Genomic DNA, 144,179 nt, shown 5'->3' on the forward strand with positions numbered 1-144,179 from the left:
CCATGGCCTCCCCATGGCTGCCGCTGGAGAGCAGAGGAGGAGGAAACCCAGCCCCATGTGGGGCAGGAAGAAAGAGGGCAAGGAGTCCTGGTTTTAAAAAATAATGGCTTGTGTTTCCACGTCTAATCTTGCCTCTTTCTAAAATTAATTTATTGGTGTGTGTGTGTTTTGATAAATATACCAAAGAATAAATAACATTTAATCACCCGTAAGTATGGATCGAATTGCAGCCTTAGCTACTTCACAAGATTAGCACTATTTCATTTCTTTGCCAATATATAAATAGATTTGAAAGCATTCATAGAAGGACCGTGGATTAAAAGTGAATGACATTCCAAAGTTGGAGCAGCAGTGACTTACCCTCTTACAGCAGCTGTTTCTGATGAAAAATCTGTTGAGTTAGTTCTGTATTGCTGTTTTGCTGTATGGCAGCCGTGTGCCCGTTCTCAAGAAAGCATGTCTTTATTTTGGAGTTATCTACATTCAAATTGCACTATATTGTTGGTGGGAAAATATCAAATGTATGGAAAATCTGAAGAGAGATTTTGCTTAATCAAGCTTCAGTTCAGCAGTTAAAAAACAAATATGTTAGGGCACTAACAAACTGCCTGGTCTTGTACCTTTTGTAAAATATTTCATGGAGCTGTAACAGAGAGAGGAAACAGAAGGGAGCCATGATATTTCACTTGGTCTCAGGCTGCATCTTCACTCTGCAGGCCTTACGAAAGGCGTGGACTTCCTTTCCACAAGCACATATGCCCAAAGCCTCAGTATCTTCTACATTTTCAGGCGGATTTTATTTAACAAAACTTATACACTGCTACTAGGAGATCTCTATGTGGTTTGAAATAAAGTCTTAAAACCTGATTTAAAATACTAATAAAAGCCAACATTAAAATTAATGTACACAATACATTAAAAAATCATCAAAAAGGTAAAATAAAATCAGTAATTTTAAGCCTTAAACTTACTAAATCTGCTTATCAATATTACATGTTAACATTAAATGCCTGGATATGCTTGTCAAACAAAAAGAAAAAGTTCCGGGGAACAAGTTACGGTGGTGGTGTGGGTGGGTGTGTTTAATCATTTTTATTTCATTTTAACTACCTGCAGGCCTATGGCCAGGTGAACTTTAGAACAGACCCTCCCAGATTACAGGATTACCCAGTGTCCTATTTTCCAGGGACAGTCCAGATTTACAGAAGCCATCCTGGTTTCTGATCTGATCCCAGAATGTCCCACTTTTTCTTAGGAAGTCCCTGTTTTCATTGGAACAATATCCGAAGATATGGTATAGGGCTGCCATATGTCCGGATTTTCCTGGACATTACTGAGATTTCAAAGGCGGAATTGACACCCGGGAGGAATTTCCGAAAGGCACTACTTTGTTCTGGATCTCAGGCAAGTTAATCAGAAAAAATATAGCTCAGCAACTTTTGGGGTGACCTGGTTTTTTCTTTTTGAAATCTTTTTCTTCTTCTTCTTTGGCGATCACTCGTAGCCAAGTAAGATTGTCTTCCATAAACACGGTTTTAACAGTGAGTTTGTAAGTGACTGTGGAGGCCAATTCTGGATCCACATGTCCTTCCACAGTGGGGACATTAATTTCCGGGCGGGAGTTGATCACGGTGTGGATTTGCCAGGCGTGCCTTCCTCTTAGCACGTTTCTCCCTTGCGTCCTGAGTTTGAGTGTCTTCAAAGCCCATGACACCTTTGGTAAAGACTGTTCTCCAATTGGAGCGCTCACAGACCAGTGTTTCCCAGTTGTCAGTGTTTATACTACATTTTTAAAAGTTTGCCTTGAGACAGTCTTTAAACCTCTTTTGTTGACTATCAGCATTACGCTTTCCATTTTTAAGTTCGGAATAGAGTAGCTGCTTTCGAAAATGATCATCAGGCATCTGCACAACATGACCAGTCCAACAAAGTTGATGTTGAAGAATCATTGCTTCAGCACTGGTGATCTTTGCTTCTTCCAGTATACTGATATTAGTTCACCTGTCTTCCCAAGTGATGTGTAAAATTTTTCAGAGACACTGTTGATGGAATCTTTCGAGGAGTTGGAGATGGCGTTTATAAGTGGTCCATGTTTCACAAGCATATAGTAAGGTTGGTAGTACAACAGATTTGTAAACAAGCATTTTGGTTTCCCTGAAAATGTCCCGGTCCTCAAACACTCTGCACTTCAATTGGGAGAAAGCCGCACTCACAGAGCTCAGGCAGTGCTGGATTTTGGCATCAGTGTTGTCCCTTGTGGAAAGATAACTGCCTAGGTAGGAGAAGTGATCAGCATTTTCAAATGTTACACCACTGAGTTGGATTTGTGGCGCTGCAGAGGGGTCATTTTGTACTTGCTGGTGCAGCACTTTGGTTTTTTGTATGTTGAGTGATAGGCCAAGCTTTTTGTAAGTATTCAAAGATAATATGCAAAGACAGTGGTACCTTGGGTTAAGAACTTAATTTGTTCCAGAGGTCCGTTCTTAACCTGAAACTGTAGCACCATTTTAGCTAATGGGGCCTCCTGCTGCTGCTGCACTGCCTGAGCACGATTTCTGTTCTCACCCTGAAGCAAAGTTCTTAACCTGAAGCACTATTTCTGGGTTAGCGATGTAACCTGAAGCGTATGTAACCCGAGGTAACACTGTGTGGTAGGAGAAGTGTCCATTGGTCCATCTAGCTCGCAATTGTTTAGACTGCCTGGCAGCAGCTCTGCAAGGTTTCAGACATGAGTGTCTCTTGGCTTTAGCCAGAGGTGCTGAGGGCTGAGCCTGGGGGTTTTCTGGGACCCACCCTGCAAGTCCTGGAGTGTGGCCAACAAGGCCTGCTTGTTGCTGGTGGGAAGCAGGAACAAGAGAAACAGTGTGATGAATTTTACATTTTGCTTTAAAATACCCAGCCGAGTCTTTACACAAAAAATGTATATTTTACATCACTTTTTATAATTTCTTAAATCTTCTTTAAAGCAGCCAGCCCAAGCATCAGACATCAACACTGATCCATTTAATCTTAGAATAAAAGGAGAGCATTTCTGAGCACATGTGATACAGATTGCAGAACTGATTACGGTTTGGGATGTGTGTGAGCGTGTTTTCTTTCTGCTGATGCCTTTTGCAATACTTGCATCTGTATTTGAGCTCACTGCTCTGCATAGGCACTGCCAAGCTTTGAAGATCTTCAAAGTACTCCAGGGCTGAATGCCAAGCCCTGGCTTTTCTGCAGAATGTCACTGTAATTAGATAAATAATATCTGAGATGCGGGGGTGGGGGGGATCTGAGTGGGGAGCAGTGGGGAAGGAGCCGAAATGGAAGCTTTCCTTTGTGGGAGGAAGTGATTGTACATATTTACCATTGAGCTGAGTCAGTCTTGCCCTGCCCTTAAAAGGAGGTCTCATGTCATGTCTGAAAGGCTGATGCACTAATAAATTATCCTCCCAGGAAGGGCAGAGCTGTGTGTGCATTCCAGGATTCCATGCAACTAGGGACAGGGAGAACTAGGAGTGCAGAATGTGGACCATGCACCCAATCCAGCATCTTCAGAATCTCAGACGGCTTGGGCAGCAATGCCAGGAGAAAAATCAGAAGTCTGTGGGTGGGCAACCAGAATTTCCAGTATGTGAGGATAGGCAGGAATTCAGGGTCCTTTGGTGGCAGCGGCTCCTCCTCCTTGACTTGTCATGTGAACAGCAGAGACAAGGGCTGCCTCTATGAATGAAGTACATGCACACACTAGGCTTACCTGACTCCCCTTCCCACCTGTGACACTTGCAAGTCTTTTCCTTGGGAAAAGTGCCCCTCCCACTTGAAAGAGGAGAAATTTAGGATGGAAACCCACGTAAATTATGCCATTCAAGAATATGATAGTTGCCGTGATTTGATTTTAAGGAAATTTGCCAAAATCTACACTTCCAAAATGGCCTGCCATATGTTTGGAATTTCCCAGATGTGAAAGCGATTTCTGCCCAGAAATAGCAACTCTATCACAAGGAGCAGAATTCTGCTTCTCTGGTCAAATAATAATAATTTACATCTCCTTGGGATAGAGAGCCAGCATGGTGTAGTGGTTAGAGTGTCAGACTAGGAGCGGGGAGACCAAGGTTCGAATCTCTGCTTAGCTGCGAAGCTCACTGGGTGACCTTGGACTAGTCACTTCCTCTCAGCTTACCCTACCTCACAGGGTTATTGTGAGGATTAAATGAGGAAGGGAAGAACCATGCACACCACCTTGAGCTGGTGGGATATACACGCAAGAAGCAACACAGGCTGTAGAGCAGGGGGGGGGGCAGCCTGGTGGCCTCTAGAAGCTGCTCAACTGCACCTCCCATCCTCGCTGGCCACCGGCCATGCTGGCTGGGACTGCTGGGATTTGGAGTCCAACAGCAAGCACAGGTTCCGTAGCCCGGCTTCAGGATTTGCCTGATGAGGAACTCCATAGCCTGGCTCAGATTAATGAACTCCCCCAAATATAAGATCCGTGCACTGAGATGCTTCCTGTTGATGAGGACACAAATCTGGTTTGCGTTCTGAATTTGCAAGCTGCCAGCAGACAGCAGAAAACAGAAATCCTGTTAAGCATTATGCAAGTGATTACAGGATTACCCAGTACCAAGTTGTGCAGAACTTGTGCAATCTCACGGAATCCCTGCAAACTCAAATGCCTACGTGGATTATTTATTTTATTTAGAAGCATTTAGAACCTGCTCTTGGGTGGAAAAGGCTCCAAGAGCAGCTTATATACAGTCAATTGAAACAAGGCAGTCCCTGGCTGCACATTTGCAATCTTTAAAAAAAGGGCAGAAAAGGAAATAGGGATTGAGAGGGAGTAAGAAAAAAGCAAACAGAAAAAGTATTAAAGAAGATGATGATCTTCATCATCATTATCATTATTATATATTTTATATTATTATATCAATCAAAATAACTTTATTGTACTAGCCAATTACCATGACAAATCTGAATCAAAACAAATAGAAGCAAAAGGGGTACCCTGTTATATCATCTGTATAGGACGGAGGAGGGAATAGCTTGAAAACGCAGCTCAGTAAAAGCAAATCTTAGTCTGGCTGTAAGGGACGCAGGTGGCGCTGTGGGTTAAAGCCTCAGCGCCTAGGACTTGCCGATCGAAAGGTCGGCGGTTCGAATTCCTGCGGCGGGGTGCGCTCCCGCTGCTCGGTCCCAGCGCCTGCCAACCTAGCAGTTCGAAAGCACCTCCAGGTGCAAGTAGATAAATAGGGACCGCTTACCAGCGGGAAGGTAAACGGCGTTTCCGTGTGCGGCTCTGGCTCGCCAGAGCAGCGATGTCACGCTGGCCACGTGACCCGGAAGTGTCTCCGGACAGCGCTGGCCCCTGGCCTCTTAAGTGAGATGGGCGCACAACCCCAGAGTCTGTCAAGACTGGCCCGTACGGGCAGGGGTACCTTTACCTTTACCTTTAGTTTATGGAAAGAATAAGAGTTCAAATAACATTGGTTATTTAATGATAAATTAAGGTAAGATGGGGAATTTGGAGAGGAGGAATGATTTTGAGGAAATGTGGAAGATATTTGTAGAATTTGTACTGTTAAAACAGAGAAGGGTTAAACCATCGCAAGAGGTGTTGAAATTTTGAGAGATTGGATAGTTACGATGGATAGTGGTCTCAGGGCGGGGTGCACATTTTTATTTTTATTTCTACCTGTGTTATTATTACTTTGTTTAAAATAATAATAATAAAAACACATAGAATAAAAAGAGTCAAGTCCAGTACAGACTCCAGGTGGGGGGAGAGGGTTAAGCAGGTAATTTGCTCAGCCTCCCAGAGTTCCTTAACTTTGATTTAGAAAAAAAGGAAAAAAAAAAGATCAGTAGGTGTAGATACAGTGGTACCTCGGGTTAGGAACTTAATTCGTTCCAGAGGTCTGTTCTTAACCTGAAACGGTTCTTAACCTGAGGTGTGCCTTCGCTAATGGGGCTTCTGCCGCCGCTGCTGCGCGATTTCCGTTCTTATCCTAGGGCAAAGTTCTTAACCTGGAGCAACCACTTCCTGGTTAGCGGAGTCCGTAACCCGAAGTGTCTGTAATCCGAGGTACCACTGTACTTTCTTATACTTCCTAATTTTCAGAAGTGAACATTTCATTGAAATACTCTGCTCCCCTTAAATGGTGTCCCTTTCTGGCTCGTCTCCATATTTCTTTTTTGTGTGACTGATGCAGTTGGGAGGGAAGCGTTGCTGCTAGTCGCATGTCTTCTCTGTGACACGTGTGTTAATACAACTCTAACAGCATTTCCCTTCTCCCTTTTCTAGGCACAAACGTGTCCTAGTGTTGAATTGTGACCTTAGGAAAGAAACGAGGAACCAGAGAACACAACACCGGGATGCATCCAACAGTAATATATTTTTCTTTCTTTTTCCCTAGACTGTCCACTTCTGGAGACTGGAGTGGAGCTGAAATGCATCCATGTTTGTAGCTTGTGAAACCTTAACAACCTCAAGAGAACTGGTCTAAAGGAACCACTTGATTTCGCCTCCCCTTGAGCTCCTGCAGAGCATTTAGAGAGACCAGAAACGCAGCACCAAAGCTAATGGGTTTGAAATGTTGCTACATCTCTCCCCGAGACAAAACTAAAACACAAAGAGGCTATTCAACTTTGTGTTTACTTGCTGGAGCTTGTGTGTGTGTGTGTGTGTGTGTGTGAGAGAGAGAGAGAGAGAGAGAGAGCATGTGTGTTTTACATTTTTTTAAAAAAAAATCAGGAACACATTAATGAGGAATCCATTGATTTGGATTTCAAATTATCTCTGTATTTTTGTGTGAATAGTTTAATTAAAATCATGTTGTATAAAGTAATGTCAAAAACTGGACCAAGGCTCTTTAGAAAAGCAAACTTTCTAAATTCTGCACATTTCTTTTTCATCAAGGAAGCCTGGAATACACCTTTTTTCTCTTTTTGCATCCAGCACCACCTCCCTTATTGTTTTGCTTTAACCGGCCTCTTCCTTATTGTTTATTGTTTGTTTTATTTATTGAGAAATCTTTAAACAAAAGACTGCAAAGGACCTGGTTTGTGTATAATGCTTCTCCAGCTCAAAAAATTAAAAGAAAGTGATGCAGTTAATAGCAAGACATTTGATTTATTTGTGAGTTTCACAATCATAACAAAAAGATAGACAGAAAACATACCCAGTTTTAAAAGGAATCAGTATGCTTTACCAAATTATGTGTACTCTTTATTTATTTGGGACTTTTTGTATAACACTTTTAACAGGTATACTAAGAGCACAAAACAGACAAAACTAAGCAATTCCAGGTTAGGTTAGCCACTTGAAAGTAGTTTGTTTCCTTAAACCTACCTTTTCCAGTGTTGCTCATTACTGTTTGCAGCCACTGCCAGCCCCTCCTGCAGCTTCAGTGGCCATTTTGTCTGTGTTTTAATCCTCAGCAAGTGATGCCAGTCAGTTGGGAATCTTGGATGTAATGACATCAACTGTGTTATGTAGCCATCCAGAACTGGCTGCTTATGGATGCTGATAAGGACAGGTAAAGACCATTTAGCCTCAAGCTGTGCTTCCTGTCCAGGTCATTTGTGCCATCCCAGCCAATCAGAAGTAACAAAACAAGCACTTTTGTGATGCTCCATGAAAAAATAGTTTTGGAGACAGGTTGGGAATGCAATATTTTAACAACATGCAACCCCCCTTGTGGCTTATTCCTTGTTAAATATGGCCTCAACTTTACTTAAATGAGTAGGTTTTCAGAAATTGGGAGTTATATCCAGTGCAGCTCACCTTGCAGTGCAACAGACTTCTATTTGCATAGCAGAGATTCCCTGACCTCTCCTCATAGTCACCTCAAAATCTGTTTCAAAGGGATGGAGCAGATTTTGACTGTGGGGAGAGGAGAGGGAGAGGAAGTCCCATTGTATGAGAGGACTCCTTTGTGTGTAGCATTTGATACAAGCAAAGGAATGTTGTTGTGCTATTTTAATTAATGGCACAATAATGTCAACTCAAAAGTAAGTCCCATTTAGTTCAATGTGGCCTCCTCTCAGGTAATAGGATTGCATCTTATATTCTGGCACACTGTACAGAGAGAAAGAGGAAGAGCTCAAATACAGTTTAAATTCTAAACGTTAAAAGAAAGCTAAAAGTTTAATGTTGTCTTACTGAGGTTGAAGCAACAGGCCTGCCAATCTCTGACATGTGGAGCTGGGTTTGTGGTACTGCGTTACTTATTACATGGAGTGCTTCAGAAAATGGGCTAATACTGTTCTGATCTCAGGCTTCTATGCCCCCCAACATTTCTTCAGTGAAAATAGGGACATCCTATTGGAAGAAGAAGATGACGACGAAGACTCCGCCCATCTCACTGTGTTGCCCCGGCCACTCTGGGTGGCTTCCAACATGTATAAAAACATAATAAAACATTAAACATTAAAAAAAACCTTCCCTATTCACGGCTGCCTTCAGATGTGTTCTTAAAGTTGTATAGTTACTTACCTCCTTGGCTCGGGGGTTGCATAACTCCATACCCTCCAACGTTTCTCCAACGAAATTGTTCATTCCTTAGGGACGTCCTAAGGAAAACTGAGACATTCCAGGATGAAATCAGACACTGGGGCAGCTTCTGTAAATCTGCGACTTTCCCTGGAGAAGAGGGACACTTGGAGGGTCTGGCATTGTGAAACTAGATGCCTCCAAAGGAAAGAAGTCTTCGGCCGTGTCTCATCCTATGTCTTCCAGATGCAAAGATCAGGATTAAGGTGGCAAGAACTTCCTTGCTCACAATTACTCCTAGTCTGACAACAGCACCCCAACAGGATCCCTTCCAACCCTACAATTCTATGATTCCATGACTACCAGCCAGGTGAGGGAGGCCTACCCATTTGGTGTCTGGCACAAAGCCACTTCCTTTGTTATGTTATACTAAGCAGCAGGCTTAGGCCCATGAACTCACCAATAAGCTGGCCTGGATACTTCAACAATTGAATCCTCCATTAGATCCAGGACCCCAATAATTACAATGGACTCAGGCATCACCCACCAAACTCACAACACTATTTTTAGAAGCAGTGTAATAAAGAACACTGGGCATTGCCAAGTCTCCTGTACCAGTCATAGCCTTTTGGGTGCCTTTGGACAAGCAACCCATTCTCTCTGGCCCAGTTAGAATCAAAGAATCTTGGAGCTGGAAGGGACCCAAGGGTCATCTAGTCCAACCCCCTGCAGTGCAGGAATCTCAGCTAAAGCATCTGCGACAATCCCCAAACATAATATGCACACCTAAAAGGTCCAGGGTTGTTGCAAGGCTAAATGAAAGAAGAATTGCAATATAATTTGAATATAACAAAAGTCTGTTCTAGGAAAAGTTCATGTCCAAGTCCAAGCCCTTTCTCTTTCAAGCAATATATTTCAGTCTCCCAGCCAGCTTGAGTCCCTTTGGAACAGCTGGGGAATGCTGCTGACAGAGAAGGGAGCTGGAGGAGGCGGGGGGCTGGCAATTGCTCAGAGATGTTTGTAAGCTTGTAACTCAGGGGCCACCCAAGTGCAATTTCTGGAAAGAGCCGACTCATATTAAATGGTGTCGTGAACACTAAGTATCAGTTCTCAAGTTCACAGCAAAAGAGGGGACGTTTGTTTTAGTATGAACCCTCAGAATGCAAATTGTCTACTTTGGGCATTTAGGAAGCAAAATTAATTGTATTTAAATCTTTACCAAATTGTGTTAAGCGGGATTTATTAGCCCTATCAGGAGAGTTAAACTGTATTCAAAATCATCATGGCTGGGCATGGGATGTTCAACTGAATGTCTGCTAGGAATGGCAGGGTCTGTCAATTTCACTTACCTTATTTTCTCACTTTTCCAATCTTAAATTCAGTTCTCCACATTTCTGCAGCAATTTATGTTTTGTTGTTTTTTTAAAAAAACATCCCTATGAAAATTCTCCAGCATTTTAGTGCAAATGTCTCATATGAAACATATTTTCATATACAGTTTTGACTGTATATGTTCTCATATTGTTTCAGTTCTCATATTGTTTCAGAAACTGCAAAATTGATTGCTTCAGCTTTAAATGGGATCTGCATTGAAATGCTCCACCATCCCTAATGTCTGCATGGAGTCGGGGTTTGTGCAACTGTGAATGTGTAGAGTTCCTTCCCTGAGGTTGGGAGCTTCACTTTTCAAGCGTTAACAACCACAACAGCCTCAATTCAGGCCTTCAAAAGAACACGTGAGGAGGACAGACACTGTGTACATGAGGAATACAGGCCCTTCCCTCACACCTCTCTGTGGGCTGCTCACATCCCCTCTTTCGCCCACTTCCCATACACTGAGCACAATCGTCTGAAGAGAGATTTTAAGCATGTTCAGCAGAATACGCACAGAATCCTCCCCACAACCAGGTTTCCTCAGCTGGAAGAAGGTTTCTAAATATTGTTGTAGACTGGATGAACCTGAAGGAGCTCTTCTCTGTGCACAGTGGGCCACATTCTGGCCACAGACAATGCATCTCCATCCATCCAAGCAAGCAAGAGGCATTGTCCTAGTTCAAGGGCCTATTCCAGCCAGGCTTAAGCGCTCAAGGAGGACACAGAGCGTGGCTGGGGAGGGGTGTGGTCCTAGGAGAATCCAAAGAGCCAAGTTGAGACAACAGGAGGTCCACATTTGGCCTCCAGGCATGAAGTCCCCATCCTGCACTACACAGTTAGCGCTGTGTACGTTTTTCTGAAGGCCTGAACATGGCCAAGGAAGTTTGTGGAAGTGTGAGAAGAGGAGGAGCAGGAGCAAAGGGGAAGCAGCAGCTCAGAGGGGTGGTGGCACAAGCCATGGCGAGTTGAAGTGAAATTCAGAGGGATGAAGGTGGAAACTTGGCTCCCAATTGCTCAGGAATTTTTCAGATTAAGAGGGTTTGATTCTAAGCCTTTCCATTTCCAAATTTCTTCTGCATTTTTATTGTATTTCTATCAAAAGAAGAAAAGGAGTTGCAATGGGAACACATTTAGTATTCCAACCATGTTGTCATTTTGAGGGGCTTTGAATTGATACCTCCATGGAGACCTAACCATAATCTCAGTTTTTCAGGAAGAACAGTGATGTTATGTGAAGAAAGGGATTCTCTATCATAACCATTTATTACAGCACATGCTGCAGTATTTACCCAACAATGCTGGGTGCTCAGGGCCAGGCTGTGAACATTATCTAGTGCTGGAGTCAGAAGAGAACTGGTCCGCTTGCCTCAACTTCCTATCTTCCTGAACTGGTCAAGTGTTGGAGATATTTTGTTCCTTTCATGCAAAGGGAAGGAGAGCAGTCCTCTGCCCCATCAAATTGCAGCCCAGTATAAATGCCCAGTATAACTTGGTTTCTCCCATGATATGACAAATAGAGCTTATTTCACTTTGGCCATTATTGCAGAGATAGTGAGGAAATGAAAAAATGGTCATCATTTTTCTCTGATTTTAAGTGCAATGAATGAGGTACCCAGTGCGCTACAAATCCCCTGCCAGCAATGCTGGTTGGGGTGAGTTATAGTGCTCTGATGGTGTTTCCTGCTTGGCAGGGGGTTGGACTCGATGGCCCTTGTGGTCTCTTCCAACTCTATGATTCTATGATTCTATTCCCATCTCTGTTTTAGCCTCCTGTTTCCCATGGTGACTAGTGTGTTGCCTCCAGGAGCTCCAGGAACAGGTCCCGAGTCACCAGCTCCTCCTCCTCTCTCTCCCTTGAATGTAGGATTCAGAAGGTGCACTGCCTTGGGGAATGAATGAACTTTATTTATGTTAGCCATCGGCCATAGCAACAAAAGAGCATTACAACATACACAAAACAAAAGTTGATTATTGGTGTATTATTTAGTTATCCTGGCTTAGCATCATTAAGGTCAGCCCAGATGCTATGTGCATAAGCAGCTCTCAAACCAGCAAGGGCATCTGCATGCAAGCTCTGTGCTATGGCCACCCTTGCTGGTTCAAGGTAAATGGATGTAGAAGGTTCTAGCTGGTGTGCAAACCCATCCATCACCACCCCCCAAAAAAATTTCATGCCTAATACATTTCCTTTGGCTCCTGAGAAGATCTCCACATTTGCTTGGGCCAAATCCAATGACAACCTTAAGAGGCACAAAACCCCATCTGAGAAACTGCATTACTCTTATTGAAATATCTTGGCTTCCCTCAAAATTCCTCATATGTTTGGTCCCATGAGAAACCCTTCAATTCAAAGTTTAGTATTACCAGGTCTGTGACCATAGAATAAAAGTTGTTGATGACGACGAATTTCAGTTCAGATGAAATTTTGGCAGCAGGCCTGTCTTCAGGCACAGGGCATTTTTGTCTTTTTGACTCTGGAATAAACGAACTTTGCCATGAACACAGAGCCACCACCCTTTTTAAAGAGACCAGGGAAGGGATGAGATGGCTTTATATAACATTATAAACTGGAGTGTGACTGGCAGGGTGCAGGTTAGGGAGGAAAGAACAGTAGAGAGGGGCTCGAATTGTCCAGATGTTAGTTTTTCCTGCCTTGAAATGTGTAGAATATACTTGGATTAATTTTAGTGATCTACACCAAAGCCCTGCTTCTGAGTCCCAGTGCACTAATTAATAAGAAGAGGTGGACAGTGACCTCATATTGGAAGCAGCCCAGCATTGACAAGAGGAGGATCAGAATTCAAGGAATTGAAAGCACTCCAAGCAGAGATGACCTTGGGGCACTGTGGTGGAAGAGTTTGTGTGTGTGTGTGTGTGTGTGTGTGTGTGTGTGTGTGTGTGTGTGTGTAGTGAGGGAGTCAGGATTATACAGGCATGGCTGGGCCTGGGAGGCGTGGTAATGCATCTGTTAGGAGGATTTCAATTATATTTCCACTCCACCCTTTCTCTTAAGGGTCAGGGTGCACTGCAACCTTTTTACAGACAAATGTAATTTGGTATATAAAACAGCAAGCACAGCACCTTCCCCACCTATCCCCAAATCCCCTTTGCTTGTGCTTTGAGTTTTTGCAAACATCTAGTGCATGACTGTTGGGAAATTTGGGAGTGGCAATGAAGAATATAATTCTGTTTTGCCATTTGCTTTTGGCAAGCAGAGGGTACTATTGAGGCAAAAAGAAAAGAGAAAAAAATGACTAGGGACTCAGCTACTCGTCACAATAACACAATTTGAATGCGTTTTAAACATGCAACATTAGATGGCACCAGAGAGCAAAAATTGTTTAAAACGGGCTTTCTCATTGGAATTTTTTTGTCTGGTAAAAAGAATCTAATTTCTGACCAATTTACAGTGTTGTGTTCTTGTGTTTAGATCCATCCCAGGGCAATAAAGAACCCAATGCTAACAAAACATCTTACATAGATTGTGAGCAAGGTGTATGCAAAAACATAGCATTGTGCATTAAAATGTCCAGTTTCAACAAATTATGCATGGCATCTGATCGAAGCACCAAGGGTACACCTTTTGATCTCTTGGACCCATGCAAATGTGTGTGTGTGTTCTTCAAAGGACAAACAAGAGAATCCACTACATGACGTCAAATGTAAAACATACATGGTGGGCCTGTTATACCAGTCCCAGGCAAATATTTTTCTCTGCAGCTTTTGCAGCAGGAAGGCACCCTTGGCTGACCAGAACATCCCAAGGCTCATTGGATGATAGACTGGCAGATGCCCCACTGCCAGGGGAGGACAAGGAGAATCCTGGCTGCCAGAGAGGATGATCCACATCACCACTTGGCGCAGGGGCGACTACTTGCAAAGCTGCACAAACTGGTTGCGAGTGATATGCACCCACTGCACCAGGCCAGATTAAGCTTTTGGGTGCCATTTTAAAACATTCATCTCCCCAAACTGTCACTCTGTGCCTGGCAGCTTCAACCAGCCAGTTGGTGTGATCAGGGAACTGACATATATTGCGAAATGCTGTCCTGAAAGGTCATCAGGAGGAACCAACAGCAGACACACACCTGTCAATTATAGATGTATTAACTCATTCATTTGAAACATGTAAGCCCCCGTTTCCTATGGGAGGCTCCACCCTCAGCATTGCAGGAAAAGGCAGAGCAGCCCCTGACAGCTATAAAAGTATCCCATTTTGAAAAGGCTGCCTACTTTAACTTCATTTCCCACCTCCAAATTAAATACTGTGATCTCTTTTCAGGGATTTCAAATTCTATCCACTAGGGGGAGCTAGAGAGTCACTTGTCACCCAATAATTGTGATAAAGTGTGATAAATAATATGGGCATTTTAACACAGGACATCCTGCATTTCTAAAAAGTTCTCAGCAACATGGAATTTGCATTAGAAGATTCATTATTTATCTGAAAAGTGATAGTACCCAGAAGACTCAATAAAGATCACCATGATAAGTATCGTTTAAAAAACAAAGCGCTTCAAGGACATTCTGTCTAAATTTCAGAGCGCTCTTTTCCCTCTGATCTAGAGTGGTGACTGTGCTTCAGGCAAACATCCCTGTGGAGGTGGCTATTTATATATTTATTTACATTGTACCAGATTACTTTTCTTCCAGTTGCCTGGAGCTCGCAGAAATCAAGTGACAACAAATATATACCGTATTTTTCGCTCTATAACACGCACCTGACCATAACACGCACATCGTTTTTAGAGGAGGAAAACAAGGGAAAAAACATTCTGAATGAAACAGTGGATGTATCATTTTTGTGCTTCATGCTGTGGCCACAGACATGTGATCTGATGGTGAATTTGGGGTGACCCAATGCAAAAATCCTGAGAATCCCTGTGGATCCATGCTTTGTAACCACGTTTTTGCACCATTGCAGCCCCAGGCAACAGTGGGTGCGTGATTTTTGGGGGGCAGGCTGTAGCCATGGACATGCTATGTGCTCTGATGGTGAATTTGGGGTGACTGAATGCAAAGATCCTGAGGATCCATGTGGATCCATGTTTTGTAACCACGTTTTTGCACCATTGCAGCCCCAGGCAACAGTGGGTGCGTGATTTTTGGGGGGCAGGCTGTAGCCATGGACATGCTATGTGATCTGATGGTGAATTTGGGCTGACCCAATGCAAAGATCCTGAGGATCCATGCGGATCCATGCTTTTTAACCACATTTTAAGTGGGGAGGGAAGGAAAAACACAGAAGGGACAAGGAGCAGGAGAGGGGTGTGCAGAGAAGCAGCTGGCTAAGAATGCAGGAGAGGGGTAGGGAGGAAAGGAAGGCAAAAGTTTTCCCTCACCTACCCACCCAAGCCAGCCAGCTCTTGCTCTCTCTCTTCTCTCTCCCTCCTGCATGTTTTCAGCTTTCCCCTCTGCTTGCCTGGAGGGGAGGGGCTTTCCCTGCTCTTTGTTCCGTTTGAGCAAACACAGCAAGGAAACAGAGGTGGGTGGGCAGTAAGACCCTGAGGCAGAATGCCGGAAAGCAGCCGCTTCCTCTTTCAGGTTTCCCTTCTAGGAGACGCGCAATTTGATTTTTTCCTGCTTTTTTTTGCCTCCCCTTGCACTGTTTGGCTCCAGGGACCACACATTCGCTCAATAACATGCACAGACATTTCTCCTTCCTTTTTAGGAGAAAAAATCTGCGTGTTATAGAAGGAAAAATACGGTATATAAAACAATAAAGGAGCTAATAAGCAGCAACTGAGTATGTGGTCATTATCTGAACATCAGAGTGCTGGTGCAGAGTACAACTTCAGCTACCTTCTATAGATCTAGGGTTAGGGATACCCATTTCTGGAGAGGGTGGTTACCTAAAAAGTCAAGTTATCTTCTACTTGTGTATCCCAGGGACCTGAGATGGGTAGCCATGTCCCACTAATATAAAACATACGATTTTCCTATTCCAAAGGCTTACACAGATTGATATAAAATCACAGGAGACAAACACAAAGAAAAATAAATTCTGAAGGCAACATCACCCTTTTAAGTGTCTTAGCTCCTACTCTTTCCACATCACCCCAAACACTCCTAAATTGAACACACAGGGGAAAGCCCAGCTGACGTTTCCCAACATTTTCAAAAAACAAGCAAGACCCTCATCATATTCTTTCAGTCCACTCCCACCCCAGAGACTTAGATGGCCATATCCCCACTCTCCAAGCAAGCCACTCCAGACTCCAACTGCCTATTTTGCAAGGCAACACTTATACTATGCACAGACCCTGCAGCTTCAAACAGTTGTGAGGCAAGCACCATGTAAGGAGAACACAGTTCTTGAGGACCATCCCAAGAGGACCTCAAGGTCCACCACAGCCAGATGGGCTTGCGCTGATGGAAGTGCAGGTGGAACAATAGCCACCTGTACCTATAGGACCATGTTGTCGGCCTCATACACCTTTACCATAAAGCTAAGGCCCAAACACAGCGCTGTCATGGCATTGCCTCTTCTAAGAGGCATGACGCAAATTCACGAAGGATGGTCTGTCAATAGCTAATAGCCATGAATGGCTAAACAGAGCCTCTATGTGCCAAGGCAGTGGACCTGTAAAGATCAGTTGCTAGGAGAAACACAGCCGGACAGGACCCCTGGGCTCACGTTCTGTATGGGGTCTTCTGGAAGCACCTGACTATTCCCCTTGTTGGAAACAAACTACTCAACCAGGGGAGGAGGAAACTCTCATTCTTTTCCCAAAGGATTTATTCACCTGATGGCCATTTGTCACCATGAAATGATGATACCAGCAAACCCTCCCACAATCCCCACCCCACCTTCTTGGCTAGTGCTGAGCAAGTGCTGATGTCCTATCAATTTCCTCATGTCTTGGGCTCAAAGTACCAGAAAGTTGGTTTTGGGAACCAACTTTCTATCTGCTAACACCAATAGAGGTGAATTCAAGAAACAAACGGCACAGTTACAAGGAGAGAGTGGTTCTAGACACATGAATGTTGCTCCCACTTGTGTTGGTAGAAAAGGGTGCTGGTATATTTGTAACTAAAAGTGTTTTTAATAGTGAAACATTGGAAAATCAGCAAGACCTAAGAGACAATTGCTGCAGAGAAGCTGAAGAAGCAGGAGTGAGTGATCTGGACAACTGCTCTTCCATTTTTGCTGTCATTTGGGAAAGGGACAAGCTTTTGCAGCTCCGAGGTTTGTGAGCTGTCTAAGTGATGCTTGGAGGCCATAAATCACACTACAGGTGAGGTAAATTATACAGTAGAAAAGGGGTATTATGAGCAAGTCATTTCCTTATACTTTTGATTTTCCTGGTTTCTCTGTAATGTGTGAGAGTTTTAAGGGATTTGAAAGCTAATGGACAACGCACGGTCCTGTGACCACATGTCAAGGTCACTCCGGATAATATGGATTAAGGCCTCATGAAATCTAGAGATGCACTGTTGCTGCCACCCTCCCCACTTCCTGCCTAAAAAGTGGGGGCTTGGCTAGTCTTCAATCCTTAAACTCGCCATTTTATACACAAAAAGAAATACAGGAGATGAATTTGGAATGTTACTTTAAATGGGAACAGTGTTCTCATAGCTACTAACATGAGTTTGACCAAACTGCGGGAGGCAGTGGAAGACAGGAGTGCCTAGCGTGCTCTGGTCCAGGGGGTCACGAAGAGTCGGACACGGCTAAACACCACCACGACTAAAGCTTTTAGATCAGGGGTGGCTAAACTCTGGCCCTCCCATTTGCAACTTCCATCCCCATCCCTGACCACTGGTCATGTTGTCTGGGGCTGATGGGTGTCCAACAACATTGCAAGGGCCACAGGTTTTCTATGCCAGGTTGGAGGGGGGACTGCTATGAGGGCAAAAGTGAAAAGCTGCTCTACGTGTGCAGATTCAGTGGCGCAATTCTCTTGATTTTGGCCTGATTAGCACATTTTATACATTGTGCTTAGAATGTAATGCATGCTTTATCCACCTCTCTAATAATCTGGTTTTGCATGCATTTGGACTGAAATGCTACTGCCCTAGCAGAGACCATTTTGTTAGCCCAAGGGATAGTTTGGGAAATGCTAATGAATAATAGTGAGTTCCAGTGTTTCAACAGAAGTCTCATCATCACTGAAGGAGTCTACTTGCGTCTGGGCTGCACGACTTCAGACCTTAGGTGATGGAGTGCTATTCCATACAAACAAATACAAACCCTCTACACAGAAAACTAGAAGGAAAAACTAAGACAAAACACTTATCTTCAACATCTAGTTTTGCATGTGTTTTTTGGCAGCGGTGGTGGTAGGTTTGTTAGGTGTATTCAGTCATGTGAGCCCCAACTTGCTGTTTGAAATCGTGCCATCCAGAAACAAGTCTTCCTCTCACTAGAACAAAGCCTTGAGATATGCTTGCTTCTTTAGAGAGATGTATCTGCAGAAGCTTTTCTGCTCCAGAGCTCTGAAGGCAACATATGCCAGATCTCCAAGTCATAGTCAGGAGATGACAACACTAGTGTAGGAGTACAAGAATGAGTCAAACAACGGAAGACAACAGATATGAAGATCAGCAACTGCAACAGAGATGGTACTATAATTCACTTTATCTTTTTATTTACACCACAAGAATAACAAGTTGTCATAATGTGGTACAAAATACTGGACTTCTATTAAAGTTGAAAGTGAAGTTGGTATTGTCAGAGAAAGACACCATTGGCCAGTAAAAAACAAGTGAAACAAAACAACAAAAACAGGAATGAGAGAGAGATATATAGAGCTAGGAAAAATAACCCAAAACCTTCAACCCCACCAAGTAAAGGAAAAAGGTGGTAAGAAAATTGAAGTACAAAGAATATGCTACCATCACTTAAAGGGTTCATACAGTTAAGAGTGAAACTGTGTCTAAATTACAGAATAAACTGGTAGCTGCTACCAATGGTGACAACATACTGAGCATGTATAGGTATAAAGCAGAATATAATAAGAGTTACAACTTTTGGTACTACATATTTGTAATAAGCTCTTGGATGAATAGATTTCCATCCCATATACATAGCATCTCCAATGTAGAGCACCAGAAGTGTTAGATTCTTTGTTTTTCCTCTTTTTTCTTTCTATCAATAGGATTTTTCATCAATATCAAATACATGGTGAAGCTCAACTATCACTATGAAGAAACTTCATTTCCTGCTGATATAAAGTTTGTTTGAAACCACAGTGTTTGCACATCACTGCTTAAAAGTGAAATCTATTGATACATCTTTCAAAATAAAAATGTTAACACAGCTGTGCTGAAGAGTTAACTCTTAAAGTTCTTGACATTTTTATCTGAGCATTAATATAAAAAGAAGTTGGCATATGTTTGTGCCTGCCTTATCCCTTTCCTGCCTAAATGAAAAACAAAAACAAAAAACTCCTCCCCCCTTAAAGAAAAATGACACAGGCAGTTACTTGTGTGTTCTGTACAGTTTCCCCTAGAACATTATTTCCACATAAATACAATAAACTCTATTATTGGTTTGTCACAAGTGCTAGATATTTTTTTTCTCTTAAAATGACAAATGTTTAAGTAGTCCTTTGTATTTTTAAAATTTTACAATAAAAAGCACAGGTCCTTAATAAGTTCAGTAAGACAAACTCCCCCCCCCCTCATGCTCCTCACTTTAATTTGCATGACAGAAAACACCCCAACAGTTTATCTGTTGCTAATGCCATTAGAGGGGATTTCTCTTTCCAAAGCTGCCACGTGTGGCGTGCAAAATCTGTATACAATATAAAGACATGCCAACCTAACAGACCATGCAACCTCAAGGTGTAGGAAACTTAAAAAAATATATTCATATATATATATTTTTATGTATATATATATATATTTATATATATATATCAATGCCCATAAAATGTGGGCCCAAAAGTTTACAAAAGGAAGAATGGAATGAGTACATGACTAATAAAAAGGAATGTTTGTGTACTGAAAGTAAAATAAACCCCAAATACTCAACTATTAGTACTTTGTACTACAACCTGGATCTTGCTTCTGGGTAATACAGCTTCAAGATGTTCCTTTGTTTCTAAATTGCTACAAGAGAAGAGTTGTAATAAGCCACCCAATACCTTGGAAGCTGAGTTAGCAAAAACCTCGAGTATCTTGCTGGTGGAACTCAGGTACCTCATATATTCATAGTCTATAAAAATGTGGGAAGCATAGATATGTTGCCCAAATCAGCTTGGATTCTTAGTTTAGCCATAGAGCTCACAAGCAGGTCCATGTTAAGTGGGGGAAACAAGGCTACAGTGGTACCTTCCCAACAGCCATGATGCTCATGTTTGCCTTGTGCTACTGGAGCAAGGTTAGGCAACAGCAATTTTAAAAAGATCTCAGAATTCTGGATTATGGAACAGACTGACGTATAACAAAGTTGTTTGTGACTTTAGAAAGGCAATGATGTAGCAACACTTGTTTGTAAGAAACAAAGTAAGAGTCCTAAAATCAACAACATTGAAAGCAGTTACCAAATACTCCAGGCCAACATGTCAACACCGTTGAGTTGTGTGTACCAGCAATTTCTTGCAATGAAAAAGTACCGTATTTACTCAAATGTAATGTGCACCTTTTTTGGCCAAATTACATTGCGAAAATTAGGGCGCGTATTAGATTTGATGCTGCATTTACAGTCGCTAGCAAATACTTTTTTGGTTCCAAGATTTTGAAAATTGAGGTGCGCATTAAATTTCATGATGCGTTAGACTCGCGTAAATACAGTAAGTATTTTGAAAACATGTAAAGTGGTGTTGAAAATAAAATGTATTATAGACTGAAGTAATTGTGGATGCATCACTTTTATCAACAGTCATAAAGGGCTAAACTAACAAAATATGAAATCAGATGATTCCACAGCAAAAATCTTTAAAGATCACAGCAGCAAGGTAGTCATTTTATAAAATATACATTTTATCTTTACTGTCAAACTTTACTCTTAGAGTATGCTCTTGGCAGTTCTAATGCCAAAAAGTATTCATCAATTTGCATGTATTTGGGTTAGCAATAACTCAAATATTGTAGTGTGTCTTAAAAATTGCATATCAAGCATTAAATAAAAACCTCAAACTCTCTCCAGCACTCAGTCGGATTTATAATTAAATTCTCACAATTCTGATTTTAATGGAATGAAGAAAAACAAAACTTTTCAGAACCAGAAAATAAGTTACTACAAAGTGACCCTGTCAGTTATCATAACAAAAATATTAAAAAAGGAAAATACCACTGGTTATTCAGATGAGGGGCATGTAATATCCTACACTGCTTGAAAAAGAACACATGAATTCAGTCTCCTCCAGATATCTAATTTCACCACTAAAAGTTTAGTTACTTATTCTGAGGGTCAACACCCCTCACCTCAAAAGGCAACTGGGGGGGATAGGAAATAGTGACCAAGATTAGCAGTCTCCCAGCCAAAAAGAAAATATTAATATTACGATTCACTGTGAAATAGTCTGTTAGAGGACTAACTCAACCAGAGTGGTTTAAGAAAGGTTCTGTGTGTATGTGTTAGCATTAACTGCATGAGAGTTTGGCAGACCTTCAACATGGTCACTAAATTTATTAATGCCTTTAATAATCCTTGTCACACTCTATACTGAGGATATAGGATACATCGCTCTTTGTAATATTAATATATTTTTAAGGTTAAGAAAGCTCCTTATTTTTTTAAATGTAGCATAGCAACTATGACTGCAGAACTGATAAAATATACAATCAGTTTCCTGATATAAAAAAGACCTTGGAATCCTTCCTTTTGTGAAAAGGGCTTTCTAAAAACAAAGCCTAACAATTTGCAACTGTCCCACATGACCATGAAAACTCTTGATGGTACGAAAGGCCAAACACAAATAAAACTCCAGTGTGGAAAGTGACACAGGTCAAGAAAATGGTTACTGTTTAGAAACACAGCTGTCCAATGGAAAATAAAATGAAAATTAATGCAATAAGGCTGTTTTAAGGATTTTGTAAAAACCAATATAAAATAAAGCAACAGCAAATACATATTTACTAAAAAAAACTCATTTTGTTAAAAGAAGATTAAAATTAAAAATCTTAAATTAAAATAGTGATGTTAGGGTAGTTGCCTAGCGGCTAAAATGTTGGCATTCTGAAAGCATTCCAAACAACAGTTTGAAAATGGTCAAGTTTCAAACAAGATCCCTTTTCTAAAAACCCTTACACTCCAATTCACAAATAAATCTTTTGCAAGGGAACTTCCAATGGCTACCATTGTAATCTGCATTTATTTATATATTTTGTATAAATGCATTATAAATATTTTATCAATAATTTGTAAGAGTCGCGTTTCTAAGCTTGGAATACATTTGGAATATACATTATACATATACATTTATATAATTATACCTAAAATATTAAGCAGTATATCATGCTAGTTGCTTTTAATAAAAAGCATTCCAATTTTTTAAAATTTGCAGTTGTATCTGACGCATGCTTTTACAACCAAATTGATAGTTAAAATGGTTATACATAATGTGTAGGAGAAGATGTTGGGATTTTTTAATCAATCGTTGAATTTTAGAAACCCAACAGTATTTGCCACATTACTGGCAACTACCTTAATTTTCATTTTAAACAGCAATAAAAGAAAACAAAACAAAATCCAAACTTGTCAACTGTTTGGGAGAAGCTCCGGCCATTACTTGCCAGCAGAAATCCTAGAGCCTTTCTTGCTGATTACAGTTCTCAGCTGCCCGCCCTTCCAGAAGAATTACTGCAGAGTTCTTTTCTTTAAGGCATTGTTCATCAAAACGTCAGAAAAAACCAGCTGCCCAAAATCAATCCAATCTTTTTTTTTAAAGGCACAAACTCTTCAGATGGCTTTGGAGATGCTAAAGCCAATCCCCTTTCGGGGCTTTCTTCCTTGGTTTACGTTCTTCCTCGCCACACATATATAGTCTGTCTGCATGTATATTAGGTATAAAAAAGCATAGTTCTCTTTTCACCCTTCATATAAAGGGGAAAAAAAAGACTTCTCATATTGTTTGGGTTTTGAAGAGAGTGTCTGGATCACAGGTAGGCAAGAGCCACAAAAATAAAACATAAAACACAAAACTACAATATGGTCTGAGTGGTCTGAACGGAGGATAATCAAACTTTTAAGCACCAGTTTTAAATGAAAGTTGTCATATCTGTGTTTAATCTTTGATTTCTTTCTTTTTAAAAAGTTGGCAACTTTGCCAAATACTTCACTGGCTTCTTGCCTCTCAAACTTCCATTTAGGAAAAGAGGAAGAACGCTCAGCGCATATGTCTTTAATATTTCTGCTCTTCACCTGCACTTTTTCTTTTCCACAAGCATATTCTGTACAGATACAGAGAGATTTAGCTTTCTTTTACGCATGGCTGCCTTTCTGTAGTCTGGAAGAAAACCATGACAGGATGCAGGAGTAACAAGAGAAAGCTTCTTGGCAGAGCTTCAAGACAAGACGAACAAACAGGAGAACTCCAGCCTCAAAGATGCCTGCTACAGGGGAGGGTCCTCTTCCATGGGCTCCTCGTCTGGCCTGGAAACAAATGCATTGAGAGGAGTCAAAAAGAAGGAAGCAGATGGAGGTACAGAGCAAGCAAGTGCCCACAAGGCTCCTTGTGACGGGATATATTGTTTGCAGATTTACCTCCTTCAGCTTAAAGACCTAGGCAGGACTTGGGGAGGCCAAACTTAATAAGATCTGATCATGAGAAACAAAACCTCATTCTCTTCTTTATCTACTCAATGAAAGTAGAGTATTACTGAATTTTTAGCCCTGATAAAATGATAGTTTATAAATTTATAACTTTTAATAAGTTTACAAAAGTAGGGAATGAATGAAGAAATTCACACAGAACATTCATCGGGGAATCACAGTTACATCTGTATCACTTTCATATTGCTTACTCATTACTTTCACAAGAAGTCAAATTTAAATATTGTTGTGATGCACAGTGATATAAAAGACTCTTGTGTTTTCACACTATAAGGATAGACAGTGATCTGAACACTTGCAATGCTTCATAGCTGACTTTGTAATTTGATTCTGAGTAGCTTTAGCCTCCATGAACTTTACTAAACAGCATGTATCCACCTGTGTTAAGGAGTCATAGACTCATACGTCATGCATTTAATGTTAATAAGCATCAGGGCCTAGTTAGTAAAATCTGCCTGCTTTTTTTTTTTATAAAAGAACAACTGGAAAGAGGACAAGGCCCCCTAGATTATGTAAATGTAAATGTGGCACTGCCATCAGGGTTTCTCTAGGCCATCACGCTGTGTCTCTGTAGGTAGAGGGATATATTCATGAGTAGAGCAGGAGTTCTTGACATGAAAATGTCCACTGCTTGCTCCTTCTCTGCCACTAATCATTCAACAACAGAGGGCAAAAAGGAGGCATTCTGGAGCAGATTGTAAGCTTTCCTGGCAGAGCAATTTTTCTTCTCAGCAGTCTTAATGAGAAGGACAATTTTAAAAAACCAACCCGCAGTTAGCCAAAAAACCTAACCAAAATGAAGAGGAAAATGTTGCCCTTACTTTCGCCATGACTGAGTCTAGAACAGCTTTGGATTGGGCAGATCCACCTTCCTTCAAACCCTCCCCATCCCATTTGGATTACTCTGTAATATTCATAATAATCAGTTGGGAACTTCTGGAGATAAATCTGGCTTCCCAACTTTAATAAAGAATCAGGGTGATGTTTAGTTTCCACCTCCATTCAACATTATTAAGCTACAAAGCACTCAGCCTTGAAAAATGCATGGTGGTTCTTCAAATTTTGAAGGCCACAAAATAAAAGTACTTTAATATTAGAAAGGACTTCCTGGATAAATGCAATTTTCTAGACCCACTTGATGGGAGACCTGAGAGCAGCTTTAGAATCTATAGAGGAATATTTCATATTATGGTAAGCAATTGGTTCCACTGTTCAGTTATTCAAAACCGTTGTGTTCCTGACCCCCACGCATGTCGGTGAGCATGAATAATCCTGCCCCATTTTCTGACCACTTCCGGGTTGTGGTGATGCGCACTCATGCAGTTGTACAGGCAATGATCAATTGATGTACTTCTAGTATTAAACATAAATCAATCCTGCTGCAGCTTGAAGCTAATACATCTTACCAGCAAACAAGTCTTTTCAAAGTATTGCACTGAATTTTAATTTTCTCCTTGCTGAACACAACCCTTTTTTGTTTTTCTTCAAATCAGGACACTATGCTGAAGCCTAATGTGCTTCACCTGCAGATGCCTAATTTCCCACTTTTTGCCTAAAATACCACTGTTTTAGATATAAGCAGATGGAAAGAAGTGAAGCTCACTTTTTGTCATGTGGTGGTTTGACCCCCACTGATAATGATGCCATAGCTGTTACAGTTTCCGCTTCTTCGTTCTCACACTTCTGTGCGTCTATCAAAGAATAGCTGACTGTTGAGGAATAGCGCTGGAGTGAGTGCCAGTACTTACCTAGAGGAAATAAAAAATGATATGCCATAAGGCAATCCACTACTGCCCACTGCTTTTAGTACAGCTACAGAAAAAACCCAACCATTATCACTACTACTGACATAGCACCATCCATGTACATAGCATTTTACAAAGAACAGGTTTAACAGGTCCTACCCAAAGTGTCTCACACAGGGAAACAATAGGATGCTGGGACTGGAGTAGGGTGGGGAACCTCTGGCCTGCAGGCCAAATTTGGCATGCCAAGGGTCCTGATTTGGCCTGTGAAACATGGGTGTAGCCAAGGGGAGCGGGCAGGGAGGGCAGCTGCCCCCCTAAATCAATAAAAAGCAATACAAATCTGAGGTTATGCCCCCCCCTAACAAAAATTCTGGCTACACCCATGCTGTGAGACTGTTTTCCTTAGACTTCACCCACCTGTCCCACATTCAACCTGATATGTGACATCCAGGCAGGACATGTGGGGCAGGGACAGACATGGCTGGATCAGCTGCACCACTGAGCTTCCCTTGCGGAATTCTTTTGCAGAAAGGAATGACTGAAATCCCTGCCCATCACCACTTGGGAAGTGAGTTCAACCCTTGGGAGAACTCAAGCACACGGCTGGCCTGCGGAAAGCAGCTTTGTCAGTCCTGCGCTTGGTGTTTTGCTGAGCAGTCTCTTGTGCTGGGTTCCCAGGCGCTCAGCAAGCTGGCTGCCAGGTGCTTGGGAAGTGCTGTAAGAGGACTTTGACAGGTGGGCCAGACAACACACCTGCCCATCATCTGACATCATGCTGTCAGGTGACTGTCCAGCCCACATGTTGAAAGTTGGTCAAAGGCAAAAAAAATTCAATAGGCTTAAAAATTAAAGTTTTAAAATATTTATTTATACAACTTATATGCTACTCCTAATCACAAGTGATCTTATCGTAGATCACAATTTACAATACAAAACACATCCATCCATACAAAATACAATTAAAAGCTCACCATCTATCTATCAAATATTATAATCAATATGGCCGTGAGGCAGCATGCCCAAGATGCACTTTAACCGTGCAACCATATGCATAAGAAACATAAAGTGAAGTGGCTGGCAAGTAACCAGTTAGCCCATTCCAAAAGAAGTGATTTATGAGACAAATTCCAAATAATCTGCACTCTCCACCTCATTTTTCCACCATGTTTCCTTTTTCCAAGATCCGATACTGAACTCCTGACAATTTATTTGCCTCATTACAGTTTCATTCTCCAGCTATTTTTGCTATTTGCATTTTTTAGTATTGAATCTTTGGGGCTTTTTGATTCTTACTTGTGTATATTATGTTTTTAATCGATTTTGTTAGTTCTAATGGTTTAATCTTTGCTTTTGGGTGCTTGTGGAATAACCCTTCTGATTTTATATGATGAAACATTTAATATAATTTCTTTCAGAATTATTTTACATCTCCATAGATTTTCTTAGTGTAAAGCAGTCTGTATGCAAGTTGAAGTTGTGGTTTATTATTTGAGTTAAAGCTTCACTTTAAACTGATAAAAGCAGGAACTCTGCTTAACTGTGGAATAGCAATGACTGCTCCCAGGTACTCACTGTGTATTTCAATGACCTTCTCAATGGAATGTACTGCATTAGCATTTGCTCTCTGCTGTAATACCTTTTCAGGAATAGGATCAAGCTGAAATGATTAAAAACGTGCACTTTAGATTAATTGAATTTTAAAAAATAAGTATTATTTCAACAGTTGTTATAGAATTCTACATAACCAAGTTATGCCTACTGTCTGGCTCTTAACACTACTGACTACTCACCACTTCCTACAAGGATAAAATGCGGCTCTTCCATTCCTAGTTTCTTTCTGAAAGCAGGAGACAACTTTCGAGGGTGGCAGTGCCCTGCCCTCTGCTGCCTCACTATAATCTATAATTGCTGCTTCTTTCCCATTCCCTCAAACAATGCTGCTGCCTCTAACCCATTACAGAAAAGAACTCTGAAATAAAAGATGTTCTAATTATCTGTTTGTTTGTTTGTTTGTTTTTAAATGCAGTTCTGTGGCCACCTTCAGCAATCTAGTAGTGGTGGCTTCTTTTGGTAATGTGAAGCAGCCTTTCACTTGGCACTTCCAATGTGTTAATATTCTTTGAAATTTTCCAATCGAGACCTTACTTTGACAGTCTTCTATCACAAATGAATGAACCTGACCATATTCGAAAATGGCATACTCTAGGGACAAAGGTGAAAGATTTAAGAACTTTAAGTATGACACTCTGACTCTTCAGCACATTTTAAGGCTTCTAAAATTCAAATATTGACTCCTGCTGAGCTAAATTCTTACCTTAAACCAAATGTGGATCAGGTGCTTTGAGGCCCAACAGGAAGTAAAGAGTTGCTGAAATTTGTGTGGCCCTCACAATGGATGGCTTGCTCCTGTTGTGGTATAATGTGGTCCTTAGGGGAGATTTGTATTGTACAGGTGCACAGACTATCACTGAACTGGTGCTGGAGGTCACTGATCCTTATATGTCTATTCCTACTGGCCTCCTTAGTAGGCACTGGGCAGACAACTGGCTTGTGGGATTGACTCAAAATAAGCAACACACACCTTATGCACATCCACAAAGGAGAAGCATCAAAAGACATTTCTTGAAAACATGCTTCCTCAATAGAGGCATCAATAAACTTCTTGGGCTTGGTTAAAAAAACACCATTTGTTTGCTAACAGAAACTTCTACTGAAAACATTTGTTGTAGCTTGGCTATTAAGCATGTGAAGTCCCCATCTCAAAAGCACACTTTTGCCATAAATCTAGTTACAGGTAGGTAGCCGTGTTGGTCTGCCATAGTCGAAACAAAATAAAAAAATTCCTTCCAGTAGCACCTTAGCGACCAACTAAGTTTGTTATTGATATGAGCTTTCATGTATCAGAAGAAGTGTGCATGCACACGAAAGCTCATACCAATAACAAACTCTGGAGCTGATCATGGTTGACATAATCATCTGTAGCATAAATACAAAGTCATTCTTCCACAGTTATTCCCAAATAGGTTGTTTACTTGGGGTTTCTGAGGGTATCCCTTGAGCTTCTCTCATATAGCTGCCGTACACTCCAATAGGGAAAAGAGCAAAGAACTGGAGCCGGACACGGGTGTAGCCGAGGAGGGGCAGGAGGGCAGCTGCCCCCCTAGATCCACAAACATTATGGAAAAGCATTGAAAGTACTTAATTATTTGAGGTTCTGCCCTCCCAGCAGAAGCCTCTCCCACCCCTCCCGGCAGAAGCTATGCTATCTGAACTTTCGTTTGTTAAAAAAAGCTGAATACCTTTTGTGGCTCCCCTAAAAAAAAAAGCTCAGCCGCCCCACCCCAACAAAAATCCTGGCTACGCCCATGCAGCAGGAAATAGTAATAAGGGGCCAGTAAAAGAACAGGAAAATTTCCGGGCAACTCCAGTGTCTAAACGTATTTCTCGACTGCAGAAATCAACAAGATTTTCCAGACTTCTCATTATCAAGATTTTAATAGGACAAGTGTAGTGTGAGTGACTTGAGGATTTTAGCATGATTGATTATTGTTCTTATACAGAAAATATTGACCAATACATAACAATACAAAGCTGATAGGTTTCAAACTGAGATTATAATATAATCACTGGTGCTACTACTGATGGTATATCACAGTATGTGTGTAAAAATAAATAAAAAATAAATGACAACTTTGCTTTGGTATTTTTTATACCTCAATTCCTAGCAAAGCAGAAACGCATGCTTCAGACGCATCACAAATGGCTGTTAGGTCATGGCCTCCTTCAAGAGCTAAAATGATTCGTCCTCCAGCAAGACCCATGAGCTGTTTTGTCAGGTACCCAAAGCCTGAGATGCAAGAAATGCAAGAAAGGGCAACAATTAACAGATTTAATTTATTCTATAAAGTTGGAAACATTATAAAAATGAATAAAATTACTTATAAAGGTATTTGGTAGAACCAAACTTATTTAATCACATTGCATTGCATTCAACTAAGTTGTCATGTGTGCACAAGGACTTATGCAATGGAACACGGCCCCCCATGCTCTCCCCACCCCCACTCTAAATTTGTTCCAGAGGGTTCGGGGAAACTGCCAAAACAGATGGGGGGGAGGGAGGGAAACCTCCACTGCACAAGCATAAGTCCATGTGCAAATGGGGCAACTTTGTTGGTTTGCTGCATTTGCAAAACCAAAGGGACCTCTCCAGGGTGCAAGCTTGGGCAGCATGTCCAAGACCTCCCGTCCCAGTCTCACAGATGTGTTGCAAAGCAAAGCAAAATACTTGACACCAGCTTGGCTACCGGAGTTGCCAGAAGGAGACATACAAGATGCCATCCAAACATTCCAGGGACTCCACTCCAGAACTGTGTAGGGTTTACTCCTTAGCCTTTTCTTCTCCTGAAGATATCCCACAAGGTACAGATTTTTCTTCAGGGTTTACTCCAGAGTCTTCCTCACAAGACAGGTCCCTAACTCACCGTGGGTTTAAGACCCACTGGCTACGCTTCACCTGGTTTAGTCAACCAGTCAAAGCCATTACCTGGGCTATGGCCACCGTCACAAGCTGACAGCTTCTAGGAGCCACAGATGAGAGTGGAGTGCAGGGTGAGGACCAAAGTAGGACAAACCACCCAGAAGGAGGGTTCCCCACCAGAGATCCCTTTGTTGGCTGCAACCCATTATTTGTTAACGTGTTTTGTGATTCAACCAAAACTTTTTACACCTCCAAAGAACTTATGGTTTGCACACTCAGCCCTTATGGTTTGCACATTCACCACAAGCAGGGCTTTTCCCCCACTGGAACTCACTGGAACTGCATCTGGCACCTCTCAGCTGGGGGGCGGGGAGAGAGAGAGACCTGACCAGCCTCAGCAAAACCCCGCTGGCACTTCCGGCTCCTGAAGGCGATATCCTCTAGGAGCTCCAGAGAGGGGCAGGCAAGATGAAGGTGCGGGACAGCTTTGCTGAGGCTCTTCTGCAAACTGACACGCAGAAAAGCCACACCTCAGCTGAACAAGCCCCCATGCTGCTCTGGCTCACAGGCAGGCAGGCAAGCCATCACTTTCTCCTGGGAGGAAGAGGAAGTCCCACCCCCACCCTCCATGCGTAGGTGGCTGAGGTAGCCCCACAAGTGAAGCCTGACAGAAGTTGCCTCTGGCTTGTGAGGAGACACCGCCCCCCAAAAATATATCCTCTTTGGGCTCTGGGGTGGGTCTTCTGAGGGAGATACATTCTGGCACCTTTTGGTCTGTAACAGGCATAGGCAAACTCTGGCCCTCCAGATGTTTGGGACTACAATTTCCACCATCCCTAGCTAACAGGACCAGTGGTCAGGGATGATGGGCATTGTAGTCCCAAAGATCTGGAGGGCTGGAGTTTGCCTATGCCTGGTCTAGAAAAAGGCACCGACTCCATATCTATCTACCTTTTTAGATAGGTCTTTGGGTTTAATGCTGTTTTTACTGCATTTTGTTGCTAATTTCATTTTACTGTTTTTAATTATGCTATTTTGAGGTCTTTATTTTATATTGCATTTGTAAGCTACTGCCAGCTATTGATGAGGTGGGATAATAACGTTTAGATAAATAGAAGAAGGAATATGAATTCTATGTATAACAGGGAAGTGTGTTTTTGCATTGTTTGTGATTGGAAAGAATTATATTATAGTGCCTATAAAAAACCCCTCCCCAAACTAACAAGTGTAGGAAGAGTCTAGGTACAGTGAGTTATTATTAAACAGACAACTCAAATAGATAACAGGGTAAATATGCAAAGAAAATGAGATCACTGAAATTTAAGCCTGTGGGGACTTACATTTTGCTGACAGATTATATCCTCCAAGTGGTGCAGGATGACCTTCCACTGCATCAAAACCAGATGATACCAGCACAACATCTGGAGCAAACTCATTAGCAATAGGCATTACTACTGTTCTGTAACAAAAAAAAGGGAACAATAGAAAGCACATTACTATGCCTTGCTCTTGAATGGACAGCTACAATGAGGCAGAATCTTGTTCAATGGTGCTTTTTAGCACAAAATATAGAACAAAATATGGAAGAAAGGACTAGAAAGGGAACCAGACAGTGTACAAGGGCATTTCTTGAGTTGTTTGGGCCACAGTGTAAAAGGTAGCTTGTTCTTCAGATTTGTGAGCTGTTGCAAAGAAAATGATATAGTTCCATCACATTTCTTTAGGTTGTGGCTAATGATGGTAATCCAAATCACCAGGTGAGTGCCTGAGTCCCATTGCTTTTGTGGGTTTTAAGAACTTAACTGCATGGTTAAATCTCTGTGATTTCAATCTTGATATAGTAACATAAAGGGGGGGATAATTAATAATGCATGTTTCATTCACACAAATCTGAATAGACTGAAGGACAAGCATCTCAAATTGTGATACACTTTAAGAAAAGCACTGTTGTATCAAATAACAAATGTTACAAAGAATCTGCAGCTTCAAATACCGTATTTTTCGCCCCATAGGACACACTTTTCCCCCTCCAAAAATGAAGGGGAAATGTGTGTGCGTCCTATGGGGCGAATGCAAGCTTCCGTGAAGCCTGGAGAGCGAGAGGGGTCAGTGTGCACCGACCCCTCTTGCTCTCCAGGCTTCGCGCAGATCTCCGCAAGCCGTGGGAGCCCGCGCCGGGCTCCCGCAGCTTGCGGAGAGTTGCCTGCATGCCGAAGGCTGGGCGCGCTGAGTTCAGCGCGCCGACTTTGCGCACCTCTTCGCAAGGCGCTGGAGCCTGGCACTGGGCTCCCACGGCTTGCGGAGAGTTGCCTGTTCTGGGGTCTGGGGTCGGGGGAAGCTTGGGCTTCCCCCGCCCCCGCCCCAGCCCCGCGCCTGGGGGGGGAAAAATATTTTTCCCCCTTTATTTCCCCCCCAAAAAACTAGGTACGCCTTATGGGACGGTGTGTCCTATAGGGCGAAGAATATGGTAGATATTTTAACTTTTGGTCCTGATAGACAGCTTGTATCAAGAATGGGAAGCTGCTTCTCAGTCTGCCTATGGCTTTTGATAGCACTAACTAAGATAGACCACTTCTGTAGAATGGGTATTGGGGGCACTGTTTTACAGGGCTCCAGTCCTGCCTGCAGGGCCATGTTCCGAGAATGCCACACAGTCCTTGTGCTATGGTGTGCTACAAGGCACAATCCTGTTGCCAATGAATGCCACTGGGATGGTGATTAGGAGTTTTGAGGCAAAGTATCATTAGTATAGGGACGCAGGTGGCGCTGTGGGTTAAACCACAGAGCCTAGGACTTGCTGGTCAGAAGGTTGGCGGTTCGAATCCCTGCGACGGGGTGAGCTCCCGTTGCTCGGTCCCTGCTCCTGCCAACCTAGCAGTTCAAAAGCACATCAAAGTGCAAGTAAATAAATAGGTACCGCTCCAGCAGGAAGGTAAACGGCGTTTCTGTGCACTGCTCTGGTTCGCCAAAAGTGGCTTAGTCATGCTGGGCACATGACCCAGAAGCTGTACGCTGGCTCCCTCGGCCAGTAAAGCGAGATGAGCGCCGCAACCCCAGAGTTGGCCATGACTGGACCTAATGGTCCTTTACCTTTTACTTTATCATTAGTATGCTAGAACAGTGTTTCCCAACCTTGTGCCTCCAGCTGTTTTTGGACTACAATTCCCATCATCCCTTGCCACTGGTCTTGCTAGTCAGGGATGATGGGAGTTGTAGTTCAAAAACAGCTGGAGGCACAAGGTTGGGAAACACTGTGCTAGAACATTTCTGGATACAGTTGTGGAATTGATGGGGGCTAATAAACTGAGCTTGAACCCTAGGAAGACAGACGCAGTGTGGATGAGGGGTTCCTGTATCGAGAACAGTCATTTGCCTATTCCTGATTGGACTACTCTCCCTCTGAAATAACAGGCTCCTTGTTGGGAGTGCTCCTGAATCCATCTTTGTCACTTGAGGCTCAGCCGCTGGAGTGCCTTGGACCAGCTACCGCTACTGCACTAACTACAGCTGTTCTTGAACAAGGATAGTTTGCCTATAGTGGAGGATTATTATCAACATCACTGACTTAGTAATAGCCTTCTAAACAACCATCTCAAGGTGATGTACACTAAAGAAATATAAGAACATTTAAAAACACAAAAACAGCAAATGTATTTAAAACAAAACTAAAACTATACAAAGTAGATTATTGTGGTGAAGACCCATTTATTCAGGCTGTCAGAACAAAAATGTCAATTTCCCCCCAGAAAATGCAGATATTAGGGACTTGCCCTATATTGAGAGGAATGCTAGCATTCCTGTAGTGTCCAGCTTTATGATGAATTTTTATGGTGCTTAATTTTTATAGGATTTATTTTTATAGTTTTGAATTCTATGTACACCATTTAGAGACATCAATGATTAAGTGGTTGGAGGACAGATGGTGGTTAACGTATTGAGGCTGAATCCTGACAAGACAGAAGTACTGTTCTTGGGGAACAGGAGGCTGGCGGGTGTGGAGGACTCCCTGATCCTAAATGGGGTAACTGTACCCCCTGAAGGAGCAGCTGTGCAGCCTGAGAGTCATTTTGGGCTCACAACTGTCCATGGAGGCGCAGGTCAATTTTGTGTCCAGGGCAGCTGTCTACCAGCTCTATCTGGTACACAGGCTGAGAGCCTACCTGCCTGCAGACTGTCTCGCCAGAGTGGTGCATGCTCTAGTTATCTCCCGCTTGGACTACTGCAATGAGCTCTATGTGGGGCTACCTTTGAAGGTGACCTGGAAACTACAACTAATCCAGAATGCAGCAGCTAGACTGGTGACTGGGAGCGGCCGCCAAGACTACATAACACTGGTCTTGAAAGACCTACATAGGCTCCCAGTACGTTTCAGAGCACAATTCAAAGTGTTGGTGCTGACCTTTAAAGCCCTAAACAGTCTCGCCCCAGTATACCTGAAGGAGTGTCTCCAATGTTGATTAATTCTTAAGTTTTATTGTTTTTTACTGTTCCTCATAAACTGGCAAATGTGAGTAGATGCTGGGTTCCTTACATTTTAGCAGCCAATAGCTTTATCTCTAACATGTTTTTTTAATTTAAAGAAGTAAATTCAATTTGCAACTATTCTTTGAATAAGTTGTACTTATATAACAAACATGATAATTTTATGGCAAACCAAGTTATATATGATTTGATTTGTACTGTTTTGGCTTGCACTCAAAGTCATATTTAAAAACTGGGACAGGAATATTCAAAAATAGTCAAGAAAAGCAAATTAACTTGATGGACTAGCTGCAACACTGTGTTATTGAATACATGATTCTGGATTACATTCTAGTGGGTGAAGAAGACAATTCACCTGTCTCAGGGGCCTATAAAAAGAAGACAATCTTGCTGCCCAGAAACAATGGGTAAAGTGGTAGAGAGAGAAATTCTCACACTGACACCAACTCACCCATTAATATTTCAGCCAAAGGCCTCTAGTTTCATAACAGTGTCTGGTTTCATTAGAATATATAGTAATCCCACTGACATTCTGCAGCTGAAGAGAATATTTTCTTTCTTATATTTTTCACAGACGGCAGCTACCTTTTCATGAACAAAGTATACTAGGAGTTAAAGAGAAGGCATGTGCATCTTTGCCTAGCTCAAAAGGATCTCCACTGATTCATCTGAAGACTTCAAAGCATCTGAATTTTGCATTTGGACTGGTTTGAATTACAGCTCAGTTCTGCATTCTGAGTTTCTAAGTTCATAGTGAAACTGCCTGTAGCTTCTGGATTTCATTAGGGCTAATTTTCTTATCTTTTCTTCAACTTTTGGTTTGATCCCTTGGAAATGCAACGTGGCATTCAATGGGCCAGAGTAACAAGGTGCTGCCTTTAAGGCATGCATTGCCTCATAAGATTGGGGGGAGGGGGCAGGAATACAGCCCATTCCCTTCACTTTTCTGCCTCTCTGGGGACTATGAATTGTAAACTTCAAAGAACCCTTTTACATTAAAATGAATATAAGTGAATCAGGAAAAGGTTTTTCAAAGCAGCTGGTTATGAATCTCAAAGGCCACTTGACAATCTATTATCATGGGGCAGAGGGACTTGGCACAAGATTAAACAGGTTTCCAACATAACTTCCAGGCTGAAGGTGTGTGCACATAGGCATGGACTGCTGGAATTGTTTTCTATGGATGTGGTGTGCAATCCTACGTTTTTCAAGCAGGCACAGGTTTGTGCCCCACAGGGAGTGGGGGATGACAGCTTGGCCAGTGGTGATCTAGCCCACCTGGCTGACATTCCAGGCTGGGCAGTGGGTGCCCAGACTGGCCTTCTTCAAGGCTGGCTTCATGCCGTGGTGCAAGAGTCAAGGCTAGGCAACACAGATAAGAAGGCAACCGTTCACTCTGTTTTGCCTATGGCCCATTTAAGAGGACTGAAGCTGGTCCTCTTCTCAGGGAATATTTGCATTCAAATACTTAGAATTGCAGTAGAATTGGAAATGTGAGAGGCCCTGGCAACAGTAAAGAGCAGCAGGGAGAACAAAAGGTGTATTGTTATCATCACATGGAAGTGGGGAGCACTCTAGCATACAAATACCTCTTAGATCTTTACCCCCCCTCCCATTTTACATATCTGTCACCTCTCACCTCCTTCACCCCCATCCACCTCCATTCTAGTGCCACTGTCATCTGGGGCAACAACACTTGCCTTAACCCAGCTGCTCTTTCAGCTGGGAAGAGAGAGAGATGCAGTGGCAAGTTCTGTCTGCCACAAAGCAGAAGCAGAAGCTACAAGCCCAGGAGAAAAAATGTATTTTAAAACGTCTATGTAAATCCACTTTTCAAAAGAAGCTCAATACAAGTGGTTCAGGGGGCAGCAGTGAGTGGGCGCACTCCCTATTCATCACCTGAAGTGAGGAGGACAAGCTGGGAACTGGATGGGAATGCAGTGTTTCCATACTTATGCTTTATATAGCAATGCTGACACCTAGTTATCTGTATTCAATATGGCACAAGATCCAAATATTTTGAAACCACTGGACACATCTAGCTGAGAGACCAGTAGCTAGTTGCATCCAGCAAGTGCCCTGGTCCAAACTCAGGGCTGTCCTGGTTTTTCCAGCTGAAGTGGATGGCCAGTCACAGGGCAACAGTGTCTGCCCTCAAACAGCGAAACCTCTATCCAAGAGGGTACTTAAGTTCTTCACCTTCACCAATAGTAAAATCCACAGGAAGGCTTTTACGAATAATTCATTCCTTAACTAGGGTAAGGTGAAGCTCTAGAGGTATTCAAAGAGACCAGAAAAGGTGGAGATTGCCCAAAGGATACTGGCAATGCATTGGGTTCTTTTGTGGCAAGGACCAGTGGCAGTATCATTCAATATACGAGCATCACAGACTTCTGTACTGAACATTTTTGAGAAGACAGTGGTCACCTGTTGTGGACAATAAAATCTGGTCTCAGGAACAGACTGGAACTATTAGTGCAATTGATCAAGCTCTTAAAGAAAGGCCTCAGCTCAGAGGCAGAGCACCTGGTTTGCATGTAGAAGGTCCCAGGGCTGGGACAGAACTCAAAACTCAACTAGATGACCCAATGGCCTGACCCAGTAGAAGACAACTTCCTATGTACTGCTTGTATTCTGTGGTGCTTTGCAGTAAGCAGGAACTAAGCTTTTAGGTATAGCAGGCTTGAGTACCCCACAGTAATGCTTTGTGGGGGATCACCATAAAAGAAAGGGAACAGATGAGATTTATTCAAAATAATTGTAAAGCTTTTCATATAAGTTTTAGCAAAATACAGTGGTACCTCGGATGTCAAACGGAATCCGTTCCGGAAGTCCATTTGACTTCCAAAACCAAAGTGAAGCTTCCAATTGACTGCAGGAAGCTCCTGCCGCCAATCAGAAGCTGCAGAAGTCACGTCAGACATCCGGGTTCCAAAGAACGTTCACAAACCGGAACATTCACTTCCAGGTTTGCAGCGTACGGGAGCCAGAACATTCAATTCACAAGGCGTTTGGGATCCAAGGTACGACTGTAAAACAAAACCTGGGAACAATAAAAGTTGGCAAGTCTACCTACTGGCAAATGCCACAATTGTTATCAAAAACGTTTTACTTCTTGTAAAAGCTTGCATCTCATGCAAACTGCAAAACAACTACAGGCATCAGTAAATAAAAAGTGCTTAATTAGAAGACAACAGAGCATGATCTAGAAATGTGCAGGACATGCCCCTTTTCACATTGTTTTCCAAATAAGTGCCCCATCAAATGGAAAGAGGTTTAAAGCTGGTTAGAAAGCCAAGCAAGGACTGGGGAGATGCAAGTTCATATCTCTTGTCTGGAGATCCTTGGAGAAAATGCAGAATAAAAATGCAATCTTTTAATAATGTGTCCCTGTGTACAGAGGGATATTGCTAGCTTAAAATATTTTTTTTTCAAGTGACAATAATCTAAACAAAACTCACTGTGTAAGTGATCCATAACAGTTTGCTGTGAAGGCATGTACTCAACCACTGGTCTTTACAACTGTTTGTTGCTGAAGGGAAAGTAATGGCAGTACCTTGATTTAGTGTTGCACACTTCTTCATTTAACATATGTGACTCGAGATGAGCATGACAATCACAGCCATCTGACAGGGAAGCATAGATCTGCAATGCTCATATGATGCTATAAATCAGAGGTAGGGAATGTATTCACTCCTCTGGGATTATCTATACCTATACATCATGGAAAGTACTTTCCTAAAACTCTCCCCATATCAGGCAATAAGTTCACTATGTAGCACAATAGTACACAGGAGGATGAGCTTAACTGCAATCTTTGCCCATTTAGCATGATGTGCTCACATCTAGGTAAACTGGAGTAGCACTTAAACGATGTACGGAGCAGAGATGTACAGCAAAATTCTATGTATCTCAAGTGAACCTATACATTATGACCCTCCATTTTAAAAACAAAAGACACCTGAATAGTGCAAGCTACTTAGCTCATGGATACTTGAAAGCTCTTACTTTAGAGACCTTAGTTAAAACTTCAGTGAAAGAATTAGGTATTCCAGACTGTGCTGTGTATTATGATTTCCTTTGACGAGATTTGAAAGCATATACATAGAATTATGATACTGAGAACTGTGATTCCATCAATATCTTCTTCCAATCTGGTTATAAACTCTTTGATCAAGCAATGCTCTACTTACTTGAATTCACTGAAACAGCAGAATAAGACCAAAGTGGCCCATCAGAGGTGATGGAATAACAAGTAAAGAATACATACGCATTGTGGAACCAAATGTAGATAGGTATTAACAAATTACTTAAATATGGATGAAAATGCAATTAGTTCTGTGCTGGCAGGGGACATTCTTTCTATTCTGCTTCCCTACGTTCTTGGTTACTACTCTTGGTTGTGTTTAATTAAGTCCTTCTCAGAGTAGACCCACTGAAATTAATGAACCTAAGTTAATCATGCCCATTAACTTCAATGGGTCTCATATGAGGAAGACTAGCATGGAATACCACCCTCTGTCTCCTGTTCTTCTAACAATAAGGTAGAAATTTGCTTTGCTTGTAAATCCAGATCAACTGAAATCAATTTTTATTATTAGCACTATTAAAGCAGACAACACGCAGCAACTAGCCTGGAATGGCCAATGACCTGAGGTTGTTTCATAAACCATGCCTTATGAAGTCTTGAATGATCATCTGAACTGGGTCACAACTTTGGGAAATTGTGTCATAAAATGGCAAAATGTACAAAATGGCTTTTCTATACAAAGTTCTGCACAATGGCAACTTCACTGTGTTTCATGTTTGAGAGAGAATCCTATTCATTATTATAACATGAATGCACGCATGCATGAGGGTTATCAATATTGTGCTGGTGAACAGTGTCCATGGGCCAGTCTTTCCGCATTGCATCAGCACCTTGCCACTAACAGCAAGGTACTCAACACACACAGAAAGAGAGGGGTGTGTGTGTGTGTACACAAACGCACATACAACAACTCAAAGGGCACATTTAGGGAGAAATATAGGCAGGAAAAGCAGAGAGGATTACCTGAAAGCCGTCAAGTATTCTGTATCTCCCATGGGTGGCTCAAGACCACCAGTAAATGCCATGTTAACATTGAAACCGGCACCTGGTCCTATGCCAACCTAAGAAAGGGGTGGAGAGGAAAAGAAAGCAGCAGGTCACACCTCTGGAAAATATTGCCATGCATGGGGGGGCTGCCCATATCACCTCAGCAATATCTCCAATAATTTTATGTTGCTCCTACAATTCAAAGTGTGGTAACACAACAGTTGTTTTTGAGAAGGTATTCTATTTTGCTTAAAAATCCACTGCTTCCTGCGCCATCAGATCAATGAGTGGGATGAAAGGCAGCCTTAATCCTTAGTTAGCATCTAAAAGAGAAACATATGCTCATGCTCGTAACTTTAAAATAGTTATTACATTTTTTTAAAAAAAACCCCACCCAATTGTTTAAAGTTCCAGTCATATTTTAAAGCAGTTCACCCAGAATTGCTGGGGACTCTGGATTTGGTACACTGAAGTAGCTTCTTAACTGCCGCAAATATTGTAAATGCAGAATCAGCTTCTTTTCCAAAAATGATTCCTGGAGTTCTAATATCCAAGTGCACACATTTTCCTTACTGGATTCAGTGAACTCAGGATCATCACTGCTGCTTTGGGCCAGAAGCCACTGGCTGAGATTATTTGCAATAACAAAATACTCTCTTATAATCAACAATATAGCACATAAAAAGGAGCATATATCAGAGGAAACCATGCCTCCTGGTCTCCAGATAAAAATATAAAGAATGTATCTTAAGAGTTGTCATTCTTAAGTGAACGTGGGAGAGCTGGGCCTGGGAGCAGGTTTTTTCTGCCCCCCCCCCCCATCCCAGTTGCCTGAGTTCCTATGACCTTGGCATGATGTGCTCTGTCTAAGGCCTGCCTTTTATCACAAAGGGTCTAATTTTTCTGTTTGCCTGTTTGGTACATCGGCTTCCACGGGGCCGCTTTTTCATGTTTTTTCATTGCTATTCTGTGGCTTGCCATCCATATCAGTGGATGTATCGGGGTGGGGATGTTTGTTTGTTCCTTCCCTCAATCTCTCTTCCCTAGTCCTTTCTATTCTGGGCACGTGTGCAAGTATTTCTGCATCTATACAACTTAAAAACAAACAAACCCAAAAGTGTGCAAAAGCAATTATTATAAAATTTCACTATGGAGCTGTGTGCTTTTTTCTTTTAGTTTTAGATTTTTACCTAAAGATCACACAAGAATGATATGATCTTCTGCAAGATTCTCCTTGTATAGTGTGTGTATTTTGATTATAGTCTCCAAGCTAATCCCTTATAAGTACTGTGTGGAGATTGAGAGAGAACAGCTTCTCTTAACTGGGTTGTTGAAATTCAAGAATACCTTCAGCATACAGCAACTGCTAGAAATAGGCACATTCTTATAAGTTTTGGCTACCAGAAATAAAACAGCAAGGTTGTGTGCTCAGGTGAGGAGCCAATGGAAACAGGGGTGCAATGTAAAAGGCCAACCAGTGAAACTTCACCACACATAACCTGCCCACCAAAACTGCACTAACAAGCTACAACACCAGCAAAGACTACAGATGTATAATGCACTATTTTTACTTAACTGATTTGTGGTGTTAAGGAAATTTCTGATTTAAATGTAAATAGAAAAGAAAAGGAATTGGCGTCATAAGAACACTGCAAAAAATGGTGTCCATAAGCAGCACCAATTCAACAATAAATTCCTGTATGTTACAAAGTATAACAGTACCACGATTTTTCTCAAAATGTTAATCTATTTCCTCATTGTTTATTCTGGTGCTATTTGCTTTTAGTTTCACTTCTCTTACAAAATGTCCCCAAGTTCAACTTGCACTTCAGGTACAGAAGGTTTAAAAAATTCAACTTCACAGTCGGATGTGTTGGATTCACTGGGAGAAAAATAAGCTATGTGAGCACTGTGGAGACTGTATGCTGCACGACACCTAGGAGGCTACCTCTCTATGCCTTTGATGCAGTCACTGAAGCCTTAAGAGTAGAAGCCTTCTCTCCTGGGTACTTACATGAGATGTGCACTTTGGGGGTACCAGAAACATTCAGTGTTCTTAATTACAAAGAGACTTCCAACTCTAGGACTAAGTGCACAATGGTTCCACAAATAGGAAATCTTCAGCAAAACCTAAGAATGAAGCTGCAGCTCATGCTGTACAGCCAAGCATTTGGCACTACAGTGGTACCTCGGGTTAAGTACTTAATTTGTTCCGGAGGTCCGTTCTTAACCTGGAACTGTTCTTAACCTGAAGCACCACTTCAGCTAATGGGGCCTCCTGCTGCTACCGTGCCGCTGCAGAACAATTTCTGTTCTCATCCTGAAGCAAAGTTCTTAACCTGAAGCACTATTTCTGGGTTAGTGGAGTCTGTAACCTAAAGCGTATGTAACCTGAAGCATATGTAACCTGAGGTACCACTGTATTTAGGTTGACTGAACTTGGTTGCCCAGAGTTGACAAAAATACAGTAGTGCACTGTGAAGGGTAAGGAATGGCATCAGTGAGACAGAGGCCCAGTGTGCACATAATGCATGGGTTCCTGGAGAGATGAAAACTGCTGCACTCTTTTGGTGGTCCTGCTGCCATCATGCTACCTATGCCTATGGCTTAACCTGGGCCTGTGGTTTGTCTGTTCCGACACAACATTAAGCTTAGCCCTGAGTATCACAGCAGCAGCAAGACCAGAGGGGGGTCATTGTGGAAATTAGTGAAATACCTTCTACCTTAGAACGTGAGACAGCATGAATTTCCAAATATGCACAGGATTTTTGCAGGATGGTGGATGGAGGAATGAGTTCCACTTCATGTTATAAAAGCATGCAGGTTCCTAATTCCCACGTCTGTTCATGCAGCACACACACAAGCAGTCTCAACCATTATCAGGTACACACTGTCATGGACAAATGTTGCATACCAGCTGGGCAATCAAAGGTATATAGACAACAGTGATTCACACTACTATAACTGCTGGAAAAGATACTGCTCCAGCCAAACAAACCATTACTCATCACATCAGTGATCTTTCAGTTCATGTTACATTTCTTAATGCAAGCATGGGCCCAAAGATTGTCAGGACTTCTTGCGTGTAAGAAAAAAGTAAACTGTGTACCAATTCTCATTGTTCTGCACATGTACAGTCTACTCTGCTGAAGCCTCAAATGGTCAGTCATGAACCTTTCATATTCTGCCAAAAGAGCATTCATATTTTACCCTGACCACGCATTCTTATGGTCGCCTTCCCATACCTCCCTTTGTCAACTTACACTATAGGAGTGGGGGTTGGGCAAATTTCTGCAAAACTTTAATTTTTTTTTCTACCTAGATAGAATATACAATTGACCATGGTTATATAAGAGTCAATGTTTTACTTTTCTTTAGTACATAATTTATTTGACCACTAGGATATTACAGGGCAACCTCTTACTTCCACTTCTTAAATAATGCAATGAGTAATAGATCTTCCCAATTCCAGAGGTGTATAACTATCAAAGAACTCCATGCTTTTCGTAACCATCACTAGTAGCTCCATTCACAGCTTTTATCAGCAAATGGCCAAAGACAGGACAGGGCAAGAAAGGCTGCTCCCTCCTGTAAGTACAAATAACAAAACCTTGTAGAGAATGGATTGTGAAATGTTCATAATTCACTTTCATTAGAAACAATGTATAAATCCTATGTGTTGTAAGAATCGTCCTTTTCCAGATCTAAGAACTCAGCTGATGGGTGTCCTCTACTGGTAGAAAAAAGCAAGGCCTTCTGACAAATCAAAGCTAAATAAATATTGATACTAAATGCCAACTATTATTTTTAGGAATGCCAACCAAAGTTCAAAAAAGTGACTCTTGCCTGCCTACCTATATTAGCAATACTTGTCTCTAGTTGTTGTAGTGACTTCCTCAACCTCGGCACTCCAGATGGTTTTGGCCTACAACTCCCATGATTCCTAGCTAGCAGGACCAGTGGTCAGGGATGCTGGGAATTGTAGTCTCAAAACATCTGGAAGGTGAAGGTTGAGGAAGCCTGGACTAGAGGCTGGGGTAGGAGGTGGGGAGGGAGACTAAATGATATTTGCAAAGACTGAAGACAACAATCTGAGAGTGCTGCTTGTGTGTAAAGGCTGGGTGCAAGTAGGGAGACGAGCGCACTAGGTTCATGCGCTCATTTCACCAAGACTGACTGCCGCCCTCCTTGACTGATCTGATCACTACAGCTGACTGCCACTCTCCTTGAGTTCAAAGCAGGGAGCCTCCTCTACTCATGGAAGCTGCCTGCATTATTCAGAAACACAGTTTTGAGGGATTCTATATCACATTGGGAGCCTTCACAAGCAGAAGGCTTTGCACCCCGCCTCAAGGACAGCAGCACGCATAGATGTGATGTTTGGTGTGCCTTAACAAGCAAACAACATGTCTGAAGAGGAAGGGCATCCACACATTCATACTTGCCACACCCCCATACGAATTGTAGTGAAAGTCCTAATCCATTATTGCTTGAGTGACCTCTAAGATTGCAATACCATTATTATAAACAAATGCTGTAAGAACACATATCAATATTATTATTATTACCTCATCAGGAGCTCCACTGCCCGGGAAGAAGTTTCCATCATCATAGCGATGTAGTGAAATATAAAGAACATTAGGATCATTGTAGAAAGCCTGCTGAGTACCATTTCCATGGTGTACATCCTTCAGGGATAAAGATGATATCATATGAGAAGGTTTATAACATGATAGGCTGTCTACATTAACACTAACTGTAATACAACGTTTCATGTTCATGCTACCAAAGCCCTGCAGGGGGAAGGCTCAGCAAGGCACAATTTCATACCACCAATTTTAGTATGGTTAAATGATTGTGACAATGCTTGTTGCATTATGCTTGGTTGTCACATGAGATGCATACTGCGAAGGGACTCACTTTCAGTCCTATAAATAGAAGATGCAAAAGGTGGACTGGCAAGTAAGCATTTCTGAACATAGAGAACTGCCCTGCAATAATTTCAACTATGTATAGTAACATCATCAAAACTAGTAAGAATTGATTCTTCCAGTGATAAAGGATGTAAAGCCTACACACAAGCGTGGGGCCAGGTGAAAGTATGGCCATGCTACTTCTTGCTTGTGTGAGTACCCTTCAGACAAGGGTCTCTGCATCTCTGAGAGAAGAGTCCAAGAAAACAGATTGGAAATGACTGAAAAACACTGCAAGGGAAATCCAGGGAACACCTGAACTGGGATGCTGGATGTGCTCTGCTAGCATGGCCCTCCACCGGCCTGCCCTGCCCCCTGTGTTTTGACTGCTGTCTCACTTTCTTGTTTAGTGGTGGTGTGGCAGGTAGGATGGGAACAGGGCCATACCCAGCCCTCATATTAATTTACAGCTGAACATGCTGCCTGATAGGATCTACAGAAGCCACCAATCTAATAGTGCCTTATAACAGATAGACAGGAAGGTCCAAACTGCCATGCTGCAAACGTCCTTGATAGAGAACAAATGTGAAGTGCCACAGAAATTGCAGCAGCAGCACTTCCTGGGGCAGCAAAACTAGTAGCAAAGCCAATACAATCGCTGCTGGTGGTTTGAGGAATGGCAAGTCTGTGCACTCTCTCCTTCTATGTAATCAAGAGAAGTTCAACCCATCCACTGCAATCTCCCTCCCTCAAACATCCATCATATGCCACTGGTGTTCCTTAGGATGTAACAACTAGGCAGAAACCAAGGGGATTAGTTTAGTGTGAAGATCTGGGTAAAACGTGCACAATTCTTTACTGGCTGAAAGGGCTCCTCTCTCTCCAACTTTCCTGTGCAGATGTGGATGCAGTGGCAAGCAGGCCTGCCTGCCACTTTTCAGGGTAGTGCCCTTAAGACATGACACCCTTCAGGTGTAGTTGGACTTCAGCTCCTGCCAGCCCCAACCAGCATGGCCTGCGGTCTAGAATGATCAGAGCTGTAGTTCAGCAACCCCTGCCTTTAAAGAGCAGAATATATAGGTTCAAATGACGTCTTAGTGTAAGTCCTCCAAAGGACAGGTGCTTCACAATAGGAACCTATGTGCCAGAAAAGAAAGCATGTGATGTGTGAATGCTTTCTTTGGCCCTGGTTTCCCTAGGGTAACAGACTGCCTTTTAGGGTGCTGTACTGAAATTTTTGGTCCAGTCCTGCTTGTAACAAGCTGAATATCTCCACAACAAAAGCAAAACAGAGGAGACTTTCAGGTAGATGTTCCCTGGTGGGGCTAGATACCTACTTGCCTCCAAAGCTTATAATGCTCTGGAAAGAAGGGGGCATCCCCATAATTATTAGCATTTTGCAAATGCTCCAGACATTAAGCCCTGGGCTGGCTGAGAGCAAAGTGCCCTTCAACTTGGAATGCACGTTTGGTTGGCCTTGCTCTCCTGTCAACAAAGGAGAAAATCAAGCTCAAATGTTTTGAGGATTCGAACCCACATTTTATTGAGATTTAATGACTGCACTTTTGCTGACAGAGTTCTTGCATTTTGTACCTGTATTGGAAAGGGGGTGGGGTGTAAAAAAAAGTGCTGTTTCACTCACCCAATCCACTATAAGTATTTTGTTCACATTCAGTCTTTGCTGGAGAAGCTTGGCTGAAATTGCCACAGAATTAAAATAGCAAAAACCCCTGAAAGATAATAGATTATTATAGACATATATGTGGAAAGTACACTTGACAACTTCAGCACCAAACACTTTCCAAGGAAAATGACATATGCTGTTGCTTCAAAATGAGGAGATAAAATAAGACACTGAAATGTATATGAAGATGGCAATTCCAACTATTTAATGCACAGACTATTAGTTAGATCTGTGCCAAACACTCTCCATGTTCAACTTTCAGGTTTAAAGCACTGCATTCAGATTGGGGGGGGGGGGGGCTTGTTAAATAAAATACCGGAGGGGGTGTTTAGTACTTTTCTTGCCCCTGCTTGCTGCCATTTTGTTCCCTTGTTGTCCTTCAGAGTGATCACTAGCAACTGGGTGCTACTTAAACACGATGGTGACAGCATTACAGACGTACCCAAAGGAGTTTTATTGCAGAAAACTATTTTTTCCTTGGTGTAAAACTTGCATGATTTTGAAATAGTGCTGACCAGCTTTGGTTTAGCAAACTACAGTAATCCAATTCAAAAAATTTATAAACACACTCAAATACCTTCAATGTAGATAAGGCCTACATCAAAGAAATCACCCTTGGTCAGATGATGATGTTATGTAATCTTTCAGGGATTACTGGTAGTGGAACAAAAAGAAAAAGAAAAAACCCCAAACCAAAAAACCATAATCTTCTGACTCCAAATGGATGTCACCTCATAAAATCTTGGAAGGGACCCCAAGGGCCATTTAGTCCGATCCCCTGCAATGCAGGAATTTTAACCAAAGCATCCAAGATCGACAGCCGTCCAACCTCTGCTTAAAACCCTCCAGGGAAGGAGAGTCCACCACCATCCGAAGGAGCTCTTACCATCATAAAGTTCTTCTTGATATTTAGTTGGAATCTTCTTTTCAATTTCTCTTTTATTTTATTTATTTACCTCATTTATTTATTTATTTATTTATTTATTTATTTGAGAGTTTCTATGCCCCACCCTTCCTCCAGATCAGAGCACAGCATGGCTTACAACAATAATATACAGTAAAGTCCTAGAATAGACATCCTGGGGGAAAGTGACAAGTGGGGTGCTGCAGGGTTCTGTCCTGGGCCTGTTGTTGTTCAACATCTTTATAAATGACTTGGATGAAGGAATTGAGGGGATGCTCATCAAATTTGCAGATGACACCAAACTGTGAGGAGTAGCTAATGCCGTGGAAGACAGAACTGGGGTCCAAGATGACCTTGACAGATTGGAGAACTAGACCCATTTCAATAAGGATAAATGTAAGGTTCTACACTTCAGCAGGAAAAATCTGCTGCACAAATATAAGATGGAGGCACCTGGTTTGCCATAACATGTGAAAAGGACCTAGGGGTCTTAGAGCACAAGCTTAACATCAGTCAACAGTATGATTCAGGCCCATTAAAGACAGACAGCTGCCCAATTCTTGGACCTGAGAACCGCGTACCCACAGGACCTCCATCTTGCCAGGAATCAGTTTCAACTTACTGTTCCTTATCCTCTCCACCACTACATCCAAGAACTGGTCCAAGATGTGCAAAGCCTTGCCTGACTCAGTTGGTACAATGAAACAGAGCTTGGTGAATGAAACAGAGCTTGGTGTCATCATCATACAGGTGACACTGCTTTCCAATGGCTTCATATAGATTGTAAATAACACTGGAAACAGAATAGAACCCTGTGGCACCCCAAAACCAAGGGGTCAATCTGGCTTCACCCAATGATACTTTCTAGTAGTGACTCTGAGGTGAAACAAGTCCATTCTATCACGCTGTGGGACAAGGAGTAAGCAGGGACTGCAGGGCCTCTCCATCAGGATTCTAAAAGGTTAGCAACTTCTGACTCCTTTTCTCCTTGAAATATTTCCATTTCAGATGGTCATTACAAGAACTCTGCAACAAAGAAATACAGTAAGGCCGCAACTTACGCGCATTTAATTTGTGCGCATTCAGCTTTACAGGCTCGGCAAAAATTAAATAAAATAAATAAAAAGGAGCGGAAAGGGGGTGGGGTTCTGGGGGAAATGACACTGGCAATCCCACCAGCCACTAAACCCAATGGACTATATGTGATTTAACTTTAAGCACAATCCCCAGAATGTAACCCCCATGTAAGTTGCGGGCTTACCATAGTGTCTGAGATACCATTTTTCTCCTCCCTCCCTTTTCTGTCATGTCTTCTAAATTGCAATGTTGGTTGTAAGTCGGTCTAATCAATGACATTTGTAAGCTGCTCTGGGAGCCTTATTTGGCTGAAGAGCTGGATAAAAATACTTTTTAATTATTTAAAACCTGCCTCTCCTTCAAGCTCTCTGACAATCATAAATGACTTTAGGAGGCAGTTGTAGAAGGTAGGAAAGTCCTCCCGCTTGACCAGTTCTCCCCAGTTTGGAGAGTCTCCCCCTTGCAGATGGCATGGGGTGCTTACTAGGGATGGGCGTCCAAAACCAGTTTGAAGTCTACATTGTGTTATCAGTTTCATAATTTTTGACCTGGCAATATATCGGGAATCATGAGAAGTGGGAGGGTACTATGCAGAAATCACAATGTGGGTAAAAATGTGAAACCAGTTAATGCTTCTCTCAGTTCCTACTGCCCCTGTTAATTCTGCCAGCTCAGCTCTCCCTTGCCTCACACAGGGCACAACGAAGCACAAGAGCAAGTGCTGGCAAAAATCACAATGCAGGAAAAACCATGAAGCCAGCCAATTCCTCTACATGGCTCCATTCATATTTCAGACATCGTGGTATATCAATATTTCATGGTGTTTAGCTTGTGATATATTGCAATGTTGAAAACCAGGTATCGCCCAGCCTACCCCAGTAGAGTTGTCTGGGTAAATTCCAATGTACCATTCCACTTGTGAAATGTTTTTGTTGCCACAGAGAACGCTACAAATTTAATTGGTCCCCCAACACTACCTTCCTTGCTAGTCTACAGAGTTTTCCTAAACCTTTGCAACAGATTTTCAGAAGCTACAGGGAGCTACTGAAGGAAGTAGGAATCAGCAAAAAAGAGCTTTTATTCTTCTATTTAAATGAATGCTCCTGATGTTCTGTTAACAGAATGGTGTTGGGTTTTACCCACTGTGTATGAAAAAGTTGCATGGGAAACACTATGAGCTTATGCAAAAGGACAACCATACATGCAAACTGCAAAACAAAAAAACAAGCTCAGTATTGACTTGGAGGTTTTTTCAGGTGAAAAAGACCCTCCTGAAACTTTCAGCTCTAAGTTCTGTGAAAACACTAGTAAACATAGCCAAAGCACAAACACATACTCACATGGGTGTGCTTTCTTCAGCATGGTGACCAGGTGGTCGAACTACAGCAAATCCATTCTATCAAAACAAAAAGGCCACATAAATTTCAACCATATTTAAATAATTGTAGCTAAGTCGCTATGTAGTTTGTGACATATTCTGCAGGGTTCGCCCCTGCCCCCAGTACGCAGGTACTGGGGGGAAAGGGTAGAAAACCAACCAACCAAAACCAAATTCTTTTACCTTTTAAAATACAGAAAAAATGTTTTAGCTGCTTCTTAAATTTTAGGCATGCTGATGAAATCTGGGACTATTTCAGAAAGGACTACATTTTACATTTGCACAAAATTTATAAAATACAGTCCTCGTGACCAAGTTATTCTCACATCTACAAAGTAATAAGCAAATCATCATTAGCATCGCACTAACCTTTAGCTCCCCTGTAGCCACTTTAAAAACAAGCTCTATAACACAACCAACAGCAAGGCGAGCAGCACTGAAGGAATGGACCTCATTCCAAATTGTATCACTGTCAACCTACATAAAACAGATTCACATCAGTAAAGCTATTTTTCAAAGTCACAGACTTGTATACTAAATTCTGTGGTTATGTTACTTGTGTAAGCTGCTTAATCGTAATTGTGCTAATCATCAATATCTGATGGCACAATTCTTGCATTTTTGTCAAGTGAGATCAAACAAACCACAATGCTAGGACCTAGAAGTGGATCACAACCTGACTTATGACAGATTGCAACAGTGACATCACCATTCTATCTCTGTTTGCTTGTTGTTGTCTAGAGAGATCCATTAGGGCAGTGTTTCCCAACCTTGGGCCTCCAGATGTTTTTGGCCTACAACTCCCATCATCCCTAGCTAGCAAGACCAGTGGTCAGGGATGATGGGAATTGTAGTTCAAAAACAGCTGGAGGCCCAAGGTTGGGAAACACTGCATTAGGGAACTGTTTTAAGATGATGACCACAAGGACACTCCTTAGGCACTGTTTGGTGGGCTGCTACCATCCTAGATGAGACAAAGGGCAGGACCCAGTTTTCTTTTCTTCACAAGTAAGAGAAATGGCAAATGATCAGGTGCATTAGTTATCCAGCACTTTCTTGGAACTGGAAATAGTGCAGTTCATTCTGTATTTTATAACTAGCCCAATCAATAAATGATTTAAATGCCTTATATATTAAAGCATACTGTGGTTATCAAATAGCATTACCCCATCATCATTATTAATAAGCATTATTAGCTACATTCTAGTTGTGTTTTAACTGCACAAATATTCCCATAAAATAGAGCAATAAAACCATAAAGTCTCAACATAATAAAACGTCAGCAAATTCCACAGGACATGTTAACAGAACAGCTAACAGACACATTTGTCCACAAAAGGAACAAATGTAAATTTAAAGGTTTAAAAGGTGCTGGCAACAAGGACGGTCATAACTCCAGTGAAAAGGAGTTCCACAACTGGGACACCATAATAGAAAAGGCTCTGTGCTGTGTCACAATGAAGCTGGGCATTTGTCTGTTGTTATTGGGAGGTGTTTTCTGGTCAGAGGCCTTCTGTCTATGATTTAAACTGATTTTCCCAATTGGAGTATAATTGGAACGGCGTGTGAGATTTTGTACTTGGCTATGTTGTGCAGGTGGCAGCGGGACACAGGTGGAGCTGTGGGTTAAAGCCTCAGCGCCTAGGGCTTGCCGATCGAAAGGTCGGCGGTTCGAATCCCTGCGGCGGGGTGCGCTCCCGCTGCTCGGTCCCAGCGCCTGCCAACCTAGCAGTTCGAAAGCACCTCCGGGTGCAAGTAGATAAATAGGGACCGCTTACCAGCGGGAAGGTAAACGGCGTTTCCGTGTGCGGCTCTGGCTCGCCAGAGCAGCGATGTCACGCTGGCCACATGACCCGGAAGTGTCTCCGGACAGCGCTGGCCCCTGGCCTCTTAAGTGAGATGGGCGCACAACCCCAGAGTCTGTCAAGACTGGCCCGTACGGGCAGGGGTACCTTTACCTTTACCTTTTATGTTGTGCTGCTTTAGGAATGCCCCTAATCGTTATAATCTTCTTTCATATGGTGAACCAGAAATTCCTTTTCTAATCTGAACTCTTTACATATCATGAAAAAAAGTTTATCTTAAATGAGGCAAGTAAAAGGTATACTAGTTATGTAACAGGAACACCAACGTAGTAGATTAGTAACTCTAAATTTTAACATCCATGCCAACATGACCTTACAAGGGGCCGCTCGAGACGGCTAGAGCGCCGGTGGCAGAGAACTCTTTTTCAATTGGATTGAACACAGCTTAGAGCTCAGCGTCGAGCATACCAAGTGGCAATAGCAATGGCGAAGACTTTCTTCACTGCTTCTATTGCATCTGAAGAACAGCAGCAGGATACTCTTTCAGGTGGTTCGCAATCTAATGGAACCACCTTCAACATCGGGACCTGGTGAGGACCCCAAGATCTCCTGCAATGATTTTGCCAAGTTTTTTGCAGATAAAAGTCACTCAGATTCGGAAGGAGGTAGACTCCACCATGGGAGCAGGGCCAGGGCGGGAGAGTGCTAGAGTCCTGTCTAGTCAAGTTGCACGGGATCAATTCCAATCTGTTACCTCCGAGGATGAGGACAGGCTGCTTGGACCGCCAGAGTGGCTGGGGAAGCTCAGCCAGATGGGCAGGGTGTAAATAATAATAAATAATTATTATTATTATTATTATTATTATTATTATTATTATTGGATGAGTGAAACCAACCACCTGTCTCCTTGATACTTGCCCATCCTGGCTCATAAAAGTGAGCCAGGAAGGGCTGGGCAATGGGCTCCGCGGGGTGGTGAATGCTTCGCTCTGTGAGGGAGCCTTCCCAGACCTGCTGAAAGAGGCGGTTATCAAACCGCTTCTTAAAAAACCATCTTTAGATGCTGCCAATATGGCCAACTATCACCCAGTCTCAAATCTTCCATCCTTGGGCAAGATGACTGAGCAGGTGGTTGCTGAACAACTCCAGACACGCCTGGAGGATGCAGACCATTTGGATCCCTTCCAATCGGGATTCAGGCCTCATCACGGGACTGAAGCTGCCTTGGCCACACTGGTTGATGATCTCTGGCAGGCTAGGAACAGAGGTGAAAGCTGTTTCCTGGTTCTGCTGAATCTCTCAGCTTTTTTTGATACCATTGATCATGGTATCCTTCTGGACTGTCCAGAGGAGTTCCTTCCTCCTGGGCCATGTCTAGAAAGTTTTTATATATGCTGTAAGCCACCCAGAGTGACTGGGGAAACCCAGTCAGATGGGAGGGGCATAAATAATAAAATAATTATATTATTAAATATTAACCTGCATTTAGTTTATAATTTCACAAAGCTGCATTGAGAGACTGTCAAGCACTCCCTCAAAGTCTCAAATAACTGCAGTAGTTGGAAGAGATGAGGGAACAGCCAACATGATAATATACAGAGATAAATAGACTGCTGAACCTGCCATGAAGGAGGCTTTGTGCAATAGGTAAGAGCCAAGGAGAAGCAGTGTCACCAATATAAAGCAATTTCAAACCGATTATACTGTTAGTTACAATAATCAGTATTTATTTAGTGAAAATAGTCATTCTGTGTTGCATCCAATGGTGACTTTTGTGTTGATAAAAGTCTCCTTGATTCAGGAGGGGTTTCCATCCGAGAAATGGAGAGGGAGCAGATTTTTTATGATTCCCCCTCACAGCTAAGTTCCCTACCCTCCAACACGGGTTCCAGAGGCTTCAGGAAAATGTTCCAAAGAGCAAAGGGGCATAGTTGAAAAATCACCTCCCCGTTCTGCTGATTCTACTGGTGACAGTCCTCATAGGATCAAAGAGCATTCTGTCAGTGGATGAACACCACTGAATGCAACACAATTATTTCATGTAAAGATATTCTCCTGCTTTAGATCTTACTTCTGCAGCAGTCTGTGGTACAAATGAACACTATGCTATTCAATCATTTTAGCTATACACAATGGAACTCTAACCTACGAGATACACACATTATTTTCATGGGGGAGGAAGTACTTACCCCAACGCCACCACAAGGGAGCCTGACAAACATTGATGTTAAAGAGCCTGGGGGAGTTAAGAGGAGAGCAAAAAACTGTTGAAACTGCACAATTCTCAGGCTTTTAAACTAAGCATTTTATGAACATGCACCTGATGTCAGATGCAGGAAAAACCTACCCATTCACAGAATATTAAGTGTTGCATGTATACATCTACCTTCATTTGCCTCTTTCTTACACCTGTTGACGTTTGTTTTCCATAAACCTTCAGTCTAGAATAGATTCTCCTAAACTAACTTCCAATACCTTCTGTGTCATCCTAGTGACTTGTAGATGTTGCAGTATTTATTTAAAGGGCATTATAGTGCCCTGCAAAGGTTACAAAACCTTTATCTGATTTATATACATCTTAATGCATTTTCAATCTGTTTTTTTAAAAAACATGCACATCTCAAAGTATATACGATTCTGAACAGGGCTCCAAAGCAATTTCAAGAACATCCATATTCTCTGAAGACACTTCAGAAAAAGAAAATCGTATCAGTATCATTCTGTCTGAGGGTATTAAAATGTTACCAGCAATTTAACAGAAACAAAAATCCAATGTGATAGTCAGATCATTTTGGCTCCAACTGAATATAATGGTAAGCCATGGTTAATGGTTTATTGCAAACACACCAAATGTACCACAAACACAGAACATGCCTAATTTACTCCTCCACACGAGCAAGCATGAGCAACCAACCATAATCCTCAGCTTGTTATATCTGAACTGAAAATCATGGTTTGTCTTTTCTTAAATAAATCATGATCGACAAAGCCAAGGACAACATTTGACTTTACATTGTGGTTTCTTTGGAGTGAAACAAACCCAATCCCTGGGTTCACTGCAACAATAAGCCAAGCATTGTGGTTTATGGCTCCTGCTCACTAATGGAGGGGAGCAAAGTGGAAACAATCTGTGGATTCATGGTAAACCATAAATCATGACTTACCTTGATGTGCAAATGCACCAAACATGCAGTTTTCAATGAAAAGCACACCACTAGTGGCATCAGAATTGGTTCTCTATCAGCCTCTAATCAGCAAATTGCAAACCAATGCATATTGGGAAATATATGTAGGAAAAATGTCAGGGCACATATATAGGAAACATCTATTTTATGGGGGGGCGGGACTAATGCAGGAATTCCTATGAAGAAGAATGAAGTATATTATCACACATTTCCTGATTTCCAAGATAATAATCTCCATGAGGATATGGCCTGATTTCTTTGTTCTTAAAATTGGCTAGATGTTAAAAATTGTGGTATTTAAATGAGAATGGTCAATTATTCTATCATTTGCCACTCCGCTAATGTGTACCTTTCCCCAGCTGTAGCAGCAGCAGTTGTGTGCTTACTTTCAACTTGTTCAGAAAACCTTATACCATTTTTCCAAATCCATTATGATCACACCAGAAAAAAATCACTTCCTGTTCCTAAATAATTGCTGAAATGTCAATCTATTGTTAACAAATGCACTACGTTGCTATTTTAAAAAATCACAGTGTGCTATTTTTTGGCCCGGGGTGCTAATTCAAATGAAAAAAAAGAGAGTGCAAAATATGGTCTGAAGCTCAACATCAAAAAAACTAGGATCATGGCCACTGGAAGGACAGATCGTGAAGCTGAGGCTCCAAGACTTTGGCCACCTTATGAGAAGAGAAGACTCCCTGGAAAAGACCCTGATGTTGGGAAAGATGGAGGGCCCAAGGAGAAGGGGACGACAGAGGACAAGATGGTTGGACAGTGTTATCGAAGCTACCAGCATGAGTTTGACCAAACTGCGGGAGGCAGTGGAAGACAGAAGTGCCTGGCGTGCTTTGGTTCATGGGGTCATGAAGAGTCGGACATGACTAAACGACTAAACAACAACTAATTCAAATACCTCACAGGTTGAAGTGTAAATGGGCTAACTTACTAGCCAAGTGTATATCTGTGAGAAAGGTCCCTGGAAAAAAGCATTCTCCTACAACAGCTTATATAGACTTGAATGCAAATGAAGATCACAGAACTTTGGATTGAAAACCAGATAAAAAGGAGTAGACCATCATCATGTCCCTTGCATATCTCTATATGCTGAGATTACTAGAGTCAGGATGTATAGATTGATGCTCAAAGATGTAGAGAAGACTAAAAGCCCTGCTGTACCTAACAGTTTCTTGCTGTCCAATTTCTGCCTATTCAGAGGGTTGGTACCATAAAGCAGTGTGTGGGCTTCTGAATGAACAGTCTGTAGTTCTTCTAGTGTAGCTTTTCTTCCACGGATACACTGCAAAAGAAAAGAAAACAATGAATTACATTTACTCTAAAAAAGCAGCAAATAGGGGGAAATATAACTGAAGTTAAACATAGGTTTATTTTCTAAGCTTATGTTTCGTTTGCACATTTTTATTCTTAAATTTTTGAATTTCTTCTTCTCAAACTAAGCCAAGAAATTTAGGATGTTTTATGAAAACAGGTTTTTGTTATTCTGGCTACTGAAAATAACAAAAACAATTCATGAGCAATTAAACTGTCTCAGCAGGACTCACTGTGTTGAAATAATGTGGTAAAGCTTGAAATAACTAAGTAAGACACATCAAATAAAATATTGCTTGACTATTACTCATCTAGTGCACACAGGAAAAACAATATGTAGCCTTTTGATACCAGCTAATATGAGAGGATCGGAGTGGGTCTTAATACCCAACATATTTGTATTTAACAACAGTTTGATCTTGTGTACTATCAGGTTGGTGTACACATGCAACAAAATGAAGTTGTAGAATCCCTGTGTGGTAGAGGGTACGGTAACCTTTGACCACAGCTCTATTTTTGAAGGCATGACCGTGTAAAAACAACAACAGCACTCCACAACACTAGCACATCAGACAGGAAGGTTCTATCAGCATGCTGCATATATAAATTATATATATGGGCAGTCTGTTTGCCTTTCCCCAATTCTATTAGGCCATCCATTACCTCACACTTGCTACGAAGACCTGTCTCCTGAAGCCGGGACCAAATGCTCTGAATTCTCCCTGCATGTTCTGGATGACTGTTTGTGTTGCCGCAAGTGCACTGGTGTTTCAACATCAGAGTATCATACACAAGGCCTGCATTAGAGGATACAAAGTAACTCAGGCTGCAATCCTGTACTTATTTACCTGGGATATAAACACTTCTGAGTAGTTGCGTACAGAACTACATTATTAAATGCACTATTATTATATGTGCGTAGAATGTATTCTTTGAAGTAGAGTATTTTGAATTGATTTTTGGACACAGCTTTACCAAAAACATGGGATGCGGGTGGCGCTGTGGGTTAAATCACAGGAGCCTAGGAGTTGCTGATCAGAAGGCTGGCAGTTCAAATCCCCGCGGCGGGGTGAACTCCCATTGGTCAGTCCCTGCTCCTGCCAACCTAGCAGTTCGAAAGCACGTCAAGTGCAAGTAGATAAATAGGTACCGCTCTGGCGGGAAGGTAAACGGCGTTTCCGTGCGCTGCTCTGGTTCACCAGAAGCAACTCAGTCATGCTGCCACATCACCCGGAAGCTGTACACCGGCTCCCTCGGCCAATAAAGCCAGATGAGCGCCGCAACCCCAGAGTCGGCCATGACTGGACCTAATGGTCAGGGGTCCCTTTACCTTTTACCAAAAACACAAAAAATAACCTGGGCAACAGAAAAAAGATGGGCGTATTTTTGGCATATTCTAGTGCTAGTGTTGAATTTTCTTCTCTTTTCTACTTGCATCCAGTGAGGGGAGACAACAGTTCTAATTAAATCCAACGGGGGGGGCATTGAGAGAAGGGAGATTACAGGGAACCATTCAGAGGGCCCTCTTGGTAGTCATGCTCACCCCATGAACGCCATCCCATCAGATGTCCAAGAAATAAATATCTATCAGACTTACAGAAGACATCTGAAGGCAGTACAGGGAGGTTTTTATGTTTGAGGTTTTTTGTATTTTAATACTTTGTTGGAAACTATCCAGAGTGACTGGGGTAACCCAGCCAGATGGGCAGCATATAAATAATCACTTCATCATCATTACCATCGTGTGAAGATATAGCAAGGTTGTGTCTGTGTCTTGGTGCCAGAAGGACCCCAGCCCTAACCCTACCAGAAGCCTCCAAACCACTCTCCCCGCTGCCCACCCATCCACATATTTTCTTTTCTTACTTCTGACCACAGAAAAATACAAATCTCACCATGCTGGAAGGAAACAGTGTTCCTGAGAATATTCAAAATATATTATTTTTAATTCTGGATTCTGTTGGCCAAGTGAGCCCTCCCATTACTGGTTACTCATCCCTCTTCACAAAGGTGGTGGGGGAAGAGAGAACTGATGGGGGAACAGGCAGGGGATGTGGGGGCTGCATACACCCTCCACATTTTGAAAATATTTGTAGAGGATGCTTGCAAAAGGTCTCAAGGTTTTTCGTTTGGTTTTTTCTTAGTATTTGGCCAAAACATTTGCAAAATTCAAAAGGTTTTCAAGTCGGGGTGGGGGTGAAGGAGGGCTATGCCACTAAACAGTTTTCCAATAAGAGCAGCTTTTAAAAGTTTGTTTTAACCAAAGGATGAGCAGTGGTCATGCTGAATGTAGTTTTATAAGAACCACAGCTCCCACGGGTTTTGATGCTTTCTACCAAAAAGGTTTCAAATATGATGATTTGTTATAATTTTGCTGACTGGCTCAAAAGACACAGGGGTGAAATAGGACTTCCAGAGACAACTTGTTGGGGGGTTTTCATTCTACTGCCTTCGACTCTCCTCCTCCTTATCACCTGGTTCTTATCAGGAAATTCTGCACCATACCAAAATAATGCTGGGGTTTTTTTTTTTTGGGGGGGGGTGTTTCTGTGCAAAGGAGGATACTAAACTGCTTATGGCAACTTTGCCTCAATGAAGGAAATCTTGACCTACACAACTGCTGGCAAATACATTTAGAAAGCTAAATGAAAACTGAACTTACAGTGAAATTTAATACTGTGAGAATAGTTCTGTCCATTACCTGTTGTGAATTGTGGCTTGCAGGGTGGTTCCTGTACAGACATGGGGAAGTTGGCAGAGGCAGGTGAAGACTGGGCACGAGAAAGTGGCCTATGTCCTCCAAAAGACACTGGGATGCCAGCAGCTTCCACTGACGCCTGGTAGTTCCTCAGCTGAAGAATCCGTTGCTGTTCCAGTAGAAGTGCTTGCTGTTAGGGAGGATGAATTGTTATTGCAAACACAAATTAAAATGACACAATTAATAAAATCACTGGTGCAGCTACAGAGAATCAGAATTGTAGAATTGGAAGGAACCCATCTAGTCCAGCCTTTCTCAACCTTGGGTCCCCAGGTGTTTTGGGCCTGCAACTTCCATCATTCCTAGCTAGCAGGGCCAATGGTCAGGGATGATGGGACTTGTAGTTCAACAACATCTGGGGACCCACGGTTGAGAAAGGCTGATCTCGTCCAATGAAGGAATCGCAACATGTGGGCCACCATCCAATTTGAAACCATACCAGATCCTGCTTAGCTTTGCAAATGTGCTAGCAGTTTTATTGCTGCACCACTTCACATGTTAAGCCTTTTACCAGTGTTCCCTTAAAAAGAGTATTCAGACAAATGGGTACCACTCATATATCCTGTTAACATTTTGTTTATGGATGCGGTCTTGTTTTTAAATGGCAGTTGAATTAATTACCTTATCACCAACCTTTCTAAAGAGGAGAAGAAAGAGGAAGAAGCAGCAGGAAAAAAAATCTAAGATAATAATAAAGATAAATAGTCCAAGACTGGTGGGACACAAGCAGCAAATCCCTCTCATTTTTTGAGTGAAGAAAGAGAAGGACAAAGTACAGCAACTGGAGAAAAATGGCAAAATAAGGAGTATGGGAAAGAGATGTGACAGAGAAGAACAGATCTCAACAGATAGCAAGAAAGAGAAAAAGTAAAAAGCGTAAGGTCTGAGAAATTAAAATGAGTCCCAAGCTTTTTATTGGGCTTAAGAATCATCCTGTGTATGGAAAGGTGAATGATCACTCTGCGAAATAAACTTGCATTTCAGTGTAAGGCAGAGTTCTTTCCTGTGACACCGCTTCTAACACTGAGAAGATTCAGAGCCGTTCAGTCACTATAAACTCAATTATACGCAATAATGATTCATATTAGGGCACAGATTTGTCTCAATGGGCATGAACTACAGGTTGACAGCCCATGCACATCCTTTACCTTTTCATAAAAATGATTCAGTCATGAGGGGTCACACTTCCTGAATACGGTAAATATTAAATATGAGTGCCTGTATATGATGCAAATACAGAGGAAGGAGAAAGAAAATATGTCCGTCACTTTCTTTTCCTACATTTCTCAGATGAAACCAGATGAAGTCAATAGCACAAGCAGTGCTTCTGCCTCTTTTTAAAACGTCTATACAAAATCACCTTTGTTTCAATTATTAAATGTCTTTTATGTGGTTTATCTCCATTCAGAACAGCAAACAAACATACAAACCTCCAGAATATTTTCATCAAGTAATATTAGCATGCTGCCATTTATTGCACTATGTCTTACCTGTCTGAATAGCAACTCCTGCTCAGCTTGCCTCTGCCCTGGTTCTAGTTCTTGTGGCAACTCTCCATCTTCATCGCTCTCAACAGGCTCTTGCTTCACCTGGACCATACTGGCCAACCCTTGGACTTCCTTCTGGTTTGGTATCCGCTCAATATATGGGTCTTCTAAAAATGCCTGGTGTTCTCGCAGTTCTTCTTCAGTCTCTTCAGGATGGCTTTCATGCTGGCGGGAAGACTCATTTGATTTTGGCATAATCTGAAAACATTGCTCAAATTTTACCACTGAAAGTGTGACCTCAAGAGTCAAAGCAAAGTCTAAGCAAAGAAACCATTTGCAATTGTAAAGTATGGGAGAAAAGTAAGTTTTCCTGCCATTTATAACCTGTTTACTTCTTATAACAAACTCTAAATTCCTAAACCATATGTATGTGATATATTTTAAGCAAAGGAATAACACGATAGCTTGCTCATTTTCACAATTGTTTCATTTAACCACTCAGGCCCTCAAATGATTTCATAGCCTTTAATTAGGGTGTAAACGCCTCCTGTGTTCAGGTGACACTGAGAAAGAGACACAGACGTGCTCTTAGCATGTCTTCTCCCCCCTCCCCTACTTGCCACCAGACTCCCCCTTCCCTCTGATAATTGCTGCATTGCTCCAGGTGTAGCTGATCAGACCCAGGACTGACAAATCCAGGGTCAAACCAAGCTGGCTTGATTTGATTTGTGATTAGGTCACATCTGGTGCCCAGCTCTACGCCATACAATCAGATTTAGCACATGGACACAGATCTTGCCATGGCCCAAACAGGCTCCCTGGGTGAGTTGCAGATCTCTCCTACTTTTCCACTCTGTTGGACACTTTGCATCCAAACCACTGTGTATCCTAAACAACTTATTTGGCAGAAAGTGTGGGCACCGAAAAGGAAACTATATATTTTAAAAACTACCGTATTTTTTCGTCTATTTTGGGGGCCTCAAAATTTAGAAAATAGGGGGCTTGAGCTTTGGGAGAGGATTATTTGGGGGGAATGCCGAAAATCGCTCACCAGCCAGAACGCAGCACACAACCACTCGTGTCGCTTACAATTGCCACTTACAATCTTGGGCTTGCACTTCGTTCCGACAGGTGAGCTATTTTTGGCATCTCCGCCCCCCCAAACAATCAAGCAGCCAATCGCCGCTTAAAAACTCAGGCTTGCACTTCGTTTCAGTAGGTGAGCGATTTTTAGCATTGGCCGCTTGATCGTTGGGGGGGGGGGGGAATCCTGAAAATCGCTCACCCGCCAGAACGCAGCACACAACCACTTGTGTTGCAGCTGCCTGATCACCGCCATTAGCCCTCCTGCTTGCCGATGCGACAGCCAATAGACAGCTGCCCTTGTCGCAGCAAGCGGGAACGTGATTGGTGGCCGCTGGTGGCAATCGGGGAGCTGATAGGTGGTTTCTGCGAGTTTTTAAGCAGCGACTGGCCACTTGATTGTTGGGGGGGGGGGAGAGATACCAAAAATCACTCACCCACTGAAACGAAGCACAAGCCTGAGTTTTTGAGAGCCAGTGTGGTGTAGTGGTTAGAGCGGTGGACCTACAAACAGTCACGTGGCAGGGCAGCCAGATTATTAAGCAGGGGAGGGCAGTTAGTGACCATTTGTTCACACCAAGGAGCCAGGCCAGAGACAGAAGATTTAAGGGAACTGGTGCCAGGTGTAACATTTTTGGCTCGTGTGTCACCCGATCCTACTGACCCAGTAACTTCAATGCTACCCTTTGGTCAGTTCAACTGTGACATTAAAGCGTAAGAGAAAGCAGGCCAGCAGCTTTCTCCTCTGGCCATAGTATCACAGATAATGAGATGCCTGAATTCCATCGCCAAAGGACCTTGGTCAGCTTCATATGCATTTCTACTCTTCCCTTTGAACATTTGTTTTCAATGGGTTCTTAGTTATTTTCAACATAATTATGGGACAGGACCTAACCCACACAGCAAGCAACAGCACACAGCTATGATGGTACAGTGTTAAGGTTCTCTGCTATAAGACAAAACTAGCAGACTGAGAGATTTCTGCTATTGTATGAGATTGAAACACTGGGAACTGTCCGTTGAAGCCTGAAATTGAGATAATCAACAGTCTAAATCCAGGTTTTAAGCTACTGAGAGGGGGGAAAAGATAGTCTGCCTAGAAATAATAAATCTGATTCCAGGAAAGTCTGCATTCAAGCTTGAATAAATGAAATCTTTTAACACATATTTTGTTGCAATACTAGCAATAGGATCTTTAAAACTGACACAAATGAACTGCAGTATATTTACTTTCAAAGAGATTGCATCACCCATGTCTTCTAATAACCCTAATTTTAAGCTTTGCTTCACAAAGTATGTTTGTAGAACAGCAAATGAAATCTCCATGGAAATAATAGCTCTAAACTACATCAGTATGCTAATTTGAATGAAGTCCAGGTCTGGCACATGCATAGCAGTGGCATATTTCCAGAAGTACAAAAATGACGTCAGTGGCTTGTGTAATCATCTTGTCTTGCTCTGTTCTATAAACAAAGTGCTTTACACCCCCCCCCCAATTGTCTCTCCTTTTCTCACTGGGAAAAAATTTACACGAGCAGCCAAAGCTTTAGGCCAATATAACTCATTCTTGTGGTGGTTTTAATCAAAGAACAGCAATAATCTATCTACCATAAATGAAACCACAATGGTTTGAAAGCCAATCTGGTTACTGATTTCACTCCAACTGTAAGATGCCTATAGTAAGGCATGGAGAGAGAGGTGGGATGGGGAATAAACACACACCTAAAATCAGGATGTTCATGAATTATATGTCCATTTGGAAATAAGCTTATCAGCTTACTCTCTCAAAAGGTTCTTGGAATTTTAGACATTAAACACTTACATAATTCTTTCAGCCTTCACATACCTCATAAATATTAATAGTCAATATACAGAATCCTTTTAGGAGGAGAGGGAAAGAAAGTGAGCAGCAAGTGGCCTTAAGAAGGAGGAGTCTGTCAGGCTTTCAGCTGTGAATAGAATTCAAGGCTCCCAGGTGCTAATTCAGTATTCAGAACAATTCCTTTCACGCAGAATGGTATTCTGGTGAATGAATTAAGGAAACATACACACTTCACTCAAATAAGTGACTTTCAATAGAATCCTTTTTATTTCCAACTACTTAGTTTTAGGAAGCCAATTTTGTACACATTTCTAATGTCTAATTTTCCCCTGTGTTTTCTACGTTGATCCTAACAGTAAGCAATCCCAAGGATGAAGACAAATTGACATTACATAATTATAAGCAGTACATATTAGAGCAAAAAAACATTTCAAAACGGGGGCATTAAAATTGCATGAGTAAGAGCCAGCAACCAGCATACCTACCTTGTTAATGTGCAGCTGCTGCTGCTGAAATTGCTGTTTGTGTTTTTCCAGGAACTGCTGATGTTGTTGCTGGATCACTAATTGCTGGAGGGCCTGTGCATTCTGGGGAAGAGGAGCAGACTGTGTGCGCCCCAAAGGGCGGTGTTGCCGCAGTTTGTGTATGGAGGGAGAGAGTCGATCTGTGCCCACCAGGGACTGCGCATGGAGGGGCAGTGCCCCAAGCCCTGAAAGATACCAGTCTGAAGATAATATGGAGGAAAACAGTGGAGAAGAAGAAAGAAAAGAGGAAGGGAGAAAATAGCTTTTGAGTAACTCACACGGTAAGAACGTGTGCTATTAAGCCAGCCACCGTGTTATGTCATGCTGCTGAAAGGTTTTTAAAACAACAGAGATGAAGATAAACAATGAGACACAGTTTGATGTTGACTCAGAGTCAAGATTAGCTAGACAGCAATATGAGGAATAAGTGAGAGCTGTCCTGGAGACCTTTTTCCCCTAAAGACAAGTCCTGTCACACTACATCACAAGTGTTGTTAATCAGCATATTTCCAACCTGCAGACACCCCAATGTGTCCGGCTTCTATTCACACAGTTTACTATTTGTGTACTGTACAGAATGGGCACTGAATTCCAGAGCAGGAAGCTCAACATTTTTCATTAGTGTGGGGAGAACATGAAAAATGGCCAATTGATAAAACAGTACAGTCAAACCTCATTTTGCAGACGGGATCCATTTCGGAGGCCTGTCCGCAAGCCAAAAATGACGCACGTCGAAGCGCCGCATCTGCACAAGCATGTGGCGCAATTTAGCACTTCTGAGCATGCACAAGTGGCGAACCCAGAAGTAACCCATTCCGGTACTTCTGGGTTTGCCGCGGACGATCGCCAAAGTGGGCGGAGGAGGATGCAGAATGATGTTTGACTGTATGCAGATAGTGGGGAGAGAGGAAGTTCTTGCCATCCTTTACAGCACTAGGACTCAACGTAACTCAGTGCAATTGACCAACAGCAAAATGGTCCATTGTCAGCATGTGGCATTCTCAAGCAAATGCCGGAGCCCCAAGGCCTGGGCACCTGGCTGGCTGGCGACTGAAAGGAGCACTGCACACCTACAGTAAGCTTTCATTTTGATCTGTTCCTGATATAGCACACTCTGGTGCAACATTACACCAGTGGCATGGGTGATGGCAGTAAAATAGTGGTTTGCTTGCTGACTGCTCCTCCGTGATATTCCTCTTAGCAACAGGCAGGATATGGATACAGAAATAGATGTAGATATACAGAATGGGGTCAACCTGCTCCGATGCAGGTAGTCTACCTTCACTGAGCCAAGTTGAGTCCTTCAGTATTTCCAATGCTTCAAAGTACTGAGAGAAGCACCATACCAATACAGTAAGTTATCATTTTAACTCCTCCCCAACCCTCCTGGACACAGTGTCACTTCAGAGTGATGCTGCATCTGGGGCACTGGAAGAAATTAAAATGGCACTTGCTCGCTGATGTTGTCCTTTTTTTTGTCTTTTTTTTAAAAAGTAATTTTTATTGGGTTTTCACATTTTAAAAACACACACAGATGAAAACAAAAACAAAACATGTATAATTTCATAACCTTACTTTCTTAACCCCACTCCCTGACTTCCCCCCACCCCCCCTTCATACATCCCAAATCCAATAATTAGCTCAGCAGGTTCTTATCTCTCTTCTTTAACATATTATTGTTATTTTTAAAATTAATTCTTATTACTTGGCCAAATTTTACTTGTCCAATTTTCTTATAAATATTAAGTCCTTTTCTAAGGTCAACCCAAATTCCCTTCCACGAATTTCCCCCTTTTTATATTGAATGTAGGTCATAATAGCCAAACACAAAAGTCATAAAAGTTTTAAAATTCTGTTCTCCCCTCCCTCCCTACCCCGGTTTCTGTCCCTTCCCAAATAGATGTCCACAAAACAGTTCTTAGCCTGGGTTCCTGGCTGATGTTGTCTGGTGCGCCTTAACACAGCTATCACTGCAGTCAGTGCTCACTTCACCACTTGCACAGCCCATCAGCAGCAGGATCCCATCAACCCTTGGCAGGGGGAACTCCGGGCACTTTTTATTATGCTCCTCTTTCAAGCCAGTTTGTGTTCACCCTAATCTCTCCTTTCCACATCCACCATGGACACAAATTATTTCCTTTGTGTAGTCATTATCTGTATTCTCTTAACTTATCACACTTTGGTCTGAGATAATATGCTGAGAGACAAAAAATGGGCACTCCATCCTTGTACAAGCCCTTGTCTCCTTCTTTCCTGACATGCTGTAACTGAAGTCTTCATGAATGTGCTAACTATAGATTTTCTCACTGCATCCAAATCAAGGAACTGTGGTCGTGATTGGATAAATCAGGATCAGAAAGACCAACTCCAAACTGTGGTTTCAGATTCTGTAATCATAGGCCCCAAATTTAGATGCAATGGGAAACTATGATTAATTAACCCAGGAAAACTTCAATCACAGCACAGTGAGAAAAGAAAGGGGCAGTGAGAGGTCAGCGCACACTGGCACAAGGTTTGTACATATCTCAGTTTATTAAGTTGAGATGTGTATATCTGCAGCTAGCCTTTGGCTTTTGGCACGGACTCTGAGGAACGCACTCATGCTTTTTCAGTAAAACTCTGGTTGTGCTCACCTGGGACTAAGGGGTTTTGTGCAGTTGGTTGTTCCAGTAAGACCATGTGTTGAAGAAGAGGGTTGTGTGCAGTTCCCCCATCCCTTTCCACTGCAGAACTGCTCAAATAAGGAGTGAGGTGGGTGCCAGGAAACAAGGAGATTCGTTGTTGTAAGGGTGGAATAGCAAGTCTTTCAGCGTCCTGCTGTCCTGATCCCCCCTGCAAGCATATAACTGGTAATACATTGAGCTTATGAACAGTTAATGTAACAAACAACCCCCCCAAAAAAACTTTGCATTAAACATCACTTACACTGGATGGGGCAGTTGCAGGTAGTCCTAACGTTATATTTGGCAAGGAGGGAGATGTGTACAAAGGAAGCTGCGTTACTGAGCCTTCACGATTCACAAGTCTATGAGCCAGGTTGGTCTGAAAAGGGGGGGAAATGGTTGCCTCAGAAGAAAGGACAACACAAGAACCACACACTTCATCTATCATCATTATCAGTCTGTAAAGGAACATAACATGAAATACAAGGGCAACTGAATTGGAATTGGAATTACTGGTGATCAAACTGTACTGAATCTTCCTCAAAGCCCAATGCACCTAGAGGGAATAGGATTAGAATCATAAGGCTAAATATACATTTTAAGACAAAATTGCTGCATGACACTGAATGAATGTCCAGTTTATCTAATTGTAGGCAAAATCAACTACAGTCGTACCTTGGAAGTCGAACAGAATCCAGAAACCAAAGCATGGCTTCTGATTGGCTGCAGGAAGCTCTTGCAGCCATTCGGAAGTCGTGGAAGCCCCGTCAGACGTTTGGCTTCCAAAAACAGTGCACAAACCAGAACAGTCACTTCCAGGTTTACGGCATTCGGGAGCCAAAACGTTTGAGAACTAAGCTGTTTGACTTCCAAGGTACAACTGTACTGTATATGCCATACCTTGCAGGTTGCACCAATATACTTATCACTCAAGTCAGTGATTTTTATCCCAAATACTTAGGAACACAACAACACATAGACATGTGACATTAGCTTGTTTCCATATAACTATCCACTGTTTGCAATAGCAGCTACTAAACTTTAGGGGGGGGACAGTTGTTGATTACAAATTAATAGATTTACACAAATACGTTGTAAAAAAAATATTAGAAGGAATTTTAATATTAATCACCTACTAATTTGAATCTGAAGTTAGCAAAAGGTTGCCTCTGTGTGCACCAAGAGGCTTTTCTGCTCCCTCTTTGTGGAGGCAATCTTTGTTACCACACTGCAACAAGTTTACCTAAAGGTAAGCCATTGACAGCAGCTTGTCAGGTATCAAGGAAGCTGAGGAAGAAAACCCTGGTGCATTTAGAAGTACTCAAGTGCTGGGGTAGGAAAAGGGGTGAAGATCCATATCATTCACTGAAGCCAGCCTTGATTTTTATTCATATTATTATATTATAATGCTAGGTTATATTACTAAACTAAATCTATTGGATTTAATTTTAAAATCATAGAATTCCACTGGCCTTGAACCATCACTAAAAAGATGTGCGCTTGATTAATGGAGAATATGAAATAAATTTGTGACATTTGATTACTAATCATACATTTCAAACAAGCAGATATGTATAAGCCTGCTCTCAGTGCACTGTAAAAAGATAATTATAGGGGGAGAAATGCCAACCTTTGCAGCACTGAGTATGGCTAAAGAGTTTCTAAACAAATTTGTTGATTTCACCCAGTAGCAAGTCATCATCTTTACTTTACTATCGTGTATTCAACAATACATCTCTTGAACACTTTTGTAATTACATTTGTGTGTATTTCAGACCATTTTCATCTCAGTGCTCTTCTGACCAGCTTAATACTATTTCTCATGAAAAATGCTTTAATGATTGGCTCCCAGCATAACCAGCAGGTGTTACAACCTTAACACTTTTCACAGTAATTGCAATTTTATGAAGTACTGTGTGAAATGTAAGTCTAATAGCACCAATTTTAATGTGTTGGGCAAGCTGAAATACAATCTGTAATTGATGCCAAAAGCAACTTCATGTGTATGATCTGCTTCATGTTCATTAATTTCTGTGTCAGAATACTAGTAAAAAAACATTGATGGAATGTTATGTTTTAAAGATAGAGCTTCAGTTTCTGTAAAAACATAGCTATGGTTTTTAATATATTGTAGTTCACAGACAATACCTATTTGTTATATACAACTTCGACCAAACATATGTAAAAGTCCATTATCAAGAGTACTCAGTGGCAGTAATGGCAGAGAAGAGGACCTCACCTTTACTATTCTCTCCTAAGGATGCCACTGCCACCCAATGGACTGCTTCCAAGCTCTTCAGGGCCTGTTTGACCCACAGAGAAAAGTGAAAGAACCCTCATAGACATGATGCAACATGTCTGCTAAATATTTTGATAAAATAAAGCATATCCGTTTTGACTGCTCCGTGATTCTCAGATGAAGGGCGGTATATAAATGTCAACAACAACAACAATCTTTGGCGATCAATTGTAGCCGACTAAAATTGTCTTCCATGAATATGGTCTTAACAGTGAGTCTGTAAGTGACTGTGGAGGCCAATTCTGGATCCACATATCCTTCCACAGTGGGGACATTGGATTCCGTGCGGGAGTTGATCACGGTGTGGATTTGCCAAGCGTGCCTTCCTCTTAGCCCTTGCGTCCTGTCCTGAGTTTGAGTGTCTTCTCCAACTGGAGCACTCACAGGCAACTGTTTCCCAATCGTTGGTGTTTATACTACATTTTTAAAAATTTGCCTTGAGACACAGTCTTTAAACCGCTTTTGTTGACCATCAGCATTACGCTTTCCCTTTTTAAGTTCGGAATAGAGTAGTTGTTTTGGAAGACGATCATCAGGCATCTGTACAACATGACCAGTCCAACGAAGTTGATGTTGAAGAATCATTGCTTTGACACTAGTGATCTTTGCTTCTTCCAATACACTGATATTAGTTTGCCTGTCTTTCCAAGAGATGTGTAAAAATTTTCGGAGACACCGTTGATGGAATCTTTCGAGGAGTTAGATATAATAGCAGTGTAGTAAAGGTGTTGCGAGGCACACAGCCCACTATTTATATTGCTCACTATTTACATCTTACAGCTGACAGGAAGAGGTTGACTGGTTGAGTCCAGGCAGTGGTGAATGCATCTTTACAAGAGGGAACAGGACCAAGCTGCCTTTCAAGATGTGACTGTGAGGCTACTCCTGGAAGTGTCATCCCTGGGTAAAGAGGATTATATTGCCTGGTCTCTAATATCCCCTTCTTGGGCAAGGGTGTTGTGCCCACTTTTGAAAGAGAATCCTTATCTGGATACATTTCAATCTGGGTTCAGGTCTGGTTTTGGCACACAATCTGTTTTGGTTCTCCTGCTTGATAATCTATGTTGGAAGAGTGACAGGGCAAGTGCAACCTGGCTCACCATCCTGAACACCTCAGTGGTCTTGATACTATTGATTATGGAAGGGGCAGATAACCTGTGGTTCTTCAGATACGGATGAATTATGATACTCATCATCCTATCATTCTGTTTCTTATAGTGAGTTTTATCTCTAAAGGACTTCTTTGTAGAAAATAATCCCTGACCACTGATAAGACTGGCTTAGGCAGTGGGACCACTGGGTCTCACCTGAAGAGTATTTCTCCTGGATGGTGGTCCATAAAGAAGACTATTATCTCCACCTAGCATCCAGGGCCAGGAAATGCATACAAATTCCACATCTTATAACATTTGTTTTAGTATTTTAAAACTGTAAAGCCCCTTTGGTGCCTTGGCAGAAAGGCAATACATAAACACAACATATACTATTTTAAAAATACCACCTGTAGAATGTGTCCATCTCCAGATTAGTTTGCCATTTACCATGTTCATCCTGAGATCCTTCTCTGGGTGCCTTTAGTTTGTTTCCACTAATTTTGGCTCTTCTGTTGCATGTGAACCTTAGTTCAAAGCAAGTCAGCTTCATGACCAAGGGCTTAAAGATAGCTTGTTTTGAAACTGAACAGTTAGTGATAAACTATGAGCCCAAGTTTGCAAATAGCCAAGACTAGAAAGCAAAGTAAAGTCTATTGAAGAGTTTCTCTTAGCTGCACAGGAGAATGGGGAGGGGCATGCAACCCATATCTAATTTGGACTCATTTCAGCTTGGGGAGCGTGGAGAACATCTGGTCTTCCAGATGTTGCTCAACTACAACTGCCATCAGGCCTAGCAAGCGTGGCCAGTGGCCTAGCGATGATGGCAGTTGCACTTCAGCAATATCTGTAGGGCCAAAGGTTCCCCATAACTGGTTGAGCATGACCTGAAGTAAGGTGATTGAACAAGTCATACTGTGAATATTTATCTGGAAAGGTGACAAATATTTGAAAAATGGAAATACCCAATAATAAAAATGAGTATGCATAGTTTAAGCTGTATGCACAGTTTAAATAACACTGCAAACAGTGCATTTTTACCAGCTTTTGTATTCCATCTTTTTTTTTTTTAACATACTTTTCAGAACTTTGGTGATTATACAACTTTCCCTTCACAGGCAAAATCTGTAAATATTGACTCACTGTGACAAAAATGGAAGCATACTTAGGTTTTTCACATTTTCTATTTACAGTCTATTCTTAAAAAATTGTGACATCTGAAGTAAAGTACTTTGCTCTCCATAATCTATAATGCAAGTTGGTGTACTGTAGAAAGAAACACAAATGTGCAAAGCAATGTATTTTACCTCTGCCTGAAGATTTGCAACTGATCCAGTAATGCCATTCTCAGTGCTTATGTTACTGGAACTATTATTTGGAGAACTAGGGCCAGATCCAGGAGCACTGTTGCACGCAGAGTCTAAAACACATTGAAAACCATTTATTAATGCCATTGTCATGCAATCATATTACAAAATAACAGGATTTTGTCAGCATTTCCACTAAAACTCAACAAACTTAACAAATTAACTGGATTTTTTTTAACATAACTCTGCAAATATTCCAAATACACACAAGATTGTACAGAATTAATTATACAATACAAGTCTATAAATTAATTGACAATTTATGGTAAGAATTATCATTATATCGAAAAGCTACAGAAAGAGTTCATATTAAACAATGGCATGTCAAGATATACCATCCAAGAGGTGACAACTAAAAAATGTTTTACCTACGGTTACATAATTTGCCTAGCATTTATTATTTTCTAGTAAATAAATAATGTGGGAAGCAGTATGGGGGCTGCATGGGAAGAGGACAATGGATGAAAACCACCTTTTCCTAAATAAATCTCTGTCCCTTCCACAAACGTGTGTGATGGACACTCTGGATCCGATTCTACAGCTCTAATTATAATAACTGATAGAGCTGCAAGTCATTAAAAATGAGTATTTTCACTTCTGGTATAAGTGTTCACTTATTCTAAAATTATAGGAGAATATATTAACAAAAAATCAAGAAAAACATGCTCCCTTATGGTGTATAATTCAGTTACTGGGCAATTTAGAAGCATCAGTAGAAATTACAGCTCTGGAGTTCAGTTTTTTAACCACTACCAAAATTATTGTAGCCTACTAGAAGAAAAGACACCATTCCCATATCCTATATATACTGACATCTCAGAATTTGAATAGCCGCAATCCTCAGATGGACTAACTCTGGGAGGGTAAGGGCAGAAAAATACAACAAATTTACTGAAAGAGAGTCATTGCTCACTGAATAATGGAATAGGAATACAAAATACATAGTGATTATAGCAATTATATAAAAAAGACATAATATTTATACAACTTATTTACGTATTTTGTAATTTAAATTAAATTAGCTCGTGGTCAGCACCTACCTGTGACATCTAATGGGCGCTTTTTAAGAGCTGTAACTACAGGTCCATCTTTTCTTCGTAATAATGGGCTACTCCGCCTTTCTGCAACCTTCTGCTTTAACCTGGATCGCAATTTAAGATTGGGTTCAGATGCTGGAATAAAGAGAGCGACAAGGGAGAATATAAGCTTATCATATGCATAAGTATCCCAGTAAAAATATCTTATTTAAACAACCCTAACACTTGCTATACCAAAAACATAACATCTAACACAGGGCATACTTACCACTGAATTAGAACAGCATCTGAAAGCATGGATTTAGACAACATTTCAGGAAGACATTATGGACCAAAGGGTTTAAATCTGAGCAGCTAGTAATCTATTAAATGTATTTCAAATATTGCTGAAGCCCTCTCATGTATCCTCTCATGGATAAGCGATCCAGAGTGGTTAAGAAAGCAAAACACGACACCCTCAGCCATTATATTGCAATCCTATGCCCTCACTTCCTCTGCCCATCAGTGCAAGAAACTTGGAAGTTTCTTCGTTCACTTGAGAAGGTCAGTTCACAAATCAGTGTCTGAAAGCACAATCTTCTAACCAAAGTTAGTTAAAATAAATTATAGTTTCCCAAGTATGTACATATAATAATGGAATTGCTGTCTGTTCTAAAGGGAAAGTTTGCACTCTCCTGTTGCCTCCTCCTCCGAGCTAGTTCCCAAGTATTGTTCCTTAAGCCATTGTTAGGTGATTGTCTATGTGTACTGGAATGAACGTATTTTCTTGGTAGCATACTTTTGTTTGTTATGCTCAAGTATGAACTTGATGTTAAACATTGCCAGTGCAATGGGGTGGCATGGCATAGTCATTCTCCTGGCACTAGCACTGCTGTTGCTTGTTGGACTATTAATTTAAAATGCTAATTATTATTAACAAATTTGGTATTGTAGTGTTCAAAGCACTTTACATGTTGTCTAACTGTAATCCTTAAACAACATGTAAGGCTAAGTCAGGGAGTAGTACCCAATGCAGTTCCATTAATGCAAGGAACGGTAACTTCTAGCCACACAATGGAATTTCACATTCCCCTCCTCTCCCTGCAACCTCCCAAAATCTGTTATGGGGTTTTCCCCAATCCTCCAGAGCAGATCTAAGGAGATCACAGTGGGTGAGCAGGGAGAGGAGAGCGAGGGGAAGTTATGCTAACAAAACTACGCCATTGGATATCATCCAGTATTTGTATCCTCAATGTTGCAGGTGGAAGGAATTAGGACGAGTGAGATATGTCTAAGGCAACTTAGTTCCAAGATCTGAAGAAAAAATTTCCAGATTCCAAGCTCAGTTACTATGCTACACCAGCTCTTAATTTAGGTTCTATTTTAAAGTATGTTTAAAAACATTTTTACACGTCCAAAATCCAGGATTAGGCATGCTAAATGATCTAACTAAATTTAAATACATTTTTAAAAAGGAGCTAAATAACTCCAGCCCTACTTATGAATCTACAATATATTGCTTTGGCCCTAAATTGCAGTTTCCTTTGATACTCGACCATATACAAATATATTATACTTGACCATAGTCAATGATGGCTCAGAGATAAAGTAGAAGAACTGGAAAAAAAACTTAAATTTGATGACAGAGAAACAAGTCCAAATAGACAATTCACTAGACAACGCCATCAAGTTAATTATTTAAAGAAAAAGAGAATGTCCTACCACTATTATTCATTTTATTTATAAAATTATTTGGGGGGGGTCACTTTTTGCTCAAAAATAACTCACAAGGACACTTACCATTTTAAAACTTTAAAATGATAGGGCTGCAATTCTAAGTACATTAGAATAGTTAAGCTCCACTGAAATAGACAGAACTTATTTTTATGTATATTGGTTTAGATTAGAATCAAGCTTTTAAATCACACAAATTATAACCATCCTATGGAGTGCCTTAAGTACAACACCACAAGCATAGTGTAATAGAAACATGTCATAAAATCAGTAAACGTATAAAAACAGCAGAGCTACAAAAAATGAACCTTAGGAGTCAGGAGAGGCCTGGACAAAAAAGTATGTTCTTAAACCTTCACTAGCCAGCTAAGCTATTGAACTAGAAGCTTGTTAGTACCTGCTACAGGGAACAATATCTGAAGTAATTTCCTCCTATATTTAGGAATTTGACAAGATGTGGCATAACACTCAGCAGAACCAGACTTTGGACCACAGCACGAAGTACAGGGTGGGCAGAGATACTGTCATGGTGTTTTGCACACGACAAGGAGTGGAGGCTCTCATTGAATTGCACATCCACACTGCATTATGCACTTAAGGTTGCCATGCAATTTTTCTAATATGCCACTGAGTGCATTCATAAGCTCAGCATCAACTTGCAGAGGAATATTTATTGGTAAAACATACTGCTAGTTTACAACCCAAACAAGTTTGTTTTTAACAGAAGTGTTAAAGTCACAGTAATTTGATCCACATAGCAACAACACTTTCCCCACATTTTTGCAAAAATAAAACAGCACATGCTGTACACTTTGCATATTAGAAATAATAGCCCTAATTTTCCTGTTTTCTGGAACCACAGCTCTTTGCAATAAAAGCTTTCTCTTTGTAAATAATACAATTAGTAAATAAGTAAACAAACATCCAGCAGCAGATGCTGCTCCATGACAAGATCCCAGGATCTTCACGATGAGATCTATAAACTGACTAATAGAAAATAAGCAGGGCAAATCTTGAAGACTTCAGCAGAGAAACGGCTATTAACAAAGGAAAAGAAACTTGGATCACCAGCACCTGGAACCTCATCACAATCCAGCCTGCTAACTATGCTCTGCCTTATCAGCTAGAGAAAGGGAAAGTCATAAACTGCACTTTGAACCACAAAATATGCAAGTCTAAGGCCCCCCCCCCTCAAAAAACCCCATGATTAATAAATTATATATCGGCAGTAGAGAAAGTTGAGCAGCACTTCCTGGACTTTCGCAGAAATTGTCTGGAGAAGAGCCTTCTCCTGCAACATTGCCATCGGTGGTAGACTCAAGGACAATTCCACAGACCATTTTTAGCCTTCGGTACTCCCCTGTGATTTTCCCAACCAGTTTTGTACACATCACCCTATTGCAAAGACTTCTGTACAACATTAGACAACGTTGTACAAACTCTTTCCCTCAACAGTTTGCAAGAAAATGACTGGGCCGTGTGTGTGTGTGTGTGTGACTGATCCACATCAGTCTTACCAAACCCAGTTTATGCCTAATTTCTCCTTCAGACAGCGCCCAGCTTTCTCAGAGAGATCCTTTATATGTGACCTTTGATTCCCAGATCCCAAATTGGTCAAACCTGTCTTTACTAACTGGACATAGTGGAGACTTCCTTAGAGCCAGAGCTCCAATCCATTTTTGCCATTTTCACAAACAGATTCTATGTCATCAATATCCTGCTTCTTAATGTTTTGAAATGGCCAGGCCCTGAAACTGGAGGCACTTTCTCCCATTTCCCCATCTACCCACAACACTTCTGTGTTTCCTCTGATTATGTGAACCAACCGCTTCAACTGAGAAGCTACGCATAGGAAACTCCCCATTTACACAAGTTCAAGGCACACATGACCAAACATGCGTGCATCACAGCAAACCCAGAAGTGGTACAGAATGGGGCAAAAATGTTTTGTTTTCACACAAAAGAGTGTGGAAACGATGAAAATGGCACAAAAACAGCACCTTTGAGGTCTGCAGAGGGTTAGAGTTTGAGCAAGGAGGTTTGGAGGGTGTTTGCAGGCATTTTCAATGCTTCCCCTCATATATGCAATTTCACTTAAACGTGTCATGCCTCGTAACATAACCCCCATGTAAATGGGCAGTTGCCTGTAGTACATGTGGGAGCAGGAGTATGCTGCAGGTTTGCAGATGAGATTTTTGTCTGAATGTCTGCAAAAGTGGGTCACCTAGTATACCTGATCCAGCGCTGGCATTACTGTCAATATCAATCTTGTTGATGGGTTTAAAACAGGTGAAGTTTTTGTTGACAGGGACACATACGGAAATAGTGATGCAATGGAAAACTGCCCAATTTTTAACACACAGCTGGATAGCTTGGAATTTAGCAGTACCAGAAAGGTTGACTCAGCACAATAGCTGTGAGAGGTGCTGCAAGAAGAGATTATTTCAAAATATCATGGGTGCCCATTATAACTTTTGTTAATAGACAATGGCAATTACTTCAGCCACTAGTCACTCAACCACCTTAGATATAACTAACCTGTGCACTGCTCTCCAAGGTGATACCAGTAATATGAGAATTGTACTCTGTATGTTTTTATATCAGCTTAAAAAAATTAATCTTCCAGTTCTGCTGTCAAATTTTCACATTTAAAGTTATGCAATAAGGTGAATTTGCATGACTATACTTCCTTTTTTTTTTTTTACTCTTATGTTTTGAGTTTTGGTTGTGGGGGGTGGTTCAATTTGATTAGTTGGTTCTTTGGAATTTTTTTCCTTCTATTTCTGGTCACTGCAAAATGGAGCTAAAGTGACTACAGTGGTACCTCGGGCTAAGTACTTAATTCGTTCCGGAGGTCTGTTCTTAACCTGAAACTGTTCTTAATCTGAGGTACCACTTTAGCTAATGGGGCCTCCTGCTGCCGCTGTGCTGCAGGAGCACGATTTCTGTTCTCATCCTGAAGCAAAGTTCTTAACCCGAGGTACTATTTCTGGGTTAGCGGAGTCTGTAACCTGAAGCGTCTGTAACCTGAAGCGTTTGTAACCCGAAGTACCACTGTATTACTATCTTAAGTGAGCAGCTTCATATAGGACAAGGGGATGAAATACATATTTACCTGAGTATTTGTTTCAAAGCAGAGGCATTCCTCAATACCCTTCCACCCCCACCCATACAGCCTGAGCTGTGGTAAGCAGGTACACAATACATGGCCTTTTTGCTCAGGGCACAACAGGAGTGCCTTCCTGAGGGAAACCCAATTGCTCCAAAACATTGCCTTTACGCATGTAAGGACAGCATGGTTACCTGAGGCTGATTATTCTATAGTACTATATCTACCAATGTTTTGCTGATTTCCGTGTTCTTCTGCTGTGTCCTGTTAACTTCTGACGGTACTATTTACTGTTTTCTTTTAAGATTTAATATCTTACCATTGTGTTTTTAATCTTAGCCACCTTTGGAAAAAATAAAGGCAAATATACAAGCAAAAGCACATGAATGAACAAAGATTAAATTATTTATGTAACTTTTTAAAAGAAATGTTTTAGAATGCTATGTGAACAATGCAAGGTAGGACTTACCTGTTTTCCTGAGTGGAAAATCATCTTTGGAATCATACATCCCTAGCACAGGATGATTATAAGTGCCTGATACTCCGCTTTGCGGTGGAGAGCTCTGGTCAAGAGAACTATGCTGTGTCTTCCTACAGAAAAAGTGAGGCATTACTAGCCTTGCAGTTTACACTACTTTCCCCTTAAGCAATAAGCAAGATTATTGATAGTTAACGTGGGCTTCACCGAAAAGCTTAGTTCGCCCAACCAGCCCTGATTGCAATCCTAGATTGAGTTCCTGCTGGTGACAGGCACCCAGTTACAAATCTGCAATTAGAGCTACCATGAGAGTGTTGATGAAGAATGTCCTTTAAGGGCTCTGGCACGTCCAGGTTCAAGGTTGTCACCTCATCCATCTATAAGTAAGCAGCTCTTGCAAAAATCAATTTGGTAAGAGATGCCTGAAGGCATGAGGAGGAAGCCTCAAAGCTCTCAAGGACCAACTCAATACATTATTTGACTGCATCTTTAGAGCTCCACCCTCCTACTGTGGGAGGGACTGCTGGTGATGACAGAGGCACTTCATGGAGATGCTCAGAGAGCATATATAGTTTGCTGGTCAGCTAATGTATAGACATTGGTCTGGTTAGGGTGAGCCACTCTGCCAAAAGGATCCTATTAAAAGACTCAGGGAAGGGTTTTGCTGTGCTCCAGAGGGAAACTTCATCGTCCCCTTTGGGCAGTGTTGGAGCTTCCCCATCTCCACTCTCTGTTCCCACCATCTGATAAAGAGTATTGGGAAGTTTTTGTGCTTGACGTTTTATTATGTTTTTTTTTTTTATTTTGCTGGAAGCTGCTCAGTGGCTGGGGAAACCTAGCCAGACTGAGAATTCAGTCTGAAAAAGCTTGTTCAACAGCTGCTCAGTTTGTTCCTCTTCTCCCTAGAGAGCTGTTCTTCTTTCTCTATGAGACTGTGTCCTTACCAGGAGATTAATATGAACATTCATCCACATGAGTGTTTTCAGTTTTATGCTTCCAAATATCTAACTTGATATTTCACAATATGGTTGATATAATGTATTCCTTACTTTGTACTGTTGCTCCCTCCCCTAAATTACAACTTCCCAGTTTCGAATAATTCTCATAATTGTAGACACAGCCTCTGAGATTACATTCTCAAACATCTTGGTTACCACGCTTAAGGTCACGGAGATCTGAATTCATTTAAAGTACCATCTCATTTCCTATCTTGGGCTGCAGCTTCCTCCTCACATCATTTATTTTGTTATCACCAGGTTGGGCATCACTTTCCTTTTGGATGAAGACAAGAGGGCAAAGTAGGTGTTGAACAGTTGGCACCTTCCCTCAGTCACCCAATAGCATTTCTCTGCCTTCTCCATGCAGAGCACCTGCCACTTGCTTGTTCTTCTTCTTGTATCAAACATAGCCAAAGACACTTTTTTAAAAAAGATGTGGGTAGTGCTGTGGTTTAAACCACTGAGCCTCTTGGGCTAGCTGACTGGAAGGTTGGCGGTTCAAATCTGCGCAATGGGATGAGCTCCCGTTGCTCTGTCCCAGCTCCTGCCAACCTAGCAGTTCAAAAGCACAACAGTGCCTCTTCTTCTTCTTCTTCTTCTTCTTCTTCTTCTTCTTCTTCTTATTATTATTATTATTATTATTATTATTATTTCTAGTATTTTCCTCTTTCTTCCTAGACCACAACCTTCAACAGGAAGGAGTGATGGAAAACCCCCAAGGCCCTTTAGCTTCCTGTCCAGAGTTTCAGTCGCTTGCTATATGTCAAAGGCTGCGTCTGGCAGTATCATGACCCACATGAATCAGAAGGATGGGGTTGTGGTCAGTGGGCTTTGTAAGTCTTGGCAACTTCTCTGTTACATCATGAATCTTTGCACCTGTGAAGGCAGCACACTTCCTGGGACATCCTCTGCACACGGCTGCCTCTGTCCCCCTCAGTAGGGAATCACCTACCATCACATGATGTCTCTTCCTTCTCTGGGGAATAGCAGCACTTGTTCTGTGCACTGTACCTCCCACAGCCATTTTGGTGTATTCTGAAGTCTGTAACAGCTGTCCTAGCTCCTCCGGCCCAGAATCGGTGTCCGAGATGAGGACAGGCAATCAAGAGCGGACCTCCGGAACGAATTACGTTTGTAACCAGAGGTACCACTGTAACTTTCGGAGGCACGAGGCAAGCAAATGGACTTATTTTCCATCACATTCAAAGGCAGGTTACAACTGTTTTAGAACATGCTACCCATGGTTTACTCCAAAGGCTAACCCTTTTGAGTTCAAATTTGGAGCAGAGTATTCTTTCAAAGATAAAGGGGAGGATGCTATCTAATAAGCAGTCAAAAAGTTGTTAGAAATAGGATGGGGCCACTTACCCATACCAGAAGCGCGGGTCATTAGAAATGCAATGGTTGAGATTCCGCTGGGCCAAAGCTTTTTTTTTATTTAAGACAAACTCTTGTAGCTTCATTTTTACTTCTGTGCTTGCCACTGCACCTGAAATACCAAACCCAAAGTAAATAGATTGAACTAGCACCCACAACATTAATTTGAGACCTACTTCATGAACTTACAAAAGGTTGTCTAAAGATTTCAATCAAACTCTTTCAATATTTTAAGCTATCAATAAAGAATTATTCTTTGCAATGAGGAGTGGTACACAATTACAACTGATGTTTGGAAATGTAAATTTAATCAGAGATTTATCTTTTTCCTATGAAGGGAGGTGCAACTGAATAGGATTTTACGCACAAAATTATGCCTAAACTAAAGTACTTGTAGAAGCTTTTCCAGCCGCTCTGAATTAAAACCATTTAAGAACAGAAGTGTTGTACATACTCAGGGGTTTTTTTTTAAGTTACATCTGCAGGCAAAGGTTGAAGATGAATGGCTCATGTACAGAAACTGTCTAGGAAAACCTTCCAAATAAGGATCTTTGTTCACTATATCTGCATAAATATTTCCATTCACAGTCAATCATCTGTTTTGTCAAACAGAAAATCTGGCATCTAAGAAAGTTACATGTTTTCAAAGTCTAGAATTACATTTCTAGCAGCATAATTTCTCATCACTATTTACTTCACAAGATACCAGTCCATCAATGCACAGACAAATTCTTGTGCAGTGAGACTTCAAAAGAGCAACATATTGAAACTTTACAGTCTTGCCATCAGCAAAACTCTTTTCTGTCTCTGGGTCCTGACTTTATGTAGCTTTAATAGCAACTTTCCACATTATTTATTATTTATTATTAAATTTGTACACTGCCTTATACCTACAGGATAAAATCACATTATAAAAACACAAAATACATAATCAAAATAGAAACAAAAACAACCGATATTCAAAAGTACTGCAGGGAACAAGAATGGGACTTATATATGACATGAACTTAAAAGTCTGCTGAGTATTGTTAGGTAGCTTTGATGGAAGTTCAACCACCATTATTATTAGTAGTAGTAGCAGCAGTTGTTGTTAAACAGGTTTTCTAGAGGCTTTGTCCAAATTTGCGGTTGTGCAAATTGTTGTGCTCCAATTCCAATTTCACAAAGTCATTCCAGAAAGATACAATGGCTCATAGAACTGATAGGCTGATAGGACATTGTGAAGTCAAAGAGATTCAGAGCTGCCCTTCCATTTTCAGTCTCTTGAAGCAGACATCCCATCACAGTGCGGAAGGCAGCCCACAAACCAGACCAGAACATCAACTAAAATATTTCAAACCATCTGGTAGCTACCAAGATCACCTGGAGCAAAAGATGGTTTCTTCATGAACAGCCTCGTGGGCATCTTCTTTCAACACAGCCAGAACTACTCCTTCCTTTTTTTCTTGTTGCATGACTAACAAGCTATTTATTTACTTATTCTTCTTACAATAAAATATGTTTCAATATTTTCACTTCCAACCCCACCTGCTCTTTCGCACTTTATTTTAAAAAGGAGTAGCTTATTAATTATGTGTGTACTCTCTGTATATACCTTTAAATGGATAGCTGGTTACGATGGGGAAATGGAAGCTCTCTTAAGCTACGAAACCTAAGATGAACTCTTGTTATACCTCTAGTCACTGACCTACGTGCTTTTATAAACAAAGATCTCATTCATGAAGCCACTGTTTATGTCCATAAAATCTATCTTCTTAGCATACGCAATAATGCAAATACCTGTTTCTAGGCTGCCCTTGAAACTCCAGTGGGTGCAGAATGCCGCGGCGAGGTTCCTTACGGGGTCCTTGCCGTGGGATCACATTCATCCAGTGCTTTACCAACTGCACTGGCTCCCAGTGGAGTACAGGGTCAGGTTTAAGGTGCTGGTTTTGACTTTTTAAGCCCTATGTGGCCTAGGACCCATGTACCTATGGGACCGCCGCTCCTGGTATGCCCTGCGGAGGACCTTAAGGTCCACAAATAACAACACTTTGGAGGTCCCGGGCCACAGGGAGATTAGGCTGGCCTCAATCAGAGCCAGGGCTTTTTCGGCTGTGGCCCCGATCTGGTGGAACGCTCTGTCACAAGAGACTAGGGCCCTGCGGGACTTGACATCTTTCCGCAGGGCCTGCAAGACAGAGCTGTTCCGCCTGGCCTTTGGTTTGGACTCAGTCTGACCCTTATGTTTCCCTCCCCTTATGGTCTTGATTTATCAACTATTTTAAAATGAGGCTGCATGTTAAATTGCATTTTAACCTGTATTTTAAATTTGTTTTTTTCCCCTTTCTTTTTCCCCTATCATGTTTTTACTGTGATTTTATTGGTGTTAGCCGCCTGAGCCCAGCTCTGGCCGGGGAGGGCGGGGTATAAATAAAATTTATATTTATATCATCATCATCATCATCATCATCATCATCATCATCATCATCATTATTTCTAGGCATGTGAGAAACACCAGGGCTACTGCTGCCTACTGCACTGAAATAATAATCATTTGTGAAACGGCAATGATTACCACTAGTGTGCGTGTTGAATGTAACAAGTACAATAAACCTAGGAAGTGAAGACATCTCAGAGGCAGGTGACTGTGTGCAGAGAGTGCAAAGTCACTAACAAAATCTATATTATATATTGGGTCTCCAATTCCAGAAAACATTTCATATATTTATGCACCGCCTGCTTTCTTTGGCACTCAAAGGGACATACATAGATCCCTTAGATCTAATTATTTTTACATAGTACCATTCTGATAATTTTTAGATGGGCATCAGCATTTTCTTTCCCCATAAGAGAAAGGAGAAGAATGCTTCAAAAGGAGAAGAATGATAGAAAGGACACAGATGTAAATCAAAGCAGAAGAGTTTAGTATATAGTCCAGCTAACAGATGACTCACAGATAAGGAAGAATGTGTAAATAGAGGGTTGTCTTCCAGATACAACAATGAATCCCCCCCCACACTTTATTTGAACTCTTGAATTAAGGCTTCTTAAAAAGCAGGCTTTTGATCCTAAATGCAATGCTTTATGTAACAAGTTCAGCTTTTCCCCCTTCAGATCCTGTTCCTTCACCCACTCAACTATTTCTATAATTAATCTTGAAAGAAACTTGAGAAATTGGGAAAAAAGCCTCCTTGTTTTCAAACAATGAGTGATGTTGAGAAGGATACCCTACAGGATTTAGCCACCAATCCGAGTGTAACCATTAAAGGAGCAAATAAGGCAGGTGTAGAAGTAACTGTGAATAAGAATGGACGGGTCAGTCTACTTCCAGTCTGCACCTATTTCACATGAGTTCACCCTTAAGTCCATTCTGTACCATTTCCATGTTAAACTGCAAATTTTGTGGGGCTGGGTGTGTTAATCTGTACAAAAATTGTTTCCAAATATATATTTAATTCCTTTTTTTAAAAAAAGGCTTTTCTCTTAAAATGCACATTGTAAACATATTTGATATGTCCTTTGACCCAGGAATACCAACGGGAACATTCAGAAAGTGCACGTTACTTGGGGAGGTATGCATTGGTTCATATTGGAATTCGTGAAGATCAAATTCCCTAAGTATGAATAGCAAGATGAAAATACAGGCTAAACTTTTTATGCTGAAAGACCCACATAAAATTAGAATGACTCTTAAAGGAAGAATATTGGAGCACATATTTTCTGAGATAGTTCCTTGCAACATGGAAATACTATGGATATACCTCATCAAGTCTCTCATGGATGCAGCCCATGTGTACAGGATTCAAAAGTACTCTTTTTCTCCCCACTACACCCATCTGCATACACTCATGGGAAAGCAGGTACTATGCAAGGACATTATGGTGACCAAGAAATTTGTGCACAGCTGCATTATTCCTATCCAGCCCTCGGTGCTGCTCTTTACAAAAATGCAAGTTAATTGAGCTTTAAGCCTGAGTTACTTAGATTAAGCAGAAGGGGAGAGAAAGTCTGCCATCAGGGAGGGGCAGCAGCAGAGACCTGGCCTCCCAGCAACAGTGTCTCTACTGCAGGGGTCGGTAACCTAAGGCCCATAGGCCACAAGCGGCCCTAGAGGGTCGTTTAAGCAGCCCATGGACCCCTCGACGCCGACGCCGCCACCTGCTCGGTCGGCTCCCGTGCACTGCACTAAACTGGCGCAGAGCAGAGCAGGGACCACCTTTTGCGATGCTGGCCGGCTTCCCATTGGCTGCAGGAAGCTCCTGCAGCCAATGGGAAGCTGTGGACACCTCCTCCACACTGGAAATACCATTTGTGCATGCGCGCGCACACACACACTCCAGCCCACCGCGGCGTCTGCGGGACCGTGAACCGGCCCAAGCCACAAAAACTTTGCCGACCCCTGCTCTACTGCATACTGAGGTAGGGTGGCAGCAAGGTCCAGCAGAGCTACTCCCACCAGTGCCCTAGCACGTCCAGGCCTTACTGCTGTCCTGCCCAATCCTAGTAAGAGGTAGGAATGCTGGCCTCTCCAGGTGTGCATAAACCTCTCAATACCCATAACAGCCGTATGCACACAGATACACTTATATGCTGGCAGAAGGGAGCATTGCTCATAACGCAACCATTCATTTATACAAATGTATGAAATCACCATCTAATTTTGTAAGTAAGTGGACAAATATTCACAAAACGGGTGGCCTGTAAGAACAGAAACTTCACATGGACAAGTATTCTTTGGATAAATCAGGACATCAACCCTAAAAAGGAAATCTTCCAAATGTGATCTCCATTAACATTTACAATGTTATATTCACTTCTTTAAATGGCTTTCTTTCTCTCTTTAGGTTTAAAGCATAGTAGAGGTCAACATAAAAGACAGGATGAGCTTTACTCAGAGAAAAACACCTGAATTACTTAAACATTGCAATTTACAGTAATCTTCACAGTAACCTGATCAAAATTGCCTTCCTCATTATTCATGTACCACTAGATGCATCACTGACATCATCTGTCCCGCTGTTACTTACTTTCTTTTCCTTTCTCTTTGTTTTTAAGTTGCTGCAGCTTCTGTTCTCTATGCTGCTTCTCTAACTCTTGTTCCTGCCGATGCTTTTCCAACTTTCTCTGGTGTTCCAAGAGCTCCTGCTGATGTTTCATTGCCAGAATCTCCTGTTGCTGCTGTTGAGAAAAATAAAAGAGGGGTGTGTAAAGTAAATGCACACAATCTTTGCCCTTTCGGTCACAATCTTTGCCCTTTAAAGTGGCCATCTCCCAAGCAGCAGTCAGAATAAAACTGTTAAAAGTGAGAAAAGAACGTTCCAATTCCACACAAGGAAACAGAGGAGGCAGCATAGCAATAATTTTGAGTTTTGCAATTGTGCACTAGATCAGGGGTAGAAAACCCTTCTGGTCTGGTAGGCCATATATTTATTGCCACACAAACCCTGCAGGTCAACTTTGACAGTTGGGCAGAACAACTCACCTGTCAATCACCCGGTATCATAACGACATCAAGTGATTAAGATGTGTCAAAGTTCTTTGCACATAGCTTCCCAAACACGTAAGAATCAACTGGGGAAACCCTGAGCCCAGAGGCTTGCAAAGCACAGTGCTTCCCACATGCTCAATAAGCAGCTAATTGCCGGCGCTTGGGAAGAGCTGTGCAAGAGGGCTTTGCATGCACTGCCCTTTTAGATCACGCCCTGCCATTGCCTGCCCCACATAGCACAGCGCAGCAGCTCAGCCAAAGCTTGGCTTAATGTGTTGTTTGAGCTCAGAACTGCAGTTAAGATTTCTCCTTTTCCACCACAATCTGTAACAATAGGACAAAGCTTGGCTACAGATAGTAAGGAAGAGGTTCCTTAACGAAGTTCAGAGAACACGTTAAATCACACCTTGGCTTAGCTGTTTGTCCACACTGGATATAAACTCCTCAAATGAACCAGCACATTCCAACTGTCATAGTAAGTCACATTCCGGCTGAGTGTTACACGTGAAACAGGCCTATGACTAGAACTGTAAGAGGGATTGGTTGATTGATTGATGACAATTTATATGCCACTTAATTATCCTTGGCTCTAAGGGGTTTACTGGTAATTCAATACAATAAAGATTAAAAACAGTTAAAAATATAAAATCAGAACTGGGTTAAAATGCTTGCTGATTGTTTTTTTTAAGTAAAAAATTAAAAGTGCTGGTGTTAGGTGCTGGCGACAGTCTGTTCCCAACTCAAAGAATCACTCCTGGAGTTCACCAGATTTTAACAGTGGAAATAACTACAAACTACAACCGTACATAATTTTGTGAATTGCCAACAAGGATCAAGGACTGTTAGTGTTTTGACTAGCAGTGTACAGAAAATCAACAAAAGATACTCTTGTCTTTTGTTTGGTTTTAAATACACACATACATGGCCATTACATGAGAGATACAATGACCCAATTCACACATAACCATAAACTATAAGCCATGGCTTCCTGTGAACATGCAGGGTGCTGGTGTATGCTGCTCATTCACACACACCCATCTCCTCCTCCCTGTGTCATGCAGAGAACAAACAAACCAGAGTTTGTTCTTGGTTTGCTGCTTGTGTTGAATTTGTAGAGAAACAAACCACAAGTTCACACATAAAGCTAAGCCAGTGTTCAGGTCTGTATCCTTCCAGCATGACACAGGGAGGAGAGTGGTGGGAGTGAAGGAGCAGCAGACATGAGCCCACAGGAAGCTCATGAGAAGCCATGGCTCATCTTAGGCTATAGTTTGCCACTGATCCAATATATACCTAGGTACACACATTATGTTTCTTTCCTTCTAGAGCATCTAAAGTGATTATATAAAGACAACTGTTTAACACACATCAGCCACTGCTTGGGAGACTTTGTTCCAACTCAAGCTGAATTCTCGCCACTCACCTTTATGTGTTCATGTAGTTGAGCTTCATGCTGACGAGAGAGCTGTTCATGTTGTCTCTGAAATTCTGCTATGAGGATCTGTCTCTGGATCTGTTGCTTTTGTTTGAGGGCCAACAATTCCTGTTGAAGCTGCTGCTCACGTAATGTAGGTTCTACAACTGGCATAGAGAACTGATGGTCCAAACGGAGATCCATAGGGACTACAGATGGTGCCACTTGCAAAGGTAGTGTTGTGGTCACATCAACTGCAAAACCCCAAAGGCAAGGTTAGCTCATCTCCAATTATTATTACGATTTTTACGCAGTATTTATTAGGGGTTTTTTTATCCCACTTGTCCTTCCAAACGACCCAAGGGCAGTCTTACATAATCTATGATAGAAATAGAAAATCTGAACAATTTATACTTCCAAATCGTCAAAAATAATTTCAAAGCTGCTAAAACAGTCTGACAGAGGTCACCACCCTTCAAGCAATACTCACTGGCATTGGCACCAGCAGCGACTCCACCACCAATCACAAGGCCTGCAGCGGCTGGTATTAGGGGAGGCAGTTTTTAAAGTACTTGGATCCCAAATGGTTTAAGGCCTTTACACCAGTACCAACATCTTGATTTTGGCCCTGTTGCTCACTAGCAGACAATGCAGTGCTTGTAAAACCAATGGCACAAGATCCCACTGTGCTACCCCGCTTACAAACCTGACAACCACATTCTGCACTAGCTACAACTTCAGGACAGTCTTCAAGGGTAGTCCACATAGAATACATTGCAATAGTCCAAACAGGGAGTCACCAAAGAATGGACTGCTGAGCCCAGGCTCTCTCTGTCTCAGAACAACTCTAGTTCCTGTGTGAGTGCCTGGAGGATGGATTGTGGCTAACTGATTGAGGTTGAATCATGACAAGACAGAATAATTGTTTTTGGGGGGCGGGCAGGTGTGGGGGACTCCCTGGTCCTGAATAGGGTAACGGTGCAACTGAAGGACCAGGTGCAAAGCCTGGGAGTCATTTTGGACTCACAGCTGTCCATGGAGGTGCAGGTCAATTCTGTGTCCAGGGCAGCTGTCTACCAGCTCCATCTGGTACCCAGGCTGAGAGCCTACCTGCCCGCAGACTGTCTTGCCAGTGTGGTGAATGCTCTGGTTATCTTCCGCTTGGGCTACTGCAATGCGCTCTACGTGGGGCTACTTTTGAAGGTGACCCGGAAACTACAACTAATCCAGAATGTGACAGCTAGACTGGTGACTGGGAGCGGCCGCCAAGACCATATAACACTAGTCTTGAAAGACCTACATTGGCTCCCAGTACATTTCCGAGCACAATTCAAAGTGTTGGTGCTGACCTTTCAAGCCCTAAACGGCCTTGGTCCAGTATACCTGAAGAAGCATCTCCATCCACGTCATTCATCATGGACAATGAGGTCCAACGACAAGGGCCATCTGGCGGTTCCCTCGCTGCGAGAAGCGAAGTTACAGGGAATCAGGCAGAGGGCCTTCTCGGTAGTGGCACCCGCCCTGTGGAACACCCTCCCGTCAGATGTCAAGGAAATAAACAACAAGACATCTGAAGGCAGCCCTGTTTAGGGAAGTTTTTAATGTTTGAAGTTTTATTCTATTTTTAATGTTCTATTGAAAGCCCCCCCAAAGTGGCTGGGGAAACCCAGCCAGATAGGCAGGGTAGAAATAATAAATAAAATTATTATTATTATTATTATTATTATTATTATTATTATTATTATTATAGCTGGTAAGGCAGGCAAAGACAGATGCCAGCATCCGTATCACTAAGGCCACTTAGATTTATAACATCATATTTGGATCAAAATGTAATTCCAATAGCCATACAGCTGTCCTTAAAATCTAACTCTGATCAGCCACATGAACAATGGCAGGGATGATGGGCGTTGCACTTCAAAAACAACTGAATGTTAACTACCCATGCTCAAGTCAATTAACCACAAAGAACCATTTAAGTTAGTAAGTTTAAAACAAAAACACTTTTGGAAGCTATTTTGGTGCTACCATATTTCAGTTATAAAGAATGAGAAAAGCAGAATATATCAGTCTTTCCTTCCTACAATGATTAGTAACTTACAATTTAACAAAAGCTCTCATGATAACTTCAATATATAACTATACAGATATTTTGAACATATGCAGGTTAAATGTGAATGAATTGATCATTTAGAAGGTAGATAATCAAATTATAACGTTATTTAATTAATTTACAAGCCTTCCTTTGGGAGTCTTGTATATACCATATTTTTTACTGATGTTAGCTGTTTTAGGAAACAATATTTGTCTGAAAAGCAGGATGTAAATAAATAAATAAATAAATAAGAACTGATTTGAAACAAGACAATGGACAGAAAAAAAGCTTTGATTCCTGGCATCTCTACTCACAAGTCAGCGCTAGTCAAGAAGCAGGATGCACAAAAAACAAGAAGTTGGACATGTCTGCATATAAGGATCTGAAATATTTTATTTTCATTATTTATTGAATTTATATACCGCCCTATTCCCGGAGGTCTCAGGGCGGTTCACAAAACAGCACAAAAGAGCCACATTTTAAAAGGGTATAGGATGTCAATCAAATCAACCAAAGACCTGATTAAAAAGAAACATTTTTGCCTGGTGCTTAAAGGTGTATAATGAAGGTGCCAGACGAACTTCCCTGGGGAGAGCATTCCACAGATGGGGAGCCACTGCAGAGAAGGCCCTGTTCTCGTGTTGCCACCCTCCGGACATCTCGTGGAGGAGGCACACGAAGAAGGGCCTCAGAAGATGATCTCAGGGTCCGGGTAGGTTCATATGGGAATGGCGGTCCTTAAGCTATTGCAGTCCCGAGCTGTTAAAGGCTTTACGGGTCAAAACCAGCACTTTGAATTGGGCCCGGAAACTAACTGGTAGCCACTGCAGTTGGACCAGGATCGGTATAATATGCTCAAACGGTCTTCCTCCGGTGAGCAACCTGGCTGCTGAATTCTCCACCAGCTGAAATTTCCAAACCATCTTCAGAGGCAGCCCTAAGTATAACGCACTGCAGTATTCTAACCCTGAGGCATAGACGTAGTTAGGCTATCCATGTCCAGAAAGGGACATAGCTGGGACACCAGCCAAAGCTGATGGAAGGCACTCTGGGCCACTGAGGCCACCGGAGCCTCGAGCGACAGCAAAGGATCCAGGAGGACCCCCAGGCTACGAATCTGCTCCTTCAGAGGAAGTGTAACCCCATCAAGAGCAGGCGACCTCCCAGCCATTTTCCTTGAAGCTTGTATCTATTTTATTCTGGGTTGTTTTATTTGATGTTTAATGTATTGTAAACCGCTTTGAGATCTTTTCTTTAAAATACAGAAATGAAATGAATAATAATAAAAATATTTCTTTAGATTACACAATTTCTTAAAATTTATTATTTCTTTAAAATACAGAAATGAAATCATAGAATCATAGAGTTCAATGAGACCCATGGGTCATCTTGTCCATGGGTAGGCAAACTAAGGCCCAGGGGCCGGATCCAGCCCAATTGCCTTCTCAATCCAGCCTGCGGACGGTCTGGGAATCAGCCTGTTTTTACATGAGTAGAATGTGTCCTTTTATTTAAAATGCATCTCTGGGTTGTTTGTGGGGCCTGCCTGATGTTTTTACATGAGCAGAATGTGTGCTTTTATTTAAAATGCATCTCTGGGTTATTTGTGGGGCATAGGAATTCGTTCATTCCCCCCCCCCAAAAAAAAATATAGTCCAGCCCACCACATGGTCTGAGGGACGGTGGACCGGCCGACGGCTGAAAAAGGTTGCTGACCCCTGTATTCGAAGATGGCTCTTGTATCTCCTGGGTAGACATACCCAGCTCCTTCAACTGTTCCTCATAAGGCTTGGTTTCCAGACCCTTGATTCCTCCTCTGCACACATTCCAGCTTGTCAACATCCTTCTGAGATTGTGGTGTCCAGAATTGGACACCATATTCCAGGTGTGGTCTGACCAAGGCAGAAGAGAGTGGGACTACAGTGGTGCCCGGCAAGATGAACGCCTCGCAAGACGGAAAACCCGCTAGACGAAAGGGTTTTCCATTTTGGAGGCGCTTCGCAAAACGAATTTCCCTATGGGCTTGCTTCGCAAGACGAAAATGTCTTGCCAGTTCCTGCGGGGTTTTTTCCCTTTTTCCCCCCTTTTCCTAAGCCCTAGGCCGCTTATCAGCTGATCGCTAAAAGCCGCTAAACCGCTAATAGCGCTAATCCGCTACGCTGTCAATGGGCTTGCTTCGCAAGACGAAAAAAAACGCTATACGAAGAGCCTCACGGAACGGATTAATTTCGTCTTGCGAGGCACCGCTGTATTACTTCCCTTATTCTGGACACTAGACTTCGGTTGACACAGCCTAGAATAGCAGTGACTTTTTTTGCTGCTGCATCACACTATTGACTCATGATAAGCTTGTGGTCTACCAAGACCTCTAGATCCTTTTCACATGTACTGCTAGTAAGCCAAGTGGCCCCCATCCTATATTTGTGCATCTGGTTCTTCCTGCCTAAGTGCAGAACCTTACATTTGTCCCTATTGGAATTCATTTTGGTAGCTTGGGCCCCGTTCTCCGATCTGTTAAAGTCATTTTGAATTCTGATTCTGTCTTCTACTGAATTAGCTACCCCTCCCAGTTTGGTGCCATCTGCAAATGTGATGAGCATCCCCTCAATTCCTTCATCCAAGTAGTTTATAAAGACACTGAACAGCAACAGGGCCAGGACAGAAGCTTGTGGCACCCCACTTGTCACTTTTTCCTAGGATTGTGAGGAACCACTAATGACCCCTCTTTGGGTTTGGTCTACCAACCAGCTACAAATCCACCTTACAGTTACCTCATTAAACCCACATTTTACCAGCTTCCTCGCAAGATTATCATGGGGGACTTTGTCAAAAGCCTTAATGAAATCAAGATACACTATGTCCACACCATTCCCCTGATTCGCCAAGCTTGTTACTCCATCCAAAAACAAAAAAAAGAGATCAGACTGGTTTGTCATGACTTATTTTTGAGAAACCTATGCTGGGTCTTAATAATCATGAAGGCTGGTTAATATCTGATTTTCAGCATTGTGATATATCACCATCTAAACATCACAATATTTTGATATATCACGATATCTGAAATAAGGCTGAAGCGATATAGAAGTGAATGTGGGAATGTCCTGGCAACTGCTAAAACCTATCAGTCTAATTCTAATACTGAAAAATTTTTACTTAACATTGTTACAACTGCTATGTTACAGTACTACTGTACCGATAAAGTTTAAATTATCACATTTTCTCTAAAATTTAAGCTGTAAAATTTAATCAGTAGCATAGATATGAAAGGTAAGATGAGAGAATGTTCCCTAAAAAATTAATTACATTACAAAACAAGTAAAAGGCCAATTCAGTGTCACTTTTAGTTATTCAAGTATAATTCACTATTGAGTATAAAAGATAAAAGGTAAAAGGTAAATGACCCCTGGACAGTTAAGTCCAGTCAAAGGCAACTATGGGGTGCAGCACTCATCTCACTTCAGGCCAAAGAAGCCAGCGTTTGTCCACAGACAGCTTTCTGAGTCATGTGGCCAGCATAACTAAACCGCTTCTGGTGCAACAGAACACTGTGACAGAAACCAGAGTGCAAAGAAACGCTGTTTACCTTCCCGCTGCCGCAGTACCTATTTATCTACTTGCACTGGTATGTTTTCAAACTGCTAGGTTGGCAGAAGCTGGGACAGAGCAACGGGAGCTCACGCCGTCACATGGATTTGAACTGCCAACCTTGCAATTGGCAAGCCCAAGAGGCTCCAGTTATTTGATTGATAGTTAATTTTCTTTTCTAAACCAAGCCAAAGTAGAAAGAATGGAATGGATAAATTTTAACAGAACAAAATATTTTTAAACAAATTTATATTTTTTTGCCATGAAAAATTGCATTTCTTTTATAAACCAGGCCAAACCAGAAAGAATGGATAAAATTTTACAAAACAAAAAATTATTAAATGAAATTTATAATTTTTTTTGCAATGAAAATCTGCATTTCGGCATTCTCTGGCAATAGAAATTTCTTTCCAAGCACTTTCAACTTTGGGGAGGATGCCTCTTGTCCCATATCAGAGGGCATTCGTCAGTGTCCTCTGTTGGCATCTGTGGGTTGCTTCTGCCCCAAAAGAAAGGCGCACACAAAAACCACAGGGGGGTCCCCCCTTTTATTCTGAGACAACATGCAAGCCAACTTGCTATCCCTCCCCTTTGCAGCAGCATAGTGCAAGCAACTTGGAAGGGAAAGAGAGAGAGAGCATAGCTAAAAAAGAAGTTCCTTGGAAGGGTAGCGCCACAGAGAGAGAAGCTCATCACTGGAGCAAGGAAAGGAAAGGGTTAGCACAGAGGAGGCAGGGGAGACTCTAGAGATGGTTTCTGAAAGATCTGTTTCTCCATCAGGCTGCACTTTTTGCTCAACCTTTTGTAGCTATTTGTAGCAATAACGTGTTCTCAAAGAGGCAGCAGTTATTTGCAGCAGCCTGTTCTCAAAGAGACAGAGATTTTTAGAGGGTCATTTTTTCTCAACCTGTAGCTTATTTGTAGCAATGGCAGGGAAGAGCTGACCAGTTCTCAAAGAGGCAGAAATTTTTACAGGCAGCTGTTTTTGCTCAGCCTATTGTAGCTACAGTCATACCTCGGGATGAATACGCTTCGGGTTAGGCAAATTTGGGCTGCGCTCCGCGGCGACCCAGACAAAATGATGTCACACGCATGTGCAGAAGTGCTGAAATGTGACCCACGCATGCGCAGACACAGGTTACATTCGCTTCAGGATGCGAACGGGGTTCCGGAACGGATCCCGTTCGCATCCCGAGGTACCACTGTATTTCTAGTGATGGTGGGAAGAGCTAACCTGGTCTCAAAGATGTGGTGATTTTTGCAGCAGCCAGCTGGCAAGGAAGAGCTGACTAAGGCAGCATTAGCAAGGGCTGACGGTGGAATTATCTGTTCTGGGACCTTTCCTTGTACTGAGGTCAAGTTCACCTGTCAGTAGTTACCTGGGTCTTCATTTCCCCCTTTTTTGAAGATGGGGACATTTGCTCACCTCCAATCTGCAGGGGCCTCACCTGTTCTCCAAGAATTCTCAAAGATCATAGACAAAGGCTCTGAAATTACATCCGCAAGCTCCTTTAGAACCCTTAGAGGCAGCTCTTCAGGCCCTGGAGATTTGAATTCATTTAAAGTAGCTAGGTGTTCCCTTACTACCTCTTTTCCTATATTGAGCTGCAGCTCCCTCCTTACATCATTTATTCTGTTATCACCAGGCTGTGCATCACCTTTCTTTTGAGTGAAGACAAAGGCAAAGTAGATGTTGAGTAGTTCCGCTTTCTCTTTGTCACTCAACAGCATTTCTCCATCTTTTCCACACAGAGGACCTACCACTCACTTGTTCTTTCTCTTCCTTCGGACAAAGAACCTTTTTTATTATTATTTTCAACCTCTCTTGCAAGCCTGAGCTCATTCTGAGCTTTTGCCAGCCTGACTTTCCCCCTGCAACTGTTGGCTACTTGTGTATACTCCTCCTTTGTGATTTCCCCTTTCTTTCATTTCTTATACATGCCCTTCTTAACTCTCAGCTCATCTGTAAAGCTCCTTTTTCGGCCACACCGGTTTACTTAGAAACAGTAGCACCTCGGCTTATGTTACCCGAGGGTAACGTAAACTTCGGGTTGCAAAAGCGTTAAACCCAGAAGTGTTTCGCCGCATGCGCATGTGCAGAAGCAGTCCTTCCAGTTGCGGAAACCTCGGGATCCAACCGGAGCTCTGGAATGGATCCCGTCTGCAACTCGAGGTACCACTGTACACTGTACACTTAAAAACTATATAACCAGAGTACCGGAGGGCGCCCCGTGCTCCGGGCGGCAGGCTGCCGCCCGCAAGCCTTGCGCGCCCGGGGGAACTCCCCCCGGGCGCGCAAGGCTTGCGGATAGCTTCCTGAAGCCTGGAGAGCGAGAGGGGTCGGTGCGCGCCGACGCCTCTCGCTCTCCAGGCTTCAGCGAAAGCCTGCATTCACCCCATAGGACGCACACACATTTCCCCTTCATTTTTGAAGGGGAAAAAGTGCGTCCTATAGGGCGAAAACTATGGTATTTTATCATGGCCCCAGCCCACTGAAGAGAATGAGAGCCCATATCCTATTGATTTCACTTGGACTCACGCTTGACTCACCTTCTCTAGATTAGAGCCCAGAAGTGCCACGAAAGCTCCCCAATTTGGAAACAGATGTGTAGGTTCATTCAACATGAAACTGCATTTTGTCATTTCCGAATTTCTATACTGATATGAAGAATCAGCAACTCAATGCTTCTCCATTAGCAAGCATCTCAAATTTGCCCTGTAGAATGAGCTTTATTACACTGTGGCAGAGCCACTTCTGAAGAAAACCTACACATTTTACCTATTTAGTTGCTACAAATAATATCTACCTCAAATGCCTTCAGTATTAGACAAGCATGCCAGCTGCAGAGCTCATCAACATCATTCCCATTCATTGTATTCACAGACTGGTGCGTCAAACATGACTCATACTACTTCAGTCACAAAAAACTATCAGACATGCCACAACTTCCAAACAGAAGCAATGAGTGCCTCTGACCCACAGTACTCTTCGGGAAACAATAAAACCTTCTCTACTTAATGAACATGTCAGCCAAACAGAAAAAGCTTGTATTGTCATGAATATTTTATGGTGAACTAGAAAATTGCTTTTAACAGCTATGTCTTCACAACATATTAGTATGATCAGATTCATGACGTCTACAAAAAAGTATACAAAGGCTATATTCAGAGTTTTAATGAGAAATGCCAAAGGCACAAATTAGGTTTAAATTATGAATAGGTTGTATTCTTGAAGTCCAGTCTTTTCAACACCACAAAAGAATATCATACAGATTTTCAATGATTATGCTACTTTTTATTATAGATAGATCACTGTCTTAGTTATCATTTTAACACCAAGTTAAAACATGTATACTGAGAAATTAAATTTTTCCAAAGATTGCCTATGTAAAAAACGAACCTCCAAGACATTTTACTTATGACTATAAAGTGTAAAATGAAAATGTATTTTTAGCGAATTTGTTTTACACACACACAGTTCACTCTGACAATGTTCATACATTTTTAAATCTAAAGTTTTAAAATTATGGTCAAATAAAATATATTCCATCATACCTGCAACCCACTGTCTGCAAATAAGTATGCGTGTGTGAATTCACAATATATATTTCCCACCCTTAAAAAGGTGCTTAAAAAACACATTAAAATCCCTGCTAAAGAAATCAAGGCAACACTTGCAGATGCTTTGCTTGGGCAAAGGGGCTTTTAAAATCCACCTTCCAAACAGCAGCCCCTAGAAAAGCCTCCTCCCAATAACACCCTCTTAGCTAGCAACCCATAAAGTACAGGGGACTCTTGCTGGAAGGAAGCCTTGCCCCTCCGTCTCTATGCGAGTGAAAGTGCTTTCTCCTTGCTAATGGTGGCAACACATGAAAGATTCAGCACTCCACTGCCCCACAGTTAACTCAATACACAATATGTGAGGAACACAACTATCTAACCAACATTTTGAATTTATTGCTATTTTAGTCTACCAGAAACCTAGTCTCTGAACTTGAACCCACCAACATAGTTTCTCACGTTATTTCCTGTGTGTATCAATATGCAATGATCATCTTGAGTATCTTAAACTATTTCAGACACTAAAATCCTTGCACAAGAATTCAACATATATTTTACAAGTCCTTCAGAATTTTAGATCAAGTTAATGGCTGCCAAACAATATTTTCATCTGAGAAAAATGTAGCATGTGATTTGGGTATGTCCAACATATATCAAATGGGAATTATAATAAATTCAAAGGAACATTCAAACAAATGCTGTTAATTCTCAAGAATATATTAGCACAAAGCCACTTAAACAGACTAGCAATTCACTTAGAGGATGAACCCCCCCCCCCAGAATCCATTTAAAAATTATCTCTAAAATTGTTCACTGAGCATCATTTTTCTTCTGCTCAATATTTGTCACAAATACATGCTTAACGGTGTTATTGCTTAGAAGATTGCACTGTATATGCATGGCAGTCTATTCACAGTCCACACTTCAGTAAATGTCAAAATTTGCTGAAACACTAAGAGACAGTGAGATCATAGCTATTTATAGAAACAAGCTTCTGCAGTATCTGACTGCAGTGCCAAGATACAGGAATGATATTTTTATTGAAGCTGTAGTAGAACATACCTCAACATGGAATAATAGCAAGCTACAGCTAACGATCACCAGATATTTGTCCATTCTGTTTTAAATGCCTTTTTAGTCACAAATAATTATAATATGTTGAACACCAAGGATTCAAACCAGAAGATAAAAAACAAGCAGAACTTTAAAACGTAACATATAAGTAATATGGTTTATATATTGCAAACCATATTCAAACTGGAAGTCCTTCACAGTAAGACACTAGGATGAGCTCAGCACAGACAATATGTGCTAGTCTCTCAACGCTGATAAGGCGATCTGGAACATGTTCCCAAGTCAGAATAATAGAACTACAGAATTGTAGAGTTGGAAGGGACCCCAGTATCAGTGTAGGAATCTCAAATAAGCATCCATGACAGAGGGCCATCTAATCTCTGCTTAAAAACCTCCAATGTCTGCCACCTCTTGTGTGAGTCTGTTTCACAGTTGAACAGGTCTTAATGTCAGAAAATCCAGTCCTTTCTCCAAACTATGAGACTCTTCCCTGTGTTTTGGGGGGGAGGTGAGGGTGGGGGTGGGATAGGCAGAGAGGTAACCATGGTCAGGATTACATGTGCACCAAATTTATCTCCAAAAACAGAATCAGATGGAGAAATTCAAGTCCTAAAAGGGAGACACAATACAGTTCCTGCCTTCTGTGATAGGAATTCTGAGGTCTTAGATATATGTTAAATGTTCATAAGTGTACCAACCAAGCACGCACATAGATCAGCACAGGAAGACCGACCTGGAACCATTTTGATTCCCAAACTGTCCCAAACTGACCAAATGTTTTCTCTGAAAGGTCAAAGGAAAATGGAAAAGCCTCCCCATTGTCTTTTCCTTCACAAATCCTGTCTTAAGGGTATGTCTGTGTTTGAATAGGGTGTGAGCCTGTGACCTGGCCCAGGAACTAAGTATTTATCATTACAAAAGACTGGCCAGGCTCCCCAGGCAATCCAATCAAGTAACCTGCCAGACAGGAGATAAACAACGACAGGAGAAAAACAACATTCAAAATTTCTGTTTTAGACCACCTTTTTTGTGATGTAGGTGTGATGTATCTGGGGGGTGGTCTTAGGTTACACCCCTTCTGTGATGTATGTTATGACGTTTCTGGGGGGTGATCTTGATCTAAAGGTAAAGGTAAAGGTACCCCTGCCCGTATGGGCCAGTCTTGACAGACTCTGGGGTTGTGCGCCCATCTCACTTAAGAGGCCAGGGGCCAGCGCTGTCCGGAGACACTTCCGGGTCACGTGGCCAGCGTGACAAAGCTGCATCTGGCGAGCCAGAGCCGCACACGGAAACGCCGTTTACCTTCCCACTGGTAAGCGGTCCCTATTTATCTACTTGCACCCGGAGGTGCTTTCGAACTGCTAGGTTGGCAGGCGCTGGGACCAAGCAGCGGGAGCGCACCCCGCCGCAGGGATTCGAACCGCCGACCTTTCAATCGGCAAGTCCTAGGCGCTGAGGCTTTAACCCACAGCGCCACCTGTGTCCCTGATCTTGATCTACAGGGTGGCAATTTCAAAAGTCTTTATAAGGCCTTGTGCACCATTGTTCTGGGTTCCTCCTCCTTTCCTGCGGGTGAGGGGAGAAACAGATCCATAAAGATCAAGCTTCCTAGCTGCTTTGCTTCTAAATATTCTCTGGTTGGCCTCTGTTATTTTCTCCTACCAATAGGGAACCTATGTAAGGGCTCTATATGGGCTCTTGGATACCCCATAAGGGAAAAAGGGCAGATTTTTGTTTACAACGTTTCCAATCAGGGTTACAAGATTGGGAGCACTATGCTTCATTCACATGCAAAAATGTGGTTTAGCACAATGAATGAACAGGAATGAGCCTCAGCAACCCTTAGGCTTCCACATTCCCCCACCCCAGTCAGGATGCTTTCGGAAGCTTTTGCTTTCAGTTTTGGTTAACCACAGCTTCCCATGCCATCCAGACCCAGAACTGTGCTTAAAATTAACTACAATGAATGGAATGGTTTGAAGTTGCTTCTTTTAAGCAAAGCCTGGTGAACATTAACCAGTTTATCACTCCCACACTACCTCCAGCCACACACAAAGAGGAATCCAAAAGCCCAAAGCACAACCAAGAGCTGGTTCATGGATAAATATAAATCACTGTTTAGCACGACATGCAGTTTAGAATGAACCTGAGCAAAGCCACAGGCCTGTTTGCTCCCCCTTCTTTTGCTGCACAACTGGGAAAGTGACTTCTGGAATTTCATTCAATTTCCACAACCTCTTAGATCACACTTTAAAAACAAACTGGATGCTTGATTATACAAGCTTCATAACCCATGGTTTAACAATGGCTTGCTGTGAAACAAACCAGAGTTTGTTTTAAACCATGCTCTCTGGCTGCTACAGAAAAAACACGCCACGATTCATGAAGCGTGAGAGTGCCATATTGACCTGAATATATGGTATACTCCTGCCCCCCAAATGGCTTGTACAAAACCAGAGTGTGCTTTATAATAAATGACTCTCAGCTATTGGCACACAGTAAATGAAGGGTAAGTCCACAAAGGCCTTTAGAGTAGCAGTGTTCAGGAGAGGAGATGTTCCTGACCCAAAGCTTCTCTTTTCCTTCTTTGGCTACTCGGTATGTTCTATTGCCCATCTGGCAATACCAGACACAAAATAGTACCAAATGTGCCCTTTGGGGACAACATTTAAAAACATGGAGAGGCATATCAATTCTAGCTAGTTCCATGGATTGATTATCTAGAGCAGTGGTAGGCAATATACTGCCTTCCATATGTTCTGGACTACAACTTCCATCATTGCTAACCTTTGGCCATGATGATGGGAATTGTGCTCCAGAATATCTGGAAGGCCCTAGGTTGCCTATCCCTATCTAGATCCCTTACGGCCGGCTTTCAGAACTTAAATTGACTTGGAGGGTGATTGGGGAGGGCATAAGGATTCCAACTGAGCATTCTCAGTGGTGTTACCCCAGTTGTGGATTCCTCTTCTTAGCCCTCTTCTCCCTGCTGAGTAACCTTTCCTAATCTGGTTAAATCCCCCTCCCCACCTGATTCTCATTATGATTGACCCTATGCTGCTATTGACCTTTTTCCTAAGCTAACAGCAGTGGCAGGAGTGGTGAGAATTTCCATTAGAGTTGTGAGAGTGGGAGGAAAGGTCTAACATCTTTTGCTGCTTAGTTGACTGGGGAACATGTAAGCATAGTGGAAACGAGGCTGGACTACGAAAATAAATTAATTTGTATCTGGAAGCCCCCCCCCCCCATTTCCTGTGGATTAGTGGGAGGGTATTTTGTGGGCCATGTAACATTAAGCAGTGGGCCAGTGTTGGCCAGGGGACTGGGGTGGACTGCACACTTCTGAATGAGAAATAGAAAAAAATATATGTTGTGTATCTTGGAGACTACGTGTACAGATCAGAATATGTGCATCCTACCTGGAGAACCAATGGAATGCAGGTAAGGTATGTACATTTCCAAGGCCTGTGGGAGATTATTAATAATAGCTGGAGAATGCAGAAAGGTTAGTCAATATATGCACATTCCCCAATGCCTGATGGAGACCAGGAAATGACCAGGAGATGTGCACAATTCCCCGGGTTATGAGCACATTCTCTATAAGGCTAGGAGAATTTGCAGCGACCACTTGTTATACACATAAGCAACTTAACATACATATGAAATTCCCCTTTACATACATATGTAATTATGCTTCCTTTCCCCACAGATGTGCAAACACAAAGAAATGTTCAAGAAATCTGTATACAGAGTATGAGAGTTGTATATGTGTGTGGATGTGACAGAGTGATGGAGATTGATAATATTTATACAATCAACTCAATATTCAAAAACCTGGCCATCCTTTTAGTTACCAAATATCATTCCATCCTATTTTCCTATACAAATTAATTACAGGTTAGTACCAATCAATAGCATCACATATAATCAAACAGATTACAATGATAACATATATATAACAACTGCAGCATAGGCCAAGATTATAAATACAACCATTATGTCAATACTATTTTAATTAGCTTGAATAAATTCTGCAATTAATATCTAACCCATATCTATTCCATTATAGCTCATAATATTCTTTCTTTACCATGTTATTCAAATAACCTAACACAACAAATAGATCTAATGATATTATATAACTTAATATTACCTATAATGGATAGTTAACCTTTTTCCAAAAAAAATTAATTTCTGTCGTATCTACGCATTCCAAAGAATAATCACCATTTCATAAACCCAGGGACAGGCGTATAAAGAAATCAGCCCTAACAGACAGAAAGGACCCATATTTACACAAATGAGGCATCAACATAAAGCTCAAAGGCTGATATAAAAATTAGTAAAACAACAACAATCTTTATTACGGTCCAGAGACCCAACAAAAATTAGTAAAACTGTTTGGCCTCAGCTTTGCTTTGTTTACTTCCTTCAATATCCTTCCCGTTTCCATTGTTAAGTATTATTTTTCCATAGTTGACATTAAATATTACAAATAATCTATGCTCCAAAAGATTCCAAAAGTATGAAGTTACAGATCTCCTCCCACCCCTTACAGAATGTTATGTATACTTCTCACATATGGCATAATATTAAGCAGCTTTATCTCTTACCAGAACTTGGCATATGGTTTACTCTGGCTGGATTTAACAATTCTACTGGCTGGTCCCTGCCAGAAAGTCCATCTGAAAAAAGAGAGAAACCCACCTAGTGTTAGTAGCTCCAGCAGGTTAAAGTTCACCAGAAGGTCTGAAGACATGACCTGATGAAAAAATAGAGGCAAAGAAACTGAGCTACGATTCTCAATATATGTATATATATATATATAGTTTTCAGGTATAAGTACAATTTACATTACAATATATTTTGTTTCAGTATTCAACTGTATTGAACTCAATTTTATGTAAGAACATGGTTGTTTTTACACAGTGCGTTAATATTACTGGCATTCTGTCCCTTGCATTTAAATTGTAAGCAACTGTTGTAGCCTATGAGACCTAATACAATACAAATTGATCATTCTAACAGTTTGGTTAAGTTATTGGTAAATGATTTGTAGAAACTTTATTAAGTTCATACTTAATAACAAGTTACAGATAGGTAGCCGTGTTGGTCTGCCATAGTCAAAACAAAAAAAATTCCTTCCAGTAGCACCTTAAAGACCAACTAAGTTAGTTCTTGGTATGAGCTTTCGTGTGCATGCACACTTCTTCAGATAGTATCTGAAGAAGTGTGCATGCACACGAAAGCTCATACCAAGAACTAACTTAGTTGGTCTTTAAGGTGCTACTGGAAGGAATTTTTTTTGTTTATACTTAATAACAAGTTGCAGAAGAAGCTATTATAGTTACCGGTAATAAAAACACACTGCACAAAGTAATGAACAATTCTGAGAATTTTTGGTTCCTTTTTATTAAGTGCATGAAATGAAACTACAATCTGGAATTGTTTGGGGGCTTTTCACTGCTGTTATAATACAAGATACGGATTTTAGAATATATATATATATATATATATATATATATATATATATATCTCCTTATTGTATATTAAACAGTCCAATATAGGAATTAAATTAAATTAAATTGTAAAAAAAGACAAAATAGGTATTTCAACACACAACTGAGATTTCAAGAAGACCATGTTTTAAGAAAGGTTTACTTTAAATGGTATGAGCAGAAATTCATGCTGTCAAAGCACTTTCCTGATTATAATTTTTCCAGGCCACTGTGCCGGGAGCCCACTGTGCCCCCGGGTCAGGAGCTGCCACGGCCGGCCACCACAGCTGAGAAAAGTGGAGGGCATTGCTGCAACTCTCCTCTCTCTGCCCCCGGGGGGGTCAGGCTGAACACAAGAGTAGAGCTGCAGCTGGCAGCGTTGGGCCGACTCAGGCTCCGATGAGGGAGCCTGTTGCTGGAGGCACCTGGTCATGCCCCCTCAAAAAAAATATGCCCGAGGCCACAGTCCCCACAGCTCCCACACACACTACGCCATTGACCCACGTCACGCTGATCTTTTCGGGATGCTGAGGAGATCAGTGTAAAGCCGGCTTTCCAAGAAGGTCCTGCTCATCAGCTGGCATCACTAGTAACAAAAGTAGATGGGCAGGTGGGCATGGTTTGGAGGAATGGCTTTACAGGCCAAATTGGACTCCACCCCCCCAGTGGGCCCAGACTGGCCCACAGGCCAGACGTTCCCACCTACAATGTGTAGCCATAGCCATACACGATTTCCTCAGGAACGGAAAGCTATTTCCAGCTGCTGCAACTATCTGAACATCCAGATATAAAGCTGAATCTTGCAGCACCCCTAAGTTGATTTTTCAAGTTGAGTACATCCCCCTTCAACTCCTAATCCACAGTCTCCCTCCCTCCTGACCAGGAATACATCTGTCTTGTACTGAGCTTCACAATGAGAACCTTGAAGCACCAGTTCAGAACCCCATTTTACCACATCTCACATTTAATTTAGTAAAGAAAAACATCACATTGGGTCTAACTAGAGAGGAATAAGTTATATCACTGTAGCTGAAAATGATACTCCCCAACTAAAAAAGGTAGAGAAAAAGACAGCAAATACAACATTCTGAAAGCAAATCACATTTCTATTTCTACAGTCATTGGCCAGGAGTGTACAGTGCAGGTCATAGAACATTGAGAGATCAATTAGGCAATTGTGAGGTAAAATGTCAGAATAGTTCTTATTCAGTAGCTATTATGCTGTGCTCTCTCTGAAAAAGATTTGACTATCTCAAGTTACTAATGGCTTCAATGACCCACTAAAGAAAAAAGAACTCTGCTAGTGGCCAGCCAGAAGAGAAGGGAACCTTCCTCCACTTGCTAGACTTGGCCAGCAAGACACAAAACATTACACAGCAACCCCTTACAATTCCCAACGACAAAGAATAATTCGGAAGAACAGAACAAGGAAAACTGAAGAAGAAGAAGAAGAGTTTGGATTTGATATCCCGCCTTTCACTCCCTTTAAGGAGTCTCAAAGCGGCTAACATTCTTCTTTCCCTTCCTTCCCCACAACAAACACTCTGTGAGGTGAGTGGGGCTGAGAGACTTCAGAGAAGTGGGACTGGCCCAAGTTCACCCAGCAGCTGCAGGTGGAGGAGCGGGGACACGAACCCGGTTCCCCAGATTACGAGTCTATCGCTCTTAACCAGTACACCATGCTGGCTCTGAAGGAAAAGGCAAAGAGGACAGGATAAAATGGGGGTTCACAGAGGCTATGCTTTTTATATAGAAGGGAACCTCACAAGTCAAACTTTCTGTTTATGGTTAGCTGAACTTTCTGGTTCTCCTTCAGCATAGCATACATTTCCATTCCACCTTAAGGAACGGACATGGGATTGTTACATGTCATATGTCTGTTTACATTCCAACACAGTATGCTGGGAACTTCCGTTGTGTGTATAGCTTTTGCTTTTACTTGTTCTCTCTGAGACGACATGAGAGATGACATGTTTCTTTGTCCCGATTTATGATTACTAAATCTGTAGTTGTAGTATGCTTCCACAAGCCTCACGCATATTCTGTATGCGTAGTTCGATCTGCTGATAGTGTGCCGTGGCTCAGAAGCCCGGGTCGCTGATTTACGTCAGAGCAGAGGTGATGGTCTTCACAGCGGCACGAAGGACTCGGCCGAGCTGGGGCTAGCCAGCTGGCCTCCCGGCCCTCTGCATGCCGACAATGTCCACTGAGGGCAGGAGAACCCGTATTCACAGAACTTGTTGCAAGATCCTCCTGCCAAAGGATACTTCCACCAAAGCAGAGACTGGGTGGCCATCTGCCATGGGTGCTTTAGCCAAAATTCCTGCATTGCTGGTTGGACTAGATGACCCCTGGGTCCTTTCCAACTGTACAATTCTATGATTTTCTGTAGCTGCTTTTGAGCACTGTGTGTTTTGCAGTGATTGGGTGTGAAATCATCACAAATTATAACCAGGCAAAAGTTTCCTATTTTTCTCTAAGAGAGAGCATTTTCAGTCATTTTGGATTGTCATCTTCCACCAGTAGGAGGCAGGGCCCGACTATGAGGAGGAGTCTTTGTGTTGGGCTCCCCAGTTCTCCTTCAAGTGCACCTTACTTTTAAAATTCTTTCTTTCTATCTATCTATCTATCTATCTATCTATCTATCTATCTATCTATCTATCTATCATTCATTCATTTCTAGTTGTTTATTCTCTCTCTCTCCCCCCCCCCCATCCCAAGGAAGACTAGGATTCACATGGATGACGATCTCAGGATATCTAAAGTGATAATAATAATAATAATAATAAGGTGGCTTCCAAAAAAAATATTAAAATACTGTAATACATCAAACATTAAAAGCTCCCCTAAACAGGGCTGCCTTCAGATGTCTGGTAGTTGTTGTTCTCTTTGACATCTGGTGGGAGGGCGTTCCACAGGGCGGTGCCACTACTGAGAAGGCCCTCTGCCTGGTTCCCTGTAACCTCACTTCTTGCAGTGAGGGAACAACCAGAAGGCCCTCGGTGCTGGACCTCAGTGGCTGGGTAGAATGAGGGGGCTGGAGACGCTCCTTCAGATATACTGGACCGAGGCCGTTTAGGGCTTTCAGTTCCAGCCTCTCCACTTTTCAGATTGAATGGATGGGTTAACTGAAAGGAGGAAGCTGTTTGCTTTCTCCTGCCTTTTTGCCTTCTCCACCTTGGAGAATTCATTAAATGTGGTGGGGTGAAATCACAAGGCTACTCTACATATGTCCTGTAAGAGGATGTGGATGTGACCACCCCTCTATTATAATTATAAATTAAATTTTGATACCTCCCTTCATCTGAGGATCACAGGGCGGTTTACAATTTAAAGACACAAAAATACATACCACGGTAACAAACAAAAATAGTAACTCACTCCCTCCCTCCCACGATTGTGGGCATGATTCCCTGAGTCCTATGGAACATCAATTTTACTCGAAGCCTGAGGACTATGTGGTCTGGGTGAACATCACCACATTCCCCCCAAAAGGCCAGAAACCCCTGCCTGGACAGGAGGATAGGAGAATTTTGTATGTGTGTTTGTTCTTCTTGATGTGTGTGTGCAACAAATATTTAGTCCTGCAGGAGGGGTGTCACTTACAGAAAACAATGAGAACTGGCTTGTAGCAGGTCATCTCTTGCGAACACAGAAATGTAAAAAGCCACACAGTTATGAATACAGCCAAAAAGTCATGTGAGGAATTAAACACGGTACTGTACTATGTTGATCCTTCCATCCAGGCAAGCATATCAGCTTCCCAGACAGAACAATCCCCCTCCTCCTTCCCCCATACACTGTTCTCAGGGGCACATGAGGTGGGAAGCCTCCATTGTGGAAGCAGAAGTCATTTGAATCCTGCTCCGTGGGACTGAGGTTGAGTAAGGAAGAATAGAAGCCTTGATAATAATTAAGAAGTACTACTTTTCTATAAGCAATACTTAACAGTACACCTGCCCCAGATCTGTACTTGCAACACCACCAATACACACAAAGAACTCGTTTCCATCACATCCACGCCAGACTGCATGATTACTACTGTTATCCTTTCCTTCCTCTGTCCTGAAAGTGATGGCTTCATTTATTATTACTATTTATTAAATTTGTATACTGCCCTTCACCCGAAGATCACAACATAAAAATACAAAGTAATTCATGGATGTGGTGAGCATGTTGTCTCAAAACATGAAGAGTGTGCTTTCTTTATCCAAGATACTCATTGCCTTTCAGCTCAACTGCTGAGCAGACATTGGAACAGTGGCTTTCTAAAGGCAATTAAATGTGAGGGAAAGTGCATCCAGGCATGTAGAGCAGATGCCCTTGTCTGAGAGAACAAGATCCATTTTCTATTCATGCCAGAACATTTCCCAGTGCTCTATGCCTTTTAAAAACTTGCCTACTTTCCTGATAGACAGAGTAAGTGAAAAACTGTAATACATTTTTGTTGAAATACGTGTAATACACTAAAATGTAAAGAAATTGTTCCTTCAGCAGATTCCTGAAGAACACAATATTACAGACAACCCATGCATGTTGAATGACAAAAGTCACCTGCCATTATGAAAAAGTTTGAAGTACAGTGGTGCCTCGCAAGACGAAATTAATCCGTTCCGCGAGTCTCTTCGTCTTGCAGTTTTTTCGTCTTGCGAAGCACAGCTATTAGCGGCTTAGCGGCTTAGAAAAAGGGGGGGAGGGAAAAAACTCGCAAGAACTCGCAAGACGTTTCGTCTTGCGAAGCAAGCCCATAGGGAAATTCGTCTTGCGAAGCACCTCAAAAGACGGAAAACTCTTTCGTCTAGCGAATTTTTTGTCTTGCGAGGCATTCGTCTTGTGGGGCACCACTGTACTAGCTTTACTCAAAATAATTCAACTGTTTGTCAGCGGCTGGAAGACATTATACAGCCAAATCACAATCCCAAACATTGATAAATATTTTTGTACTGCAAATGCACATTGGGAGGCAGCAATTTGGGAGAGATATTAAATGAAAAGGATGCTTATCCCCATGAAACATCCCGAACAAATGCCAAGGATACAGCTGCTTTTCTGCAAGCAAGGGTTCCAGATCAGTTTCCAAAGCAAACATGTGAAGATGACACAGTTTGGAAGCACATCTTAGTAATGTAAAGGTTTGAATATACAGTGGTGCCCCGCAAGACGAACGCCTCGCAAGATGGAAAACCCGCTAGACGAAAGGGTTTTCCGTTTTGGAGGTGCTTCGCAAAACGAATTTCCCTATGGGCTTGCTTCGCAAGACGAAAATGTCTTGCGAGTTCCTGCAGGGTTTTTTCCCTTTTTTCCCCCTTTTCCTAAGCCCTAAGCCGCTTATCAGCTGATCCACTGATAAGCCGCTTATCAGCTGATCCGCTAAAAGCCACTAAACCGCTAATAGTGCTAATCCGCTAAGCTATCAATGGGCTTGCTTCGCAAGACGAAAAAACCGCTATACGAAGAGCTTCACGGAACGGATTAATTTCATCTTGCGAGGCACCACTGTACCCTCTTGGCGTGGTGCTCTGCACAGTTAGAAAAATCATTTATGAGTCTTCAGTCCAAATCCTGAAATGCTTCACATCTTCTGAAGAGTAATGGTCTCTTCCATGCCCTGAATTTGCCCAGCATCCGGCCTACCACACTGGCCAGCCAAATGCATCACAAAAACAGCAGGTGGATGTCGAGAAACAGAATATCACCATCCGTTGCTCTGGACTTGCGAGACATTTCCAAAATGCCATGCAACCAGCAATGTCCTCACTCTTCCCTCATAGTTCGAGAATAAGGAGGTGAGCAGAGTGAGAAACTCAGATACCTAAGCTACTTCCCAAATTGCCCCTTAAACCTAGGTTACAGCTATTGCAAAGCTGAAAATGAATTGTATATATTGTTAACACAATAAAATTCAAAAAGCGTAATGTGGTTTCCCACTTTTTTAGCTTCTGTTTTGATTCCCATTGGTTATTTCAGGTGTATTTTGTGGCCTTTTGAAAAACAGAAGCAATTAATATTTCCAAAAAGAAAGCATCAAAAGTATCCCAAACTATACCATTGTATTTTGGGCAAATTAATCCAGAGTAACTACCATTTCCTGATTCCGTACTAACAACAGCACACACACAGGCGTGTTGAGTTGGGCCCAACATTAGGGAGGCTGTCACATGCCTCACCCCCACCCCAGTCCAGCCAGGCCTGCTGGGACGCATGGGCGTCCCTTTGAGGAGCACCAGAGCGCCTTCCCAGAAAGCGCTCTGGTGATCGCAGCAGTGTGCGGGGAGGGTGAAAAATGCCCTCCACGCCTCCTGCACCCACCTGGTGGGCCAGCACTTGCCTGAGAATGCTGCCTCAGAAACACCGTCTCATGGCGCTGCCCAGCGGACCTGACCCAGGAGCTCCCTCGCACCTGCAACCCTGTACAGACAAGGGGGGGAGCACGGCAATGCTACTGCTGCAGCCTCTCCTCCACTGGGCCAGACCTGACTCAGGAGCAGAGCTGAGGCTGGGCTCGAGGGCTTGCCTGGGGGCAGCGGGGGATTGTTGGAGGGCCTCAGCTCCCTGCCTACAAATACTGAGGGGGCTACTATAGCTGGTGCTCCTGCCAACACATATTACAAGCCTGCACAACTGATGGCAGAGACACCCACCTTGAGTGTCCAGTTTGGTGTCCCTCAATCCCCCCACTCCAACATTTGTTTTGTTTTTAAGCACCACTGTGAGAGTCTAAGGTAAATAACACTTTATTATATTTTAGTATATATGCTGCCAAAGCAAGCATGGTAAATAACACTCTAAAATGCACTACAAGCAGTGACCGTTTTAGGCATGTCCTATATGTGTGTATGGGGACGCGGTTGGCGCTGTGGGTTAAACCACAGAGCCTAGGACTTGCCCATCAGAAGGTCGGCGGTTCGAATCCCCGCGATGGGGTGAGCTCCCATTGCTCGGTCCCTGCTCCTGCCAGCCTAGCAGTTTGAAAGCACGTCAAAGTGCAAAGTAGATTAATAGGTACCGCTCCGGCGGGAAGGTAAATGGCGTTTCCGTGCGCTGCTCTGGTTCACCAGAAGCAGCTTAGTCATGCTGGCCACATGACCCGGAAGCTGTACGCCGGCTTCCTCGGCCAATAAAGCGAGATGAGCACCGCAACCCCAGAGTCGGTCACAACTGGACCTAATGTTCAGGGGTCCCTTTACCTTTATATGTGTATGACCAAGCAGACGCACTGAACCCAGAAGTGACCCAAAAATCACAAAATAGGGTGGGGCAGGGCAGGAGTGGGGTTTTTGCAGGTTTTTACAATAGATTTTCAAATATATGTGATTTCACTTAAACGCATGGTGCCTTGGAACTATGACGGAGTTTGAGGCTCAACGCCACTGATAATACTCCCTAGTGGTTTATTAGAACACCACAAGTAAAACATGATGGTACAGGTCCAGTAAGGAAAGCATCTCAGGATGCTTAGTACTGACAGAAACAGCGTGTTGTTGTTTTTTTTAAAAAAAAATACATACTTCAATGGCGCACAATACTTTGTGCCCCAGATTTTCAAGTTTTAAAAATCAGTCATAACCTTTATGAAAGAATATTAACTTGCAATCTCCAATAATGTTTCTCTGGAATAAAAAAGCTTTTGTAGTTAAGATAAAACGGAAGTATGGTACCCTCAGTGTGGTGACCTCTGACATCAGAATGAACAGAGAGCACCAATATCTGAGGTTATTTTAAAAGCAGCAAGAAAAGGGCAATAATTCAACTTTTATTTCAACCTGAATTCATTTCAGGACAAAACAACCAGCTACTACTAATTTATATTTACTTCCCAAATGTGAAAATTATATTTTACTGCATGGGACTTCAATATAAATAAAAAGTATATGAATAGCCCTTGAGGATATCTAAAGTTCAAAATAGCAACACGGCAGTCAAAGTAAGTGGAGGAAAAGTTAACTCCTCCACACTATCAAAATACAGAGAATAAAACAATTCATTATTTTATGATAGCATTCACAGAACTATTAACATTTTCATCTGTTATTACTGGTGGCTAGCACATTAGCACATAAAAATCACTACATCCTGTTTCTGAACCCAATACTACTACATGGGTGGTGTTTTTTGGTCACATCTATGCAGGACAAAATGTAGAGGCCTCTTTCATGCAAACATCTTATCATAACGTGTCATCTCCACAAGATTGCATTGAGTAGCTAAACACACAGCAATTTGTGTTAATTAAAGCACAGAAGATACACTACGGGGGGGGGGTAGCAAAAATGTCACAGACCAAGATATACATAAGACTGTCAATATGTGGTAACTTCCTAGCCATTAAAGGAGCAATTATATAAAAAATTGGGAGTTCAGAACTCCAAGTTTTGCAAAGTCCAGGTTTTGAAAAGAGCATGTACCCACATGATGAAAGCCTGGAAAGGCCCAAGCTGAGGGATGTGCTGAGAAACTTGAGAGACTGAAGCTGGCACAGGCTCAAAGAACAGGAACATCAGTGAAAAGAGGCCCGAAATACACAGAATCAGCACAAAGCAAAGTTTTGGGGGAGACAAGTGTGCATGCTTAATTCCCAGCCCTCGGATCACAGTAAGTAGAAGGCACAGGGGCTGGAGGTATGAGATGCCACCCCAAGTCTAGCTGGTTTGCACAAAGCTAGAGCAAGAGCTGGCCAAGCTGGCCCAGTTGAAGCACACTGAAGGCTGTAATACAAGATGCACTCCAGTGTCCCAATACTTTGGGGGCAGCAGATTCTGTAAGTCAGCTAGAGAAAGCCTATCCAGCCCCTGTAGGAAGTTTTGAAGACATGGCTCCTTTAATTCTAGGCATCTTCCTAAGTTTCTGTTTGTGGAAGCTTTATAAATCCTTACAGAACACTTAGTCATACTTCTCCAAAGGTAAAGGGTAATGATAATGGGACAGTTAAGTCCCATACAAAAGTGATTATGGGGTGCAGCACGCATCTCAATTTTCAGGCCAAGGGAGACGGCGTTTGTCCAGAGACAGCTTCCCGGGTCATGTGGCCAGCAGGACTAAACCGCTTCTGGCACAATGGGACACCGTGACAAGTGCCAGAGCACATGGAAATGCTGTTTACCTTCCTGCTGCAGCAGTACCTATTTATCTACAGTTGCACTGATATGCTTTCAAACTGCTAGGTTGGCAGAAGCTGGTATCAGAAGGGAATGGGGTAGATCTTGCAATTTACCAGGGACAACTACAATGACCCACTGCTTCAGCTTCCACCAACATCTACCCCCACTACTTTAAAACTCTTCAGAATTCCTCAAATTCTTCCATTTGTCATTTTCACCCAGAGTACCCTGTTAGACTTCTCTATTCATACCTGGTCCCAGATCCTGCTACATGTCTAACACCCCTCGTTCTTTGCAAGATCCTGATTAAAATTCAGAGACGGTAGGTTTCCTAACTTGCTCCATATTGTGTACGTAGCCTTAAAACTCACATCATCTATCACTTCTGGTTTCCCATGGTAACATTTTGTTCTAGAAAGAAAGGATTTTTGACCTTACCTGAATGGCTTTGAGAACTCATTGCTAGCAGAATTTAAACAAGTGTGAGAAAAAGAGGCTAGCTTCTGAACAGACAACAGTTCTGGAGAGCTTCAGTGCTCCGATGGAACATAGGACGTAAATTCAGGAGGAAACACATTCATAGCCACCAGATAAATTCCAGATCAGAAAGACATTCTATGTTGTGAAGCAATGCAATCCAGCAAGACGGTAGACTACTCAAGTTGTTTTCAAAACGTAATCCTGTAAAGAAAAAATGTCAAATGAATTTGGTTTCTTACATACAGTGTTCATGCTTCCCATACTTTACTGCTTGTTATCATCTTACATTTTAAGACACAACATATCATGATATACCCCTATGCACCTCTCCCAGCATTTCTCCTTTTGCCTTATCTCACTCCCACTGTGCAGTCATTTTTCAGGGCAACAGGAAAGGGTTTTTTTAATAAATGAATCAAACAGAAAGTCTCAGCTGTTCGCCTATCAAGCAGCACTGGTTGAAATACAGGTTTTTAGCTAAATTCAGATATTAATTGTGCACATATGCTGACTTGGCCTCCCAATTTAGGGAGAATCTGCTGCTCCAGACACTCTAAGCAGAAGGCCTATTTTATGTTTTCCCTTCAACCCTCCTCCACCCCACCCTGGTGCCTCTCAAACTACTGTTACCCATCACCTGTAATTTCTCCTCCCCTTCTCTTTTCAGTTAACTTTTATCTTATCCCTTCTCCCAACAGAATATTAAAATCATGAGAAAATATCAAACATTAAAAACTTCCCTAAACAGGGCTGCCTTCAGATGTCTTCTAAAAGTCAGATAGTTATTCATTTCCTTGTCATCTGATGGGAGGGCGTTCCACAGGGCAGATGCCACCACCGAGAAGGTGTACTTAGTTTTTCACACATGGCTTCTCCCATCTTGGTTTTATTTTTGTTAAATAAATCTTGACACAGTGTAATATGTCCTGTGTTGTTCATCTGAGGTTGTATTGTAAGACTTGTTAAGAAACAGATGATTGTTATTATGTCCTGTAAAACCACAGAATTCAAAGAGGGTATACTTTCTTTTTTCCATAGCAATCTCAGACTCAAAATATAAAAATTAAAAAGACTATGCAAATCTAGAAGGTTGCCTTGCACTAATTTTGACTGCACCAAAATCCAGCTAAAACTTAATCTCTTCTTGCTGGGTGGCATTTTGGATTTCCAAATGTAGCACAGTGAACGTTGCCATAGCTACAGTGGAATTCTACCATAACTACTGCCTTGCAATGGCTTGATGCCTGTATACAAGCAGCTGAGCTTACTTAATTCACCACCCTTTTAAGACTCAAAAACAGCAACCTGTTTTTGATCCTGGGTTTTTCTCCCCAGTTTTTTCGTAGCAGAAGCTCCCTCAACAAAGTGTGTTACCAATGTAAATAAATGCAGAGCAAAGAATGGAGCACTCATTCATCCCAGAAACCACACTACACCCATGTACCTGGGAGCAAGCCCCATTGAATTCATAAGAAATTACGGTACTTCCAAAAAGAGGTGTATAGGATTGCACAGTAAACATAAAAGGAGCAATGGCACTTAAGCTCCAAAATCCAGGGAAGGGAGATACAAGGAACCAAAGACACTGGAAAATATGGGAGGGGGTCCTCCATTAGCACCCACAAAACCAATACTAATAGCAGAAAAAGAAACTCCACCACCTGGCCAAGAATCCTTCCACAGTGGAATTATGAATTTTGGTCACTAAAAAAATGGAACCACATATCAAAGGCAGTAGCTGCCATCTACTTTTCTGAGTGACTCAAAAACTGTAAATACAGTGAGGGGGGAAATTCTTTGATCCCCTGCTAAATTTGCCCGTTTGCCCTCTGGCCAAAAAATGATCAGTCCATAATTTTAATGGTAGGTTTATTGTAGCTGTGAGAGACAGAATAACAACAGGAAAACCCCCAGAAACCCAGAAGACAAAAGTCAGAGATGGATGTGCATTATAATAAGTGAAATAAGTATTTGATCCCCTATCAACCAGCCAGATGTCAGGCTACCTGGTATCGTCACTGTATGTAATGAGCTGAGATTAGAAGCACCTGCTGTAAGGGAGACGTCTTACCTGTAATCCCAGCTCGTTACAGTACCTGTACAAAAGACACCTGTCGAGAGAAGCAATCAATCCAGCAGATTCCAAAGTAGCCACCATGACCAAGACCAAAGAGCTGCCCAAGGATGTCAGGGACAAGACTGTAGACCTGCACAAGGCTGGACTGGGCTACAAGACTATTGCCAAGCAGCTTGGTGAGACGGTGACAAATGGAAGAAACACAAAAGAACTGTCAACCTCCCTCGGTCTTACTGACTTGGAGAGGATCTGCAAAGAGGAGTGGGACAAAATACCTCCTGAGATGTATGCAAACCTGGTGGTCACCTACAATAAACGACTGACCTCTGTAATTGCCAACAAGGGTTTTGCCCCCAAGTACTAAGTCATCTTTTGCAAAGGGATCAAATACTTATTTCACTCATTATAATGTCCTGTTTCCTAAACTATTGCTTGCTTACTACTTAGACTTCATTGTACAGGTAATAGATAATGTATGTGTTCTCACTGAAATGTAACCATTCCACACGGAAACAGATGTTGACTATATATCTTGTTCTATCTTATCAGCTCAATGATTAAGCCTCTTTGTGGGAAGAAACACTGAGTTTACCAGAACAGTGTCTGGGTGTTGACTTATGAATTGATGTTACTCCTATCAAATACAAGAGATTGTAGAGAAAAAGACTACATCTATATTTCTCTGTCTATACACCTTATTGTGGAGCACTTGTCCTTGGTGATATATTTTTCTGTGACTTATAGAAGACACCAGACAAAAGTGTACTGTAATGGCTGCTGCCACAGTAGTGAAGTGTTTCTTGACAGAATAAATGCAAATCGAGTACCTTACAGAACTATCACTCTCCCCTGTGGAGCTGTTTATTGAAAAACTAATAATCAAGTATGCCTCATTCATAACCAACCAAGAAAAGGCGATCAGTAATTCTGATGGTAACAAGCCCCAAATAAACATCCATTGGTTCTACTGAATAGCTGCAAATTTAAGGCAAATTCATCCAATGCCAGATTAGGAGGACATCCAAACAGTCATGATGTAACTTTAGAATGCAATTTTAAAAGCATCTTCATACAAAACTTTATACAAAGGGTTACACGTAAACTCTGCTGACAAATTCCAACACAAAACTTACAGATAATTTCAAATCATGCAGCTCTATTACTGTTAGTGACAGAGCTTTACTTTTAGAAGTTTATAAACTAATCAGACTCACTCACACTTTTCCAAATGCTACCACGTCTTCCTGTAATGCATCACAAAGTATTAACACTCAGAAACTAGCTTAAAGAGCTATCCAGATAAAATTCAGACACAGAAATTTCTTACAAGATTGCCACATACTAAAAACAAGCAAACTGCACACTCGCGCTGCACAAAATATTAATTTCAAAACATAGTAAAACAAATAGGGGAAAGAACGGTCCCAGGTAATTGAGAAAGTACTGTGGTGCAGCAGTCAATGAGGACTGGGGGAGTTGGATGCAAATCTCCATCCAGCCTTAAAGCTCCACTGAGCGAATATGGCCCAGTTACTTTTTCTCAGACTAACAAACTTCATAGTGCTGCAAGAATAACATGGAAAATGGCAGAGTAGCAGGTATTCCAACTTGAGCTATTCTGTTATAGATCACTGCTATACACATTTTCAGCTTTGTATTCTTGTTAAAAAAAAGTGTGCCTAGACATTCCGTTGTTGCGCCCATAACCCAGGTGTAAGGTGACGTTTAGCTCCTAGCTTTCCTCTCTCAGTTTCTAACAATGATTATTTGTACCCAGCACATCAGACTGAGTTGCCCCAGCCACTCTGGGCGGCATATATATGGATACATAGCAGTATAGAATGTATGGAATGTATTCAACTGCATTTTACTCATAGATTTGTTGAAATTAATGAAGATAACTAAGTTACATAGGCCCATTAATGTCAATGGGTTTACTATGAGTAGAACTTAGTTGAATACCGCCCCATGTTCTTATTTGATAGGGGGGGGTTTTGTTGTTGAAACAATCCATCATGATATTCTACAAAACAGGGGAAATAACCAAACTCAGATACAAATACCTTACTATTACTATAGTTAAAATGTTTGTCTGCAAATTACAGCTAGCTACTTAGAAAAACTGACAAAGTTTTAGAAGACTGGGTGAATTGTCCTCCATCTGATATCCTAAAGCAGAGCTTTCCAAACTGTGTGTTGCGACACATTAGTGTGTCAGCTGCAGTGTGTAGGTGTGTCACATGAATGCTCCCCACACGCTTCCTGGGGCTGGAAAGGGTTAGCTTTAACCTCCAGTTTGCTAGTAAAACTGAATTACTGTGTCACAAAATTATGCATGTCCAAAAAGTGTGTAGCCAACTTGAAAAGCTTGGAAAGCTGTGTATTGTACAGTCATAGCTTGGGTTGAATATGCTTCAGGATGAGCGCTTTCGGGTTGCGCTCCACGGCGACCTGGAAGTAACAGAGCACGTTACTTCTGGGTTTCACGGCTCGCGCAAGTGCAGACAGTCAAAATGATGAAGTGACGAATCCCGTTCGCATCCTGAGGTACCACTGTATACAATCATGCATGCACACACCACAGCACACACTGTGTAACATGTGGCAACAAGCAGACACATGCACTTCTTATGTATTGCTTTCCCACCCCCTTTTCGAAAGTAGAGAGATTGTGACAACCAGGCATTGATACACACTCCCATGGTCTGGTATGCAGTATAGATAGAAAAGCAATCTGTTTCCTTGCACCAACCAACCCTTAGAATATGTATTGAAACAAGAAATAAGATGTATGTTTCAGAAATCATGCATTGCATTTTAAGCAGGGTTTTCAGTCAGAACAGCTTGAAGTACAAGCTTTGTGTATGTTATTTATTCTGAACAAAGATCAGCAGAAGCTACAGAAGCTTTACTATTAATACACCTTTGAAGGTGGCTATCAATGTATTAGTACAGTTTACATTTAATGTGTACAATAAATCTTTACAAATCCTGATTTGAACTCCATTCTACATCTGCAAAATGGGAACAACCATGACAGATGATATACCAGATGATAAGAGAGAATTACAGTTGTACCTCAGAAGTCGAACAGAATCCATTCTGACTTCCAAAGCGCAGCTTCTGATTGGCTGCAGGAAGCCGCGGAAGCCCCGTCAGACGTTGAGAATTCAAAAGAACGTTTGAAAACTGGAACACTCACTTCTGGTTTTCGATCGTTCAGGAGCCGGAACATTAGACTCCCAAGGCGTTCGGAAGCTGAGGTACAAATGTAGTGAAATTAGGAAGCTTTGCTAACTAAACCACTGTGAACTTGAAAGACTGTAAAACGCCTGAAGTCCACTCCAAATATCCAACACTTTGTTCTGCTAGATACCTGAAGACACATGTGTCATCCAATATTTAAAAAAGCAAATGATGAAGCTTGCAGCACAAGCACCCTCAAACCCTTGCCAAGGAAGCAAACCATCACCTGGCATGCGGGTGGGGAGGAATAAGAGCCTGTAGGATTAGGCCAGTGGCTAATGGTGTAGTGGTTAAGAGCAGTGGACTTGTAATCTGGTGAACCGGGTTCGATTCCCTGCTCCTCCACACAGCCTCACAGTGTGTTTGTTGTGGTGGAGGAAGGGAAAAGGAGATTGTTAGCTGCTTTGAGACACCTTGGGGTAGTGATAAAGCCGGATATCAAATCCAAATTCTTCTTCTTCTTCTCCACCTCCTCCTCCTCGTGGCCAAGCAGATACTTATGGGAAGCAAGCAAGCAAGCAGGCCTTGAGCACAAGAGCACTATCTTCTTCTGCAGTTTTCAGCAACTAGTATTCAGAACATATGGCCTCCAAGCATGGAGATAGCCACTGTGGCAAGTAGCCATTGACAGGCTTGTTGTTAGCATCCATCTGTCTCAAGAGACGGAGTGCGCCTCCGGGGGTGAAGTCAAACCGCTGTGTTAGCAGCACCAAAGTGACCTCCCTGGGGTGCAAGTCTCGACAGAGTGTTTTGAAGTCCTGGGGTGCCCAGAAGACAAGACCACCCTCTCAGCCTCACTGAGGTGGTCCAAAGGAAAGCAGAGCAATAGGTTTGGCACCAGCTTGGCCAAACTGGAAGGAGGCATACAAGACCCACTCTGGATTTGTGTTGGGAAGAGCTTTCCAAACTGGGTGTCGTGACACAATAGTATGTCAGCTGCAGGGTGTCTATGTGTTTCACACGATTGCTCCCCATGCTCCTCTTGGGGCTGGAAAAGGGTTAGTTTAACCTCCAGTTTGCTAGTAAAACAGAAGTACTGTGTCACAAAATGATGCATGTCTTACAAGTGTGTCACCAAGGTGTTATTTGCAGATGACACCTCACTAACAATCAAAAATTTTGTATTGTAAAACCAAATAAAAACGATTTCATAAAAAATTAAGCTTTCATGGTTTGGAAGAATAGTGATAATTACAATGAAAATTTTGTCTAGAATAAATTTTTTATTCAGAACGTTACCAATTAAGATATGGGGGACAGAGATAAAGGCTTGGCAAAGTATAATTAATAATTTTTTCAATGAGGATAAGAAAACTAGAATAGAAGATGGTATAAACCCCAGAAAACAGGTTTAATGGGTCTCTCCAACATAAAGTTATATTATATAGCAAATCAGTTAAGATATATCATAGATGGGATAACAGAACAAAGAGAGTTAGAATGGTTAGAGAGTGGTACACAGAAAGTGACAGAGAAGTTAGTGAATATATTTCTTATCAAACTAAATAGACAATGGTAGCAGAATATTGAAAATCCCTTATTAAGAAACATCATTGGGATATGGGTGAAATATAAAGGAAAACTGATACCAGCAAATTCCCCACTAACTCTGGTGGTGATGATAGAAGACTTCCCAGGAAACTTTAAAAAGGAAATTGAAAAAGAAGCAAAAGAGGAAATTTAAAATAAAAGAAAGGGTGGAGAAAATGAAAAGCAAAGAACTGAGAGAAGGTCTAACTGCAGGAAGTAAAATAACTTGGTTTAACTGTATACAACTGGAGCAATGGACAAGGAAGTGTTAAGCGAAAACAAGAACTGCAAAGAATATAAAAAATTTGGGAGATAAAGAAGAAATAGTTATAAAAGGTGAAACCAGTGAAATGTTTAAAATGTAAGTAGAAATGGAGGATCAGCAAGATGAATTAAAAGAGGTGTGGGAAAAGGAGACAACAGGGCAGATAGACTTACGGTAGTTTGGAGATGGTATTTAACACCCGTCAGATTAAATCAAATAAACAATGACTATTTGGTGTTATGTTGGAGGGACGTAACAGGAAACCAGGACTTATGTTCACACGTGGTGGGGGTGTAAATATTTACAAATTTTTGGGCAAAGGGTGTTTAAAGAGATAACAGAAATCACTGGTTTAAAGCTGACCAAAAGTCCAGAGGTAACATTATTATCAATTTATGATGGGGTGGAAGGTTCGCAGGCTATGAAGGACTTGCTTACAAATTTATTGACAGCTGCACAAGTTATTATAGCTAGGAAGTGGAAGGGGCAAGGTGAATATAAAATGGAAGAATTGTATAAAGAAGTGTGGGATATAAATATTAATGATAAATGAACATGTGCTATTAAGGTAAGTCGGGGAATACGCAGGAAAAATTATTTTGAAGAGATATGGAAGGTGTTTGAAGAATCTGTACTGTTAAAATGGAAAGGGATCAAACTATTGCAAGAGGTGTTAAATTTTTCGGAGGTTGGATAGTTACAATGGAATGGTCTTGGCGGTGGGATGCACATTTTTATTCTTATTTATTCTTATCACTTTGTCAAAAGAAAATTATAAAAGGGGGGGGGAGTTTGTCATCAACATGAAAAGTTTGGAAAGCTCTGGTGTAGGTGTTTTCTCCTTAGCCTCACCATATATATTATGGTGCTTAGGTCTAAGAACCAGGCCCTTTAAACCCAGCAGGAGGCCACAGCAATCCCCTCCCTCTCTGCTGCCCTGTTCCTAAGTACCCTTTGGATCAGAGGCAAGAAAAGAATGGCATACAACTATACGGCAATTCTGATATCAGGGCATCCATGCCCAAGGCCCCTTGGGTCTGAGGAGAGAAAAGAACATGCTCAGCTTCCTGTTTTCCAGACTTATAAACAGGTTCACCACAGGCATTCAGAACATGTCTGTGATCTGTAGAAACGCCTGTTGGTGTAGACTCCATTCTACTTACACATTGGAGGATGTGGTTGGCTGACAGGGATTCTAGAAGCTTCTCTGTCTAACCCAGAGAAGAGAGTGATATCTGGATCCCTGTCTATTTATCTCTGGGGCCTTGGTGGTCATATTGCCCATGAGAACATGGACATCTCTGGATTACCAGAGGTAAGAAATGGAGACGGACCAACCTTAGTGCTTGCAGCTCCAGATAGTTTCAGTCTTTCTGCCTCTTCCAGACCCAAAGTTTAATGGATTTCCCTCCAAATGATTTTCACTGCCCATATGTATGTGCCCCTTAGTCTAAGAGCCACACATCCACAGTGATCTGGAGCACCTCCTGGAAGGAGACTTCCCTGTAGAGAGCTGCAGAGAGCTACCAGAGTAGAAAACGCCTCACCCTTTTGCTCAGTTGAACTTTTAACATAGTGGTGGTGTACAATCTCTTATTGATAAAGGGAGGAAAGCCGACTGGAGCAGACTTGAATGGAATCGCACCCATGGGATGGACCCTATGGAAGCAATTATTGCTCCCTGGGCTAGATGGAAGATGTCTAGCCTTTGTGAAACAAGAACTACTCCCACCACCTTATGCAGTATGGAGACGTGCTTCCTTGGCAGACTCACCACGCCATCTGGGTGCTGATCACTGCTGCTAGATGTGTCATCTCCTGTAAAGCTCCTAGCTAACTCCTTTCCATATTTATCTGAAATCATGCTGGCAATCCTGTGTTGTTGTGACATCCTGATGGTGGGCATGTGGGAGAGAGTCTGAGCACACAAGAATGCCAACCAGGTAAAGGAACATGTGGATACCCTGCCTTCTCAAATGTAGTACCACTGACACCTATAGCTTTGTAAACATGCTTGGAGCAATGGTTAAACCAAATGAGAGAGCTGCATTGGTAGCATCTACTCGGGTAGACAGAGCACACCTTCTGGCAATACAGTGGGTGAATCTGTATATATAGTCAAGTCCTGGAAGTACATGAAGTCCCCAGACTCAACGTTCTCCAGTAATGTCTGGAGAGTCTCCATCCAGAAGTTTCTTATCAACAATCAAATGACCCACTTCAAATTCAATATGGTACTCTGGTCCCCCAACTTAGTGGGAATAGCGAATAGAATCTGAGAATATGGCACAACTTCTGTTTCCTTGATCTCCTGAAGATGCTTGATGACCTGTAGCGTCAATTGATGTTTTTGACATTTGCAGGCCCTGGAGCAAGAAGCAAAGTGGTGAAGTATCCATCTGATGATGCTCAGAATCCATTGCTCCATGGTGGAAGCCAACCACTGGTATGGGTGCCTGGTCATGCCTATTGCTGTTACTGTTGTTGCCTTCTCTGCCCCACTGCCAGCCTGCCTGCCTGACCAGCTTTGGAGAAGGTAGTCTAGCTCTACCACTGCTGTCATGCAGCAAAGCCCTGTCCACCCCAGGAGGGCCTAGAACCTCTGCCATCCCTGGGAGCATAGCAAATCTGAACAGAATGAAAGGAGGAAAGGGTGCCCTTGCTTCCCCTCCAATCATCTCTTTGGTCCCTGGAGCAATGCTTTCCTCTTGTGACTAGCTTCCACCAAGACATAACCAAGCCCATCCCCAAAAAAGTTTGCCCTCATTTAAGGGGTCACTGGAAAACTTCTCTTGGCCTTTACCTTTGCTTTCCATTTATTTAGTCATAGCTGCCTGTGCACAGCTACATCCATGATTATGGCCCCGACAAAGAACTGTAGTGCATCCACTGAAGTATGGCATGTTTGCACAGCCCCTGCAGTAAGTGGGTGCAGACAAACCTCAGATCCTGAACACCGAAAACCCGGAAGGAAATGCTCCAGTTTTCAAACTTTTTTCAGAAGCTGAATGTCCAACACGGCTTCCACTTGAATGCAGAAAGCTCCTGCAGCCAATTGGAAGCCGCGTCTCAGTTGTTGAACATTTTGGAAGCCAAATGGGCTTCCAGAACAGATTATGTTCAACAACCAAGGTTTGACTGTATCCACATATAGAAATTCCCAGGGGTTTTTCCAGGGGGAACACACAGGAACTCAGTTCTGGTATCTCTGTTGGGTGCCATTGCCATTCTAAAAGAATGAGGGAGGTGTTCATGGTGAGTTCCAGCACCTCTTTTTCTAGAAAAACAGCACTGGAAATTCCTGGAAATAGCACTGGAAACTCCGATATGAGAGCCTGTGCAAAGAGGAAGGAAGAGTTATTTAGGTTCATGCCTGAAAGGTGTGTGGCCAGCCTCACATTCAAGGCCAAAACTGTTTGCCTGAGATGTGAAACCAAGCCAACTCTTGTGGGGCTTTGTGGTGGCACTTATATACCTCAAGACTTTCCAGCACCCTCTGAACTCTGCCACTGGAGTGGGGGAGGAAAAATAGAAGGTAGCAGAAGAGGGCATTCCCGCCCCCCCCCCCCAGATGGTGGACAAAGTAAGAAAAACATGGGGGCCTAATGTGATCAGTAGAATGTTTGGGATCTGGTAGGCTCTGCTTGTGTGTTCTGCTCCAGAATCAGCCTTCCCTTCAGGGTCTTCCATTAAGTTTCAGTTAAGAGGGACCTCATACTTATCTCATGTTGTTGTATTTAGTTTCTCTCATTATGTTATTTTGTTACAGTTTTCTTTATTATTTAAGCTTAGTTTACATTTAAGTAAGCCACTTATTTTTCTCAAAGAAAAACATACTCTGCTGAGGAAAGGTGTTGAATGTCCTAAACTGGGTAAGTGAGGGATATTTTCCCAGTTTGCTAGGAGGATTTGTTTTGTTCATCACCTCCCAGCTCCACAACATCCACGGGGCTGCAGTCGGAGGGGTCACATACACCTGGGTGCCCAGGAAGGGTCCACAACCTGTACTGCTGTCTACAGCAGGGGGCACTTGCCAAGCCACGGGCATAAAGACCCTGGCTGAGACATCTAAGCAGCTCTAGGACAAGGCCTTGTTCGTCTGGGAGCAGGGATGCCAACTTGAATAAAATGAAGGGGGGAGGTAAGCCTCACCCTGCATAACTGACCACATGATGCGGCGCATGCAGCCACACACACCATTTGAATGGTAACACCATCAACTTGGGGGGCAGCCCCCCAATGCTTTATTGGGAGGACCAAAGACCCCTCAGCCCCTAGGAGTTGGCTCCTATGTGAGGGGAGGGATACCATGGCCAGACCCCCTCTCCCAAGTTCCCTGCTTAACAAAGCAAGGTGTTGTGTTGCCAGAGCCGCCACTGAGGTGCACCTGGGCAGTGAGCCCCAGAGCCCCCTCTGCGTGCAACCTGAGGCCGCTCCATGTCAGCAGATGAGTTAGCAAAGATGGCTGGCGAGGTCAGGCTTTCCAATGCCTCAGCCCTCCAATCACTTCCTTTCTCCACTCTTTCCTCGTTCGTTCTTTCTTTCTTTCTTTTTTTCTTTCTTTCTTTCCTCCCTCCCTCTCCCTCTCTCTCACACACAAGCACACACACACACAAGCACTGCAGTGCAGTCCTAAGATGGGAAGCAGGAGAAAGGCCAGGTGGCCAAATTTGGGGCGGGGATCAAAGCTCAAGGCTATCTTAGAGCTATGCAGAGAGCAACCTGCTGTAAAGTTGGTCAGGAAGTAAGTAACTAAATAAATAATTTATTATTATTATCATTTATACCCCGCCCATTAGGCTGGGTTTCCCCAGCCAATCTGGGCGGCTCCCAACAGAATTAAAAGCACAATACAACACCAAACATTAAAATTTCCCTAAACAGGGCTGCCTTCAGATGTCTTCTAAAAGTCAGATAGTTGTTTATTTCCTTGACAGCTGCCCTAGACACAGAATTGACCTATGTCTCCATGGACAGCTGTGAGTCCAAAATGACTCCTAGGCTGCGCACCTGGTCCTTCAGGGGCACCGTTACCCCATTCAGGACCAGGGAGTCCTCCACACCTGCCCGTCCCGTCCCCCCAAAACAGTACTTCTGTCTTGTCAGGATTCAACCTCAATCTGTTAGCTGCCATCCGTCCTCCAACTGCCTTCAGGCACTCACACACGACCTTTACCGCCTTCACTGGTTCTGATTTAAAAGAGAGGTAGAGCCCAAACCCCCTGATGGTCTCTCCCAGCGGCTTCATATAGATGTTAAAAAGCATGGGGGAAAGGACAGAACCCTGAGGCACCCCACAAGAGAGAGCCCAAGGGTCCAAACACTCATTCCCCCCCCCACACACACCACTTTCTGGTCACTTTCAGGAAGGAGCAGCTCCCAGCCCCTCTAGACGGTCCAGAAGACTGTCATGGTCGATGGTATCAAACTGGGGAGAGGTCTCCTGACCCACTCAGATGACCTCTTCCCAATTTACTTTTTCCTGTGCAGTGGAGCAAGTGGGCAGGGACAACCATACATGGATCCCCTTCTCCATCTGCAGGAAATGTCAACTGATGCAACAGTGAAGTACTTTTGAGGGTTGAAGAGGTCTGTCTGACAAAGAGAGGGTAGAGAGGGAAAGGTCAGGCTTAATGAAAGGAATGGCTTTCTAAAACCATTCATTCATTTGAACATGATTATGTTCTCAAAGATTTCAAGCAAGGAAAATTCCCATTCCTACCTTCTGCAGACAAAGCAGAAGCCCTACCACTGAGCCATGGGCCCTGCCCATATTTAGTTTAGATTTTACACACACCTCAGCCAAATCATTCAACACAGTGGCTGCTGGTGATCACCCGGGCTAGAGGGAGCAGGGACAGAGATAGCATCCCAAAGAAGGCTAGGCAGGAATAACAATAGGCAAGAACACTGCAAGGTGCAGGGCTACAGAGATTCATGTTAAGAGTAAGCCCACTGAGCATAGTGGGACTTCTGGATAAAATGCATAGGGCTGCTAGTAATTATAGTATAAACAAACATTACATATAGTGAAAATGTAGTAATCTTATACAGTCCAGCAAACATGACCTCAAAAACAGTGTTATTTTACAACCCAGTGCTATAAACGTTTACTCACAAATGAGCCTTGTAGAATGCATTAGGACTTGCTCCCAAGAAAGCGCATATTGAATTGCCATTTTAGGATTCTCTTCTTTCTACTGGTCCTGTTCTTCTGCCTTTAAGAGCAGTTTGCAATACAGAAATTAAGCAGGCGACGCTCTTCACAGCATGGCCACTGGTACTCGTAGGAGAAGAAATAGTAAAAAAGCTGGCAATTCTGCTGCCAGCTATATAGTCTAGAAAGATGCCAGAGGTCAGACCTCAACTGGAGTACTGTGTCCAGTTCTGGGCACCACAGTTCAAGAAGGACACTGACAAACTGGAACGTGTCCAGAGGAGGGCAACCAAAATGGTCAAAGGCCTGGAAACGATGCCTTATGAGGAACGGCTAAGGGAGTTGGGCATGTTTAGCCAGGAGAAGAGGAGTTTAAGGGGTGATATGATAGCCATGTTCAAATATATAAAAGGATGTCACATAGAGGAGGGAGAAATGTTGTTTTCTGCTGCTCCAGAGAAGCGGATACGGAGCAATGGATCCAAACTACAAGAAAAAAGATTCCACCTAAACATTAGGAAGAACTTCCTGACAGTAAGAGCTGTTCGACAGTGGAATTTGCTGCCAAGGTGTGTGGTGGAGTCTCCTTCTTTGGAGGTCTTTAAGCAGAGGCTTGACAACCATATGTCAGGAGTGCTCTGATGGTGTTTCCTGCTTGGCAGGGGGTTGGACTCGATGGCCCTTGTGGTCTCTTCCAACTCTATGATTCTATGATTCTAGGTCATAAAATTGCAGGGACAAGTATGATTACCACCTTTTCTCTACACAAAACTACTGTACCTTTAACTGCTACAGTAGAGGCAGATACTCAACAGGTGTATCTTTCCTAAGAATGAAGATTCAACAAAATTTGAGAGGCTGCCCCAGGCACTGAAATGCATTCACTAAATTTTAACAGCCACAGTTCTGTTGCCAAACCCCATTTCAGGGGATGCAAACTTGTCAGACCCAAAGCCAATTAATTTAAGACCAACGGAGTGTACAAGCCAACAAAACAAAAGCACATACAAAAAACAAAAGCTACAAAATGCCATTTCAGGGCAATCAAAGACCTCCCCTCTCACATCCAAAGCATTAAGAGTAAGGAAGGAAAGGGGAGAGGAGATTAAAACTATATTGTTGCTGCTGGTCTGGTTCAGAGAGCTCCCAGGGTTGCTACTACTGCTTTCATGGGAGTCAGTGCTTGAAGTCAGTGTTAGAAACTGAGATATGAAAGCTAGGAGCTAAATGGCACCTTAAACCTAGGTTATGGGAACAACAATGGAACGTCTACAAGAATACAAAGCTGAAAATGAATGAACCGCAGCTAAATTATTATGTTCATTTTTCACATGGTCTAGTCCTTCCCCCACCCACCCCCCAAATATTCTTAAGAGGATCTCTTCTCCAGGCTTCAGGGAGTAGCTGGAAGTGGGGAGGCAGAAGAAGGTCCTCCTTTCCTTCCACTCTGCAGTTTTAATTTGAAATCTTAGGTGCAGAACTGCGCCCAGAGCTCAGAAACTGCTTGTGCTAATGAAATTCCCTGTCACAAAATATGCCTAGAACAACAGGAGTTTCGAACACTGCTTGAAATTAAATGGTTGTGGATGTTACTCACAGACACAATTTATGCCAAAAACTTTTTCCTCATGATTAATGTAAATATCTGTGCCCTGATTGGCTAGGTGCCACCAATCACAAGGAAGTAAGTCTATTTAGAAGACTGGCAAGTCTTGTTGCCATCCTGAACACTATTTTTCAATGGGAATTGCTTGAAGAAACCTATTTTTCTGGAGCAGGGCCAGGCCCAGGCCACAGCAACGCAGACTCCTGGAAGGCAGAGAGAGCAGAAAGTGAATGATTGTAACTTGAGTGGCAGAAACAGCAAGTGGGAACAGGCTTCGGGGTGGGGGCTTCCACTGGTGGTTCACTGCCCCTTATATCCTTATCCATTCCTTCTTGGGGGGACGGGACAGGGGGCTGAGTTTGTAGCCAGATGGAAAATGAGTGGATTGAGAGCTAACTGAATAGGAGTCGATTCTTTGTTTGGAAGAATTGGGTATGTGCCTCCACCCCACAGCAATGATTCTGCATCTAACAACACCCAACCATAGTAGCTATTTCCTCAAATGGTTGGTTGTTGGATCAAAGTATGCCATGTAGGAGAAAGACATTAGAAAGCTGAAAATGGTTGTATAATTTTGTGTTATGAACAGCCAGTAAACAGCCTATATTCAGTTGTTTATATAAATAGAATTAGGCATCTTCTGTTTAGTCATGGCAGCTGACCTAGGGGTTCCTGGAGGGCCAGTCTTGTGGCCCATGTTGTTTAATATCTATATTAAACTAAGCCACTGGGCGTAGTCATCAGGAAATTTAGAGCAAAGTGCCATCAAAATGCTAATAACACCCAGCTTATGGTATCAGAGGAGGCAGTGATGGTTCTGAATTGGTGTGTGGATTAATGGGCTAAATGTATATCCATAAACTGAAACTGAATTCAAACAAGATGCAGGTCCTGTGGGTGGTGGGTGGTTCTCAAGTCTGTGCTATGATGTGGTTGCACACTCTTTAAAGGAGCAGGTTGGAAGTTCAAGGTGCTCCTAGAACAATCGTTGTCAGTTGAGGTCCAAGTGACTTCAGTGGCTAGGAGCATCTAGCACACCCATTTCTGCACAGGGATAGCCTGGTACTATAATGCATGCTCTGACTAATGTAATGCACCTACATGAGGCTGCCCTTAAAGACAATCCGGAAGTTGCAAACTTGTGCGAGATGTGGCATCCAGAGTGCCGATAGGAACAGGTCAGCTGCATATAATTCATTCTCTAACAGCTGCACGGGTTGGCAGTCGTCTTCCAGGTCCAATTCAAGGTGCTTATGTTGACATTTAGCACCCCAGACAACTGGGGCCCAAATATCCGAGGAAATAGCCTTCCTCCATATCATCATACCAATGTATTAAGCTGAACAGATGAGGCTCTGCTGGTGGTCTCTGTTAAATGAGGTGTGTATTGTGAGGGCCCATCAAGAGTTTTTTAGTTGTGGCTCTGTATCTGTGCATCTTGCTCCAACTTCTTATTCATTTACACATCAGAAAAAAACTCACCTTTTTATGTGTGGCTTTTAGAGGCTGAGTTAAGTCATTTTTAAATTATGATACTATCATTTATGTATTTATTTTATTTTCATAAAATGTAGACACTGCTTGTTAAAAAGTATTTGAACAGGGATTACAAAAAAGAACAATAAAATCAAGAAAAGTTTATAATACTTTAAACATACGAAAACCTAAAATACTAAAACAAGTTAAAATTCACAGCAATTTTCTACATAATCTGGGTAGGCTTGTCTAAACAATGTTTGTAGCAGGCGCCAAAAAGAATACAGTGAAGGCACCTGCTTGATATCAATAAGCAAAAAGCTCCAAAGTGTAGGTGCTGCCACACTAAACAACTGAGTTCTTACAAACGTGAAATGGTCATTATGCAATAGTACCAGGGTAAACACTGAAGTAAGCCTCTAGGAAAAGAATTGGAAATGCAGCTAATTTCACTCTAATAAAGGTTGTGCACAAATCCTACTGTAGGACTGGACAAGTTTCTGGAGCCAACTCAGTGGTGAGTTGATTTTGCTTTCTAGGATCTGGAGTTGCGGCCAGGGTGGGTAAAAATCAATGATTTTTTATATTTAAAAAAAATCAGATTTTTTAAATTTAAATTGGATTTTTAAAATAAAATGCTTTTGGAGGAAAAAATCTTTCTAAAGATAGGTTTCTGTTTAAGTTGCATTATAGTCCAAAGGCTATTCATCAAGAAATAAGAATTTGTTTTAAGTTTTTCATGTGTGCTGAAACTCAGTCTAAGGTTTTTTTAAAAAAAGAATGTTTAACCGCATCAGTTAACAAACATGGATACATATGCTATAATGTTGTTTTAGTTAAATAAATTGTTTAAATTGTTATTAAAGAAATGAATATTTTTCTCCTTCCAATAAAGTACATCAGAAAAGTTGTCCAAATATAAACAGTTAACTTATTAAACCTCACAATAATTTCATAATTATCTGTATGTATTTCTAATAGTATAACCAAATCAGTAATTTTTTATATAACTGTAAAAACTACTCTGAAAATTTATTATTCCAAAAATGAAACTTTCATCTGGTTGTAAATATTAAGATTATACCAGCAGGAATGTCTTTCTGTAACCACCCCACCCCCCCGATTTAAATCAAGTCTTACTGCCTAGTGATTTAATTCGTGATTTAATTCGTGATTTATAATGATTTGATTTAAATCAAATATACCCTGGTTCCGGTACGTTAAAATGTCAGTTATTAACTCTGGCTCCTAAATTTTGGAGATGGCTCTTAGATTTGGACAAGATTTGTCCAGGCCATTCTACTGAACTTAAGAGGATTTAAGACATTCTCTCTCTTTTTACTTTCAAAAATGATTTGCCATGCAGTTAGTTGTTCGAACTTTAAAACCGAACTTTATGCAAATTCATGCTGTAATATTCTGCATTCCACTTCAGTTTGCTGCTTCAGGGAGCAATGTACAGTTTGGAGTGTGAATGGAAGTGCATGTATAATTGAGAACTACCAATTATGTTCAAAACTTATGTCAGAAAACATGTTTAAGCAGCCCATAAAATTTTAATGCATTTTCTTTTCAAAAACCAAGAAAAGTCAATAATAAAATGCTAAACCTGCCAGTTTACAATCAGAGTTAAGGCCCCCTCAATGCCCAAAAATCAGAAGACAAGCCTAGTGCCTTCATATACATGCCCCATGATCAGCAATGATGTTGTGTAATGTCACAAACTGTGCTTGCTTCCAATTTACTTTCCGCATATTAATACTCTTATTTGGTCTTTCAGGGTGAAATCCAGATGAAGAACCAGTAAATATGTCCTATGCTGTCCTCTTCCTGTTACCTCATGAAGTATCCAAGCCTTACTATATTGCTAGAAAAATCATTCTTGGGTTGACTGTCTTGTTTCCATCAGGAGCTGACAGGATGGGTTTAAGAGTGGGAAATGCGGACTCTTCTCAGAATCAGTAGGGGCAAAACTGGCACGGCTGCTAATGACTTGGAGTATAGTGTGTATAGCTGTGCTTCCTAGCTGCAACAGATAGTTTTGTCAGTAATGAAAAGTTAAAGCAAATTTTGAAAATGGTCCACCTGTTTCATAGATTTTAAAGAGACAATAAGAAAAAGTGCATATTGACAGCGTTGAGAGGTGAGCATACCGATTTTGAGCGAGAACAGGATACTTAATCATTTATGTTTGCATTTGTGCAATGCCTCTTCTCTAAAAGTTGCTCACAGGACCTTACAAAAAATATCATGTTAGACAACGGAGTTCACAAATCTTTTTTCATACATCTTTTCTGTTGCAAAGTGGTGCTGAAAGTGCAATCTGAGGAAAAGAAGACACACACTGGAAAATAATTCTTGACCCCTTCTTCTCTGCTGCAACACCATACCACCCAGTCCATTTCATCCCCACCAAACATCTCAGGTTCCAAAGCAACCCCAGATATTTTACAGCATATCTACAGCTAGAAATATTAACATGGTGATGAATGAACATTTTTCTCGTTCATCTCGCAGTTCCAAATCCAGAAAAAGAAACCTAAACTCTTGTGTCCTTCATTCTTACAGTAATGACACACAGAAGCCTACTCTGGAGTAAGGCAGCATGAGAACTGTGCAAGGTACTAAAAAAGTTCCTGCCAGCTCCTGATGTAAGAAACGAAGAGGCAAAAGTCAACCCTATGTCTGCACTTTGCTTGCCCTGTGCCTAGAAAGCACAGTTCCAAGGTTTTCTGCTTGTCCCATGCTTTCTACACGCAGGTCTAAGCAGCTTTTTGTTTGCCCCACCACTTTCCCCAGGAAAACCCACTCTAACAATGAATCAGAGCAAATGTCAATCCACAAAAAATCCAACTTACATATGCTCCAATTCAGTGATAGAGAGAGGGTTTTCATGGGGAAAGGAGGTGGGGAAAGTGGAAGTGTGGATGAGCCCTAGGGCTGAAATGTTTCATAAGGGGATACAGATCCAGGACAATATTGTTGTTTCTCCCAGGCATTCCATCCTGCCCATCTGTATTTGAGCCTGAAAGACCAAGGTAAAGCAAGATTACATTGAGAACAAGTTGTAAGCAAGCACAACCTGTGATAGGGCACAGGAAGAACAGACAGTTTTAACCCAAACCAGGGGTGGGGGGGGTGGGAGGGAGAAATAATCATTAAATACATATGACTGATATAAGACTGTTTCTTATGCATATCTCATGTCAGATCAGTGGCCCATCTTGCCCGACACTGTCTAGTTCAAGTGGCAGTGGCTGTTTAGAGCCCTGTTTCCAATTAAAAAGGATCTTGGATGATGCCAGGAATTGAGCATGAAACCTTATGCAAGCAAAGCTCCATTAATGAACTATACCCAAGATAGATGAGATGAGGAGAGCGGGAAGGGGCACCAGGGTCATCTAGTCAACCCCGCGATGCGGGAATCACGACTAAAGCATCTGTGAGAGGCGGTCATCCAACCTCTGCTTAAAAACCTCCAAGGAAGGAGAGACGGAAAAGATGCTCGAATCCCTTAACAAGCCTCATATGGAAAAGTTAAAAGCACTTTCCCAACAGCAAAAACTCTCGCCTTCTGGCTGCTGCTGTTTCCTTTTCACAAGACGAGACTCGAGGCTCCCAAGGCAGAGATCAGGCAAGGAAAGCCTCGGCTCGCAGACACGCGCGCCTACTTCAGGCGGCCCCCCACCGAAAGGCCCGGGAAGCTCCGGCAGCGCCGTTACCCTCTTGGCCGCCCCAGCCGAGCGCGGCCAGACCCGGGAACGCCTCGCCCGCGGACGGGCCTGCGGAGCCCGCGAGAGCTGCCTCTCCGAGGGCGAGGCTGGGACCGGCCGCCCTTCGCCTCCGCGGCCTCGGCCGGCAGGGAGGGAGGGAGGGAGCGCGGACGCCGCCCGGCCTCGCCCCAGGGGCGTCTCCGCGCCGCATCTCTCGCGCCCGTCCCCGTTATAGACTCACCCTCTCGGGCGGCGGCGGAGGGGCGAGGCGGGCGGGCGCGGCTCCTGGACCGGTCTCCCTCGCTCCGGCAGCCCCTGGGCGGGACGAGGGCGGCTCCCTCCCTCCCCCCCCCCGCGCCCGCGCAGGTGTCGATCCAGGACCCCAAGGCCCGCCCTCCCCCCTCCACAGCCCGACGTGGGGGGCAGCGGAGACGGCGGCTCGAAAGCGCCCGCCAAGGCAGCAGGCGGGGCCCTGATTGGCGCGCCCGGGCGTCACTCACCCCACCACACACACAAAATTCAACCCCCCCCCCGGCAGGCCGCCGCCCGCCCCCCCCCCCCCGCCCGCGGCCCGTGAAATCGGGGAGGCGAAAAAGGCGCCTTGGGCAGGCAGCGGGCGAAAGCTGCTCATCTCTTCAAAGCGGGGGGGGGGGGGCAGCGCATCCTCGCCGCCCGACCTGAAGAACACAACCACGGCGGGGAATAACAATAACCAGAACCATCCTCATCCCCCCCCCCCGCGAGTGCCGGGCGAGAAGAGCTGCCCCCCCCCGCCGCCGCCGCCAGGGAGGGAGGGAGGGAGGGAAGGAGGGTCGGGGCGGGGAAGTCGCGCCGCCGCTTCGACTGACCTGCGTGCCAAGACGGGGGGCGAGGGGGGCGGCGGCGGCGAGGGACCCTCACGGCGGCGGCGGCGGCGGGGAGGAGGCGGAGGCAGGAGGGACACGCGCCCGCCCGACGGGCCCTTTGGCGCTGGCACAGCGGGGCGCGCGCCGCCAACGGAATCAGCCCGTGACGGCACCCGCCATCTTGGAGTTTTCGGATGGAAAATCACGTGGTCCAAAATCCGCTTGAGAGATATATATATTTATATATATATATATACACATCTATTGCTTCCCTAAACCAATCAGGCAGCGGCGCTAATAATAGCCCCGTTTCCCTTTTTCTTCCTCTCCCCCTCCCTGAAAAAATAAAAGATCCCCGCCCCCTCCGCCCCGGAAGTGGAGGGGAGGCGAGCTCGGCAGGCGCGGGGCTGCGCCGGGAGCGGGAGGCGCGTCCCCGAAGCCGCCCAAGACCGGGCTCCGCATCTCGGCCGGCGGGCGGGCGGGCGGGGCGAGGGGCAGCCCCAGGCCTCTCCCGGGGAATGCGGCCCCTCGCTCTCTCGCCAGGTGAGGGGGCCTCCTTTCCCTGCCGCCTGCCTCCCACCTCGGACCCCGCCCAAACGCCCCGGATCTCGCCCAGGGCCCGAGCGAACTCGCCGCTCTGGTACAAAAACAGCATAAATGTGCAAGTATATATTGTGAGGACAGAGACCTACATTTGTTCCCTCCTCAGCAAATGCATTGAGGAGGCTATATAAATTATTATTCTCACATATCACTGGAGATAGAACCCATCTGGGTTTTCCATCTAAGGTACAAAATGCCTTAGGGCAAGCCCAGAAATAATTAGATTGCAACCCCTCTGTCACTTCAGCTCAGGAGTAAGGGACATCTTCCTGGACTGTGCATTGATACCTCAGTTTATGAACGTAATCCATTCCTGAAGTCCGTTCTTAAACCAAAACCATGCTTAAACCGAGGTGCACTTTCCCTAATGAGGCCTCCCGCAGGCAGTGCCCTTCCACCATTCGGATTCCATTGTTAGACCAAGGTAAAGTTCTCAACCCAAGACACTATTTCCAGTTTTGCGGAGTTTGTAAACCAAATCATTCTTAAACCAGACTGTTCTTAAACCAAAGTACCACTGTACAGTCATACCTCGGGATAAACACTCTTCAGGGTAAGTATTTTCGGGTTGCACTCTGCGGCGACCCAGAAGTAACGGCGTGTTATTTCCGGGTTTCCCTGCTCGTGCATTCGCAGACAGTCAAAATGACATGCACGGAAGCGGCGAAACACGCAGACGTGCAGTCGCATCTTACGTTCTATTCAGGATGCGAACGGGGCTCTGGAACGGATCCTGTTCGCATCCCAAGGTACCACTGTATAATATACAGTCATTGGAATCTGTGCATAAGCACCTGTTGCTTTGTCTCAGCTTCTGCCAACCTAGCAGTTCAAAAGCATACCAGTGCAAGTACAGTGTTGCCTCGCAAGACGAAATTAATCCGTTCCATGAGGCTCTTCGTATAGCGGTTTTTTCGTCTTGCGAAGCAAGCCCATTGACAGCTTAGCGGATTAGCGCTATTAGCGGTTTAGCGGCTTTTAGCGATCAGCTGTTAAGCGGCTTATCAGCGGATCAGCTGATAAGCGGCTTAGGAAAAGGGGGGGGGGAAGTGGGGAAAAACCGCAGGAACTCGCAAGACATTTTCGTCTTGCGAAGCAAGCCCATAGGGAAATTCATTTTGCGAAGCGCCTCCAAAACAGAAAACCCTTTCATCTAGCGGGTTTTCCGTCTTGCGAGGCGTTCATCTTGCCGGGCACCACTGTAAATAAATAGGTACCACTGTGGCAGGAAGGTAAAGAGCATTTCTGTGTGCTCTGGGAATCGACACAGTGTCCCATTGCATCAGAAGTGGTTTAGTCTGGTGGCCACATGACCCAGAAAAGCTGTTTGCAGACAAACACCGGCTCCCTTTAACTGAAGTGAGATGAGTGCCGTACCCCATAGTCAAATTCAACTGGACTTAACTGTCCAGGGCTCTTACCTTTACCTACCATGGGGGGGGGAGTACACCCTCTTTGAATTCTGTGGTTTTACATATTAGGACATAATAAAAATGTGTTCTTTAGGTTTTAAAATTAGGTAAATATAACCACAGATGAACAACAACACAGGACATATTACACTGTGTCAAGATTTATTTAACAAAAATAAAACCAAGATGGAGAAGCCATGTGTGAAAAACTAAGTACACCTTACGATTCAATAGAACCACCTTTAGCAGCAATAACTAGAAGTAATTGTTTTCTGATGACTTTATCAGTCTCTCCCATTGTGGTGGAGGATTTTTGGCCCACTCTTCTTTACACCGTTGCTTCAATTTGTTGAGGTTTGCTGGCATTTGTTTATGCACAGCTCTCTGGACTGGATTTTGACTGGGTCATTGCAACACCTTGATTCTTTTCTTTTCCAGCCATTCTGTTGTAGATTTGCTGATGTACTTGGGACCATTGTCCTATTGCATGGCCCAATTTCAGCCAAGCTTCAGCTTTTGGCCACATGGCCTCACGTTTGACCCTAGAATACTTCTCTGTACAGAGGAGTTCATAGTCGACTCAATGACTGCAAGGTTCCCAGGTCCTGTGGCTGCAGAACAAGCCCAACTCATCACCGCTTCGCCACTCTGCTTGACAGTTGGTACGAGGTGTTTGTGCTGATACGCTGTGCTTGGTTTTGGCCAAATGTGGTGCTATGCATTTTGGCCAAACAACTCCACTTTGGTCTTGTCTGTCCAAAGGACATTGTTCCAGAAGTCTTGTAGTTTCTTCAGATGCAACTCTGTAAACTATGCTGCCATGTTCTTTTTAGAGAGAAGAGACTTTCTCCTAACAGCCCTTCCAAACAACCTACTGTATACTGGTTCAGTCTTTTTCTAGTTGTACTGTCATGAGCTGTAACACTGGTGCTAAATGAGGCCTGTAGATCCTGTGATGGAACTCTTGGGTTTCTTGCAATTCTTCTGAAAATTGCACAGTCTGACCTTGGGGTCAGTTTGCTGGGACGTCCACTCCTGGGAAGATTGGGAACTGTCTTGAATGTTTTCCGCTTTTGAATAATCATTTTTACTGTAGAATAATGCACGTTAAATTGGGTAGAGATGGTCTTATAACCCTTCCCAGTTTCATGGGCAGCAACAATTGCTTCTCTAAGAGCATTGCTGACGTCTTTCCTCCTTGGCATTGTGTTAAAACACATCTGAATGCTCCATCAAACTGCTAAAATGATGACTTTTATAGAGATAGTCACAGTTGCTGATGATCAATTAACCAACACCTGTCTGCTGCTTAGCCTCATAATGATCCTTGTTTTATTTATTTTCTCATAAATAGATCACAATTTACATTTATAGCACTGCATATAACAGTGTGACTTGCCATCAAACCACCTAGGAGTTCAGTGTCAAACAGTTTTCAGTTCAGCACCTAAGCCATATGTTAGCAACTGGACCACATACTAGCATAAATTCCTTCCAGGATTATTTACTGTTTTTCCTTGCAAGAGTGCACCCAAACCTTTAACAGGGTGTCATTTGGGAATCTGTTGTATCTATTTGAAGATTGCATTCAGTTACTCAACACTTCCTTATTTGATCTGTAAGCCAGTGCACTATTGTGATCAAAATGATTACTGCGTAAGTAGTCCTGACATGTTAGAACCTTGTTAAAAAGAAAGATGATGTATGTTCATATTCAACTGATGAAGTAGGAGATGCATTTTAATTCATTAAATGTATAATAATTTTTAAAAAGTTATTTAAATACTAAATGCAAAGTGCCAAAAGCGTTTCACATACAGGTCATTCCATATCAAGTGATCCTACTTTTTTACCTCATGTCATCCAATTTTCTTAACATTTTGTATATTTGTTGAATGATCAAAACTAAGTTTAAATCTAAAATTTTACAGCTACAACAAAATACTGTACATGGCAAACAAAATTATGACACCACTGGAACTCTTTAACTGGTGCCAAGATAACACTCCTTCTACCAAGTTGTCATTTTCAACAAATGAGGAGTACAGAAAAGAACATTCCTAAAACAACCCTTTGAAACAGTGAAATCAATCAAGGGAATACATCCAGTCCAACAGAAATTGTGACCAAAGTGTACTCCTTTAGCAATGAGAGTGAGAAGTTCGACATTGAAGGAGGTACAAAATCTCTGGATATGGCTGAGATAACTAGGTATGTAACCTGTGAATACAATAAAAAATGGTGGTTGACCTGTGTGCTGTCAGTGGACTATGAAAGTGAAGACGTAACTCTGCCCTTCTGACACTTGCCGGGCTCAGCGTCATAATTTGTTTACACATCTAGTTGGGATGTTCTTAAGGTAAGGCGAACAGAAGTTCTAACACCGGTCAAACCAAGGACTGCAACTGGTCACACTTACACTTGGACAAAAAATGAAACATCATGTGCAACAAATTCTATTGAAAAGTGTTTGGTATAAAGTATAATTAATGGAAGAATAAATGTTTTAGACCCATTTGATGTGTAAGGTTTTTTCCATAATTTTGTTTGATATGTATTTTGTTGTAATGTTCATGAAATGAAGTACTAACAAGGATGCTTTCAAAGCATTAATCCTATCATGCAACAGCAAGTTACCTCTCTGCTTTGGAACACATTTTAAAAAGAAAAGCCTCACTAGCTTTTCAGATACTGTTTAACTGAATAACGTTTTGAAGAAATGCCTGAAGTAACTGATATTATACTTTGAAGTCTTGTTTATTCTGTTATACTTTACCCAAAGAAGACTCATTTATCCTAAATAGAACCCAATAAGCCCAACATGTATGTACAAAATATGTTTTTAATGTTATCCCATTGAGATACCAAGATGAAATTTTGCTGGAAGCTCTTAGAAGTATGAAATAATACAATTTGGGGGAAATTTTTAATCATTTTTTAAAATAACTTAAAAAAAATAAATTATGTAACTTTAAATTTTAAAGTGGGCCCATCATATGACATTTGAAGAGATTGGTTTTTATTTTTGAAATATCTCAATTCTGGGCTGAGCTTTTAAGGTTTTTGTGTAGTCTGGCAATGCCCCCCCCCAAAAAAATGAAATTTGAAACCCTCATAACTCAAAAACAGGATGAGATAAAAAAAATTTAGATTTAGACTTAGTCTTGATCATTCAACAAGTGTACAAAGTATTAAGAAAACTGAATGAGATGAGGTAAAAAAAAATTGGATCACTTGATATGACCCATACATTACCTGTGAGTCACACTTAAAATGACCCTGCAAGTACGCTACAAAAGGTGGCTGAAGTTGAGGGATAGTGGTTGCATCAAGCCATGCAAAAATTGATGAAATTTAACAAGAACCAGAGACTTCCATCTCATACCTTTTAGCCACTAGAGCTGGAATCTTATGTACGCATAATTAGGAGTAAACCTCGTTGAATTCAGTGGGACTAATGCTACTAAGTGTGCATGCAGATGGCTTTTCCCTCTAGCCCAGCAACAAGTGGCCAACAAGATGCCTGCAGGAAACCCACAAGCAGAGCTTGAGTGAAATAGCCCTCCCCTGATTGTTGTTCCCAAGATACTGATATTCAGAGGCTAGTGTGACACAGTCTGAAGCTTGTACTATGAGAGGCTAGGGAGGCAAGCAAACCAGCCAAAACAATTCCTCTTTCTTGTTAACTTCAGCACTGCCACCAGGAAGATATCTTTATTTTTCTCTGGCTGCTTCCTCTAAATACTCGTTTAACCTTCAGGACTTTAATTAGTCCAATCAACCTACTCCCAACACTTGGTACAGCGTTATAGCACTTAGACGTGGCACAAATAACAGGGTCTCAGACCAATTTTTCCCAAAACCAGTTATGCTTTTACTTAGAATTTGGTATGGTAACAAGTTATTTAAAAATGAGAAATTGTTCTTAGAAAAAAGGTGATTTTTCAGTTTGTGTACTTACCCATTATAGAAAATAAAACATAATTAGAAATCAATCACATTCCGTTACCTATTCTAGACTGTTTCCATAACCAAGCCAGTATTTTAATTGCATCACTCAGTTTAGTTTCTGAATCTCTCCAGCATCCTGAAAGTCCTATTCCTATACCTCCTCTGCTCTTGCAGGTAGCATACAGCCATCATGACTAATAGGTGTCATGCCACTTTGCTTCTGCTTTGTGGTTCTCTGACATCACCCTCAGATCTACCTCAACTTCACTGGACCACCTTCTCTCTAAGGTGTACAGCCCTCACCTGGGTTCCTGCTAGGTATCTAGGATCTCTTTATTTTGCTGCCGCCACAGATACAAACTATCTGATTCCACCTTTAGTGAGGCCAGTCAAGAAACACATGTATAATACAGCAACTTTATTGATAACAGAACTAATAAAAGTAATCAAATATTAATTCAGCACACAGAAGCATATGGTTTTAGTTATGTAGTTAGAATTTATGTATTTAGTTATGGTCAGAAGTTATTCTGATTCATATAAACACTCCTACCTATTCTACCTTTCCAAAAATACCTAAGCTAAATCCTCCCTCACCATATATCACAAAACTATTACCAATAACAACACTGACCCTATTCCATCTCACTAACCCAATATACTCTCAACCACGTTCAATCCCAACTAGTATTCAAACTGCCCCTCAAAATTCCTGTCTTGTCACCACTCACTTCCAATGTTCCAAGCACACTCCCTCCCCCTCCCAACCAACACTTAGCCTAATTCATCTAATCTAATTGCCTCCACATTTAACACTACACACTATCAGAACATCACAGCAGCCATTGCTCCTTGCCTCATCTTTCATAAATTGGTCTGATTTCCTTTTAAAACAAACCAATGGTCATCACTACTGTCTTGTAAAGATAAAGGGACCCCTGACCATTAGGTCCAGTCGTGGCCGACTCTGGGGTTGTGGTGCTCATCTCGCTTTACTGGCCGAGGAAGTCGGCGTACAGCTGCCGGGTCATGTGGCCAGCATGACTAAGCCCTTCTGGCGACCCAGAGCAACACACGGAAACGTCGATTACCTTCCCGCCAGAGAGGTACCTATTTATCTACTTGCACTTTGACATGCTTTTGAACTGCTAGGTTGGCAGGAGCAGGGACTGAGCAACGGGAGCTCACCCCGTCGCGGGGATTCGAACCTCCGACCTTCTGATCACCAAGTCCTAGGCTCTATGGTTTAACCCACAGCGCCACCCGCATCCCCACTGTCTTGTACTGTACAGCAAATTCCATAGTTTGAAACTATGTGCTATGTAAAGTACTTTGCCCTCTGACTCTTCCATTTTCAACTTCGTTGCAACACCCCAGGTTTTAATATTATGAAAGAGTAAGGGGGGGGGGAATCTTTCTAACCGCTTTATCCACACTATCTATAAATTCATACACTATCACAGCTGCTACACTAGCATTTTCATCGAGTTACCCATCTTGACCCCCACAATTTTTACCACCCTGAATGATGTGACATTGCAACTTCACTGCTCATCTCTAAACTTCAGATTATTCACGTTAAAACGTACAGGTCCCAATACAGATCCTAGCATCACCTCACTTCATACATCTATCCATTGTGAGTATGGATCATTTATTCCTTTTTCTGCATCCTTTTCTTTAACCAGTTACAGATCCATAAGAGAATCTGTCATCTTATCTTATGACTGTTAAGTTACTCAGAAACTCTTGATAAGAAACTGTATTAAAACCTTTTTGAAACTGTAGGTACAAAATGAATACTCCAGGGATGGGAACACAAACTTTTAAAATAAAGGAAAAGTTGCTTCTGGTTGCATGCATTTTTTATCCCTCCCAAAATCAATTTAACTTTTCATTATCCAAAACAGTTTTAAATCTAAATTAAAAGAACAAAGTATTTCAGTCAACAGACTGAAAAAGATTGTTTCATTTGAGCCAGGACACATTACAGCCCAACCCCATGAAAAGTCTTGCAGCGGTTGTCCGGTGGAGAGGAGAAAAATGGGGTACTACCAGAACTGGAAGACATTGACTCAGACTTCAGGGAGGGGGGTAAGTCTGCTTCAGTGCCATCAGACACATTGGGTGCCACATCACAGCTGCCTCATGATGCCTGGGCCACCTCCCACCCCCAAAGAACCTCTTCCCATCAAGGAGGTGCCAGCGGGCAGATCAGACAGAAAGCCAGCCCCATGGACTCCAGCTCCACCGCCAAGGACACAAAGATGGCTGCACCTGCACAAACAAACTCAGCAAACCCAGACAGTTCAAAGGAGTGCCACTTCCTTGCCCAGTCCTGTTTCTTGGAGCGCCAACCATACTAATGCCAGTATCCATTCTGCTCTTGTTTGTGCTTAGTCAGATATTTTAGCCTTTGCTGCAAATGCTAACCAGTGTGCTTTGTAACCTGACTTACATCCCATAGTGATCTATGCATTAAAGCCATCAGCAAAACCTGAGTTGAGAACATGAGTGCTGCATCCACCAGTGAGAGCCAGGGGGCACACAGAAATGAGGCTCTTGAAAGTGAAAAGGGTTAGTGAGACAGGACTTGTTTGCAGAAGCCATGCTGATTTTTTCCAGCAGGACATATTCTTACCATCAGTTTTCCCAGAGCAGATTCTCTAACTGGCCTGTAATTTTCTCAATTCACACACCTGATCCAGTTTTTTAAAAACAGTATTATGTTAACCTCTTCCCAGTTCTAATCTTTTTGCCAAACTGCCCAGAACTTTGTTTCTTGTTCCTCTTATTTGTCTCATTTCTTCAGATTCTGTTTCTGATAATGTCACTCCAGGCACCAGTATCTATGTTCCACCTCCCACAGTAAAAATAAACAGAAATGATTAAATCAGCTTCTGCAAAATCACCCTTGCTTCCTTTATTACACCTTTAACTCCACTGCTGTCCAAAGAACCAACCACTTCCCTAGCTGCTTATGATGTATTTAAGCACTTTTTAAATTGTTGGTATTAATATTTTTAGGGAAATGCATAGCCCATAAATTTACATACTGTCATAGCAATAATTAAACTCACAAACTTTAATTGCTCAGAACTTCACAGCTTTTCTTAACTGATTGTTAGTTATAGTATTCAGATCATTTCCATAGCGAAGAGTTCTGAAAATGTTCAAAGAAAGGGACATCTGTTAGAAGGCACTCTTCACAAATTTTGCAGTGCTACCAAATCATTACTTCTTTCTTTGACTGATAGTCTGGCTCTAGTCAGATCTAACAGAGCTAAATCTCCTCTATATTGTCCATTATATATTACTAAATCTTTTGTTAGATGATTTTAACAAATTCTAAACAACTTTAGAATTTCTCTTAAATGTACTGTTTTTGCTTTTTTAAAACAGCACATAATAATCTCCTCTAGTTTATTTTCTGAATTTTGAGGCAATGGTTGGCAATGCATCCCTGCTTGGTTTGCACAGACAAATTGGCTTACTTTGCCTTCAGTAGTTATACCAGGTTGTCAAATGGAGGATTTCGACAAACAATATGTTGGTACCTTACATTTCACAATGCGCAGATCATAGCAGTACATAATATTAATTAATTAATTAATTAATTAATTAATTAGTTTACAAGCCACCCTTTAGTCAAAGAGGCTCTCTGAGTCACTTACAAAAATCAGTACTAAGGGAGTCCCTGTCCTAAGGCTCACAATCTAAAACAGGAGTGAGGGACAGGTCTTCACTGGCTATTTGTAGTGGGTCCCACTACATGATGACTACAAAAGCTTAGTAGGTTATTATTTAGTTCAATTCATGCAATTCAAGATAACAAAATGAATTCCAGTAGGGATAAATTTAAGGTTCTCCACTTAGGCAGGAGGAACCAGACGCACAAATATAGGGTGGGGGACACCTGGCTTCCTAGCAGTACATGTGAAAAGGATCTAGAGGTCTTGGTGGACCACAAGCTTAACATGAGTCAACAGTGTGATGCAGTAGCAAAAAAAGCTAATGCTATTCTAGGCTGCATGAACAGAAGTCTAGTGTCCAGATCAAAGGGAAGTAATAGTCCCACTCTCTTCTGCCTTGGTCACACACCCACACCTGGAATACTGTGTCCAATTCTGGGCACCAGAATTGAAGAAGGATGTTGACAAGCTGGAACGTGTGCAGAGGAGGGCAATCAAGATGATCACTGCTTTGGAAACTAAGCCTTATGAGGAGCACATGAAGGAGCTGGGTATGCTCACCCTGGAAAAGAGGAGACTGAGAGGAGAAGGGATAGCACACGGAGGAGGTAGCATGCTTGTTTCTCCTGCTCCGGGGCGGGGGGGGGGGGTAGGACTCAAACCAATGACTTCAAGTTGTTGCAAGAAAGGAGATTCCAACTAGACATGCAAAAATACTTTCCGACAGTAAGAGCTGTTCGACAGTGGAACAGTCTCCCTCGGGAGGTTGTGGACTCTCCTTCCTTGGAGATTTTAAAGCAGAGGTTGGATGGCCATCTGTCATGGATGCTTTAGCTGAGATTCCTTCATAGCAGGGGGTTGGACTAGATGACCCTTGGGTCCCTTCCAAACTCTAAAATTCTATGATTCTATTCTCTCTATAAGGCATTCCACTTTACCCCCCCCCCCGCCACCGCTGCTACACATCAGGTTTGTATTTCTCTTTATTCTTTGGAATAGCAGTGTTTTAGTGTAATCTACTTTCTCCCTAAAGCATACCACTATATGTGTTTTTCTTTTCCTGGCAAGATAGGGTTGACGTCATTTTTGTTGTTTTCTAAATTCCTTAGAATGACTGCTACATTCATGATATGGAAGCTTTTATCTGGCTGGGAGGTGGAGGAGGATTTTTACCCTGTGTGGCTGAAATTAACTTGTCAGAAGTTTCCAACTTTAGAAGCTTTTACAGCTCAATTGAACCATTATTCAAAACTGAATGAAGAGGCTGTAGACTATAGAAGCTCATGAAAATAAATTTCACAGAAATGCTTGTATCTGAAGTCTTAGCTCTATGCCATTAATTTAACAGCCTCTGAAATTTGTATGTTATTTAGAAATCTACAGTCCTGTCATTATATTATTGACTATTGAGTATATGTGTGTTTTTATGTATTGCCTTTGAAACGGTCCTAAATTTCCTGTATGTTCACCAGCTGGTTTTGTTGTCTCCCCTGGTATTCTGTGCAGAGTTGGGCTTTGGCTGCAATCCACACCTTGTTTATTCTTCAGTACTCCACCATGGTATTTTGGGAGAATCTGCTAAAATGAAGGAAGATGACTCCCTTCAGCCAACCAACTTTCACAGCTACTTGTCAAAATAACCTTCAACCTGAGAAGAATTTTTGGTATCTCCTCAAATGACTCTTTTGGTATTATACCAAAGCAGGGGCACCAAATATATGGGGCACAAGGGGCCGACATCCCCCACCCCTGCCACATGCCGCAGCCCCTGCGTGGGAGCCCAGGAGCTGGGAGGGGGCTGGGATGAGTAAGGGCAAAGATCGCCCTCCATGGGTCCTGCCCTTACCAGGCACATGCCATGGGGAGAAGGAGGCCGAGGATGGAGCCCAGCTCAGTGTG

The 144,179-nt window shown here is 42.3% G+C and overlaps 2 protein-coding genes and 1 long non-coding RNA gene across 7 annotated transcripts in view; 2 read left to right on the forward strand and 1 right to left on the reverse strand.

Moving 5' to 3' along the window:
• The window catches only part of TWIST2 (twist family bHLH transcription factor 2), a 25,665-nt gene extending 17,238 nt beyond the window's left edge, over positions 1-8,427 (forward strand). The window contains exons 2-3 of one of the 2 annotated variants that reach the window (XR_013840656.1): positions 6,396-7,837; positions 7,880-8,427. The gene's annotated coding sequence lies outside the window, so the exon portion shown is untranslated. Of the gene's footprint in view, positions 1-6,395 lie in introns of both variants that reach the window. The other variant, XM_079983537.1, reaches the window with a different exon arrangement.
• Positions 8,428-18,416: 9,989 nt separating this feature from the next.
• Positions 18,417-111,810, reverse strand: HDAC4 (histone deacetylase 4). Of its 4 annotated transcripts, none has more exons than XM_079976827.1 (26): positions 111,666-111,810; positions 101,245-101,316; positions 86,326-86,570; positions 84,442-84,592; positions 79,424-79,544; positions 77,049-77,170; positions 71,761-71,892; positions 70,661-70,773; positions 66,226-66,342; positions 65,934-66,132; positions 63,262-63,485; positions 59,875-60,129; positions 58,328-58,514; positions 56,290-56,423; positions 55,477-55,597; positions 53,305-53,351; positions 49,680-49,787; positions 49,273-49,328; positions 45,910-45,997; positions 43,923-44,042; positions 39,331-39,428; positions 31,136-31,254; positions 29,032-29,165; positions 26,891-26,975; positions 25,174-25,318; positions 18,417-23,390 (listed from the first exon to the last, which is right to left on the reverse strand). In XM_079976827.1, the coding sequence occupies exons 1-26, from the start codon at positions 111,685-111,687 to the stop codon at positions 23,351-23,353; spliced, it is 3,255 nt and encodes a 1,084-aa protein (XP_079832953.1). In that variant the 5' UTR covers positions 111,688-111,810; the 3' UTR covers positions 18,417-23,350. The 4 variants fall into 4 exon arrangements, with proteins under 4 accessions (XP_079832953.1, XP_079832952.1, XP_079832954.1 ...); XM_079976826.1 differs by having other exon boundaries at positions 63,262-63,500; XM_079976828.1 differs by lacking the exon at positions 101,245-101,316 and adding an exon at positions 101,339-101,393 and having other exon boundaries at positions 63,262-63,500; positions 111,666-111,782.
• Positions 111,811-142,566: 30,756 nt separating this feature from the next.
• The window catches only part of LOC307220327, a 5,258-nt gene continuing 3,645 nt past the window's right edge, over positions 142,567-144,179 (forward strand). The window contains exon 1 of the long non-coding RNA XR_013840836.1: positions 142,567-143,968. This is a non-coding gene — a long non-coding RNA (uncharacterized lncRNA). The remainder of the gene's footprint in view (positions 143,969-144,179) is intronic.

The sequence above is a fragment of the Podarcis cretensis genome (assembly GCF_951804945.1).
Source record: "Podarcis cretensis genome assembly, chromosome: 1".
NCBI classification, from domain to species: Eukaryota; Metazoa; Chordata; class Lepidosauria; order Squamata; family Lacertidae; genus Podarcis; species Podarcis cretensis.

What these genes read in the sequence shown, in the direction of transcription:
- HDAC4 (XM_079976826.1), bottom strand. Translation starts at nt 111,687, where the DNA reads ATGAGTTCTCAAAGCCATTCAG. An exon ending in AACTACATGAACACATAAAG is followed by an intron (nt 84,593 to 86,325) that starts GTGAGTGGCGAG and finishes TTTTCTCAACAG; the next exon opens with CAGCAACAGGAGATTCTGGC. An exon ending in TGGCTACAGGGGAGCTAAAG is followed by an intron (nt 49,329 to 49,679) that starts GTTAGTGCGATG and finishes TTGTTTTGATAG; the next exon opens with AATGGATTTGCTGTAGTTCG.